The sequence below is a fragment of the Xenopus laevis genome, chromosome 9_10S (genome assembly GCF_017654675.1).
Source record: "Xenopus laevis strain J_2021 chromosome 9_10S, Xenopus_laevis_v10.1, whole genome shotgun sequence".
NCBI lineage: Eukaryota > Metazoa > Chordata > Amphibia > Anura > Pipidae > Xenopus > Xenopus laevis.
In genome coordinates, this window is record NC_054388.1 from 48,866,524 (window position 1) to 48,990,156 (window position 123,633).

The 123,633-nt window shown below is 42.7% G+C and overlaps 1 protein-coding gene across 3 annotated transcripts; it reads left to right on the top strand.

Moving 5' to 3' along the window:
- The first annotated feature begins 2,745 nt into the window (after positions 1-2,745).
- On the top strand, positions 2,746-119,595 carry sema5b.S (semaphorin 5B S homeolog). 3 transcript variants are annotated; one of them, NM_001086522.1, is given in 23 exon segments: positions 2,746-2,915; positions 39,938-39,997; positions 63,644-63,838; positions 68,382-68,481; positions 73,198-73,243; positions 79,214-79,276; positions 83,323-83,421; positions 84,671-84,884; positions 85,132-85,417; positions 86,328-86,463; positions 86,830-87,037; positions 87,590-87,797; positions 97,164-97,281; positions 97,711-97,886; positions 108,131-108,274; positions 110,448-110,595; positions 111,585-111,810; positions 112,111-112,329; positions 113,321-113,491; positions 114,520-114,669; positions 114,750-114,794; positions 116,510-116,715; positions 118,166-119,595. In NM_001086522.1, coding segments are annotated over 21 exon segments (3,267 nt in total). In that variant the 5' UTR covers positions 2,746-2,915; positions 39,938-39,997; positions 63,644-63,690; the 3' UTR covers positions 118,322-119,595.
- The last annotated feature ends 4,038 nt before the right edge of the window (positions 119,596-123,633 follow it).

The window sequence follows — 123,633 nt, forward strand, 5'->3', positions numbered from 1 at the left end:
TATTAAGGCCCCTGAGTGCCTATGTCTAGGGCGGCACGGTTTTGGGGCAGCCCTCAGGGTTCCTATTTTTTACATTTTATTTATTTTTGTAAATGGATTTTCATAGGAAATCCAGTGACGGAGCTGGGATGTGTAGGAGGGCACGTGGCATTGACACACTGACGTCACCTCTGCCATGTGACATCACGCACATGCTGCATTTTTCCTGCGTTCGGCGCCTACACGCGCCTGTGTACAGCCCCATCGGAAAAAATGTAATGCGTCTATTCCTGCCCTCCCTTGCGGCTGAACGCAGAAAATGTAACGCAGGGGAGTGCAGATTCAACCGCTCGTCGGTAAGAGCCCTTAACCACCCAGTCCCCCAATCTTGGGAGAGATAACATAACTGCCCTTATATTAAAGAACCCCTTCCTATACTGATGGCGATGTTGCCTTTCCTCCCCAACCAATTAATCACTCATTGCTCTCTCTTGGTAGGGAATCCCATAACCTGATTGCCATTAGGCTGGTGGCACAAAGGGAGATTAGTCGGGAAGTGATAAATCTTCTTTGCTGCGGGAGACTAATCTCCCCAAAATGCCTCCCCACCGGCAAGAATGTGAATCTCCTGTGGGATCAGGCCCGGACTGGTAATCTGTGGGTTCTGGCAAATGCCAGAGGGGCTGCTGTAAAATGCCATAGAAGCTGGTGGGGGCTGTATGGGCCTCTGTGTAGTAGGAATGGAAGGGCCTATTTAGAATCCCAGTCCAGTCCTGCATGGGATGGTATTCGCATCGATTTGTTTAATGAAATTGCTCGAAGTTTCATTGCGAGGCAGCTTTGGGCGACTTCGGAAAAGGAGTCGTTGCGAATACCATCCCACCAGCAATTCACATTCTTGCTGGTGGGCAGGCATTTGGGGAAGATTGCAGTGTCGGACTGGCCCACTGGGATACCAGGAAAACTCACAGTGGGCCCAGGTATCAGTGGGCCCTCATGCTGCTAAACGTTTGGCGTATTTCATGTCCATTCCCTATTTCTATGAGAGGTTAAATAGATGGGATTATAGTTTATAATATGTAAAGAAAAGGGACTAGGAGAAAAGAGGTTGAGTGAGGAGACGGAGAATAATAGTACTGAAAGTGGGCCCCTGGTTTTTGGGTGGGCCCCTGATGTCCCAGTCCGACAGCGATTATTTGCAGGGCAGGAGTAGGCAGAGTAGGAACGTGCCTAGGGTGCAAAGCTGGGGGGGGGGAGGGGCCAGGCACATACCTTACCTGCCTTCTACCCCTAGTCCAGTCCTCTTTCTCCTTGGTGATTTGCCCTTCCGTGTGCGCATTGTCTGCAAGTCTGCAAGCGTCAATTCAGGCTTATGCGCGCAAAGATGCGTGGGAGCGCTTTAGGGTGGTGGCACACGTGGCGAATGGGGGAGATTAGTAGCCCAGCGACTCTTCTTCGGGCAACCAATCTCCCCTAAGGGCAGACGCACACTGAGATTCGGGGAGTTGCCCAGCGACAAATCTCTTCTTCGGGGCAAGTAATCTCCTCAAACTGCCTTCCCGCTGGCTAGAATGTAAATCGATGGTGGGGCAGGCACATGGAGCACTTCGTTTTCTGAAGTCGCCCGTAATTGCCTCACGAGGAAACTTCGGACGACTTCAGAAAATGATTGATCCATATGTCTGCCCCCAGGCGATTTACATTTTAGCTGGCGGAAGGCAGATTAGGGAGATTAGTCGCCACGAAGAAGATGAGATTTGTCGCCTGACGACTAATCTCCCCGAATCTGCCCGTGTGATCAGACCCTAATGCCTTCCTGCAGGCTAGAATGTAAATCGCCGGCAGGGTGGCATTCGGATCGCTTCATTTTTGTGAAGTTGTTTCACGAGGAAACTTCCAACGACTATGGAAAGCCAAAGCGATAGTTATAAAACCCTTCCTATGTTGATGGTGAAATGTCATGCGGAGCAGTGTGCCCATATAGTGGCATCCTTCAGAACAATATACTATTGCATACCTCTCAACTGTCCGTTTTTAGGAGGGACAGTCCCTCTTTTGACAGCTCAACCTGCAGTCCCTCATTTGTACTGGAAAGTCCCTATTCTCTCTGCACTGAACAGCCATAAAAAGAAACAAAGTTTCTCACTTAATTGGCTTTTAGCAGAGAGCCCAGAACAGCTCACAGGTGCAAATAAGATATTTTGTAACAATTTTGAGACACAAAAAAACAGTTTAGATAAGGAGAAATATTTTCAAACTTTCACAACCTGCCAAATTTTGTAAAATGAACATGGTAATTAAGGGTGTGTGGAGAAAAAAATCGCTGCGATACGTGGGAAAAAAAATGTCCCTCTTTTTTACTTCCAAAATGTTGGGACTTGGGAGGTATGCTATTGTACTCCTTAAATAGCGGGAGTTGTGAAGTATCACTTTACACAGCGCCAGCCCGTAGCGCGCAGTGTGCCCTTTAAATAGTGGCCCTTTACACAGCACCAGTCGGAGAGCCGTGTGCCCTTTAGATGGTCCAGTCTGCAGAGCCATGATGCACCTCGCAACTCGCAAGCGCCTGATGAGCATTTGCCAGATATGATTTAGTGCCCAATACCCATGTGCCAGGGAGGGGCGCTGGAGAGGCCAGTGCAGGAGGCTGACACACGTCACTGACATCAGCTCCTCCCCCTCCTCTCCCTGCAGCTCCGCTCTGTGTTACAGCCGCTGCTCCGTGCTGAGCTCACTGTCCGCTGCCTGCTGCCGGATCAACTCTTTCCTCCCGGGACCTCGGAAATCTGTTGTGCCCCTGGAACGCTGGGATCTGTACCGCCTCACTCGGGAATCAGCTGCTGCCTAGAACTGGTCATTCTCCGCTCTTCTTTGTACTTGTGGGACCCCCGACCCTGCAGCACTCTCATACCCTGAGGACCCCCATCTCCGACCCAGTAAGTACCCGGTCTGTGACGCTGCTTGGAAATGTTTTGTGTTATTCGAAGGCTGTTTTGGGGGCCTGGGATTTACATTTGTTAAAGAGACAAATTCTCTATTTTACACTAATTTGATTTCAGTTGTGCCCCTATACTGAGGCTCTTCCTTTCCCCAGTAATTACTTTGTGATATAGCAGCCCTGACACCTCAATACCATAGTGGCACCTTCTTTTTCACAAACAAACTCAGGTACCCCCATCAGTCACCCCCTTGTCCTTGTAATGCCCCATTAGGCACCCTGCCCATCCCAGTGCCAATTTATCAAGCTGACAGCGGCACAATGGGCTCATATATCAGGGCTATTAATCCCTTTGTCAATTAGTGGAAACGTAATTCTCACGTTTGAGGGTCTCAAAAGGGGGCATAAAAGGCAGTGAGTTCAGTTACCCCAGGAAACATATGCCAATATGACAGTGGGGTGCCAGCCTTCTGTGTGTGTTCCCTTAGTGAAGCACTTGTAGGGCAGGAGGCCCCAAAGTGTTTATTTCTTGTCAGCAAAGCGGTTGCAATTGTAGCAAGAGCTCTCAGGGGATTCTGGGAGTTGTAGTAATAAATAACAGATGTAGGGTTCAAGTTATATTAATAATAACAGGGCATTATGCCCAAATATTATTCCCCAGGGGGCAATAATCCCACCCTATGATCTACCAAAGTAATAATGTTATGGTTCCTATAAAGAGAGATCTTTAACCTATTATCAGCGGGAGCATGTGTCACTCTCTTAGGGTACCAAAGGGTTGAACTGGGGTAGTTTGCAGGATGATAGGTAGTTTGATGGTGGTGGCGGGATTCTTATGGGATGAATTTAATGATTTTTTTTCAGATGGTAATTTATGTCTTTGTGGTCGGGGGTTTTGCTCATTAACCTTCCCGTCACGTCTCCATAAACATCAAAAAAGGAGAAACGGTTTAGAACTGGGAGACAAAAAAAACAAACAGACCCCCTTGCCCAATCCCCCCTGCGTGATCCCCTTGCCCACCCCCCTGTGTGAATCCCTCACTTGTATTTGACCAGAAAGGGACACTCCAAATTCAACTTCATTTTAAAATAATAAGAACTTTTATCCCCCCCTTTTTCTTGCCCAACTGGAAAATCAGTTGCTGCATTCTTATAAACTCTTGCCTAAAGAGCTTGCAACCTGTTATATTTTCTCAAGCGGTTGCTGTAGGTGTTACCTTGGAGACAGTTCCCTGTGGGTCAGACTGAGGGAGTCAATAAAATGAATTTGTTGTCAAGCCCAATAATCTGGAAAGTGGATCAGTGTCTGATGGAATCAACTCCTCTCTTTCTGCTTGTTTAGTTTGCTGTGCTTGGTAAGGGCTCTGATAAGGCTAAACTTGGTGTAAACTGGTAGACCTGGGGACTTTGTTGGGACTAAGCTTAGTGTAAACTGGCCAAGCTGGGGTCTTCAATGGGACTAAGCTTGGTGTAAACTGGCTGAGCTGGGGACTTTAATGGGATTAAGCTTGCTGTAAACTGGCCGAGCTGGGGACTTCGATGGGACTAAGCTTGGTGCACACTTGCATAGCCAGGGGCTCTGATGGGGCTAAGTTTGGTGCACACTGGCAAGGCTGAAGGGTCTCGATGGGGCTGCATTTTGTGGAGCAGGCACAGGACTGTGGGCAATAATAATGGGGCTGTGTTTTGTTAAATGGTAGTATAAGTGGGACTGGCTTGGATTGGGGTCTCTGGTGGGACTGTGTTTTAGTGAACAGTTGCAAGACTGGCGGGTGCTTTTATAGGTCTGTGTTTGCTGAATGGTTGCAGTGTTAGGGGCTCTGAGAGAGTTAAACATCCCCTTCCCTGTGTGTGTATTAGCGAAGGGGGGGGGGGGTGTATTACAAACTGGACTTTATTCAGGGACTAAAAGAAAATAAACTAGAGGTCTGTTTTAACTACTTCCCTGCTGGCATTGGAGAGGACTGTGCTTGTGAATGGTGGGAAGAGCATCCGGAAATGTTCAGTTCATTTCCTTGATGTCAGGCTGCATCTTTCCTGAATGAGGAAACCAGACTTCCCCTTGAAGAGCCTGGTGCGTATAACAGTTACATTCAAAGTGGCTGTCAAAGGGTGCAGGGAGTTGTAGTTTCAGTTTATTAGCTGGGTGTTTTAAGGGGTTGTTAACCTTTGAGTTCACTTTTGGTATACTGTAGATATATGTATTCTGAGACAATTTGCAACTGGTTTAAATTTTTTATTTTTTTGTGTTATTTAGCCTTTTATGCAAAAGCTCTCCGGATTGCTATTTAAGCAATTTGGTAGCTAGGGTTGAAATAACCCTAGCAACCATGCACACATTTGAATAAGAGACTGGGATATGAATAGTAGAGTAGCTGAATAGAAAGACGAGTAATAAAAAGTAGCAATAACAGTACAATTGTAGCTTTAGAGATCAGTTGTTCTTAGATGGGGTCAATGACCCCCTTATGAAGCTGAAAAATGACAAAATAAGGAAAAAAAACCATAAAAAATAAGGAAGATCAATTGGAAAGTTACTTAGTATTGGTCATTCTATAACATACAAAAGTTAACTTAAAAGTGAACCACCCCTTTGAAACACTTTGCTGGCAGAACTAAACGGATAAAGCATTGGGGATTTTGGTATATGGGTGTCACAGCAAATGGCTTTGTACAGTTTTGAGAACATGACAGGTACAAGAGCTTTATGTCAACTAGGAAAGGGCTTGCTCTTATGCAGAAAGTCTAAACATTTCCTCCGCTTAAACCTATCCGATTTTAAGTTAGATTGTGAGCTCATTGGGACAGGAACATCCTTCCTCCTGTATCTCCCAAACTGCCGCATTTAATCTCTGTAACTGTGCATATAAATTATGTACTGCACTGTGTGTTCTCCCTGTCTGTGCTATTAATAAACAGAATGCACAGCATTGCGTATACAAGTAACAATATATAACTGTGTATATATACGTGTGTGTGTGTCTTGTTTGCATCCGGGTCTGGACTGGGAGTAAATATAAGCTCCTCACCAGCCCACTAAATAGTGACTTTCTATGGCATCTTATGGCAGCCCTTCTGGCATTTGCCAGTCCGGGCCTGTTTGCGTTCCCCTGTTGCGCACCTGCAAGAATTTAATAGAAAATAAAAGAAACTCCCTGCTACTCTTGCAACCTGCTCTCTGCTGGGTGGTGCAGTCCTTGCTATAATTGTTCATTTTTTTTTCATGTGTTAAAATCCCACACAGGAATATTTAACCCTCATTACTATGGGGTAACTGTAAAGCACAAACAGTTAAATGGTGGCAGGACTGCAGCGCTCAGCATCTCTGGCTTCATGCATATATTTTACATTTTGACAGCTGACAGTTGTTCGATTGGGTATAAATAAGAAGATGCCTGTAGTACAACGCAGTATCAGAATTACCCCCCCCCCTCCCCGTGCCCCACTCTGGCAGTGAGGGAATTACCCCTTTGTTCTTTGCACCCGCAGAGTTAGAATTACTCCCCAGGGCCTCACACCGGCTGAAATTGAATAAACCCCTCTGTGTCCCACAGCAAAGCAGTGCAGTGCCAAGTGGAGTAGGGCAGTGGAGAAGGGCTTTTCAGGCATCAATCTTTATTTTGTAGAAATATGTTTTACTGGTGGGATTTGTCCTGGACTCCCAGAATCTTGGGAAGAGGGAAAAGCTCTAGCAGAAATAAGTACAAGAAAATTATATATAGTTGCATATTTTCAGTATTATTATTAGTATTTATTACAGATGTGAATATTGTGTAATCTTTGTAAATTATTATGGCATATGTCAGCCCTATATAAATAGGACTGCAGGGAATTGGCGAGGGTCCCAGGGATCTGCTTTGTTTGTACATACACAGCCTTGAACCCTGGCAGTGCTGCCCCAGCCTGACCCCTTTTGTCACACACAAGGGGAGGGAATGTACTAAATCCAAATATCCTGTGTTTCTCAGTGCAGCCCATCAGTCCATTCCAGGTGTGTGTGTGTGTGGGGGGGTGGTGGTAGAACTTCTAGGTGGTCTCTTCATTCATAAAATTGCTAATAGAAGGGTCCCTCCATTTAAAGGGAGTAGCTCCTTCCCTTTGGGATAAATATACCTCAACAGTTACAGCTTCATCTGCCTGTTCACATGTGGTGTGCGGCAGGATACATTGTATCAGAGATTGTTACAGTGGGAAAGTGTGTGTAGCAGCGAGTCCAGACAGTCGTGTGTGGAGTAGCGAGTCCAGACAATCGCGTGTGTAGCAGCGAGTCCAGACAATGGCAGGCACAGTGGCAAGCCCAGACAATGGTACATATATGAGCAGACTCCAGACAGTTGTGCATGCAGCAGGGGGACCAGACACACGATTGTAGAGCAGTCACTCTGTAAAATGTACTACTTCCCATTTGATCACCAGTAGCACTGTAACTGCCCAAGGAAGCAGAGGATCCCTATACCGAACAGTGAAAGGCCCCACATAGAGAAATACCTATTACTGCTCTCCTAGCCTCCCTCCTGCAGCCACACTACACAGTGAATGCAGATGGGGAAGGGGTGCAGCCCTAAGGTGCCTGAGAAATTAATTATTTGGATGGGTTGCTGAGGGACCCTTTCCTATACTGCAGGGTATAGAGGGTTTAAATATGCCGTTGATAAAGACACTGTTAGCCCAGCATGGTACCTAATCATCACCCAAAGCAGAGTCTAAGAAATGTTCTTAAAACTGTAACTGTGGGATAGTGTGTATAGTAACTGTGGGATTGTATGTATAGTAACACAAGATATTGCTGAAACTCAACTGACAATATAAGTGGAGACATTTCGCCCTATGGCATTGAAGTGGTTAACGGTCTTTTCAAATCCGCTGAGCAGCGAAGTGCAGCAATGAAATAATCCCCATTGTCTGACTCTTTCATTGTGTGCGCTGTCCTTCTCTTGATCACCAATAGGGGGCAGTCTAGATCAGAGGGACAGTGTTGTTGGCATGTGGGACAGCGACAAGCGCTGGGCTGTAAATTCTGGTCTGAGAATGAATTTGTAGATTGCATGAAATTGGGCAGATAGTTAAAGCACCGTATAAAACAGTTTAACAGCATTACTGCCGCACACACCAATATAAAGCGTGTGACAGGGATTTATTCAGGGATTTCAATCATTACAATGAAGGCAGCCAATTGTTATTAGAGGGAGGTGGGCCCTGAAGACAACATAAATCAGTTTTCAATCTAGCAGATAATATTGGGAGTTGTAGTTCAAAAATAAACTCACTCTGGGGGGGGGGGGTTCCCTGTTCCCTGCTCCATTGCTAAGTAGTCTGAGAAGTAATGAAACTGAGCCTGGGAGGGAGTTATGGGGGAAGGGCAGTGAATTTAATCAATTGATACTCTCACCTCCTTGCCTTTGGGTCATGGCCCTGGTGTTTAGACTCAGCTTGACCCACCACCCCCTTGTTTAGATGCCTATAAACAAACTGTCCATTCTTATTATATAAACTGAAAATGCCTAAAGGGTTAAATTTATCAGGGCATTCTGCAAGGATTTCACAATGATCCCCTGTTACAGGTTAGTGTTTGGGGCCCACAGGCTTTCGACTTTTTTTCTGTACATCCCTTTATGTCTCTCTCAGAGCTCCAAGCATTTTGTGGGGATGGGGACTGTTTTCAGAGAGGGCATGGAAGGGGCCCCTTTGGTTGTGGTAATGTAAATATTTAGATAAGGGCACGTTATACTGTTAGATATTTTCAGCATAAATTAAATTCCTATTAGGTTCTGATTGGGTTCATTGTTTTCCCTAATGGTCTGATCTAACCCCTGAGTGGAGCATATTAGCTCTGCAGTGACACCAGTTCTATGAGCACCATAGGGCCCGGTCCCTTCCGCTGAGTCGGCTCTTGACACTTACCCATATGGATGTGATCTCTCCTGGTGTTCAGTTAACTTTGAATCTTGTCTTATTGTCCCTGAATTGCTGATCTGAGCTCAGAGCTGTGAAATAAACAGAGATGTGGTGGCTCAAGTTAAAGTGCCCCTGTGTGTGGTGCCCCTCTCTTTTACTCTGTGCTCCTCTATTTCTCCCTTGTGATTCCCTTGTCCCAAGTTCCAGATTGGCACACTGCTGTAAAATTCCCACTTGCTTTTGGAGTTCATTCTGTTCTGTATATGGATTGCCTGGCTTCTGGCAGATAAGACACTGTCTTAGAGGGGATCGTTCATTTCTGACCAGGGCACTATCTGCTTGCTGCCTGTGTGTTTGAGTTGCTATACTCCAATAGCCCAAAACCATGCTGGCAGGTTAAATGGCTCCTGATAAACTGCTCTTTTAGGGCTAGTCCACACAAGGAGATTCGGGGAGATTTTGTCGCCTGGTGACTAATTGCCTCGTCTTTTGATCGACTATCTCCCCCAGAACTGCCTCAGTGTTTTTCCCCATAGGCTACAATGAAAAGTCGCCTGCGCTAGATTCGGGGAGGACAGATTTGCCCGCTGGTGAGAGATGGTACTACAACTGATCATCTATAAACCTGTTTCTCATTAACTTACATCCGCAATAACATTTCAGTGAAGTGCCTCCCAGAAATAGAAAAACACCTATATAATCATCTGGGGCAGCTCAACAAGGTGCCCGCTGTATAGAGCAGAACAGGATTGTATTTAATGAAGTAAATCATTTTTCAGTATCTGCCTCTTAGTATAAAAGAAAATTTAGTTAAGAAAAAAGAGAAAGTAATGAGATCTGGTTCATAGAAGAGAAAATTGTCCTTATACTTAGGCACTCATCTCACCCACTTGTCTGCAACATGTTCTGTCCGAAAGAACCATCATACTGAGCCTCTGAATATTCATCTCTTCTTGTCAGTCAGTGGGAGGCGATGCAGCCAACGAGCCTCTAAAAATGAGGGGTTTAATAAGAATTCAACTGCCGACTCGCCTGTAAGAGAATTCTCAGTAAGAATGGAATTTTCTGTGGCTCTAGGCATCAAGTAATAATTGTAGCGATGTTCTCTGTCTGCATTATCTGTGCTTAGTGGAACTTCACTCTCTGCTAACCCTTACCAGTCGCTGCCATAGACATCCCACAAATAGTGGGAGTCTTACAGTATCAGAGCACACTGCTATCTCTTGAAACAATGCTTCTTCACAGGCCAGCTGACTTCTGCTACATTGTTTCAATAGTCAGAAGCCCTAGAGAAGAGAACAGAAATGGACTGCTGATTCCCGTAGCAATACATTTGCATACAACTTCCTGGAAATGTGTAATGTTTAAAAAAAAATATATAAACCCAGGGCTTACAATCTAATTTTTGGGCTTGAAGGTAGAAAATATATGCTCATTTCATTTAATTTCATTTTTCTGACACCCCGCTTGTCTCTAATAACAGCTGTGTGCTGTGAGCCCCCACTTTGGGGGCTGACACCAGTGGCGTGCCTAGATATTACTGGGCCCCATAGCAAATTAATTTTAGGGCCCCCAACATATCCAGATGTTGTCCTATTTTACCAATATATATTGAAATTGTTAATTAATTATTGCCCACTATACATTTGGGGGTCCCTGCAGACGCAGGGTCTACTTCCTCTATAGTTATGCCTCTTGGTGACACTCTCTAATTATTTATAACTCACCTGCGAAATAATTCTCCCCATGTCAAAGTCCACTGAATGAGGCATGTTGGGAGATGAAGTTCAGCAAGAGTCTGCGTGATTGCAATCCTTAGATTTAACATACATCATCTTGGTTCGACTCATCTGTTTCACAGCTGTACAGTTGAGCAGCGCCAGCTCCTTCCAGTGAGACTGGGTCTGTGTCCAAGTCTCTCTCCAAGTTACATGTGGTTTCCCCAACTTGCCAAGACTCACATTCAAACCCCTAATAAGTCCCCAATTTACCGCAGGCCTTTAGTCCTCTCTATCTAATCCGTCTAAGCACGGAAGGGGTTAACCCACCTTGGCACCATTCTGTCCATAGGCACGTGGCAGAGTATTATATTTTATTTGCCCAAAGCCTTTTGCCAGTGCTAAATGGGCCAGTCACGAGCCATACTTATGGCAGGTGCAGCTTTTTATTGAGTTTCATTTCTAAATGACTTGCAAATAGCAATATATATATAATATACTCCTAATGAGCAACATGTGCTCTGTTTCCCCTGTCCCATCCCCTGGACTACTAGATTCTGCATTTGGCTCACTGAAGTTTCACTTCATACTACATAAGAATTAGAATGGGACAAACCATGTAAATTGCAGTTTAGGGAAGCTGGGGTTAATTGCTTTATGTTGTAGTTGTAGTAACAGTTTGGAATTTATAACCTTTATGAGGGATTATAAAATAAGATACACCCTCATAGTGTACCTTTAGGGGGAATCAATATGGCACCTTCTACCCATATGTATAAACACAAATATAAAGAGAAGGAATGTTCTAGGCACACAATGAACCAACCACATAGTGTACTGTCTAATGGAAACAATATGGCACCCCCAACCCATATGTACTTAACAGGATTGTTTTGCACCCAATAAAGATTAATTATATTTTAGTTCGGATCTAGGATAAGGTACTGTTTAATTATTATTAGTAAGAAAAAGGAAATACATTTTTAAAATGTGAATTACTCGATTAAAAGGGAGTCTATAGGAAATGGCCTTCGCATAAGTTGGAACAGGTTTCCAGATAATGGATCCCATACCTGCGTGTGTGTGTGTGTATATTTATATATATATAAATATATATAAAACTATACTAGGAGAGAACATTCTGTGCGCGCAAGAAGCGATGTTCTCGTATTTACTGTGTAAGAATAAATAGACGATAAACACTTTATATAAATAAGGGATATTTTCTCTGTAAAGGCTTTTTGGGCTGTTCTGTTCCATTTCCAGCAGCGCTAAATTGATGTGTATTTTGCCCTGAAATTGTTCCTATACAAAGACCATTTTCTGGGGGAGTTCTGATTTTAGGGACTTAATAATTCTGAGTGCTTCCCTGTCCTGCCTGGGATATTTTATTTTAATGGAGTTTGTCAGTGCTCACCGTACATTATCCTTAGCTGCCTGCAGGCTGCACCAATTGTTCTGTTGGTACTAACTGTACCTGAAGGCTTTAACACCTGTTCATGTATAAAAATCTGTTTTATGTATAGGGGGCATTAATACACCATTTAAAGGGACACGTCCCCACTCCTACTGTTTTCACATTTTAAATGAAATTTTATTTTATAATTTAATTATTTGTGCTTTAATCCATTAACCCTGAACATTTACTTTCTAACGATGCATTAGCTAATAATGTTTGATCCCCCATGTGACACTTCTTCTGCAACTAATGTATCAAATTGTATCAGCAGCTGCCCTGTAATAGACTTAAATAAAGCTTGTATCCGTTTGGAGAGTCAGGATCAGGATTACAGAGTGGCTGCTAGTCATGCTCAAGATAAATGGAAAATAGAATTATGACACATTCCATATAGAGTAGAACTAGGGGAATACACAGGACTCCCAGCAGGTTAATCCTTACTGGCATGAAGCTTTTTAGTGAGCTGAAGCATTTATCTAAGCAAATTCCTATGTCAGTTCATTCAAATATCTGAGCATTCAAATACATGCTTTCTGTTGGGTGTTAGTGTTCAGTGCAGCACAGCAGGAGTTCTAATGCCCAACTGAATGCTTAATACAAAGGTAAGGAAAAGGGATTTGGATAATTTCTTTCCACACTGGAAGGAATGAGTGAGTTGTATTATTACTGTACTTCCCAGATGATACCTTTTATTCTCAGTATAATCAAGGAAGCTGCGCAATGAGGCCCAGTGGCCACCCATGGGTTAAACTCTGTTTGGACATCCTTCACTTTCCCTCTGGGCTGGGATCGGGTCAGTAGTTCCTGAACTGAGTCACAGATCCTTAAATCTCACACTTGACATGTCCAAGTCCATGACAGGATATTTCAGACCCATCTGTGCAGATTCTCAGCCAGAAAGAGAAATGTTCAAATCTGTTTCCTTAAAATAAAGGATGTTTCCTGTCCAGCGATTCCCCGGCGACTCTTCCCTCCCAATATTTCTGTTAGCACAGGTGGAGCTTTCTGCACCAGAAACCTGACACATCTCATCTGCACCTATTGAAAAATTTTAGTAATAGAGAGAATCAAATATTGAATCTGTCATCTGCTGCCCTTGTGCCCCATATGTTCCATGCCAGGGGGTGCAAATGGGTCGTTAGGTGGGAAAAATGACTGTGTAACAATAAATGCTTGAAATTACCCTATGAATGTGATGGCACCAGCTCCTGTTGGGCACGTCTCACCTGAAAATGTATGGAGACAATGTGCCCTATGTATCTATAGGGGGGAGAGATAATGTTCAGGGGAGTAAATCAGACTTTGCAGCAATGTTGTGTTCCGAGGATTTTAACAGAAAGTTTTCTGTGAGCAATGGTTAATATTTGTAAGTTGTGGATTGGGTTAAAATATAGAAATTAATAAATCAGTGGAAAGGAGTGTCCCTCTAAAGAGATGCTGTCAGCAATAATTATACCCTGCACTTAATTCCATATTTTATATTTCTGTCATTCACATTTCCTATATTTAATCCACTTCAGTGGATTTGTTTCTTCTGCCTCAGCCAAAGCCCCACTCTGCCAGTTACAATATTTATCATACGGCTCTTCTTGTCTTTTCTACTCCTGTACTGATGGGAATGTACAGTGCCAGGTATCTAACATATCTATATACATGCACACCAGCCTTTGTTATAAAGTGTCATCCTGATATTTGCACCTGTGGCTCTGATCCTATAATGCACTGTATATCTAATACCATTGCCATCAATTAAGACTGGGCTGCTGTGTTTTATCCAGAAAGGAAGTAGAGACAGTCACATGAGTACCGGCACAAACTCTCATCCATGCAAAGTGAGCAGAGACAGTCACATGAGTACCAGGAAACAGGGGCAGAACTACTCGGGGTGCAGGGGGTGCAATCGCATCCAGACACGCACCCCCTTGGGGCCCTCTGAAGGTGGCTAAATCTGTATCTAGAGGGGCGGGGTGGGAGGATCCGGCCTGTCTGCTTGCACCTGGGCCCTGGAGATCACAGTTCCATTTCTGCAAGGAAATATAGTGTCCCGTGTAATGGAAGTAGAGACAGTCACATGAGTACCAGGAAATACACTCCCCCATGCAAAGGAAGTCAAGACAGCCACGTGAGTACAAGGAATACCCTGTCCCTTGTAAAGGAAGTAGAGACAGTCATGCGAGTACCAGGAAATACACTCCCCCATGCAAAGAAAGTCAAGACAGCCACATGAGCACCAGGAATACCTGGCCCCTTGTAAAGGAAGTAGAGACAGTCATGCGAGTACCAGGAAATACACTCCCTCATGCAAAGGAAATCAAGACAGCCACATGAGCACCAGGAAATACCCTGCCCCTTGTAAAGGAAGTAGAGACAGTCATGTGAGTACCAGGAAACATACTCCCACATGCAAAGAAAGGAGAGACAGTCACATGAACACCAGGAAATACACTGCTCCATGCAAAGGAAGTAGAGACAGTCACATGAGTACCAGGAAATACACTCCCCCGTGCAAAGTAAGTAGAGACAGTCACATTAGAACCAGGAATACACTCCCTCATGCAAAGAAAACAGACAAAGTCACATGAGTACCAGTACTAGTAATACTCCCCCTCATGCAAAGGAAGTAGAGGCAGTCACATAAGTACCAGGAAGTGCTTTTCTAAATGTAAAGGAAGTAGAGACAGTTACCTACAGACAAATTACAATGTTGTTTTAGGAGATAGACACTTTAATGCATTCAGGGTGTGAGGCTCATGTGCTGCTGAGCTTGGGGAAGAAAAGGTGATTGCATATGAGACTATCCTCTTTCTGTAGATGTGTGCATTTTATGTGATCAGGCATAGGGTAGTGGCACAGGCACCCAAAAACTACCCCACTTGCCATTAACCTGTGGGTTCTTTAGAGAATTAAACTGCAATTATATGGGGACTTGAACCAAATGAGACAGGTGCAGGCAGAAGAGAGGCAGGGTGCATGGGCCCTGGAGGTGCAGACTCTGCTGCACCCCACTGGAGAGAACAGTATGGGATTTGAGGAATATTAATGTCCCCCTTTCCTTCTCTATTTTATGCTTGTGGCCCCCAGACACCTAATAAACTGTTCTACAATCTGTTATGCTAATGTACATTCAGATGTACATTCCCATGTCCCAGCTTGTTGGTAACCATGTCCAATAAAAAAGAACCAGTGCAGAACCATCCATCTTACTTTACTTTGTCCCTGTTCCCCCCTCTCTCTCAGCTAAAACAATTTAGAAACAAGATGCAAACGGCAGGAACATTAAGCTTCGTGCTTACTCAACTGTTCATGTTTTAATTTGGGTTGAATATATTATATTTAATGTCGTAGCTCAGATTTTCATAATGAGTCAAAAAGGCAGATTCGTTTTAACAGCTCAATTATGGGATGTGCCGTGCAAGCATGCAAGGAGTTCGCACATGGTTTGGGTGGTGGCACATATGTGTACTTGGCAGAGTGGCACAGAAGTCAACTGTAATGACTATAATGATACGTGTTCATTCTGGGTTTTGCAGGGGCATGGGAGAAGAAGATGAGATTTGTTGCTGGGCTACTAATCTCCCCGAATCTGAGCGTGTGCCCTGACCCTAAAACTCAGAGACATACAGGCAGGTTAGCTGGCTTCTGCTATAACTGATCCTAGTGTGTGTGAATGTGATAGGGACCTTAGATTATAAGATTACTGGGGCAGGGACGAATGAGAATGATTTATAATTTCTGTAGAGTGCTGCAGAATATGTTGGTGCTACATAAATACAGGATAATGTACCTGGATCTGTGCAAAATAATCAAGTGGGATACATAAGAGTTAAAGCCATAACAGAGGTGCAAGTCTATAAACAGCTTATCCTGTTGCTGGGCCCATACACAGCTTGCTTTGATTACCCCAATACTGGCCCCCTGGTTTGGAAACATTAACCAGAGATATTTCTGGGAAGGGTAGGAGTTCAGTTACACACAGAACATGGGATTCCTGTACATTCCGGAAAATTCTTCAGAATTTTAGTGTCCATAACCTGTTATCTGACATTGGACCCTGGGTTGTGCAATTAATAGAATCCATGTTATTGTTAAAGGAACAGTAGCACTAAAACATGAAATTATTTTAAAGTGATTAAAATGTATTATACTGTTGCACTGGTAAAAACGATGTGTTTGCTTCAGAAAGACTACTATATAAATAAGCTGCTGTGTAGCCATGGGGGCAGCCATGCAAGCTGGAAAAAGGAGAAAAGGCACTGGTTACATAGCAGATAAGTCCTGTTTTATCTGTTATCTACTATGTAACCTATGCCTTCTTTTTTCCAGCTTTAATGTCTATGCAGCAGCTTGCATATAGCATATAGTAGTCTTTCTGAAGCACACACACCAGTTTTACCAGTGTAGAGCAACAATGCATTATATTTTAATTACTTTGATACACTTTCAGTTTTTGGTGTTACTGTACGCTAAAACATTATTCTGCCCAATGAAAGCCACTTCCCAATATCCCTTCATTAATATTGTCTGTCACTGTCTGCCTGTCCCTTTCTCTTCTCTGCACTGCTGGCTGCGACTCCTGATGCAACTTCCCAAAATCCATTCATTCCTCATTCTCACTGGGTTTATAGTTATGTGTAAATGCCATTGCTATTGACAGCCATGCCTGTCTTGTTCAAATAATGTAGCAGAGTGCTGAGAAAATGTTGCCAGCTTATTAACAGGGCTGGAGAACAGATTTTAAGAGTGGGAACCAGAGAATAGAAACGAACTGACAGACACTGACTGGTAGTGACTGATTGACTGATCTGACTTGGTGCATAAAGTGGAAAGGGTTGACTAACCCCCTCTAAGTGACTGAAAAAGTCGCAAGAAATCCCCTTTTTCCCATTAATGGGCCTGTTGCTTTATTTCTCTGAATTTAGTTTAGAAGAAAACTCCCCAGTTCTCCCCTATTAATTGTGCCGTTCCCCTTTCAGTGCCCCCCGGCCTGTGCCTCTGCATCTTGTTAACTCTATGGCCATTCAGCCTGGTTGACCCCCCGCAGACACACTGATAGAGGAGGCCAAACTCCAAGGCCCCGGCTCAGCCAATCAGAGGGGACTTTGTAGGCCCTTTCAGGACAAAGAGGGTAGAGATATTTTCCTGTTTCTCAGGCTCACAGGGCAGTGGTGGGAGAATGGGGAATCTTTTCTTGGCTGAGTTTTGGAATGTTCTTTCAAGGCAAAACCCAGAGAGACAACATTAGTTCTTTTGCTCATAACTTTCAATACACCTTACACCAGGGGTCCATTCAAGGTTCTGTATTGTTTTTACTAAAAAGGACAGTGAGTAATATGAAAGGCAAAATTCACTTCACATTTCCATTTTAATAAGTTGTATATGGCTACTGTCTAACCTGGGCCTGGACAACTCCAACTCCCAGCAACCAACAGGCAGCCTGGGAGTTGTCGAGAGCTGTGGTTCTACAACATCTGCCACAGTTTGCCCAACCCAGATGTAGATAATGTACTTTTTTATTGCTTTAGAATTAAATTTATTTAAACGAAAGAAACTAAAATTGCTCCCTGGTTGCTACAATCACTGACCTTAGAAACCAGGCACTGGGTTGAATGACTAACTGGAAGTAACTGACTTCTGGTTGTTTGAGGAGGGTCAGTGTCAGATAAGGTTCTTATTATGGATGGGGCCGTTTGCCTATGCACATCAGACTTCCTGCCTCTAATCCTACTGAAGGATGATGGGTGGCACCTCCCTGAGCTACAAACTGGCTGATATCAGAGGGTAATAACTCCCAGGGCAGTAGATAACAAAGTAACACAACTGCACTTTGGGATTAGATGCTCCTTTTCACTGGATTTTAGGTTTAGTTACCTTTTTATATCACACACCTTGTGTTATTGGGAAATACTACATTGTACCCTCGGCAGAATGGTTTCTATAAAGCTGCTGATTGGGAGGCCGGGGAATGGAACATTACCTGCACTAATTACATTGCTGCTGTCAGAGAGCGTTACACGGTGTGACTAATAGAATGTGCTCCATGAAATAAGTGCAAATTGCTCTTTTTAACACGTTCTGAGTGCTGGTGGGGGAGAGAAATCTGTTTTTAGTTCAGATGACTGATTGTAACAATCTCACACTGTTACACTCAGTTGTGTCTCTGACAATTACAAATATTAAGATCCGTGGTGAGAAATCTCTCTTCTTTCTTCCAGTCGGAAGCCCCAAGCTCTCCTTGCATATACATGTGTATTTATATTGCTATAGACACTCTGTGTAAGGGCATATGAGTGGGAGCTGCCCTTTTGTTTTGTGGCTCACAAATAAAAAAGGTAGAGAACCTCTGCCATAGACAATAACTATTTATTAAGCTTCTATATACCTGAAATACCAATCTTGGTCTTGACTTGCTGGAGAACATTCCTTTGTTGTAGATTGCTTTGTATGTAAATCTGGCTGCATGATGTATGCTCTTATTTATTGTATGGCAGTGAGGAATATGTTGGTACTTTATAAATATGTGATAATTATGTCTGTGTGGACGGGAGCTGCCAGTTTTATTTTCTTTATCTCTGTTGCCAGCAGTAGCTCCAGCCCTTGTTGGTATAATAGCAAATGCGGGGGTGCTATATATGATATATAAGCATGACAATGCGTTTCAAATCCAAGTTGAGGGTGTTGGAGGCAAAGGGGGGCACCCTGACATGATTCTGTTCAATCCATAGGAAGGAAAGTGCTAGAATAAAGTCAGATTTAAAGGACAATAACACCAAAAAATGTATGTGTTTTAAAAGAATTACAATATAATGTACCGTTGTCCTGCAGTGGTACAACTGGTGTGTTTGCTTCAGAAACTCTACTGCATTTTATATTAACAAGCTGCTGTATAGCCATGAGGCAGCCATTCAAAGATGAAAAAGGAGAAAAGGCACAGGATACACAATAGATAACAGATACATTCTGAATAATCTCATTGTATGCTACAGAGCTTATCTGTTATATGCTGTGTATCCTGTGCCTTTTCTCCTTTTTGAATGGCTGCCCCACAGCTAGACAGCAGCTTGGTTACGTAAAATGTAGTTGTGTTTCTGAATCAAATACACCAGGTTTACCAGTGCAGGGCAACAGTACATACTATTGTCATTCTTTTAAAACACTTGTATTTTGTGGTTTTACTGTTCCTTTAAGCGAAGAAGGTGAGTGGCTGAGAATATTCCAGCTCTATGAAGGAAAGTGCAATAAGTCTTGTTTATTTGGGAATGTATCCGGCAAACTCAGCTGCAAACTGAACATTTCCTGGCTCTGATCCATGTGAGTGGCATAATCCTGGTTTCAGCCCTTTGGGCAGAGAGAGAAGGTGCCAACGCTGCTGATAGAGAACAGATGTGGCTATAAATGTCTCCTTTCTATTTGCCGCTGGTTGGGAACATTCTACACCTGCTGCACTGCACCGGTGTCATGGTTCCGTCTTCCATCACACATGAAGCCTGACTGGATCCTCCAGGGCCAACATTAGATAGTATAGATGGAATGTATGAAAAACCCAATCTGCTCAACATCTCTGAGAGACTGACATTAATGTCTGAGCTTGGGGGGGCATCTCTTTTGCAAGGAGTAGAGACTGATTCCTTACTGGGAGTTACTCCTGGTGATAAGTAGAGATGTCGCGAACTGTTCGCCGGCGAACTTGTTCGCGCGAACATCGGGTGTTCGCGCTCGCCGGAAGTTCGCGAACGTCGCGCGACGTTCGCCATTTTGGGTTCGCCATTGTTGGCGCTTTTTTTTGCCCTCTCACCCCAGACCAGCAGGTACATGGCAGCCAATCAGGAAGCTCTCCCCTGGACCACTCCCCTTCCCTATAAAAACCGAAGCCCTGCAGCGTTTTTTCACTCTGCCTGTGTGTGCTGAAGAGATAGTGTAGGGAGAGAGCTGCTGCCTGTTAGTGATTTCAGGGACAGTTGAAAGTTTGCTGGCTAGTAATCGTTTTGATACTGCTCTGTTATTGGAGGGACAGAAGTCTGCAGGGGTTTGAGGGACATTTAAGCTTAGGTAGCTTTGCTGGCTAGTAATCTACCTTCTACTGCAGTGCTCTGTATGTAGCTGCAGTGGGCAGCTGTCCTGCTTCTGATCTCATCTGCTGACTGCTGCAATAACAGTAGTCCTTGTAAGGACTGCTTTTATTTATTTTTTTGTTGTTTTACTACTACTACTACTACTACTACTATAAGAGCCCAGTGCTATTAGTCTAGCAGTGTTGGGGAGTGGGACTGGTGTGCTAATCTGCTGCTCCTAGTAGTTCAGCAGCACCAACTTTAATTTTTTTTTTTAATATTCATTTTTTTTTTATTTTACTTTTTTTATTTTACTACCGCTGTAGTAGTGTATAAGTTGACCTTTTAGGCATTATTTGCCCTGTAGGCATTATTTGCACACTGTTTTCTTCAACCCGCCATCGAGCTGTGTGACCTTGTTCACATTCTGTCTAAATATCCATAATATTACCGTCTCCAGAAAAAACACCGGAGTCACTTTTTTCAAGCAGCCATAATATATTTTACGTAATCCGTATCCACCGCTGTAGTAGTGTATACGTTGGCCTTGTAGGCATTATTTGCACACTGTTTTCTTCAACCCGCCATCGAGCTGTGTGACCTTGTTCCCATTCTGTCTAAATATCCATAATATTACCGTCTCCAGAAAAAACACCGGAGTCACTTTTTTCAAGCAGCATTCATATATTTTACGTAATCCGTATCCACCGCTGTAGTAGTGTATACGTTGGCCTTGTAGGCATTATTTGCACACTGTTTTCTTCAACCCGCCATCGAGCTGTGTGACCTTGTTCCCATTCTGTCTAAATATCCATAATATTACCGTCTCCAGAAAAAACACCGGAGTCACTTTTTTCAAGCAGCATTCATATATTTTACGTAATCCGTATCCACCGCTGTAGTAGTGTATACGTTGGCCTTGTAGGCATTATTTGCACACTGTTTTCTTCAACCCGCCATCGAGCTGTGTGACCTTGTTCCCATTCTGTCTAAATATCCATAATATTACCGTCTCCAGAAAAAACACCGGAGTCACTTTTTTCAAGCAGCATTCATATATTTTACGTAATCCGTATCCACCGCTGTAGTAGTGTATACGTTGGCCTTGTAGGCATTATTTGCACACTGTTTTCTTCAACCCGCCATCGAGCTGTGTGACCTTGTTCCCATTCTGTCTAAATATCCATAATATTACCGTCTCCAGAAAAAACACCGGAGTCACTTTTTTCAAGCAGCATTCATATATTTTACGTAATCCGTATCCACCGCTGTAGTAGTGTATACGTTGGCCTTGTAGGCATTATTTGCACACTGTTTTCTTCAACCCGCCATCGAGCTGTGTGACCTTGTTCCCATTCTGTCTAAATATCCATAATATTACCGTCTCCAGAAAAAACACCGGAGTCACTTTTTTCAAGCAGCATTCATATATTTTACGTAATCCGTATCCACCGCTGTAGTAGTGTATACGTTGGCCTTGTAGGCATTATTTGCACACTGTTTTCTTCAACCCGCCATCGAGCTGTGTGACCTTGTTCCCATTCTGTCTAAATATCCATAATATTACCGTCTCCAGAAAAAACACCGGAGTCACTTTTTTCAAGCAGCATTCATATATTTTACGTAATCCGTATCCACCGCTGTAGTAGTGTATACGTTGGCCTTGTAGGCATTATTTGCACACTGTTTTCTTCAACCCGCCATCGAGCTGTGTGACCTTGTTCCCATTCTGTCTAAATATCCATAATATTACCGTCTCCAGAAAAAACACCGGAGTCACTTTTTTCAAGCAGCATTCATATATTTTACGTAATCCGTATCCACCGCTGTAGTAGTGTATACGTTGGCCTTGTAGGCATTATTTGCACAGTGTTTTCTTCAACCCGCCATCGAGCTGTGTGAGCTTGTTCACATTTTGTCTAAATATTGATAATATTATCGTCTCTAGAAAAACCACTTGAGTTACTTTTTTTCAAGCAGCATTCATATATTTTACGTAATCCGTATCCACCGCTGTAGTAGTGTATACGTTGACCTTGTAGGCATTATTTGCACACTGTTTTCTTCAACCCGCCATCGAGCTGTGTGAGCTTGTTCACATTTTGTCTAAATATTGATAATATTATCGTCTCTAGAAAAACCACTTGAGTTACTTTTTTTCAAGCAGCATTCATATATTTTACGTAATCCGTATCCACCGCTGTAGTAGTGTATACGTTGACCTTGTAGGCATTATTTGCACACTGTTTTCTTCAACCCGCCATCGAGCTGTGTGAGCTTGTTCACATTTTGTCTAAATATTGATAATATTATCGTCTCTAGAAAAACCACTTGAGTTACTTTTTTTCAAGCAGCATTCATATATTTTACGTAATCCGTATCCACCGCTGTAGTAGTGTATACGTTGACCTTGTAGGCATTATTTGCACAGTGTTTTCTTCAACCCGCCATCGAGCTGTGTGAGCTTGTTCACATTTTGTCTAAATATTGATAATATTATCGTCTCTAGAAAAACCACTTGAGTTACTTTTTTCAAGCAGCATTCATATATTTTACGTAATCCGTATCCACCGCTGTAGTAGTGTATACGTTGACCTTGTAGGCATTATTTGCACACTGTTTTCTTCAACCCGCCATCGAGCTGTGTGAGCTTGTTCACATTTTGTCTAAATATTGATAATATTATCGTCTCTAGAAAAACCACTTGAGTTACTTTTTTTCAAGCAGCATTCATATATTTTACGTAATCCGTATCCACCGCTGTAGTAGTGTATACGTTGACCTTGTAGGCATTATTTGCACACTGTTTTCTTCAACCCGCCATCGAGCTGTGTGACCTTGTTCACATTTTGTCTAAATATTGATAATATTATCGTCTCTAGAAAAACCACTTGAGTTACTTTTTTTCAAGCAGCATTCATATATTTTACGTAATCCGTATCCACCGCTGTAGTAGTGTATACGTTGACTTTGTAGGCATTATTTGCACAGTGTTTTCTTCAACCCGCCATCTAGCTGTGTGTATTATCGTTTCCAGAAAAACCAACTGAGTTTTTGTTGTTGTTGTTGTTTTTTTAAAAATAATGCCAGGCAAAGGCAGGCCGCCACGCAGAGGCCGTGCTAGGGGCCGTGCTGCTATGCAATCCTGTGGCCCTAGCAAATTTCCCAGTTTTAAAAAGCCAATGACCCTGAACTCCCAAAATGCTGAAGAGGTAGTTGACTGGCTTACACAGCACACCCCATCCTCTACCGTTTCTAACTTTACCACAACATCCTCCTCATCCTCCACTGCTATGGCCACCCCACGTAACACTTCCTCCACCACCGGTGCCCCTTCTTCACTGGGTCAGAGGAGTTATTTTCCAATGAGTTTCTTGAACTGAGTAATGCGCAACCATTATTGCCAGAAGAAGATGAAGGAGATGAGGACCTTACACCAGATTTAATTCTGGCAGAGAACACGATAGAGATGGACATAATGAGTGATGAGGAGGAGGTCCCCGCTGCTGCTTCCTTCTGTGATGTGTCAGAAGAAATTGATGCATCTGAGGAGAATGATGATGAGGAGATTGATGTTTTGTGGGTGCCTAGTAGAAGAGAGCAAGAGGAGGGTAGTTCAGATGGAGAGACGGAGAGTCAGAGAGGCAGTAGGAGAATAAGACTTAGAAGAAGCAGGGAGGACAGCCCGCAGGGATCAGCAGGGCAACAACATGTATCGGCACCTGTGTTCAGCCGGCCAACGCACCCGCCATTGCCGCCAATACCGCCAACTCCGCCAACTTCTACTGTTACCGCCAGATCGCACACTTCCAAAAAGTCAGCAGTGTGGGATTTTTTAATGTGTGTGCCTCTGACAAAAGCATTGTAATTTGCAATGAGTGCAGTCAGAAACTGAGCCTTGGTAAGCCCAACAGCCACATAGGTACAACTTCTATGCGAAGGCACATGAGCGGCAAGCACAAAGCACTTTGGGAGCAACACCTCAAAGGCAACAGGCAAACTAAAAGCCACACTCCTTCTGGTCCAGCATCTTACTGCTCTACCTCTGCTCTCCTTGACCCGTCTGAACCACCCTCCACTCCGCCTTCCACCTTGACCACCTGTTCCCATTCCCAGTCATCTGCCACCAGCCAAGTTTCTGTGAAGGCCATGTTTGAGCGTAAGAAGCCAATGTCTGACTGTCACCCCCTTGCCCGGCGTCTGACAGCTGGCTTGTCTGCACTCTTAGCCCGCCAGCTTTTACCATACCAGCTGGTGGACTCTGAGGCCTTCCGCAAATTTGTAGCAATTGGGACACCGCAGTGGAAGGTACCCAGCCGCAATTTTTTTTCTAAAAAGGGAATACCACACCTGTACCAACATGTGCAGAGCCAAGTTACCGCATCTCTGTCACTTAGTGTTGGGCCAAAGGTCCATATGACTACTGACGCATGGTCCTCCAAGCATGGTCAGGGCAGGTATGTCACCTACACTGCCCACTGGGTGAACTTGGTAATGGCTGGGAAGCAGGGAATGGGTAGCTCAACAACAACAGTGGAGTTGGTGTCACCGCCACGGATTGCACGCGGTTCTGCCACCACCTCTACTCCTCCATCGCTCTCTACCTCGTCTTCTTCTTCTTCTTACTCTGCTGCTGGGTCCTCCTTCTCCTCCTCCACACCTGTGCACCCCCAGCTCCCCCTAGGCTATTCGACGTGCCAGGTACGCCGTTGTCACGCTGTCTTGGGGATGACGTGCCTGGAAAGCAAAAACCATACCGGATCTGTACTCCTGTCATCTCTGCAGTCACAGGCCGATCGGTGGCTGACCCCACACCAACTGCAGATCGGAAAAGTGGTGTGTGACAATGGAAGCAATCTGTTGGCAGCGTTGAGACTAGGCAATTTAACACATGTGCCCTGCATGGCACATGTGTTAAATTTAATAGTCCAACGTTTTGTCTCCAAGTACCCAGGATTCCAGGACGTTCTCACCCAGTCCAGAAAGGTGTCGGCCCATTTCAGACGTTCCTACACAGCCATGGCACGCCTTGCTGACATTCAGCAGCGCTACAACATGCCAGTCAGGCGTTTGATTTCTGACAGCCAGACTCGCTGGAATTCAACGCTCCTTATGTTGGAACGTCTGCTGCAACAACAAAGGGCCGTCAACGAGTACCTTTTTGAACTGGGTGGTAGGACTGGATCTGCACAGCTGGGGATTTTTTTCCCCCGTTACTGGGTGCTTATGCGCGATGCCTGCAGGCTCATGCGACCTTTTGAAGAGGTGACAAATATGGTCAGTCGCACCGAAGGCACCATCAGCGACCTAATACCCTTCGCTTTCTTCCTGGAGCGTGCCGTGCGACGAGTGACAGATGAGGCTGTAGACCAGCGTGACGAGGAGCTGGAAGCGCACGATTTCTGGTCGGAATCACCAGAACGAACCCAGGCACCTGCTGCAACGCAGGGAGAGGTGCCAGAAGTGGAGTCAGAGGAGGAAGGTGGCTTTGTGGAGGAGGAGGAGGAGGACCAACAGGAGCAGGCTTCCCAGGGGGCTAGTGGTGACCTTTTGGGGACCCCTGGTCTTGTACGTGGCTGGGGGGAGGAGACCGTGGATGATGCAGTCCTTGATAATGAGGAAGCGGAGATGGATAGCTCTGCATCCAACCTTGTGAGAATGGGGTCTTTCATGCTGTCATGCCTGTTGAAGGACCCCCGTATCAAGAGGCTTAAGGAGAAGGACCTGTACTGGGTCGCAACGCTACTAGACCCTCGGTACAAGCATAAAGTGTCAGAAATGTTACCAACATACCACAAGTCCGAAAAGATGCGGCATTTACAAACCAGCCTGCAAAACATGTTGTACAATGCTTTTAAGGGTGATGTCACTTCAGGAACTCATCAACATTCCAGGGGCAGAGGTGCCAGTAATCCTGCCACGAGCACACCTGCAAGGACAAAGCCCTTTGGCCAGTCTGTAACGTCAGACATGCAAATGTTTTTCTGTCCAAGGCAGCGCCACAACCCTTCTGGATCCACCCTCAAAGAACGCCTCGACCGGCAGGTAGCGGACTACCTGGCATTAACTGCAGATATCGACACTCTGAGGAGCGATGAACCCCTGGACTACTGGGTGCGCAGGCTTGATCTGTGGCCAGAGCTGTCACAATTTGCCATGAACCTCTTGTCTTGCCCAGCCTCAAGTGTGCTCTCAGAAAGGACCTTCAGTGCAGCAGGAGGGATTGTAACTGAGAAGAGAACTCGCCTAGGTCACAAAAGTGTCGATTACCTGACCTTTATTAAAATGAATGAGGGGTGGATCTCGGAGGGTTACTGCACGCCGGAAGACTTGTTCTGACTTCTATGCAGCTGTCCTTCTCTTCAAGCCTCATGACTCCACACACAGCTGTCCTTTAGCGTCCTCCTCCTCCCTCCGCCACCGTTACAAACTAGGGTGCAAACCCTACTGGTTTAATTTTTTCTGGCCTCTGTGCTTCAGTGGCTGCAACCAAAAAAACTGGGCAAACAATGTCTACAAGGTCAACGTATGGCAAAAAATGACTATTTTCAGCATTTATATGGCATATTTTTTCTGGCAACTGTGCTTCAGTGGCTGCGTCCAAAAAAATGCATATTTTCTGCATTTATATGGCATAATTTTTCTGGCAACTGTGCTTCAGTGGCTGCGACCAAAAAAATGCATATTTTCTGCATTTATATGGCATAATTTTTCTGGCCTCTGTGCTTCAGTGGCTGCAACCAAAAAAATTTATATTTTCAGCATTTATATGGCATAATTTTTCTGGCCTCTGTGCTTCAGTGGCTGCAACCAAAAAAATTTATATTTTCAGCATTTATATGGCATAATTTTTCTGGCAACTGTGCTTCAGTGGCTGCGACCAAAAAAATTACTATTTTCAGCATTTATATGGCATATTTTTTCTGGCCTCTGTGCTTCAGTGGCTGCGGCCAAAAAAACTGGGCAAACAATGCCTACAAGGTCAACGACGTTGACCTTGTAGGCATTGTTTGCCCAGTTTTTTTGGCCGCAGCCACTGAAGCACAGAGGCCAGAAAAAATATGCCATATAAATGCTGAAAATAGTAATTTTTTGCCATACGTTGACTCAACGTATATGGCAAAAAATGACTATTTTCAGCATTTATATGGCATATTTTTTCTGGCAACTGTGCTTCAGTGGCTGCGACCAAAAAAATGCATATTTTCTGCATTTATATGGCATAATTTTTCTGGCCTCTGTGCTTCAGTGGCTGCAACCAAAAAAATTTATATTTTCAGCATTTATATGGCATAATTTTTCTGGCAACTGTGCTTCAGTGGCTGCGACCAAAAAAATGCATATTTTCTGCATTTATATGGCATAATGTTTCTGGCCTCTGTGCTTCAGTGGCTGCAACCAAAAAAATTTATATTTTCAGCATTTATATGGCATAATTTTTCTGGCAACTGTGCTTCAGTGGCTGCGTCCAAAAAAACTGGGCAAACAATGTCTACAAGGTCAACGTATGGCGAAAAATTACTATTTTCAGCATTTATATGGCATATTTTTTCTGGCAACTGTGCTTCAGTGGCTGCGTCCAAAAAAACTGGGCAAACAATGCCTACAAGGTCAACGTATGGCAGTTGTTTAAAGAGAACAGTAGATTACTAGCCAGCAAAGCTACCTAAGCTAAAATGTCCCTCAAATCCCTGCAGACTTCTGTCCCTCCAATACAGAGCAGTATCAAGCAGATTACTAGCCAGCAAGCTTACTATCATCTGTCCCTGAAATCACTAACAGCTCTCCCCCTACACTATCTCTTCCAAGCACACACAGGCAGATTTTTCAGATACATTTTTGCCCTTGATCCCCCTCTGGCATGCCACTGTCCAGGTCGTTGCACCCTTTAAACAACTTTAAAATCATTTTTCTGGCCAGAAATGTCTTTTCTAGATGTTAAAGTTCGCCTTCCCATTGAAGTCTATGGGGTTCGCGAACCGTTCGCGAACCGCTCGCATTTTTGCGCAAGTTCGCGAATATGTTCGCGAACTTTTTTTCCGACGTTCGCTACATCCCTAGTGATAAGTACTTACTGAGAGTTACTCATAGGCTTAAATATTCTCTTTGAGTTACTTTTGGGGATACATACTTAGAATTACTCCTGTAGATAAGAATTTATTGAAAGTTACTCCTGGGGTATATCACTAAGAGTTACTTTTGGGGATGAATGCTCTCTAAGAGTAAAGCTGGCATAGATGTTGAGATTTTTAAAAGATCCAATCCTCATCGTGAGACCACGATTTTCTCGGAACGATCATATGAATTGACCATCAACTAAAAAGACCAATTTGCCAGGAAAACAAAGGGGAGCTGCTTGGCCCTGCAAACATAGATAGATTGCACTGGGACCAACAAAGATTTTTTGACCTGGCCGATCAATTTCCTTACAGATGTCGGCCGAAAAATCGTAAGATGTACAATCGTTCGAATCCCACTAACCGACACGATAATTTCGAAGGATTGGTCGGACTTCACTAAAATCAGTCGTTCGGCAAGAAGAATCGTTGCGTCTATGGGGAGATTAAGTCTTGGGAATAAATACTGAGAATTACTCCTGCAGATAAATACTTATTGGGAGCTACTTCTGGGGAATGTCACAGAGAGTTCATTTTGTGGATCAATACTCACTGAGAATTCTTACTGGAGATAGGTACTCACTGGAAGTTACTCCTGCGGTTAAGTACTCAATGACAGTCACAGTACTTCTGGGAATTGAGAATTCATTCTGGGGATAAGTACTCACTTAAAGTTACTCCTAGGCATAATTACTCAGTGAGAGGCACCCCTGGGATTACTCCCTGAACTTTACTGCTGGGGATAAATACTTACCGAGACTTACTCTTAAGGACATACACTCACTGGGAGTTTCTCTTCATACTGCTTAATAGCTCCTCAGTTCCTCCCATTGAATGAATCCCTATGTGACTGTAAAGCTCTCCGTAATGCTGGATCAGAGGAATAGTCCCACAAGACACAGCTGGATCACTCACCCATTGTTGAAAATCTTATTTACTGTATATTTATAGCACTGCTGGCTAGAGATGCCTGTGACTATAACTAGGAAAGTGGAAGAACACTACAGTGACACTATTTTATCCTAATCAACTAGTTGCTGTTTTATTTTCTGCACTTTTTAGACCATTTGTTTGCAGACTGTTCCAGGCAGGAAAATACATTTATTTGTTTATTCTTAGCCAAGAAGAGCTCTATCAGAAGTGGCCTACCGAGTGTAGCCAATGAAAGAGCTATACAATGTGTGTAAGGTCAGAGCAGCACCATACTTTTCTCTATAGACCAGGGAAAGTTTATATAGCAATAAATTAAGTGCAATCTTTCGCTTGGAATCCGATTATTCTTTTTATACACAAGCCCCAGAATATGATGTAATACTCATATTTACTGCGAGCAATATCAGGCCCATAACTCTATTTATAAGTCCATCCAGCTACGCTGAAACTTTGGCAGAATTTTCTGTTCAGAGCTTGATGTGAAGTTTGTTACTTCCAGATGTTTCCCATGCTTCTATTGAAGTGAACCGCCTCTGCTGGGAGGCTTTGGCAGGAACCCACCACCCTCATTCATTTGTGCAGGAATCTCTCATACATTAAGCGCTGTAGTATGAGAAGGAAGGCGCATGATAATTACTAAGTATACAATGAGAAAGAGCTTACACTCTAAAGGGGTGAACATGAGAAAAGAAGTCTATATTGATGTGGGCTTATTTATAAGATCAAGTTGCGCCCTCCATTACTCTGGAATTCTAGGGGGGAGCTGTGTCATGGTTAAAAAGGTGGTGCTTTGGGTTCTGAATTGAGAAAACCAGTCGGATGACTAGTGAAATGTCTTCAAGAGAAAAAAAATGATACAGCAACTCCAGTTGGCTTGACTTACTATGATAGATATGTCATGATCTGGATATAAGAACCATCAGAAACATACACACTGCTTTAGTAAATAAGCCTTAGCCAGACCTCTAAGGCAGTTAAACCACTGACATCTCATTTACTTCTAGAATTAATTTCTGCCCTGTGTCTATATTGGCCCTATAAAGTGTTCAAATTAACCACCAGATTAGGCTTACCTGTGCAAAAAGGCCACCGCACCCTACTAACTCCCCCCCTGCAATTAAGTTTAAGAAGGAATGAAGATAAATACAATAAGATATTTGGAGCGGCATAAATATTTCACTCTCGCAGTCGCAGCGAGCAGGCAGCTTTATGTGTGAATTGCACCTCACGGGACTTGGGGGAAAAACGGAATCCTGTACTGTATCTTTGGCTTCAAATTGCAGCTAGTTGGCTAGGAGCCATTCATCAGTTGGCAGAGGTTATGTGAAGGGTGCGCTCTGTGTTCAGATGTACTCGTATATAAAGGAGGTAGAGAGCGTTGCGCACAAGTTATCGAGCGAGCGACTTGGTTTCAAAGCTGACGCTGTTGTTTGAGGCGAAACAAAGAGAGAAAGAAACATTTATCCGCAGTCATTTTTATTTATCTCCTATTATGGACCTCTTTCATAGATGTCTGTTCTTTGTGGGGAGATGGAAATCTCAGCCTGTCAAAAAATATCCAGCGGGACATTATTTCCCTTCCTGGCAGAAACCATAAAATAAGGAGAATTGCAAAAATCTCTTTGTCTGAGTGTACATTATGCTGTATATATATATTTGCATTTTGCTGCTGGGTACCACTGCATGTACAGGTATGGGATCTGTTATCCTGAAAGCTCAGAATTACTCCATTTTATCCAAAATAATTCACATTTTGATTTCCTTTTTCTCTGTAATAATAAAACAGTACCTTGTACTTGATCCAAACTAAAATATAATTAATCCTTATTGGAAGCAAAACCAGCCTATTGGGTTTATTTAATGTTTCCATGATTTTCTAGTAGACTTAAGGTATAAAGATCCAAATTACGGAAAGATCCGTTGTCCGGAAAACCCCAGGTCTCAAGCATTCTGGATAACAGGTCCCATACCTGTATAAAATATAGGAGAGACCTAATGTTGAACTCTTGTTAAAAAAAAAAAAAAAATATTATATATAATATTTTTGCTGATTCTAACAAGGATTATAAAGATATTTCCAGCCATTATGGGTTTTTTTACAAGCAAATGAGCAGCTTTATGGCAGGGATAACAGACATACACTCAGATCAGAGTTGTAGTCTCACCAGACACATCACAGAATTAATCTGCTGATCTGAAAGGAACATTGATCTTTACAGCACTGCTAGTTGGAGATGCCTGTGAGTTATTTAATACCATTGTCTTATTACATCTAATTTTAAAGTAGAAAATGTTTTATTGTGAGAAACTGACTCATAGTAACTTGGTTGCTTGGGTAATCATGCTTTAGTAACTAGAGGAGAGTTGATACTGCAAGCCTGAGAGCTGCAGAACAAATGGGTGTGTGTGTGGGGGGTACTTTCTAGTAGTTTTAACCAAATATTCAGTAATAGTGAGAAAATGTTACATTTCATGTATTAGAAACACAAATAATCTTATTGTATATATATAGTCATATAAATGGGATATAGCATTTTTTAAAACCAAAAGGTGTCCATTAATGATGAAAATATTTTGTTGCTGAGCAGTAAGGGTTAACCTGTATCACGAAAGCGCTGATTTAGAGCTATTTGGGGGAAATATAATAAAATGAGTCAACTGAAAAAATCTGCGCAATGCCAACAATTTTTCCTTTGCACAAACATTTTTTTTAATGAGTGTCTAAAGGGGTGGGTCATTTTTAAAGGGGAACTCCACCCTAAAACTGTTTTCCCCCTAATAAAAGAAAATATAATTCTAAGGAACTTCCTAATATTGATTTATTCCTCACTAGGTTTTTATGTAATGTATAAATGTCATTGCTATTGACTGTGAACCTGTAGTGCCAGTGGCATAAATGTTCCATTAGTTCCTATGTAAATAACAGCTAATGAGGTCTTGGCAAGCAGGCTATCAATCCATAGACTGATTGAGGGCAGGGCAAAAGGCAACTGGGACGGCAGGTTTGTACTTATAGCACTCACTGGGAGAGGGTGAATCAAGGAACACGGCACTCAGAGCAGCAAAGTGGCATGTGGGTAGTGGCATGCTACTGGAATTTCAGCCACTTCAAGAATGCCCTATGCCCCTGGCACTGTATCCCACTCCCAGAGCCTTTATCAAGGTGGGGGAGTGTAGAATACAATGGGGTGATTTAGACGCTCACTTACATCTAGTTAAACTGTAGGTGGTGGACCTAAATGTCCTGTCTGTGCTAGAGTGAGTCTGATTATTGTGGTAGAGCCCATTCAGCATTGTGGTTCATTTTGCCTCCTTACCCCTTTTTTTACTAGAGTAATAGGAAATCCACAAGCTATCTGTCTTTTTAGACTAAAGCGAGCAGATCATTTGAAGAATACTGGACTGTTTGCAGTGCCGGCCTAAGGTAAGCATCTGCTCCAAACTCTACACCCTCTGTGCTGGTCTTCCCCACCCCACTGTTGCACCCTACACACATGCCTCTTCTGCCACCCCTAGTTCCAGCCTGACTGGTTGTGAAATAGCCGTGCAATAGAAATCTTAAAGAATGCAGAACTACCCAGGTACAGGTAATGTATTTACTTGGGGCAATTCAAATGTTGGCGAATATCATGGTATTTTCAGTATATTTATCACCTGCAGTCTGCAATCACGCCGAATAACCGCACATGACAAGTCCTAGGGGCAGTGTCAGTTCTGATGCAGAAAACCCAAAACATTTGCAGTAAAAAAAGGAGGAAATTTTGAGATTTATTATGCCCTGAAGCTGTTCTGAGTCAATAGCAGATGTCCTCTTTTCCGTTTGAAGATGTTTTAACTTTAAATGTTTAGAGTTTTTGGTGCTTAATGCTAGTTTTTTCACAAAACGTGACAATCCGAATAAGTCGCGGACCTCGCGGTTTTTCCAGATCCAATTTTTTGGGTTTTTTTTATTGATAAATAAGGGCAAATCGTGGATTCTAGTTTGCTTATTTCTATTTAAAAAATCTGAAAACTTCGGCTTTTGATAAATAACCCCCTTAAGCTGGCCATAGATGTTGAGATTTTTAAAAGATCAGATCCTGATCGTGAGACCACGATCTTCTCAGAACGATCGTACGAATTGACCATCAACTAAAAAGACCAATTTGCCAGGAAAACAAAGGGGAGCTGCCTGCTTGGCCCTGCAAACATAGATAGATTGCACTGGGACCGACAAAGATTTTTTGACCTGGCTGATCAATTTCCCGACAGATGTCGGCCGGAAAATCGTAAGATGTACGATCGTTCGAATACCACTAACCGCACGATAATTTCGAAGGATTGGTCGGGCTTCCCTAAAATCGGTCGTTCGGCAAGAAGAATCGTCGCGTCTATGGAGAGCTTTAGTGTGCTCCATTACCCTAAGAGTATAACAGCTTGCTAAGAGCTGCTTTTCTTTGTATATGGGTTCTGTGCTGGAGGCAGATTGGGCTGGGCTTGGGGGTTAAAAACAATTTCTGTGATTGAGGAGACTTTTTGGGCATGAGGTCAGTCATTTAATACAATCAGACGCTGCTCCTCTTTCTCTTGCACAGTAATCAGCCTTTTGCATTAGGAGATGGGAATTCATTAATAGGGAACGTGCCTGGACTCTCCGATTGGATCAGTAGGTATTGGGTCACTTTGGGCTGTGTGGGAAATGTTGAAATGGCAATGATCCTGACATGATGATATTATCATATACCTCTTCTTATATACACACAGTTGTACTTTATTAAATCGATCGTATCCTTGTGCACCATGACTGCAATGAATAGGGCATGTGCTAAGCATACATTTTGCCTATTGTTTGAAATCAGGAAATATCTCTGTTTTTTTATTTCTTGAGCCAAACTGGGAAACCAAAGTTCCTCCATGTCTGGTCCTTGTGAGGTATATAATTAGATACCAATGTACAACCACCTCCCTTCACCCTTTATTGTAACAGTTTTGTTAACAGGAGCCCATTGTGCTAGAAGATTATCTGTGCTCTGATCTAACTACCTACCTCACAAGGTCCAAACATGGTGGACCTTTAATTTCCCTAAACAAGGGGCTATAGTGCCCCCTTTAATGTCAGTTTAGTATCTGCAATACTCCTTTTAATGTCTGCATTTGTTTGGCGCACTGGCAGGTTCCTATGAAGAGTTTGCATTGCCTGCACCATTGGTGCCATTTGCCAGCGAGTTATGTGTATCACATGTAATATCTTGTACTTGATTTATTTCAGCACTGTGTCTGTCAGGGCTGCGGGGAGTTGTTCAAGCACACTGCTCATTCAAAGTAGCAAGAATTTCATTGTATTCTGCAGATTTATTGCACTTGCTCTTACCCCACCCCTTAGCAAGGTACTGCTGTATTGCCCTGCGGTTAGATAAGCGTCCAGGTAAACAAACATGATGCTGCGCCGTAAATGTGGATGAGAGTAACACAAATTGCACTCATCAGTGCCTGGTTATATAACAATCTGCTCTTTAGCTAATAAGGACTAACTGACTGCCGTATTGTGTGACCAGAACATGCCTTCTCATTTTATACATATTGTAGGAGGTGCCATATTGTTTCCATTAGACAGTATAGTATGAAGGTATAATTTACAGTGTGCCCAGAGCATTCCTTCTCTGTATATTTGTATTCATATATATATATATATATATATATATATATATATATATATATATATATATATATATATATATGGGAGGGAGCAGCCATATTGTTTCCTTTAGTATGATTAAGAGAGTATAGCTTATAGTATATAGCATACTATATAGAATACTATATGTATGTATATATATATGTATATAGTAAAGAACATTTATTCTCTGCATTTTTGTATTTATACATAAGAGTGGAAATGGCCATTTAGTTTATTTTAGGCACCCAGTAAATGGTGAAAGTTTCAGTTTGGGGTTCTGGGAATTACAGTCTGAGCAGAGTTAAAAATTAGTTCAAAATTAAAGGAACAGTAACACCAAAAAATGAAAGTGTTTAAAAGTAATGAAAATATCATGCAGTGTTGCCCTGCACTGATAAAACTGATGCGTTTGCTTCAGAAACACTATACTATATTTTATATAAACATGCTGCTGTGTAGCAATGGTGGAAATTTTAAAAAGGCTATATGGCACAGGTTAAATAGTGGATAACAGATAACATCATTATGTTCTACAGAGTTTATCTGCTATCTGCTGTGTAACCTGAGCCTTTACTGCTTTAAATAGCTGCCCCTATTGTTACACAGCAGCTTATTTATATAAACAATAGTAGTGTTTCTGAAGCAAACACAGCAGTTTTACCAGTGCAGGGCAACACTGCATTATATTTTTATTACTTTAAAACACTTTCAGTTTTTTATGTTACTGTTCCTTTAAGGGACAAAATGCTCTCAGATTTCCAGACACCCTGATGAGATGATTTTATCTGACTCAGATGTTGTTTCGCTGTCAGGGTGTTTTGTCGTGTGGAATTGGTACAAGTCCCTCTCGGAAGCAGCAGCAAGCGCAATCTTTTTAGCAAATATCAAACACGGTCACGGTTTGTAGCTTTGTATAAACATATAAATCGTGCAGTTGTCACACCCGTGCCCTATAACTCACACTGGCGCTGAGAGGGGTTTGGAGAAGGAATATATATCCATGGGTGCTACAAGTGGTGGTGAATCTTGGGGCAAGCTCAGATTTTAAGGGACCCATTATATATATATATAAAATAGGGATGTTCATCATATCCATCATGTGCAGCTCCAGGTGAGGGCAATGGGAAGATTTTTTTACTGAGTCTATTTGTACCCAAATCTCTCTTATCTGAGACAATTTAAGCTCCCCATACCGATGCCGGGGCCCACAGTCAGATTCTATGCTCTCACTAAGCGAATCCCCCGCTGTCTGCGTGACAATGAGCGAGGAAAAGAAAGCGCTGATTAGTGCCTTTTAATTTATATTGTGCCGCCAGTGCCGATTCTCTCAAGAAAGGATTTGGGTTTTGATGTTGTGAGAAAAAAAGAAAAGAAAATCAAATTGACTTGAGAAAAGTGGCGCTAATTAGGGCTCGTTTGGGGGCATCTCAAGCAGGCGGAGAACATTGCCAGTTTCCATATTTAACTGTCCTGGTACCAGCGAGGCTGTAATGCAATTATAATATGGAAATGATAGGCAGAGGCTGAACCCCAGGGCTGATTCCTGGCTGAGATAGAAACTTTTTTATAAGGGAATTCTATAGATTTTACTTAATAAAATACAACTTCCCAGTATCCACTCATTCCTCACTCTCACTGGATTTATTGTAAATGTAGTTGCTATAGACAGCAGTGTCTGCTTGGCTGCTTATATTCACTGCACTGCTGCTTTTGTTTCCTAAAACATTGTAGCAGAAGCAGGATTAATAACAGACCCAGAGCAAAATCGACTTATGTACCACTGTATCTGGAGTTAGAACTAGAGAACAGCACAAATAGATATTATTTTATTCCTTAGGGAGCAATAGGGAACAGAGGGGGTTCTGCAGAGTTTGGGGGGAGCAGCAGGGGTGTGAAGATTTCTCTGGGCTAGGGGTGGATATGGTACTAATTATTGCCAGTACCAAAAATAACAAATGCAAATGAGCCATGTGTATTTCTCACTCAGTAGCTTAGCGTGCCGAGTACTAGGGGGGCTCGTAGAGTAGAGGGGCATATCAATCAGGTTGGTACAGCCGTCAAAGTATTAATCCTTGTTCCTGCATCTTGTTTAATATTTTCAGAAAACAAAGCCGTGGCCCCAATACACAGAAGTAATTTCTCTTTTCACTGGATTTTGTAATTTAAAACCGAACCTTCTGTCTCCCCTGGATGTTTCCCAAATGTTTATTTACTTATGATCTCAGATGTGCAGCCATGAATGGAGGCAACAAGGTGTAATCCTGTTAGTGCCCGGGGGCAAAGAGAACCTCTGACACTGTATTACAGTCCCATGGCTTCCCTGGCCCCTATATACTGCAACAGGGATGGAAGGGAGCAGGAACTGAGGTAGCATGCTCACTTTTATTTTCACGTTATTTACATGGTTAGGGGTTGACCCCAATTATCCTGTGACAAAAATGCTTCCCTGCCTGTTATGTTGTTTATCTCTGTAGGGACCTACAGAAGCACAACAGGACTCAATTTTTTGTATCATTCCTTGTATTATTATGTCATTGCTTATATTTTATTATCATCAATGTTTCATTCCTTGTATCTTGGTATAATCAGTGTATCATTCTTTATATCTCTGTATCATAGCTCATGCCTCTTTTAATACAGTAATATCCCAGTAGATGGGATGGGGTGGTTGTATGGGAATTAACTTAACCAGTGTTCCACACTGTTAGTTCTCAGTTAATGACCCAGGACACTGAGTCAAAAGCAACGTAATAAACTGAAGCATTAGTAGAATTACTGTCAGGTTTAATCTTTGATCGTGGTAGAATTAATTTCTGATTGTATCCTAGAGAGCAAGTAAAAGTAGAGTCTACATAACAGCCATATTCCCTACTGTAAATAAACAGCTCCAGATTCAGAGATTATATTATATAGTGGATCTGTCCTTTTTAACTATGAGATCTGTCCCTGACTTTCCCAACTTCATGTTATGTTATTATCAGGGTTATTTTCAGTCTCTTTCTCTTTTTTTGGTGATTGGTCTGTAGTAATCACATCCCTTATCCCCAAAGTTTCATGTTATTCTCATTTCCATACTCTGACCCCCTTATCTTATCCCCACGCAGGACATTCAATACTTTGCCCAAAATATTTTCACATCAATTCTGCTCCAAAATAAACACCGGGAATGATTTTTGTATGCCGATAAATCTCCAGTTTCCCTGTATCCCTCCCTTTATGTTAAATGAGCAACATAAGCCAGTCTTATTTTAGCTGTTGACTTGGCTCCTTTAGATAAAATTTTCTGGAACACATATTGAGCCACACCAATGACCTGCCTGACTTGTATCTAACCAAGGGCCAGACAGATTTTGATTGGGTGGGTTTAAAAATATTGTTGACCTCAGTGGCCCATTGATGTGCTTTTCTAGTGCACTTTATTGTACAGCTGTTGATTTGGAGCTAAATAAATTGATTATCTCAAATGGTTTGCCAAATCCAGGAACGATCTATGAGCTTGCCAAATGAGTGCCTCTTGCAAGTATAGCTAGCTAGCCTTGTACCAAAGAAATAAAATGGAATTTTATCTTTGTGTAAATAGTGAGTGAGGTTAAAAATGACTAAACCCGTCAGGCTAAGCCCTTGTAGACCTATTTCTACATTCATTCAGAGGAAGGCAAACATACCCCACCTGGCAGGGAAGCAGTTACACTGTTACATACCCTCCTTCTCTTAAAATTACTCATATTTATAGTTGATCATAACTATATGTATTTCTCATATCTCCTCTCTTGGTAGGGAAACGCATAACCTTACTACCCAGTAAATAGGGTTGCAACCTGGCCGGTATTTTACTGGCCTGGCCGGTAAAAATTATGGCTGATCCCAATATTATTAATAGGGAAAAAAGATAAATATATAGGGTGGTATTTTTTTTCCAGAAAAGGTGGCTACCCTACCACTAAAGGAAATGTTTTCCTATGCTGATGGTGATATCTATCTGATATCTTATATATTTCCTCCAGTCAATGTGGGTAACCCTGCACTTTCTTGTAAAAAGGAAGATCATTACAGAAATATATCTAAATATGTTTTAGATTTTAAGCTCTTTAGGGCAGGGCCCTCTTTACCGCTAGTATTGGTTTCACGGCTGCTTTGTATGTAACTCTGGATGTTCAATGCATAAACCCAGTGCTAGATAATATGTTGGCATTTTATAATTACATGATACTAATATTTTTAATTATTTCCACTCAACTTTTTCAAGACAAACTACCCAATTTGTCAAGTCTTCTCTGTAATTTTATTATTTAGAGATATATAGATATTTAATTACATATGTATCCATTTGATGCATTGCTGTGTATACATGTGTATATAATTAGCTATATATATATCAATTTGTTGTACTACTGTGTATCTGTGTATATATTTAGCTATATATGTATCAGTTTCTTGCACTACTGTGTATATATTTCCCTATATGTATCAATTTGTTGCACGTCTGTGTATCCATGTGTATATATTTAGCTATATGTGTATTGATTTGTTGCACTGCTGTGTGTCCATGTGTATATAATTAATATATATGTATCAGTTTGTTGCACTACTGTGTATCTGTATGTATGTTAGTTACATATCCATCTCATTGGTGCACTGCTGTGTATCCATGTGTATATTTAGCTGCATTTGTATCAGTTTATTGTTACATCACAGCGTTTCCTGTTTATCTGATCTCAATCTGACCCAGAACTTGTTGCTAATTCTGTCTCATGGTTTATTTTCTATTCCATTTTTATTTACTGCTGCTATCAAAGAGCTCAAATAAGGAAACCTCCCCCATCCGATCATTTAACCATGTAAGTGGCAACTTGTAGACTATACATCCCCATAGCAGGACCATCATGCCAGCATAGTGTACATGGTTAAACCAATACAAATTAATAATTTTAAATTTTTTACTGTTTTTATCCTTTAACTCAAAGTAGAGGCTCCAGTCTCATTAAATAATTAATTGAGTATTTCAGACTCTGCCAAACCAGGGCCCTTACAGGCTGTTCAGGCAGCGGGTGGGTTAACTGAAGTGGGCTGTTTCCAGGGAGTTGTTAGATTAAGTGTGTGGGGAGGCATCTTTATAATGCTAATAGTCCGTGTGAAAGTGCCCAGAGTCCCGCAGAGAGTGTCACACACTGAGTTCTGCTTCTGTCTCTTTCAGGTTCCCGTCGACCACGTTAGGACTTGGCAGCCAAGATGATAGTGCAGTGATGCTGAGTCGGTAAGTAAATGGGGGGTAGCAGCAAGATTTTAAGTGATGTGAATGATAAAAGTGAGTCTCCAACTAGCCATAGAGGGTCAGGGAGTAGTGTATGGTACCAGAGCATCTGTCAAGTCAGGAATTGTTCTTCTAAAAAAAAAAAAAAAATCTAGAAGAGATCATTATTGTAGTTTGTTTCTGTTACTTTTTACAGTTTAAATAGAAATATAATGTACTTGACATTGAATCAAGCAGTGTTGCATTGTTGTGTGTGGTTGGGATCTGCATTTGCAGCAGGTGAGAATTAGCATTGCAAGTGACAGTTATGGTAAACAAAATACTGAGAAGCTATGTGGCAAAGCTCTTGAACTTTAATGTGCTGTATTCATATAATTGTTGCTCTGCGGGGCCCTTATCATTAGTGGGGGCCGAGGCTGATTACTGCCTAATCCACCCATCCCCAAAAATATGCTCTCATATAAATGGAATTTGTTGTGATTGAAACTTTTGGGGCATAGCGATCAACACTTCTAGCCCAAACTCTACTGGCATTGAAGCCATGGGAGGGATGCTAGGAGTCTGACTCGTTGAACAGCAGTAGATAGAGAAATCAGATTGCTAGAATCCATCCTGATGGTTTGCAGTCTCTGAAGTCAATCTCACCCTGTCTTAAGCACCTTTAAATATACTGTAAGCTCTCAAGACCAGTCTCTCTAAAGGTAAGATAGTTTTCTAGTCAGTTTATTCCCAGTGCAGATTTCCTGGGGTCCTTGTTCAATAATTCTCTTCGCCCATCACATGGGCTGGTTATAAAAACCCTATATTCAGATTTTATTATTTATCCCATTAAGCTGTACTGAACCCCAGAATGGCCCATGAAGTGACGTATAGTTAGACAGACAGTTAGAATGCAAAAAAAAACATTTTTACAAAACAATCATGGTTGGCAGTGCCAAGCCTCTGCTGAGAAGTGGATCTCAGCACCCACCACCCTCCACATCAGTTAGTGCCCTTCCCTATCAAAACGTGACCTCTGGAGCCCGGGCTAGGTACTCACTGAGTGTGTTTGTGACAGTTTCCCACACATTTTCCCTCCAGTCGTGACGCACGCAGTTCTGCTGTCAGGGAGACAGCACTGGGATATGTGACATTGCTCTGCAGCTCTGCCAAGGAAAACGAATGGACGTGCCAATGACAGAGATGCATGCAGGGACAGGGCTCTTTGCCATCCCGCCCCTTGATAACCAATCACTTATAAAAGCCTCTTGTTGCAGGTCTGTTTAGCCACCAGTTCAGACACAGGGGTTTCAGGATAAGTAAATGGCCCTGCAGCATGGGGTTTTTACAAGGGTTTCCTTTTAAAGGGTTGAGTGGTGCTTGGGGACGGGCTGTGGTAACTTATAGCCATAGAGTTTGCGTTCGGTGGGTGCTGTTCATTTCTTTGAAGGCAAAGCATTAGTGTCTCAGCATCATGTATTGCCGTTTAACTCTGTATGACACATTGTAGCACGACTGCAACAATCTGAACTGTATCCTTTTTCTTGTATAGATGTAGAAATTAGATTTATTATTGGGCTAATGATCCTTCTAAAACATATTAGGGCTGGAATGTTATCCGGTGACCCAACAAATCTCTTTGAACAATTTCCACCAAAGGGGTTTCTGGGAAATTTAGTTCAACAACAAGATCTCAATACTTTTGTTATATGATCCAGTTCAGGTTTACTACATTTGATTGGCTGGACTCATCCCCTTTGGCAGGGGGACAGTGCCCAGCCAGAGTTACTCTTGTACAGTTGGCTGCTCACACACAGACGGCTCAGCGTCAAAAACCAAATTACATTTGGGAAAGGGCCAGAATTGCCACATAGGAATGATTTCAGCACCTGTGAAGAATTGTGATTATTTTCTGTGATGCCAGGGGGCCCCGGCTAATGCTTCCATTAAAGAACCAATCCGAAATAATAGCGAATTTCATTCTAATGCATGTTGCACAAAACCCTATCTCCTGTGTAATAAATATCAGATCAATTACTATGGAAATGGGACTGGATTATCATGGAGTAGCATTTGGGGGATTATCTGGGTAATTGAAGCAATAAATAAAGGCAAGGGGTGGTTTATGCAGAGCTGGGCTTAGCAATGGTTGTTCACTGTTTGGCTCACAGTATTATTATGTTTCTTGTCCTTTCAGTACTCCGTTCCAAGCAGTTTGGCCGGTGCCAAATATACCATCCTACTATTTGTGCTCAGATTTAGGGGTAAATTCTCCACAGGTACATGACGCAAATTTCCCCTTAACGTATGAGCTATGGTGGCCCAGCATGAAGGGTGTGATTTGGGGGGCAATTTGTCCCTGAGTATTGCTGGAACTATAGCAGAGTGACTGTTACTCCAATACCTTTATATATCTGTAACCTTGTTATGAGCTAAGGGGACCCAGCCTGAAGGTCAGTTAGATTGAGATTTGGGGTGAGTACTTATTTGTGCCCTGGGTACCCCTGGAACTATAGCAGGGTGACTGTTACCCCAATATTTCTATATATCTGGAACCTTGCTAATGGGGTTGTTCACCTTCCAAACACTGTTTTCAGTTCAGTTGTTTTCAGATTGTTCTCCATAAACCTTTTTTCAATTGCTGTACAATCTTTTATTTTTTACTGTTTTCCCAGCATTTAAGTTTAAAGTTTAATGATCATTTCTCAGGTGTTTCAATCGGACAGCTCAGTGATCCAGGAGCATCTTGAACTGTTACGATTTACTACATTTAATTGATACATTTAGTTGATACATTTCTCAGCAGTATCTGTGGGATATTAGCAACTATTGTATCAATTCTAACAACTGCCTTTAACAAAACTCAGAGATTCTGCTCAGTAGGGTTAAAGAAAACAAATGTATCAACTAAATGTATCAATTTAAAACAATTAAAGAGTCCCCCCCAGCTTTAGAAGGAGAAAAAAAAATCAATTTTAAACTTCAGTATTAGAAAAAGGGTCACAAATAGAAAATAGAAAGCAATTGGGAAAAGTCTATTTCTGGTTAACTACCTGAAACCAACTGAACTGAAAAAAAGTGTTTGAAGATGAACAACCCCACTAAGAGCTAAGGAGACCCAGCTTGAAAATAAATGCTGGACCTGTGCCCAATACTCCATCTCACTGCTACTCCATTCTATACAGTAATTGGTTATATTGGAAGATCTGGACAAGGCAGTGCAAGGACATTTCTCATTAGAAATAAGATTGATTGGATTTAAACAATAAACGTTCTATGTACTGTATATTAATCTATATGTTGTTGCTGCTCCAATCAATATCTAGCTGAGGTGGGTCAGGGCTGTATGTGTAAAACAGGTTTATTTGCCATTTAATTTTCCTTAGATTGGTTTGGAAATTAAGAAGCAGAAGCACATTCGCTATGGCTAAGTCAGAAATAATTCATATTAAAAAAAAACCACAAGATGGGCTGAATCCAGGACTTGGTTTGGAATTTGGATGAATTGTGAGTTGGCAGAAGCAATCATGGGACATTCACGCCCTGTGTATGGGATAAAGTTACATTTGTTATTAAGGGGTTGTGCCCTGATATCTCCCCTTTGTTGCGAATGGGACTGCGAGATGTGAGTGAGGAGCTGAAGGAGAGAGGAATAAATTGCCCTACAAAGAGCGCTAAATGGAATCTACAATTGTTCTGCCAATAGGCAGGTGCTGGAATCATAATATTTTGTTCCCCACTCCAGCCATCACATGCACAGCTCCCATAAAATACCATTTGCTACAAATTGACTTTACAGTATAAATTGGAGCTAGCTAGTGCTAAGATGTATTGTGCCTCTCATGGAAACCTCAATGTCTCTTTGGCTTCAGTCATTTTAACTGTTGATCTGAATACAACATGAGCAGTGTCCAGCGTGTCCATGAACTGATGCCATCTGCTCAGGGCATGATACCATCATTTCCCAGGGTAGCTGCATCTGTGCACTAGAAATAGGGATTGGTAGCACTAACAGATGCTTAATATATAGACAGAGACAAGGGGAAAATGTGCTAGAAGGGTTACTGTCTGCTCTGCTCTCATTTCCCCTACAGAAATAGGGAGTGGTAATGCTATTATTGTTATTAACATGTATTTATAGAGTGCCAAAATATTGCACAGTGCTGGATAGTACTAGATAGATACCTAATATACTGTATAGGCAGTGGTGTAACTACTGGGGGTGCGATTGGACCAGGGCCCGCACCACCGCAGGGCCCCCCCGGCAGATTGCGCCCGGCAGATCGCACCCGGCTGCGGCACGGGGGGGGGCTATGCCCTGCTGCACGACCCACACCAGGGCGTGCAGGGTTCAGGTCCTCTCCTATAAATATTTCAGTCTCTTATGCAAACCAGTGCATGGTTACTAGGGTAATTCGGACCCTAGCAGCCAGTTGCTGAAACTGCAATCTGCTGTTGAATAAAAAATAAAAACCATTAGCAATTATCACAATCTAAATCATACTAAAAGTTCATTCAAAGATGAACAACCCCTTTAAAGTGTTGGAAGGCTTACTGTCTGTTTTGCTCTCATTTCCCCTACGGAAGTAGGGATTGGTTGCACTACTAGATAGTTACCAGAGACAATTGGAAAGTGTTGAAAATGTTACTGCCTGCTCTACTTTTGTGTACAGAAGACTTTTCCTACTTGTGAATAGTAGTCTGAAAAGATAAGTAAACCTTTAAGGATAAGTAAACCTTTAAAATAAGTGAATGTAAAACTGATGAGGGGGCTATTCTAAGCACTTTTGTGCTGTACATTCATTATTTATTTTGTTTTTATTACAAGATATTAAAGCATACTATTAATATGAATTCACTTTGTTACAACAGCACCACCCGCTGGTCATTTTCCCCACCAGTCTGACCACCAAGTAGTCAAGGAAGTTGACAGGAAAAATAGAGGCTGCTCAGATGTTCTTCTGCTTAGGAAAAAATTAAAACCTTTATCAAATCTTTCCTAAGCAGAAGAACATCAGATCAGCCTGTTTATTTTTCCTGACAACTTCCTTGACTACTTGGTGGTCAGACTGGTGGGGAAATGACCAGCAGGTGGCGCTGTTGTAACAAAATGAATTCATATTAATAGTACACATATCCCTTAACATCTTGTAATAAAAACAAAATAAATAATAAAGGTAAATTACAAAAGTGCTAAGAATAGCCCCTTCATCAGGTTTGCATTTTATTTTAAAGGTTTACTTATCTTTTAAGAGCTGAATATGAGATATAACAGCAATAACTGAGAGGCTGATTCAGTGCCATGAATCAGAGGGATTTATTCCCATTTAGTTTTAAGTAAGAAATAAATCACATCCCACCCAGAGCCATAAATAACTGACTGAATGGAAGTTTTGGCTCTGGGGCATTTTCAGAGCTAAAATGTGGGGCAAATCGAAGCATGTTTAGTAAATGTGATGAGCTGTAGACTGACCCAACCCAAGTAGTGAGGATAATGACTCAGAGCCATTGCTAATTATATCATTTGGAAATTTTGTGGCTAAATGATGACTTTTGTAACTGACAGATCCTTAGCATCACTTGACCTATGAACCTCTATGGACTGAAACACAACATAGCACCTTTTATTAATCATGTGCCTAAATGCAAACTGTTAAGCTTAAAACCTGTTTGTGCAAATTTCCCCTACAGGCAAAAGTCATTTTCACTACACGGACCTCTCTCTGTTCTACAGAACAAACACACTTGTAATTTAAAGGGGAACTGTGTTTATTAGGGAAAAATGTTAACAATGAAAGCTTTGAGAGAACTGTTTGTTAGACATTTCTAATCCTTACCAGATGCATTATATACAAGGAATAACGTTTTAAAAAGGAGGTCTATCGTATATTATGTAAACATAATTATGCTACTAATTCCTATTTCTGTAGGGGAAATGAGAGCAGAGCAGACAGTAACCCTTCCAACACTTTCCCTTTGTCTCTATATATTAGACACCTATCTAGTGCTGCCAATGTCTATTTCTGTAGAGGGAAATGGGAGCAGAGTGAGAAAATTTTGTAGAGAATAAAATCCAAACACAAATGTACCATCAGCTACAACTTTGAGAAACTGGAAGGAAAATGCCCTGGAAGGCAAATGTTTTTTAAAGGGGAAGAAAGCAATGGAGAGCAGCTGGACTGGGTGCCATTACAGACTCAGTTTGGGATGAGCCCCTCTCCTCTCTGCATTCAGGGTGATATAAAGGAATAAATGGAAACATCAGCGAGAACTAACGTAACAAAAGACATAGCTCCTTTAACATCCTAATCGCTGGTGCCCCACCGACTCTGGGCATTTATATGGCAGCTTGAGAAAGTGCCTGTGTGGGTAAATACCCAGCCCCATTCATCATACATCATGGAAAAGTTGGTCCAACATCATTTTTTTTTGTTTTGTATGTTTCTGTTTGGGGACTGTGAGGGTTGGGGCCCCATGGGCCAGCTTTGTTCTCGGGGGAGGGGGGATCAAGGGGAAATAATTAAATTAAACAGAAGACAAAACTGTTTGTGTGCAGAGTGGGAACGCACTGTGAATATTCAAGGAGGGACCCTCTGTTTCCCCCTATCTCCGATGTGAGTCTTTTCAGCAGCAGCCAGCTGCACCCAAATTCCTGTGAGGTGACATCACTGGAAGAGAGCGTTGTGCCCAGAGCCATGGCATGCTGTGACAAACAGAACCAAGAAATGCCATGCTGCTTACATGGGGTCCTTGGAGCTGGCACACCCAGCCAGACAAGCTCTCATTGGGATTAGGGCTTTAAATCAAGTAGTAGAATTAATAGAGGTTAATCATGTGGTGCCAATGGCCCTATAATAACACAGGGCCCCAGTACCCAGCAATCCACATCAGTCCCCCCTGAAAACAATAAAGGACAAGAATTCCAAACCATTATTTAACTGTGTATTTGTCTTAGATATGCGTCTGTACAAGGATAAAGTAAACAGAAATTATTTGGGATTATTGGCCTTTATTTGGAGCTATGGGTCCCTTTGAAAGTCAACATTGATGCTTTAAAGCTTATTCCTTTGTCTGGAACAATGCGAGTCGTACTTGCTGCAGTCACGCTCTAGGTACAGAGGTCTGGGGGCTGAGGAAAAAGATGGAGAGGGTCGCCTCTTATCGCTCAGCTGTTTATGCCTGTGCTGGGGTCTCTGTGAATGAAAGGATGCGATATAGCTCCATGGGGTAATTACTCATCTTTAGACAGTTGTGGGCATGCAAGGAAATGTAGATACGGCCAGGGAAATATGTTTCTTTATTCAGATACAGTAGTGAGAGGGTAGCGCTTATCATGTGCCCAGAGCATCCCTCTCGTATAGCTGGGAGCTGCCGTATTGCTTGACAGTACAGTATGATACTTTATTGTATACCCAGAACTTTCTTTTTTCTCTGTGTTGTCAGGGGTAGCTGGGAGTTGTAGTAATGAGGGGCGCAGGGTATAATCAGTCATGTTGCTGACTGCTCTTTCAGGCGGGTGACAGAGACAAGTGACTCTCAGGATTCAATTACACTGTGAGCCCTGCAGAGAGAGTTACTGACCCGGGCCTGATGGATTTGTTGTGAGGGTATTTGGCAGGTGGGGAGGATTAATGCCACGTACTATAAGACATGTCGGCCTTGGGTTTACCTTCTGTCTCTGCCTATGGGAGATCCCTATCTGTCTCTGTCTCCTATGCCTCACAGTCAGCTGCACCTTTATTAGAGACAAGTGCATCATTTCCCTCTGCTGGACCCCCAACCACTGGACGGGGGGCTGCTCACAAGCATTTCACTACTCCTTGTGAAGCTGAATGTTACTATACAGGCTAATTTTTTCAGTTATTCAGTTATTAGCCCACCAGAAATCCCTGGGTGGTGGGTCCTGATTTATTGTCTCGTATACCCCATTATACCAAAACCCTCTCCACTCAACTTTTGCAACCCCAGAATTGGACGTTTGCATCTTATGGGACCCCCTTCTGCCAAGGGGACCCTGGCTAGACTAGATTTTCATCCGATATTCGGTACGTGTATGGTGGAAAAAGAGCCGACCGATATCGGCAGAAGACTTGGATATCGGTCGGCTCGTCGATCAGGCTGGACGGAAAATTTTGATCGGGTGCCTTTGAAGGGACCCAAACATCGGCCATTCTTAGCGCTGAATCGACAGATACAGGTAGAATTCTATTGTTTCTTCCCATATATCTACCTGTTTATCTGACGATTCAGCTCTACACGTGTGTATTGAAACAAACGATCTTTCTTGGAAAGATCTTTTCCAACATGGATCATAATTGTTACCTCTATGGCCATCTTAACCCTTCTACCCCCATAATGTGGCCCTGATGCTGACTATAGTAAACAATATGTAAGATACCTTAATGACCCTGAGCTGTTGTTTGTTATGTACAAATACCAAAATCAATTTTTACCCTCTTCGTTAGTAGTACCACAGGGCATAATTTTTACATTTCCGGTTTTAAAGCTTTCCTACAATTGAAATCATATTTAAAGAGTGGCCAGAAGTCCTTCTCAGCTCTGATTACAATGAAAATGCAGTTCCAAATGTGGTTGCCCAGCATAGATGCATTATTTCTGCGAAGAGGCAGATTAGAACATGAGAGGCAGATGGCGAGTTTCACGGCCATCGAAGATTCTTCTCGTACAGGGACAAGTGCTGAAGCAATCAGCCACGAGTCGGGAGCAGCCAATCACATGAGCCTGTCTGGAATCTATCATTTCCATCTGAAAACCATAACGAGCTGGAGGTTTGGGACATCAAAGGACAAGTAAAGCTTAACAATAATAATATTTCACTCACAGGCAGAACCTACAAATATATCAAACATTATTGATGCTATTTTATAGCTCCCTGGTGGGGTCTGACAACCTGCACTGTTTGATCTGGTTCTGCTGTATGTCAACAACTGGACACTTGGTGAGGAGTGCTTGAGTTTAATCCAGCGTAATGGCTAAACCATCAATACCACCAAGGGAATCAGGCTCACAATCTGGGTTCCTGATCATCCCACGTGGGTTCAGTTGGGTTGAGGTCAGGGCTCTATGCAGTCAGACTCTGAATTGCCTGGAATGCATTTGTAAAATGTAGCCTCAAGGTTTCACTGGCACCAGGGTTCTAAAGCATAGAAACAGGCCCAGCCCAATATATCTACCCAACCTTCCCATTGGCATTACATTCAGGCAAGTAGTATTCTCCTGGCACTGCCAAACACTGCCACACTTTTCCATCATACTACTAAATGGCGAGATGCCGTTTACACTTCCAGAGGTTGTTTCCCCCTGCAGTGCCCTTTAGACCACTCCAGCCAATGCTTGTCATTGCAGATGGTGATGTTGGGTTTAGTTGCCTCTGATTAGCCATAAAACCCCTGCATTCCCTACGGATAGTTCATGTGTTTCCCAAAATGGATCTTGGATTCAGTGCATCCCTGATTATTTTATTGGTGCCGATAGTTTTGTTGGTTCAATTGTCTTAGAGCTCCAGTTAAAGGCACTCAACAGCTGGAGCTCAGCAATAGCCATAGGGGTTCAGGTTGGGAATCTCTTATTGCTGGCAATGGTGGATTTGTGATCCCTGCCACCAATCCCTCCCATGACCTTGCCGTGCCCATGGTAGAAACAAGCAAGAGCTAAGTTACTTCTCGACCGTTTTGTTGGAAGCAGCGGCACGTTTCAGGGGTGACAAGTGGGGCGTCATTAGGAAGAAGGATGGGTCCCCCAGGCGTTGTGCAGAATTTCATTTGTCTTCTACAATGAGACCATTATAGGACCGGTCTGGCCCTGGGGAACAGGACAATGGGCAAATACAACATTGTGAGTAGCATTTTTATAGGCACTGAAAGAACAGCGACAGTTTCCTAATTCTCATTTCTCTGGTACCTGAACCTCCATTAGTCACTCGAGCCTGGAGCAGCCAAAGGTACATGAGAGAGTGGGGAGAGATATGGCCCCCCAGCCATTCATATCTTCTCATAGTAGCAGTAGCAAAGTCACCAGAGCAGGGGTTTTAAGCTTGTTGGCCTCTCCTTCGTAATGATGGGACCCCAGTGCAACCCACCTGCTATATTATTTCAAGAATTGGTGAGTGACAATATGGAAAGAATATGTTTTGGAAAGGTGCTTATTATTATGCAATGATTTGGCTTCCCTTTTAATAAATTCCCTATAGTGAATATAAATGACCATGTGCTTTCCACAGTAATTATGTTAAATCCCCACTTATATATATAAGAGAGAGAAATTAATTGATTATAAACTACAACTCTCACATCCCTCTGACAAACAAAGGCCCCAGCCCCCCCATCCCTTTGTGCAATCCCTCAAAACACACAGCCCCTTCTGATTGTCTCCCAGAAACCTCCTTATAAATAGGCCATTATCCTGGGCCGCTAGAGCCTCCACCAGGAATAATTCTGTATCTCCCGCTAATGAAGACTTTTGGGCACATTATTGCCCATGAATATTTTCCGCAGCAGAATTAATGGCCGGCTGCAATTGCAGCCCTGGAATTAACCCCGCCAATGTCTGCATTCCTTCTCTCTCTTTGCTTTTTTTTTATAAAAATATATATCTACCCTCCTAGGAGAGTAATTTCATTCATCCTCTTTCCACTAACGGGGATTCTAGCTGATGACAGTACTAATTAGACAAAACCCGACAGCTGATTATTTTTTAAGGAATATTCTGCACAGGTAAGTGTATCTGATACACACCTGAAGTTCTCACGGCCTGGTATTTCTCTGGGACATGACTGTCTGGTATCACAGATTATTGATCTCTACATAGAGCTGCCCTACTGATTGAACACTGTTAGCTCCACAAGGCGTTTTGTGTTTAAGGCAGAGAGGAATGTTCCCAGGTTTCCCTGGATACAATAATATCGTCTCTTGCTTATCTGTGCGCTGCTAACGATGAGACTTGATTAATATTTTCCAGACTTTCAGTTCCCTTCAGTGCAGCCTCTGAATAACAACTCCATTCTTAATTGGAACCAACCTGCAGGGAGTCGGAACAACACAATGTTTCTAACATCAGAATAAATGTATTTACCGCTGCCTGAAAACAGATGTTCTGATCTCTTTTAAGTTTTGAATAGGGGGAGTTTGTGTTTCCTGGTGCCTGTTTGACTGTCTCTTCTTTTTCAGCAATAAACAGCAGTCCTGCTTTGCTTTATGGCAGGGATTGTTTGTAAAGGCGGGGCAGTAACACAGTTGGATTAATTAGTCTTTATGGATAAATCTCATTTACATTTACAGTACTGCTCTCTGGAGATGCCTCTGGCAAGATAAGTAATATAAGTAAAAGTGATGGGATATTTGATCTGGATTTGTGACTCTCATTTCTATGCCACTGAGTAGTGTTATGAGGCAGAACTAGATTTAACAGCACAGTTATATTTGCACACTATACATCTATATATAATCTGTGTGTAGATGAAGAAGATTCAGGCCCGGGAGGATTCAAGCATTTGCCTGACATGTTATTTGTTCATGGTTCCAGTGTCGGATTCTGCACCAAACATACAAGTTAAACATTAAGTTCTGGGAGGAAAGGGGGTGTCACTGCCTGCTTTGTACTGAGCTCTACTCAGGGCTGTTTTAGTGTAGAGAAAAAGGGACATAAGCTGTGGTCTCTGGAAGCAGAGGGGCCCCTTGTGGAGAAAATATGGATAAATAAGATTGTTTTGTTACGTTAAAATACTGACTTTGACACTTTGTACCAAAAATCATTTGTGTTTGTGTTATTGTCCACAACAGCATTATCTTCAAATCCCGGCCCATTTGCAAAGGTCTTTGGGGGGGTCTCCTGAGTGATTTAGTAACTTTTTATTGTGTATTGTAACGAAAGTCGTTCCTTTGCCTTTAAAGTGCCACGCGGCTGAGCCAGGGAAACAAAGGTCCTGTTGGTGGGGGGAGATTCCCTGCAATATTTGCGACATAAAAGACGTTGCTGCATCATAAAGTTTAAGTGCTCTCCAACTAAACATTGTGCCGCCTCTGCTATTATTGCCCTTTTTCTCCTAATAAACGTCGCCTCCAATAAATCAGCGCATGCCAGCCCTGGTCGTATTGCTGAAGTACAACACCCACAAATCTGCATCTACATGGAGATGTCACTTGGGCATTTTTTTAAAGACCCCCGGGTTGAGTTTGCATATACTATGTACTTGTGCCTACTTGTGCTCAGCTTATATTCATGCTAATTTTAAATTACAACCAATGAGAGGGGGGGGGGGTGGAAATAGTAGATCTGTCACATCTGGATTGAATTGTTTCTGTCCCTGGTGCTGAGAGCAAAGGTAAAGCTGTTTGGGATGCCCATCTGCTTCGACTTCTCCTTTTCATGTAGCAGAGGATGAGCCCACTCTTCGGCAGGGGGCATTTCAACAAAGAACTTGAAAGTGGGAGTTTGTATTTGTACAAGATGAAATGTCAGGGACCAAATCCATGTGTGTAGAGTGAGATCCCTTCTTTGACTGACAAGTATTCCTTTGATACTAATTGATACTCTCTAATACTCACTGACACTTTCTGAGACTCACTGGTCCTCTCAGTCACTTTCTGAGACTGACACTCTCTCTGATATTTTCTGATATTTGGAAACCCCAAATGTTACTAAATTGATGGCTTTTATTCAGGCTTCCCCAATTTTCCAGTGGGGGGGCACAAATATCTTTATATATCTTTATTATCTTTACCCTGTCTCTACCACTCCCAACCCCAGAGGAGGAAAACAAGCCGAGACTTTATGATTCCAGCACGGCGTCCCTGAGGAAATTTAACTGGTATTTATATGTTCAGAATCAACTTTTATGTATATCGTATAAAAAGAAATAATAGGAAGATGCATTTCCCATAAACCTGACTATAAAATCCCCTGTAATAGCAATGTGAGCAGGAAAATAAAGGGTTTTTTGTCCCTATTTCACTCTTTCCTTTGAACAAATGCACAGCACCATCAGTTCCTTCTTTATACAAGTATGGGATCCGTTATCCGGAAACCTGTTATCCAGAAATCTCCGAATTACAGAATGACTGTCTCCCATAGACTCCATTTTAATGAAATAATTCAATTTTTTTAGAAACGATTTCCCTTTTCTCTGTAATAATAAAACAGTACCTTGTACTTGATCCAAACTAAGATATAATTAATCCTTATTGGAGGCAAAACCAGCCTATTGGGTTTATTTAATGTTTCCATGATTTTCTAGTAGACTTAAGGTATGAAGATCCGAATTACGGAAAGATCCATTATCCGGAAAACCCCAGGTCCTGTGGGTTAACATGTCCCATACCAGACTGTACTGAAACTCGTCTGTATTAGAATAATCTGATCTTTCTGTAATGCTGAAAAGTCACACTTTTGTACTCACTGCCACAAAGTGGCCTTCTTGCTTTCTTTCAGTCATATGTTCAAGGCCAGTCTTACCTGTGAATAAGTCATTGGTCTGAAATCCCTTTCTTCTAAAATTACAACCTGGGGGTCGGTTTGTCCAGGCAAAATGGGGAAGACAATAAAACAACCCAGAGTGCAAGTCCTGACTTGGCTTTTCGCTGCATGAGAGTTTACTAGTCAGCAGGGTTCTAGTTCAGGATTTACTGTCTCTGTTAATACATGAGTGATGTCACCCATATATTCATGCTGTCAGAGGACACTAAGAGTTGCTGTTTAAATAAAAAGTTGAAAAACTGCAGGACATGACTGTTATATCCCCTGTCTTAAAGGTAATAATATTATATGGCATTAGTGTTGGGAGAATGTTTCAAAGCTCGGAATGCATTATGCATAAGTGTAAAGTCACAGTTGTCTTATAATGTCATAAAGTGACAGTTGTAACATGTACAGCCTAGTGATGCTTTATTATTAACTTGCCAAGGCTTTTCGGGACTGTTGCTTTGTGTTGAATTGGGAGGGGGTAATGAGGTTATGATAAATTTCCCTTATTATAACAGTTCTGAGTGTAACTGTGTGACGGCGGGAGGGGCCTTGGTCCAATCTGTGAGCAGATCTGTTAACAGGGGGCTTAAAGCACCTTTATATATGGTCAGTTTTGGAGTAAAATTAAAAGGAGGAGAGTGGGGGAAGGAAGGATGAATCCAGTAAATATATTCATTAATATTTCCCTGATAAACTCCCAGATGACTGCAATATGTGCCGACTAATCAAATCCCGCAGAATGTTGTCTCTGCACAGCGAGACCCATAAATCTTTTCTTACTTATGTGCTCCTCTGCGTATTTAATCGTTATAAGGGTCACACACGTACCCATGCATCGACAGTAGAGGGAAAGTACACCCAAACTATCTACCCATGCATGGATATTAAAGGGAAAGTGCACCGTAACTAACTGCTGATCCATGAATGTTAAAGGGAAAGTACACCCAAACTATCTACCCATGCATGGATATTAAAGGGAAAGTGCACCGTAACTAACTGCTGATCCATGAATGTTAAAGGGAAAGTACACCCAAACGATCTACCCATGCATGGATATTAAAGGTAAAGTGCACTGTAACTAACTACCTATCCATGAATGTTAAAGGGAATGTACATCTAAACTATGTGCCCATGCATGTTAAAGGGAAAGTGCACCCTAACTTACCCTAACCCTAACTTACTACCCATGCAGGATGTTAAAGGGAAAGTGCACCCTAACTATATCTACCCATGCAGAATGTTAAAGGGTATGTGGTATCTCAATTTAAATCTCTTCAAGTGGTACTGTTTATTGCTTTTCTGTATAGATGTATTTATACATATACGTAGGAGGCGACATATTGTTTCATTAGACACCTAGTAAGTCCAGGAAAGAATGTTATACCCTCATGTTGCACATACAAAGAACAGATTACCTCTACTTATAAATATGTTACAAACATTATAGTGAATAGTAAGGGATTAAAGGGCACACTGACCCATCTGGTCAATTTCCTGTGAAAAGCAGAGCAGCTTCCTACCCTGGGAGACAAATCTATGCCACAAATTCCAAAACTCTGTCCCTCTGACTGATTAAACCCAGATTTGGCCGTTCTTCAGTCCTGGATGCTTTGCTGGGAAGGATTTGTTCTCAGAAGACAGAATATGATGAGATTTTCCCCGAAATGTTCATGGTGTGAAATTGCTGAACATTATGGCGCATTTGCACCACTGAGCAAATCATTGGCTTGTCTTCTGTATCTCTCACTTCTGTTTCTGTAAACCGGCACAAATTCATTATTCTGTCAGAGCCAGTAGTGCCCAGAGTGCGTTCTGTGGTCGATGGAAATGCTGTTGTCATTATCCGTCAGATAGTCGCTGTTTCCATACGGCATTGAAAAGAAATTATTTGGTTTGGGTGGAAAATCTGTTAAGTGTCCAAAATACTAAATATCCAATTTTAATTCCATTGCCTGGAACTGCGTTCAGTCCAACATTTTATTTATATATATCGGAAAGCTTTCTGTTAGATTGTAAGCTCTGCTGAGCAGGTCCATGATTAGCTCCTGTGGCAGTCTATATGTGAGTGTATCTGTACGATGAGTGGACACACCGTGCGCAATATTTTGTGAATAATAATCATATTCTGCTTCGTTGTTACATTCACTTAGCATTTACCAATGTAAATGGTAAATGCCTGGGCAATTTCGGGCGACTATGGAAAATGCATCGCCGCGTGTGCATTAGCGCAAGCAACTTTTCATTATCGCCTATGGGAAAACACGCTGAGGCAGTTCAGGGAGGTTGTCGCTCAGAAGTTGTCGCTTAGACACCCTCGTATTGGCCAGGGGTTAAAACTAGGGGTAGGCATAAGAAGCATGTGTCTAGGGGGCAAGGATGGGGGTGCGCTAGGCACATACATCTTTTGTCCCCTTTTACCTCTAGTTTGGGCTCTGAGTGAGGGAAAGTTAATTCCTATGATAAAGTATCTGCTGAGATAGGAAACACGTACGTTCTTGCCCTGGAGCCCTTGAGTAGGCTTGGTCAGAGCAATCATCATGTAAGTAATATTAAAAGTGACCAGCCTATCCAACAAAACCAATCACTGATCCGAGTGCTGCTGGAGTGATTATTTTCAAATGTAGATAAAAATGCATATATACTTTATACTGTGCACATTGATACAGACATGTACATGGTATTTACTGGCATGTATGTATGAATATCTATATGTTCCCACTCATAGTTACTGTGAATAAGGAGCTGGGCTGTGAGCTGGCAGGAGTTAATGTCTGAGAACGGCTGTTAATTGAGTTGTTGTTAATTTTATGCAAAGGACGTTTGTTTATTGGTAAAACGATACAATTAAAGTCACTTTAAAACTAAAAATACCCCCAGGGCAGAAGAGATAATTATGTTATTCATTACAACAGAGACAAAATAGGCCCGAGGCACAGATCTGCAGCATTGATCTGCTCATTCTTGTTTTAAGGCCTGTGAGGGATGAAATTCCCTTCTGTACTGCCCACTGCGTGGGGCCCCGGGGCCTTTAACTTCTTCAGTGAGTCTGGAATGGGGATTTACTAGTGTCTGCCAGGAATGCTTCATTTCACTAATGACATTTAAGGTTTCTAAATGAGCAGATCTCTATTATAATTCATAAATATATAATATATATCATATATATATATATATATATATATATATATATATATATATATATATATATATATATATATACTTTCCAATGAGTATCCGCACTCCAAGGCTGCTGCAAATGGAGGGGTGCACGGTAATTTTTGTATGTATCAATTATCTTCAGACCAGCACTCGCTTTAAAAACGTAATCATTTATTGTTGCATAGTATCAAATACCCAACGTGTCCAAATGTGGACCGAAACTTCGGGTATTCGATACTATGCAACAATAAATTATTACGTTTTAAAGGGAGTGCTGGTCTGAAGATAATTGATACATACAATTAGCATGCACCCCTCCATTTGTGCCAAATGTATGTATGTATATATATATAGATATATATATATATATATATATATATATATATATATATATATATATTGTGCCAAAAGTCTGACTGATTTAAAGGCCAAGTAACCATTAATGTTTATTTTACATTTGTTTACAGGCAAAACTTACTGTTTACTCACTATTTATACTTGTGTTTATACATATTAGTGGACAGGCCTGGATTTGTGGAAAGGCCACCATGGCCCAGGCCTAGAGTGGCAGGATTTTAGGGGGCGGCATGCTGCCCAACCACACCCACATTGGTTCAGAAACACTGGGTATGCACAGGAGATACGATAGTTTTTTAAATTTCCCGTGAGCCAGTCCCCACTACTCTGGTCCCGATGATGAAAAAAATGGAGGGGACGGGGGTGACGAATGACAGTTGGCCTAGGGGAGCCCGCTATGTAAATCCGGCCCTGTTAAAAGGACGTGATTACATTGTAATGAGTGTATTGTTGTATTGACAATAGACTTTCTTGAATCTTGATTCCTGAATAATTTAGAGTAGGGGTACATTCTCCCTTATAATAATAAGTGATACTCAGAGATCCATGTGTAAGTCAGTCTGAAGTCTTGTGGTCACAGAACCCCTCAGTGACTTCTAATATCCTTATAATTTACAGTAGGGGGTACATTATCCCTTATAATACATAAGTGATACTCAGAGTTCCCTGTATAACTAAGCCTGTAGCCTTGTGACTTTATATGGTCACAGAACCTCCTCAGTGATTTCTAATATCCTTATAATTTTGAAAATTCAGTAGGTATCTTGACTATACAGCTTACAACCTAAACCATGTATATTAGGTTGTAAGTCTTATTTATACTATGCTATACAGAAATGTATAGTTAAACAGTTCTCAGTATTATTGTTACCAGTATTTATAATATTTTCTCTCTTAATCTTTACAATTCACTCAAACAACTGACAGATAAAAGAAATGCACGGGACGCAGTGGGAGTCGTTATACATCAATATTCCCCCTGCAGACAATAAGTGTGAAAGGCTTTAGTATTGACAGTGGATCCATACTGCGGATAATAGTGCAGAGCCAAAGCCTCAGCAGATATGAACATAGACATTTGCCACTCAGTTTTATGGCCCTAAAATCCGTTGGTTTGATATCTCAGGGGGCAGAAGCGGGCAGATGCAGGCACGTGCACTGGCGTCTGTTTATCAATGGGCTGTGTCTGTAGAAGCGCACAGGGCTCTAGCGATAAGCACAGGCTGGAATATTACTCCAGGGAAGTGGGCTGTGAAGCAAATAAGAACTGAATCAGAGAGTATTTACGCATACAAAGTATATTCTCTTTATAAAAGGGACATAAACCTTCCATAACAGTGCTGCCCAACCATGGCAGGACTACAACTCCCAGAATACACCAGCATGGTATTAAGGGTTCAAAGCATTCTGGGAACTGTAGTTCAGCAACATTAGGGATGCAACACTGTTGCAAATTACCTTTTATGAGAAACCCAACTGCTCTGGCTACTGATGCCATCAGGGGGAGTCTAGTGGGGACCCAGAGAGACTCCAGCACCTAATGCACAGGTCACCAAGGTACTGGGACTTGTAGGGTTGGGTCACGCAGGCCCGGACTGGCAATCTGTGGGTTCTGGCAGAGGGGCTGCTATAAGGTGCCATAGAAAGTCAGTATTTAGTGGGCTGGTGAGGGCTGTTTGGGCCTCTGTGTGGGCTGATTTGGCCTCTGTGAACCTGAAATGCCAGGGCCTATTTTAATTCTCAGTCCGGACCTGGTTTGGTGGGTCATTGGGCATGTTCTAGGAATAATGGGGCGTTGCTGGAGTATGGCGTGGCTGAGGTTGGGAGCAGTGCTAGCTGTGGAAATAAATTGAGATCCCATTCTACCCAGTAGTCAGGGGGCCCACCATCGACTGAGTTCTAGTGGTTTTCTGATGCAGGCCCTCAACTATTTTAATCAACATCTGATGCCTGGCCAACCGAAGTAGCGGAAAGTTGCCTAGAGATGAGTGTGGTGGGGCAGACAGGGTTGTCACCTTTTCTGGAAAAAAATACCGGCCTTCCTATATATTAATCCTTTTTCCCTATTAATAACATTGGGATCAACCATCATTTTTACCGGCAATGTCGGTAAAATACCGGCCAGGTGGCAAGTCATTTCTTAACAGCCTTCCAATCTATTGTCTGGTGGTTATAAGGCCAGTGACCCTAGCAAGATAAAAAAAAACGATTTAAAATAACATCTAGACTTCCATCACATAAATGAAAGACTAGTTGCAAACAGCCTCAGAATAACATTTCCTGGGATACAGTAAATGTTTATTTTAGGGTAAATTCCTTAATCTCCTCATTGCATTAGTCTGCAATTTGCTGAAATACCCCCCCCCCAAGAATATATTATGTGGGAGAGTTGAGAGACAGATTTGGGGGCAGAACGCACTGTGATGGTGCCAAGAGAGATAATTCTGCTGCTCTAATTATAGATTAGAATAAAGACAATCATCTGACATGGGAGGGCAATTAGCAGTGGGTTACAGTAGCTCAGACAGGAATTAATAGGGGTCAGTGCAGAGAAAGGAGAAGCGAATGCCTTTTACTGATCTCTCTGTAGGTAGAGACGGTAAAATGTTATGCCTGACTGAGCAAGCGACATTGCAGTTTTAGAATCCAAACATTTGAACTATTGTGTTGGGCAGAAAATAAAATAGACTGCATCTGAATGTGCAAAGAACAAATTGTGTTATCTATACCCCCATAATCTGATCATGGGCTTCACGGGTTCCTTTACATTGGGGGGGGGTCACTTTTTATCAGAGCAGGATAAAACTTTGGGAGTTAATTAAGTACCAGATGTTTTCTGTATCTGCAACCTCTCACCCCCCCCCTTACTGCCTTATCCACGTTATTACATTATTTTTGAACAATAACCACTTCTTCTTGGGTCCTTGTTTCCCCTCCGAATTCATTATCTTTTGCTTCTCTTATGCTGACAAGCTTTAGTGCATCTCCCTGACCCACAAGGCATACAGTTTAATATAATGTCTGTAGAAGGACGGCACTTGGATGTTATTGAAGCCCAAATAATCCAGTAGTGGAATCAGAATCAAACACTTGAGACTGTCCTATTCATGGCTGGATGCAGTTATTCCAAAGGGCGGTACGGCAGGTTAGCTATAGGGCTGCTGTGGCAAAATACAGAAACATATTCATTTGGGGGATTAAAAAGGCCTGGGACCCTCTGAAGCCAATTGCTGTACCATGTATGACCTTAAGAGGCAGGAACATTACTTTTCCATTTGTTACACTCAGTAGGCCACTTCCTTATTACAGTTTGGTAAAAAGAGGTGAGTGTGTGCATACAGTAGGACACCATTTTAGTCAATATTAACCAGCTGCAAAACTAGGGTTTAATCTGTGTTTATGCCCCTTTTAGTAGATTACATTAAAATACATTAAGGCAATCAGAGAATGAGATCAGTCACAAAGTAGGACCATTTTATAGCCAATCAGAGCGTCGGGACATATACAGGCCTACCTAGGCCAAGAATCCTGGACACAGAATGGGTTAATTTTTTCTTTTGCTATAAAACTGTTCAGATCAGTCGGAACCCTAATAGACAGTTTAATCTTGGCACCGAGTAACGTTCCTTTGCCTTGCAGTATTGGAGGGATAATGAGCTCAAGAGTGGGGCCCTGTGTCCAGCCGTGAGTAAATGTATTAATGTGATATTAAGATAATTGCTTTTGTATAATATAAATGTGTTACAGGGAACAGCAATAGAAACAAATGCGGCTCCCCGAAGGGCCCACTCACTGACTTATTGGATTTGTATTTTTTTTAACTTGTTATGCAGCTGTAAATAAAGGGCCCCAGAGGGGGCAATTTATAACTTTCTGAAATATTCACTGGTCCTCTCTCACGCTCTCTGACTTATTCACAAATAAATAAGCGCTGAATCACTGCCTGTGCAACTTGCATAGTATTGCTTCGCCGTGCAGAGTCTGTCTGTCCCAGAATCCAACTGAAAAAGCCTTCATGATGCACTTGGAAAGTATCAGAATTGATCTGTTGGGCACTTTCTGTTCAAGTGAATGCCATGTATCTTGCCCCAGCTGACTAGTAGAATGGACCAATTTAATAATGGCCAATAGTGGTGCTGTTTTGTAAGAGACCATGTACAGAAGATTTCTCAATACAGTACATATCAGTCTGTGATATCCTTGGGAGGTTGATAAGTGGCCTCTGCGTGTCTCCAGGGTGATGTGCTGATATCTGTCCCATGGTTCTGTGATTTTTTACTTTAGGATTCCTCTGACTGAGCAGGTCACTAACAGCACAGCCTGTCAGCAATTGACAGGGACTGAATTATCCTCCCTCATCCCCCTCCCCACTCGAGCCCTTAACCCCCTGCTTCAGTTGCACTGAATCTGATTGAAAATTCCTTTCGATCCATGAGGCTGGGACTGATAATGTAGAATTATATATATGAAGCATTCATTCCAGGGGCTACTGCTCCATGGTCTCCTGCAGGGCCACCAATAGAATTTGTGGGGCCCCGTATAACAAAGTTTTCTGGGCCCCCTACAAGTTAAAAAAAACATTGATGGAGTGGCCCCCCTACAAATTAAAAAAAAACTATGGCCAGGGACTGGTAAAAGTAAAAAACAACCCTTGGTGGCCAGCCCCCCTCCAAGTAAAAAAAAATTTAGTGCCCAAAGGTTTAAAAAAAAAACAAATTGATGCTCAGCATGGCTCGGCTCCTACTTTGGCTCAACTCGGCTACTACTTTGGCGCAACTTTCCTCCTACGTCATCAGTTCAAGGGGAGGCTCAGCTAATCCAGGAAATGCAGCACGGCCAGGCCCCCCTTAACATATAGAAACCATCAGGGCCCGGCACAAATATCCCCCCAGTGCCCCCCTGATGGCAGCCATGGGAGTAGATTTATCAAAGAGTTAAAGTTAAAGATCTCCATAGTCCGCAGAGTGAAATATCGCCTCTCTCCATTCATTTCTATAGGATTTTTAAAGGCGTATTTATCAAATGATGAACTTTCACTATCACCCTTTGATAAATACACCTTTAAAAATCCCATAGAAATGAATGGAGAGAGGCGGTATTTCACTCTAGCGGACTGTGGTGATCTCTAACTTCACTCTTTGATAAATATACACAATAACGTTTTGATTGGTTTCTACTATTGGCTATTTTATAATTATACATAAAGCAAGAAGCCACCATGTTGCTTTCATTATTTAAGGAATACTCAGCAGTACTCATTAGAGGCCCATTAACATGGTACTTCCTACTCTGAGGGTGGTATTAATGCTGCACCTACAATAGTACTAAAACCAAAGGGCATGTTCCAGCGACCTGTAGGAAGTTTTTGACTTTCTACACACAGTCCCCTGCTGGGATTTACTTGCCATGGTTGTCCTCACTGGGACTGATTATACTGTGCTCTAAACATGGTGTCCCCATTTGATTGGGGTTTAACCCTAAGAAGGCATTGATGGTGGGCTACTGATGAATTGCAGAATTAAACTGACAATTCCACTCCGATAGCAGCAAGAAAACCCCTCCTGATCCAGTGACACAATTGGCTCGACACCATCTGGTTCCCTGGTTACTGTTCCCTTCCAGAAAAAATATCAATATTTTAATTAAGTTCTGCAACGTCGTCTCCACTGCCGGCTGTGATTGATTGTGAATTCATTGCGCAGAAAGTCACTTTTCCATCGTTTGCTTGCTGCTGCGGGGAGAGAATTTCCTGATTAAAGGACAAGTAGCCCAAAAGGTCCTCTGGAGTGTGCTATAACTGGAGGTCACCTATCACTATCTACATATCTCATTCATGGGGTCCCTGTTCCCAGACTTCACTAAGGGATCAGGTACCTTAGGGACTTCCTCTACTAGGGTTTAGGCCACAGCCTCCCAAGCTCTGTATCATAGGGGCAGGTCTGTACTGTTTCTAGCTCGGTATAAATATCATAATCCTGGCAATAGTGTGTTCCTTTAAAGGGATCAGGCAGCCCTTCTGAGGCACAAGGCCCCCAGATACTAAATAGACAGTGAAAAAAAGAACAAATGGTGGAGGCCAAAGTGGAAGGGCTGCCTGCACCAACTCACTATATTAAACTCCAAAGGAAGTGGTCACCACCCTCTTGAGCCAATAGGGAACACAAGGTACAGGTACCAGAATTACTTTATTCAAAATAGAGGTAATACGTAATGTGGGTTTTTACAAACAGTAGGGGAAGTAACCCTAGAGGTGCTTACAAATACTTATCTGTTAGTAAAGGCAGCCATACATGGTCTACATGGGTTGGGTTGAATGCGCATATTTGTTACAGGGGCCCACACATGATAACCCCAATGATCAGCTTGAAGTGAAGAAGAACTGCACCTTATATTGGCAGATATGCCCTGGAAAATAAACACTGGAAACTGTTTTGTTACCACCTTATAGGTGTGTATGTTGAGCTGTTTCATTACTTTGTGAATGAGAGTGAATTTGTGGAATGTTTCTGGTATTTTCTTGTCCTTTACCTTTATACAGGAAGTATATATGTGGAACTGTTACCTTCTGAAATGAATATCTATGTGGAACTGATTTGGTACTTACTGATTCATTACCTTTACACCGAAAGTGTATGTTCCGTTTTCTTCTCACCATATTTTCCTCTGTCCCTCCAGGTGCTGCTTCAGAGCTTCCTTTGGAAGATAGGACCTGTTGCTTCACCATGTGGATAACCAGGCAGAAGGCCCTGACATGGTCACTACCAACACTTTCAATACTCATGTTCCACCTTTCTGCGTCCCAAGTCCCCGTAGAGAATTCAGAGAAAGATTACTGCTCGCGGAGAGAGCACCCCATCCTTCCCTTTCAAGGTGAGCCTGGGGGAATATCTGTAGTGTTTAAAGGGCAACTAGGTGAAATGGTTAATACTTTCTGGGATTTTTTTCCCTCAAATACAGATATTTTGTGATAGTTTTAAAAGGTACGTTTAAGCTGAAAAGTATAATCTTAGAATGACCTTTTCAAATGCTTTTCCCATGATGCACAGCAAAATGTTGAATGATTTCCAAGACCTTTGCCTGTGATTTATCGTTAAACCTGACCTTTCTGTGGGAACATGCTGTAATTACATCGCAACATTCTGCACTATAGTACTTATCACTTTGGCTGCCTGTTGTTTTCCCCTAACTCTTTACCGCACGGGACCTCTAAGGAAAACAGTGCTGGAATTACAGGAAACCGGGGCATTGGTTTAATACAGACAGTAAGCTCTGCCTAATCAACCTTCTTTATTCCCTAATATGCAGTCCTTGTTAGGCTTTGAGATAAGGAGCAGCTTTTTATACAGGGTCATCCATTAGCAGGCACACTCCTGAATAGACATCCTTCAAACAGCACATTAACTGCCAGGCTTCCTGGATTGCCCCTTCGATATGCCTAGAAGTAGTTCATAATTAGGCCTGATTTCAAGATTTGGTGCCCCATGGCCACTTGGCTGCCTGCACCCCCATCCACCCCCAATCCATACTTACCCTTGGTTGCTCACACCAGCCCCAAACCACTGCAGCACATCACCCATTCGCATGTCACCCACTTTAATCCCCTCGGATTTTTTCACTTCCTCCTTTCTGATTTATCCAATTTAAACGGGGAAGGAAAAAAGGCACATCCATGTATTCAGGTACATCTGAAGATGGAAAACACAGGACCGGTTTCACTAAACAATTCCAAGCTGTATTATTTAGAGTGTTCAGCTGATTACACAGAGAGAAAACCCCATTATTCCTGCATTTCACTCACCCTCCTTGTATTTGGTGGAAAACAATTTAGTGGCTGTTTTCTGTCTTGAGATTAGCGCTCTATTTGCTCAAACAGAATCAGAAGTACTTATGAGAAGTTTTTCGGTCATGCACAGAATGGTAACGTGTTGGATGGAACCTCTTAATTCTGTGTAAAAGAGCTGGCACTCATTGTCTTGCTGTTTTTATTGGAGTTGGCAGGTGGCGCTATTACAATTTGCAGAGTATTCTAAATCTCTGCTTTTTCATTGGTCTAGAATGGTCTACAGCAGGGCTGTCCATCTAGCGGCCCACATGCGGCCCGCGACCCCCCTTGTGTGGCCCCCGACCTACCTGCTGTGTTTTCTTACCATGTGTAAAATTTAAATAGTATCACTACAGAGATTAACTGGCCCATGCATTGTTTAAATCTCAAATTCAGACTAACCCCCTGTATTGTTCACTCATGTGATCTGCCTGCATTGTTCACATTTCTGACACCTCTATTGTTCACACCCCTAAAGCCCCGTACTGTTCACACCTGAGACCCAGACTGAAACTACCCATATTGTTCACACTTTATACAAAATGCTAATAGGGCTCCAGCACTGTGTCACTATATGTAGTACATCTTAGAGTTGTCCAGATAGGTTTCCCTGCCTCCTGCTCTGGTTTACCTACCCTGTGCCATACTCTGCATGTGTGGGGCCTTCTCTGCCTGTGTGTGACATACTCTGCCTGTGTGTGCCCTTCTCTGCCTGTGTGTGACATACTCTGCCTGTGTGTGCCCTTCTCTGCCTGTGTGTGCCCTACTCTGCCTGTGTGTGCCCTTCTCTGCCTGTGTGTGCCCTTCTCTGCCTGTGTGTGCCCTTCTCTGCCTGTGTGTGCCCTTCTCTGCCTGTGTGTGCCCTACTCTGCCTGTGTGTGCCCTTCTCTGCCTGTGTGTGCCCTTCTCTGCCTGTGTGTGCCATACTCTGTCCCTGTGTGCACTACTCTGCATGGGGAACATAAGCCTGGTATTTGTTCTGGGGGTTTGTTAGCATTTGAAAATAAATTATTGTTTGCGGCCCCTAAGGTGTTTTATCATGTGCTGGGGGTGCTGTGTTATCCAAGGGGAAGAGGAGGCATATGGATTTAAGGGTATGTCTTAATATAACAACTTTTTTCACATATGAGTGACGAGTAACATCCCTGCAGTGAGCACCAAACATTTGTTTTTTTGGTGTGCTACCACAATTAATGTGGATATGCCCTTGTGGTAACATGGGTGTGATTTAAAGTGGGTGTGGGCCAGAAAAAATTTGGCCCTCGATAACACAGAAGTTGGACAGCACTGGTCTACACCAGAAAACCTGACCTCAGAGACCCACTCTGACAATAACTCAGTAGTGCTCCCATTCCACCCTCATTGTGCCCACACCTGCTTAGCTCTACCCACATTGTGCTCCCATCTGACTGCACTGGAGATGTATGATCCCCATAGACCAAAGATTTTTCTTTGGTGAATGACTGATTTTAGTGCAATCCAACCAATCCGTCAAATTATCGTGAAGTTAGTGGAAATTGATCGTACATCTTACAATTTTTCATCCGACATGTGTCAGAAAATTGATCGGCCAGGTTAAAAAAATTTCATCAGTCACAGTGAAATCTATCTATGTTTGCAGGGCCAAGCAGGCAGCTACTCTCAGTTTTCCTGTCTTCAACTAGACAATATCGCTTGAAATGGTCTTTTTAGTTGACGGACAAATCGTATATTTAAATGATCGTTTCAAGATAATCTCACATAGTCTCACAATAACGAAAAGATCTTTTAAAAATATTTACATCTATGGCCAGCAAGCCTTGTGGTATTTCATATGGTGGAAATAAGAAAGGTTTGATGGAAACTGTAATTTCCTGGGGCTGGGGTCCACTGGAAAATCCATTGGAATGTCAATGGACAGTGTATACCCAGTAGAAGGTCAAGTTTACACAGGAACTCCCAACCCTATGAGTTTTTTAAAATTTGTGTGAAAAGGCGAGATTTGTTTTGTACCCCCTAATTAAATTACAACGTCACTTTACCGAAAGAGAGAGGTATAATTACCTGATCAATTCAAGCAATCGCTCAAAAGCAATAGTTAGAGCGTTTAAAGTACTTTTTAAACGCTCTAACTATTGCTTTTGAGCGATTGCTTGAATTTTTTTAATAGTTTCTTACACTTGGAATTATTCCAGGTTTTTTAAAGACCGCATTGGTTACGCTTTTTCTCAACCCTTACTGCAAACAAATGGCACTGTGGGATTTGTAGTTTTTTAGGGAAGATTAGAAAAATTAAAGAGATAGCAAGGTAAATCGAGACTACAGTCCCCAGTGACCTACTTTCTCCCTCTTGTGGGGTCCCAGAATTTAGAAAAATCACAGGCAGTTAGTTCTTGGGACTTCTCCACCTCTAATAATTTTCATTTTCTACCTTATCTTCAATGCTGGTTTTTATGTGGACATTTTGATACGATTTTTCTTTTTAATTAACGTTTTCACTTTAAAAACCTATCAGCCTAGGCTGAGGTGTGCTAACCAATTACAATTTACCATTTCAGTGGGGGTGGGCCCTGTTTTTTCATTAATTTCTGTTCAGTGAATGTGTGTAATAAATTCAGTCACAATTTTTCTTGATTAATTTGTGGTAATTTTGAATTAGTTTATTACCCGGATTTGTGCAGGCACAATTATTTAATTTATTCATTAATTTAACTATGAATTTAGAATAATATTGCACTAGCACTTTAATCAATTAAGTCATTTGAGTAATTTATTTTCACTTAATTTAGTATACTACAAGTAACTTTTAACCATTACTTAAAGGCACCAAGCACCTAATGGGGCAATCACTTCCTGGATTCAAACACTAATCACGTAATAACGAATCACAAGGGTTTTTTTTAAATATTTTTTGAAATTATTCTTAATTATCAGAAACTTAGGAACTGAACAATATAGATATTGGCATTTAACGTGGTATTAATAATTGGTCGGCAACTAGACAGAGAGGGGTTTTACTCTTTTTTAACTTCAGTAAAGAGTTTTTTAAAATCTGAAGATGACTACTGGTTGATTAGGGCTGCCATTAGTAATCAGGGCTGCTCTTGCCATGGCTGAGACCCTTGCCTCAGGTGGCAGTGAGCGGCTAGTTACCAGGGGCGGTAAAAAGCTGCCTCTGTAACTTTAAGAGATGCATTTCCTCAAGCGGCAGCCCCAGAAACATTGCTACATGTAATCATCATACATATTGTAATCATATAATTGGGCAACAAACGGGAGGGGGGGGTTTGCGCCTACTAGGTTTCCTTCCCCTTTAAAGAAAAAATTAAGCCCTTTGCATGCATTGCCATGCCGATAATCTGCTTGACCACATCCTAATTATGTTAAATCCCCACCCACAAACCCTCCAAACGTTACCAACCCCCTTAAGCTCCACTCTTTACATGACCCAAAAATGGTGCCCTTCTCTTCCACAGGGTCCCTAACTGCCCTGTGTACACCCCTAATGGCAAGTGGTTGGCAGGTTTGTAGTAGATTCTGGCAGATTTTAGCCACTGACAATGTTGAGTCCCCAAACAATCAGATTTACCCCTTTACTTCTCTCTTTTGCAGAACTCAAGCCCTGGTTGTCTAACTTCACATATAGCGACGTACAGGATTTTTCTCAACTGGCATTGGATCTAAACCGGAATCAGCTCATCGTAGGTGCCAGGTAAAGCCCTGATCTGTGTGTATAGGTTACCTCTGTCCTAATGCCAGAGTTTAATTTCAATGTCTACTTAAAGAGCAGTTTTTTAAAGCCTTGATTAAGGTTTGACCATATTGTTGCCAAATCCAATTCTGAATCCTGGATTTGGTGCATTGGTTTTCAAAGCAATTCCTGCATCAAGTGCCAGTTTTGATTGTGAGCTCCGCAGGGCAGATATATGCTGTGACAAGTGCTGGGCATTGAGCTGCTTGCTGGTGCTATCATATCATAAAATCTTAATTACTTTTGTGCCTTAAAGGGACATTTATCAAAAAGAGTTGATGTGATATGAATGTGCATTTTGTAACAGTTAATGATGTACTGGCCTCAGGGAATGGGCCCCATCTGAGTTGTGGGAGTGGGGGGGGGCATAATAAATGTAAAGTGTATAGACAGACATGATATAATATACAATACGATATGTGCTTTGTACATTTAGTCTTTTCTCATAGAATTCCCTAGAGTTGGGTGTTCCAAGCGACTCTTTGCAAAGACAAATGTCCTTATGTGAAATCAGCCGATACCATGACCTGAGGTCTCACAAGGAATTTCTCATGATCCAGGTCTAATCTCTTAATCTCCAGATTTCTGGACCCTGTGATAGCCTGAGTTGGTAACAGCCTCACGCACTCCTGGGCCCCTTTAAATCTGGAACCTGAGTTCCCTGACACCACCAGGGAACGATCTGACAGGGAGAAGCTGCTTTGTGCCTGTCGCTCTCTGATAAATATTGATACAAAGGAATTTTTCTCTAGAAGTCGCTTTGAAGTGGCCACTGAAGGCAAGTAGGGAAGGGTTGCACTGATCCTGAAGTTCTAACAATACAATGAAAAATATAGTTACATAGTTAAATTGGGTTGAAAAAAGACAAAGTCCATCAAGTTCAACCCCTCCAAATGAAAACCCAGCATCCATACATACACCCATCCCTACTTTTAATTAAATTCTATATACCCATACCTATACTAACTATAGAGCTTAGTATCACAATAGCCTTTGATATTATGTCTGTCCAAAAAATCATCCAAGGCCATTCTTCTGTCCTGACTGTGAAGAACCCCTTACGTAAGTTCTTCTCTTTTAGTCTAAAGGGGAGGCCTCTGGTACGGTGATCCACTTTATGGGTAAAAAGGTCCCCTGCCATTTGTCTATAATTTCCTCTAATGTACTTGTAAAGTGTAATCATGTCCCCTCGCAATCGCCTTTTTTCCAGAGAAAACAACCCCAACCTTGACAGTCTCCCCTCATAATTTAAGTCTTCTGTCCCTCTAACCAGTTTAGTTGCACGTCTCTGCACTCTCCCCAGCTCATTTATATCCTTCTTAGGGACTGGAGTCCAAAACTGCACTGCATACTCCAGATGAGGCCTCACCAGGGACCTATAAAGAGGCATAATTATGTTTTCATCCCTTGAGTTAATGCCCTTTTTTATGCAAGACAGAACTTTATTTGCTTTAGTAGCCACAGAATGACACTGCTCAGAATTAGACAACGCGTTATCTACAAAGACCCCTAGATCCTTCTCATTTAAGGAAACTCCCAACACACTGCCATTTAGTGTATAACTTGCATTTATATTATTTTTTAAAAGCAGTGTTGAACCCTAAGTTTTCCCTTTATAACCACCATGAAGCTCCCAGCATCCCCCAACAAGCTAATTTATTTTATGGCACTGCGGATCCACAATTATTCTTTCAGAGGACAAATAATTCCTCATCGATTTTTCTAAACTGTTCTGTAAAAACAGACTTTGTGCCCTTAAATTTTTTGCTTTTCCAAGTCACTGAGAGACTCTTCCATCACTGTCCACCTGGCAGGGCTTTTGCTACATTCAACTATGAAGGAGTTGTTACGCTGCAAGTAGACTTTCTTTTAGTTAAAGGGATAGTTGTTTGTTGGAAATTGCTGTGGTTGATATTAAATATGTTGTAGATCGAAGTTATATAAGCAACTTTGCAACTGGTCTTCTTTCATGTATTTATTGTGATTGTTGTGTTTTGCTTTTGCTTATCCTAAAAATGACTAGGTGGTTGCTAGGGTTTGTGTTGCTGATAATCATGACACAGTGTGACTAAGGCTAGATGTTTATTCTTCCTTCTTTATTGCAAATCTTTCTATTTAGAACTTCTCATTTTTGTATTTGAATTGTAGGAAACCTTTGCAGTATATTTATTTAGATTGTGTAGCTGATGCGGCGCTAGTGCTCTGGGATTAGAACCTAAAGAATACAATGTAGCACATTTGCTGACTATGTGGGAATTGGACCCCAAAGGATACAATGCAGCAGATTTAGTGTTTGTGCTGAGGGAATGGAATCTATGTGATACAATGTAGCAGCTTTCCAGTTAGTAGGTCATGTCGGTGCTGGTCAGGTATAGATTGAAGCAAGTAAAAATGTGCACAGCATGTCCAAATACAGTCAGGCAGGTTTTGTTCTGAGTTGTAAAATGTGCTGCTGCCTCACAGGAGATCATTCAGATGCACAATTATACAATGGTGGGTGCAAATACAGAAAGACCAGGAATGAGATCCATCTCTATGAATATATAGGGCCTCACTATCATCCCTTACTTATGTGCTGGAGTACACAGGAAGAACAAGAGCAAATTTTTAAACATGATTTGAAATAATGTTCTTATGTTCTGCTACAGTCTAACAGAAAAGCATTGCCATTATGCAGATCCCGAATTTATAGAAATTGTTGCCCCTGAGGTACTGTATACCTGCCCTTATAGTAACATGCAGGCATCCATATTGTTATCCATGAGACCCTTGCTGATGGTACCAGCATTCCAGCAAAATCGGTCATTGTCTCTTTGTTACAGTGAAAAACATTATATTTTAATTAAAGGTTTTTGTGCCTAAAATCTTCAGCGCCAGGGAGCGTGGGTGCATGTATCTGTGTGGGGGCGAGTGGGGGGATAGAGATAAGTATCTTCTGAAATTTCTGCAGCAAAAATATGTTACAGTTATACTGAATTCTCTGAAGGCATGGCTATGGAAAGTAGGGGCCCTATATCATTTGCAGGACCCTAACTCCCACCCTTGTTTTAGTGAACAAAATCCTTTTTCCTTTTATAATAGTTTGTCAGCTTTAAGAAGGTCTTCTCTTTCTCAACCTCTGGTAAGAGTCCTGCGCGGGTCCATTTTTTGAGACCTGTACTCAACTCATACCCGCAACCCTCAATTTGACCTGCATGTTCGTTCTCGCTACCCGACCCGCAATAGGTCAACTAACCTTCCAATCCATGGGACATGGGAAACCGGAATTGATGTCACATTTGACTGGAAGTGACTTCACTCCAATGTCGAATCTTCGCAAAAACAGAAACCCTGACAGAACCACAAGGGGGATGGGAGGGATAAAGGCTGCACCTTTGTTGGGTACCTAGCCAGGTTACCCGTGGACTGCCCACACGGCCAAGTAATAGGGGACTTTTTGCCCGATGACTTTTACCCACAGGTACCAGACTCAATGCAGGACCCTAATCTCTGTACCCTCTCAGATTCCTGCCAACCTCTGTGTCCTCTCTACCTACTGCCAGCTACTTCTCTGTGGCCTTTCTTCCTTTAGCCTTCTCCCCATTTTCCTTTTCCAACTCCTTCTCGTACCTGATCAGTGTGCTCTTTGATGCCGCATTTCAGTGCTGTCCAACTTCTGTGGTACCGAGGGCCAGAATTTTCCTGGCCTACATGGTGGAGGGCCAATAATGGAAGCCAGTGTTGACCACTCCCCTTTTAACCCACACACGTTTAAACCACACCCATTTTATCTTATGAATATTTAAGACTATGTTCACATTAATGGTAGTAAAACACCAAAAAAACAAAAACAAATGGTTGGTGCTCACTGCATGGATATCAGGCAGAGTATGGCACACACAGGAAAGCATAGAGCAGGCAGAGTATGGCACACACAGGGAGCATAGGGAAGGCAGAATAGAGAAGGAGACAGGGAAATCTATCAGAACTCTTAAGAGGGACAGTTCATACTGTGCTACATACAGACACAATGCTGGTGCCCCTCAAGCAGTTTGTTTGAAGTGTGAACAGGTGAACAATGTGGGCACTTTCAGTCTGAAGTGTGAACAGTACAGGGTTTTATAACAGGTGTGAACAGTGCAGGTGTTTTCTGTCTGAATTTGAGATGTACACAATGCAGGGGACAGTAACTCTCAGTACTGATACCTTTTAAATTACAGCATGCAGACTTTCATGTGGGGTCCTCACAATCCAGCCCACGGGCCACCAATTGGACAGCCCTGTCCCATTCCATAAAGAGCCATCTAGTTTATATACATTATAAACTAGTGTTTCAAATTGAAGTCAAGCATGTCTGTCATGATACAGGGACACTGTAAAGTATTATTCTAATATATATATATATATTATATGTCATGTATTCTACAATTTCTGCTGTTCTTTTGAGACCAGAAATTGCCAGCCATTGCTGATTTACAGTTCGCAGCATTCTCACAGCCACAGATCCCTGGTGGACATCAGAAGTTGTGTTACTGTAATGTAGAGATTCTGTACTAGTGATCAAAGTCCAATCTCTGTACTGAGGATACAACCTGGAATAATTATAATTATAGAGCCCAGGGACCCTCAGGCATGATGTTATCTTACAGTAATATCATTATTAAAATAAATGGTGATTCTCTGTTTTCTCTATTTCAGAAACTACCTCTTCAGACTGAGCCTGCACAATGTCTCTCTCATCCAGGTACGTGAAGTATTTATTGCTTTGGTTTCCATCAACAGAAATGATTGGGGCCCTTAGTAAATTTGGGGCCCTTAGTAAAGTCAAGTTAACGTTCTTTTTTTAATCAAGCCTTGTGTCACCTCTGTATCTCTCAAACAATCAGAATACCATTTAGAATCACGTTCTGGCACATGAAGGGTTAAGCAGGTGCTTGTGAGTAAACTCCTTGCATGTGCTTGTTGCCTGTTGTTCTCTCTTCCATCTTGGGAATTGTGCAACTGCAAAAGATCAATAGGCGTTTAAATAGCATTATAATTCTGCTGGCTCCTCTCCGTTCGCACAACTGTGCCTGCTGGATTTTATTCTCTTGTTTTTATTCATTTTCCGGCTCCTTTGCTGTGTATATATGAGCGTTACACTGGGATAATCCCCTCTCCTTGCTCTGTAACACGGGGGCCACCAAGGAAGCTTTATACAATAGACTCAGTGCTAATTGGGCCAGCCAAGATGAAGGCATGGCGCGCAGCATCCTAATAAATGGACGGCAAGTCTGCAGTGTTCCAAGGGTTTCAAGTACTAGCTATAAATTTTCTCTCGTGCCTCAGTTACTGTTCCTTTGAAATGATTCTTCCACTAAACTAACATGTGTCAGGTTAAACTAAATGTTTGTAGTAAGTAAAGCGGGGTGGGGTTTGCCTGACATGCAGGCATTTTCTGTCATTTATGCCTTGTGGGTCTGCAAGACATTTCAAAGCTTCCAGCCACCTGCACTCGTTCTAACTGCTGTCTGAATATTTACATAGAGAATAGTCGCTTTTATCTGAATTGTGTAACACTGTTTAACAGCCAGTCCCGGGGTCATAGAATATCCTCATGTGCAATATCAGCAATGTTACAGAATGTATGCTATGTATACTGTATGTTATAAGGATCTTAGAGTCACTAAGGGGTTGTGTGACTATATAAAGGCACAAGGCTGCAGGCTGAGTTATATAGGAAACTGAGTATTACTCGTGTATTATAGGGGATAATGTATCCCCTGTTAAATTATAAGGATGTTAGAAGTCTTTGTGGAGTTCTGTGACCACAAGGCTGCAGGCTGAGTTATACAGGGAAGTCTCAGTATCACTCATGCATTATAAGGAATAATGTGCTACTGTAAATTATAGGGATATTAAAAGTCACTGGCCATATAACCCGCAGTGATCCCCAACCAGTAGCTCGTGACCATCATGTTGCTCCCCAACCCCTTGGATGTTGCCTCAAAGCAGGTGCTTATTTTTTTTGTTGCATAATAACCAGATTTACTGCCAAACAGAGACTCCTGTAGGCTGCCAATCCACATAGGGGCTACCAATAGCCCTTATTTGGCAGTGCAACAGGAACGTATGCTTGTGTTGCTCCCCAACTCTTTTTATATCTGAATGTTGCTCACGGGTGAAAAAGGTTGGGGACCCCTGATAAAAAGGAACAAGGCTGCAGGGAACTCTGAGTATTACTTGTGTTATTAGAGATAACTTACCTCCTACTATTAATTATAAGGTGTGACCCATACGACTGCTGTATTATCCTGTAGGTGAGATTAATATGCCTGCAGACATATCAAAATATGAAGAGCAGTGAGTCTTTTGAAATCTAGGGTTGTCACTTTAGGGTAAGGCCAGACGAGGAGATTCGGGGAGATTTTGTCGCCTGGCGACTTATCGCCACGTCTTTTGCGCGACTATCTCCCCGAACTGCCTCAGCGTTTTTTCCCCATAGGCTAGAATGAAAAGTCGCTGCGCTAATGCACACGCGGCGATGCGTTTTCAATAGTCGCCCAAAGTTGCCTCACTGAATGAAAAGTCGCCTGCGCTAATGCACACGCGGCGATGCGTTTTCAATAGTCGCCCAAAGTTGCCTCAGTGAGGCAACTTTTCATTCTAGCCTATGGGGAAAAAACACTGAGGCAGTTCGGGGAGATAGTCCCGCAAAAGACATGGCGATAAGTCGTCAGGCGACAAAATCTCCCCGAATCTCCTTGTCTGGCCTTACCCTTAAGGTGACATAAAATTGCCCATGCTGTATACCTTTTGTTCTGTATATATATTTGAAAACGGTGTGGTTGCACAGAAGTCAGTGTAGAATGTAGGATATTGCATGTGTTGAGTTGCATGGGGTGGCCCAAAGTGAGCTATGCAGACACCAAATAATCCTGGTGTTTATCTGAAGCTCTCAGCAAAGCGTAGCTGTTTATTTCAGACACCTATCAATGTTTCCAAGGCAAATATTTGCAGGCAGTCAAGCAAATTGAGGCAGGAGGATCTTGCTGTAACTGACAGTTTGTATATAACATTCCCCCATCAGGTGTGACTTTGTCTGAACCATAGTTTGCTGTAGAAAACATGGGAAATATATGGTTTTTAATACTGGTGTTTTATATCGTAGTGTTGAACTGCAACTCCCGTCATCCCAACTTAGGATCTAGTGTTGGTCACTAGACCAGTAGTTGTATCAAAAAGAGTGTGAGAGATTGGGGCAACTTTGACACAGTAGGTCATGAGTCAAAAACATTTTATGGCCCATAGACTTCAATGCATTTCTGTTAATTTACACCATTTCTGCATAGCAAACGCGTCAGATTTGCCCATCACTATTTACAAAAGAGCAAGATGGAGAAAGTAGGACAAGATGGAGACAGCAGGATAAGATGAAGACAGTAGGACACCACGTGGGCATCCTAGAAACACTAGGGGCTACAAGGTTCAGGACAGGCCACCTTGTTATAGCAGGTATTAAGTGCAAGGCTGCCATCTGCCTTACAGCACTGCACACTGCACCTTATACTGGTATACTTATGTACATTCATTGAAAACTTTGCAGCCCTTAGGGCTTCATTTTTGCACCCATGAGATTAGTAATGAGGTACTGAACTTGTGGAAACCTGTAGCAGTAGATCATGTACCAGTGGAGTATGGGACCCTGCCTCTTAATGGGATGATGGGAGCCTGTACTAGTAGAGTATGAGACCCTGCCTGTTACTGGGATTATCGGAGGCTGTACCAGTTAAGCATGGGACCTTGCCTGTTACTGGGATTATCGGAGCCTGTATCAGCGAAGTATGGGACCTTGCGTGTTACTGGGATTATTGCAGCCTGTAGCAGTGCTGGGCTCCGTCAAGGAGCGCATAAGAAGGGAGATTAGCTCTGTGCATTAACCCCCGGGCTGAGTGACCCTGAGCTCATCTGGACAGGCTGGGACACGTGTTACCTGCAATCTTGAATGCTTGAATGCTGAGTCCCCTCTTAGCAATGGTATTTGACTTTCATGGAAACAGCTGGTGAGTTCTGGGACTGAGCAAGCCTGATCTTGTGGTACTTCCAACTGCAGTGTCTAGGAGGACCAAGCAGGAATATTTTGGGAAATTCCACCCATTCATATTTGAAGCAAAGTGGCTACCAGATTATACCTGGGTGCACTTGAACACAAATCCACTATTTTCCTCATCCCCCATAATGACTACATAGGCTGAGTGGGAACAGGCTTCTCTTGTTTCCACTCTCTGTCTGGATAATGTCTAGTCCTTCAGTAAAATTGCAGAAGAAATCCAGCAACAGCTACCTCTCTGTCAGTTTCTATTTTATATATATATATCGGTGGCCACATTGTTCTGGTACCTAAACCCATAACTAGGCAGTGTCATGCCCCCTCTACGGGCGGGGGGGGGGGTCTGCTCCCTGTTCCCCATATATACCTTGGTGCTGTGGGTATCTTCCCCAAACTCCTCTGTACTTATATGAATTTTTGGTTTTATTAATATCAGTGGGAACTGCCACATTGGCTCTGATGAGGAAATCATATGCATAAATATGTGGAGCCAGAAACAGAATACTTGTTAGCTTGGCATTAAAGGCGAATAACTATAGAATATGCAGTATCACTCACATGTTTTATAGCATTATATATTCCAGTCCTGGTCAACATACAGTATAAAGTCACATGGACACCTTCCCATTCTTATTGGTGTGCCTATAGATAAATACATTCAGCAGAGCAACTCTGGTGTCCCCTCTTTTTAGGTGAGTAAAGATTCCCCACTCACCAACCCTTCTCACTAGCTTTTCCCATCCCAAATTCTCTCCTCCTCTCTCTTCCACATGAATGAGCCAAAGCAAAAGGCAGATCCATCTGCCCCTGCCCCCACCCGCGCCCGTTGTGCTTGGCTTCTGAAGATGCTACAATGGAAAGGAATGCCATGCGCAGCCCCTAAGCCATTTGCCTTTTAGCGGAGAGTACAATGGCCATTGGCAGCATAGTAAATTGATTGTGTGCTGAATATGGGTCTGTTCATCGGGCCCCTTTGTGCCTTACAATGGCCGGATGTATTGTGTGTGCTCAGTTCTTTGGGAGCCCTAGTCACATCCATCAGTAGGGACTAATCCAGTGAGCAAAGGTTAGGGGGGTCCTATTTATCTATAGGTGAGGTTATGCAGAAAGGCATCCCAAACTTGTACAAAGACTGCGCAGGAATGGACGGTGACGCCATACTGATAAACAAGGTCAAATTAATCCTCCACAAAGACAGAGATGGGTTCTCAGATTCTTGTTAAAGCCCCTGCTTCCCCCTCCCCCACAGAGTACTGGATTGAATATGAATAACCGCTCAATGCATATTTGGTTCTTTAGAAAGCGGGCAACAGTTTTAATCCATTAATCCCCCTCCCCCAATATGAGCTCCAAGTTCATTACAGGGGATAAAATTTATAGGGAAAATCTGCTTCATGTTGCGCCTTCAACAAAAACAATTTCATCTCCCACTTCCCATCTTTAATTATCTTGTATCATTTTCTATTTTGCAAAATATACATTTGTAAACAAAAATATGTTTCATAAAGCCTGATTTCTTTCCATAAAGTCTGATTTCTTTTAAGGAACATTGTACTGTGCACTCTACTTTATTATAGCGAGGCCTCTCCATGCCAAGGGAACTAAAATTATTCCTGGTCCATTATATAATGGCTAAAGTCCTTTGAAATATAAAATTCTTTGTATATACAGGAAAAAGGTTAAACTTTTCTCAACTTTTCATGAGAAGTGTATTTGATTCATTGCTATTATTAGAAGCCCCAATAGCAGGACTGTCTGGGTATCAGTAAAAGAAACTAAAGATACTAAAATGGGAAATAACTAAAGATACTAAAGGTAAAAGGGCACACCTGGCGATTCGGGGAGATTTAGTCGCCTGCCAACTAATGGCCTCTTCTTTGGGGCGACTAATCTCCCCGAACGGCTTCCCCCTGTCTTCCACTGTCTATAATGAAAAATCGCCTGCGGCATGACACACGTGGCTCTTCGTTTTCCGAAGTCTCACAAAGTTGCCTCACGAGTCACCGCAAAGAAGAGGTTATTAGTCGCCATGCGTCTAAATCTCCCCAAATCGCCAGGTGTGCCCTTTTACCTTTAGTATCTTTAGTTATTTCCCAACTCCCTGCTCTCCCGTGATGACTCTCCCTGATCTGTAACATGGGCCTGCCAAATGCTCCATCTGTTGTGGGTTTGGGCCAGAGCTTTAGTATATTATGAGATCTTATTTATTACATTGGTTTTGCCCCTGAATCTAATATTCCCTCCACATCACAAAGATCCAGTCCCCGTGGATATGGTACCTATACTCGGTTTAGCTTCCTAAACAATGGAAACCAGGAGCAAATTAAAGGCATATTATAGATGGTGCTCTGGTTGGCTATTTATGTTGACTAAAATAAATGGCCTAAAAGATATTTCTGTCTGTCAGTGTTATATTGCAAGTTTCACTGGTTCTTGGACCAATGAACATGGCAATTCTTGCATATTATATATGTGCTACATAATGTTCAACAACAGCAGAGTGCAAAATATTTATCAGTCTTTTTGCCCTGAATCCAGCCACCCCTGCTTGTGTCCTACCCTTAAAAAAGCTTTGAATTAATGTAACTTTGAGATTTTTGTCCAACACTTACTGTTATGTTTCAGGCAACAGAATGGAGTTCGGATGAAGACATCCAGAGATCGTGTCAGAGCAAAGGCAAAACGGAGGTAAAGTGCAAATGCTCCCAAACCCTAAACTCTGACAGTGTACTGTGGTTTCCATTAAGTGACATGACACTTAATTGCCCTACTATAACCAACTTGCCCTACTGTAATTTATGTGCTCTACTGTCACTATTTTAACCTACTGTCTTCATCTTGCCTTCCTGTTTCCATCTTGTCTTATTGTCGTCAACATGTCCTACTGTCTCCATCTGCTACTTCTGTTGCCATCTTGACCTACTGTCTATATTTTGCTCTTGAGTCTCCATCTTCCCCTATTGTGTCTATCTTGATCTTTTGTCATCAATGTACCCCACTGTCTCCATCTTGCACTTGTCCTGCTGTCTTCAACGTACCATATTATCCCTATTTTGACTTAGGCTATGGGCACACAGGTTGTTGGCTCTGGCTGTTGTCAGACTGCGTATTTTTACAGGCTGAGAGAAGCAGATCTGCTCAGTGCCCCATCTCTATTGAATTGAATCTGATCAGCCTATGCAGTCACACAGACTGAAGTCAGCTCCTATACTGACCTCAGCTTCAGCTCGCTGTGTGTGATTGGACACAGGCTGATCGAATTCAAATCAATGGAGCAGGGGTACTGAGCAGATCTGCTTCTCTCAGCCTGCAAAAATATGCAGGCTGACAACAGTCTGTGTACCCATAGCCTTACTGTCTTTATCTATTACTACAGTTGCTATCTCGGCACACTGTCTCCAAGTTCCCCTTTGATCTCTTGCTCTACTGACTCCATCTGCCCTACTGTCATCAATGTGACCCACTAACTCTATGTCACCTTACTGTCATCAATGTGTCCTTTTGTTATCTTGCCCTACTGTCTCCATCTTTTCCTACTGTCTCCATAGTGTCCTACAGTCCCTATTTGGTCCTACTCTCTCTATTGTGCACTTCCGTCTCCATCTTGTCCTACTGTCACATCAGCATGCCCTACGGTCTCCATCGCTCACTGCTATCCCACCACTCTTTCTATCTATAACTTCAGAGGCCTGGAAAGCTGCCCCTTCCATCTGCCCCCATTGCAGCTGTAATCCTAATATGTTGAGGTTGCAAATCATGAATCTACCATATTTGGGGCACTTTCCAAGCTTTGTTCAGTAGATTTAGCTTGTCTGTGGTTCTGGTTGAGTTGGGAAAATGTGACTTTATCCAAGGTTACACAGAGGTGCCCTTAGCAATATACTTGACCGTCTTCGTATCTTTGTAAAATCAGGTTCATCTGCTGATTATTTCCTTGAATAATTGCTCTGCTGCTGCAGAACCTGAGAATGAGATTTGCTGCAAATTAATTTCTTCCTGAAGCCCATGGTGCAGGAGGGGTTAACCTTCCAATAAAGATCTGATTAAATGTCTGTATATAAGGGTTAGTACTAGAGACAAGTACATTACTGCTGGGAGATAAGGAATCTGAGATGGGTACAATAATAGGACATTGAAGCTGCAATGAGATTCTGGAGCTGAGCCACGTTCTGTGTCTTCCAAAACGTAATTGCAAAGCATTCCATTATCTAAAGCTGTGGGGAAGGATTTCTTTCTGGGAATGCTGGGAAAAATATCACATGCCGATTGTCAGTAGTGATGTGGGGATGCTGGGAGTTTTAGTATAGTAACAGCTGGAGTTAAAGGCGTATGTGGGCCCCTGAGAGCCAAGTGAACCTGTAATGGTTTCACTATGAATGATGTGTCATTAAGCTGTGCTTCCTATGATGTAATGTCCATAAACAGGCTCTTGGAAACTAAAGGGAAGTCAGGGATAGATAATAATTGTAATTTTTTTGCAATAAAAGGTTGTTTCACGTGCCACTAAGACTTCGCCAATATCCCTGCCCCACAACCCACTCCTCTCCCTGCCAGCACTTGGCATTTCTGCAGGGCACATTTGCTGTAGTTTGAGTGTAAGAGAGCTGGCACCTTCCCGTGTAGTTAATAAGAGGGTTCTGTTCAGCCTGAGATGCCACAGCTTCTGTGATTTAGAGCCCAAGGTCCCAGTGAGAGCAACTCGCTATTTTGTCTGCACTTGTTAGAGAGTCATTTGTACAGAGCTGGTGTGCAGCACAGAGCCTCACATTTTCCATGGTGTTGTCTTGCAAATGACCCCAGGAGGCACCATGCAGTTGTGCAGTATATGCCAGATTACTTAATCTTTAACAATATAGTTATCTCAATAAAAGGGGGATCGGTCCTCTCCATGTGTCTTGTAAGACTGTTGCTAGATCCACCCTCCTATGCTATGGGCTCAACCACAAATCTTCTACCTTCTGAAAAAGCATCATTGGGGTGCGGTTCCCCTGCATCTTATTCTAAAACCAGCTAAATCCAGGACCACAGGCAGGTACTGGGTTATTTTCAACGCAGCGGCACAATTTATTTATCTATGTCAGATTTGAAGGATTCAATGTGTCAGTCATCCAGTGATATATGCACTGGGCCTGAATAGGATCTGATTAACCCACAGTTTTATTGGGTTAAGTTGAATTCAAGGAAGAGTTAAATAAACATTCAAAATTAGACTAGAATCTCAGCCATAAAGCAGGGCAGGACGAATGTTCCCTCTAAGCTATGCTCGCGCACTCAAATTTTGGGGCTAATGCACGCAAACAAAACTGAATTATATATTTATTTTGATCTGAGCACACAGGAGGTTTGTAACTTGGTGGGCCCACAATGTGCAGTCCGACCCTGGCCACTGTGGCAGGATGAATCAAAGGACAGTAGTATTTTAATTTCTAGGACTGTGTGTCCCTAAGTTTGGCCCCAGTAAAAAGAAATTATTTTTGGCTGTTTTGTGTTGATGTCGTTGCTGGTGAGTCAGAAATCTAATAATTTCCCAATTCATTGTGAATTGTACAAACGTGAGGCTGAGGGGAGGGCGGGCGGGAGTGGGATGTAATAACACTGCTCAGTCTGACAATAAAATTACTAAGAAGGGAGCAAAACAGCACAGGAAATTTTTATCAGCGGAGTGAAACGCGTTCGCTGCAGGTCACAGCTGATTTGTAAATCAAGACGATCCAGAGAACACGCCTTTAGGATAATGTTTCTTTTAATGAGTTTTGTTCCTCCAATTGCATGAGGTCTGCATATTCTAATATTCTGATGGAGGATAATTTTTCCCCCCTCCCATCCCACACACCCCCTCAATATGATGTCAAAGAATCAAGCAAATCATTTCAGCTCAATTTTGCTACCAATGAGCATTTACTCAAGAAAAAGCCTATGACGTTCGTGGCTGTGCATTTAGGGCCCCTCATTATATTACTATTTTGGGCTAAAGCCACTTGGGTACATGTTACGGTAATGTGTCAAGTAGTCTGTTTGTCATTTTTACTAGGAGGGAAGGGTGTCTCTACCAATAGACACTCTCATATTCCAGGGCTCTCAATGGCTTGGAACTAGAGTTGCCACCTTTTCTGAAAAAAAAATACCGGCCTTCCTATATATTTATCTTTGTTCCCTATTAATAACATTGGAATCAACCATCATTTTTTACCAACCAGGCCAGTAAAATACCGGTCAGGTGGAGGAGCTGCTTCAGATATGCAGGTGCCAAGCACTAGTACAGAATCCAAACAGGCAAATACCAAGGGTTTGATTTGCCATCTTGTAGATACAGTGTTGGACTGGCCCACTGGGATACTAGGAAAACTCCCTATTTCCATGAGAACAAAGAGGCTAAATAGATTGACTAATAGATTATAGTATGTAAAGAAAAGAGACTAGGAGAATAGAGGTTGAGTGAGGAGAGGAAGAATAATAGTACTGAGAGTGGGCCCCTGGTCTAAGGTTTTTTGGTGGGCCCCTGGTGTCCCAGTCCGACACTGTGTAGATATATCTCTGATCATTTATCAGCAAGCAACTGGCAGCATAAATACAGTGCCACCTTCATGTATAGTTCTCCCCATGCACATGGCATGGATAAATACAGTGTCAGTTCGAACCCAGAACAATTCTCCCACTAACATGGAATGTGCAGCAGTATTTCCCTTCCCCTGCGTGAATCTTTTGATAGGCTCCAATCTCTGTTTCTGTTCCAGGACGAGTGTCAAAACTATGTGCGTGTCCTGATAGTGAGTGGCAAGCGAGTGTTCACCTGTGGAACCAACGCCTTCTCTCCGGTGTGCACCAGCCGCCAGGTACTGTTATTTCATAGTGGCAGAGTATAGTGATACTGGGAGCACTTGTCCTACTATTCTGTAAGCACTGACAGTACTTGGATATAGTTTAACTTACATATATACATTTATTTCACATAATTGTTTCAAAGTCATTTATAAATATAATTGCTACTGAAAACAATGTCTTTCTGTCTGTCCATTTCTGTTCACTGGTTCTGACTTTTGAAACTATGTAGCAGGAGTCAGTTCTTCTCCAGGTCAGCAGCACACATACAAACATACACACAAGTAGAAATGCAAAAAGCAGTACAGCTGCTGGATTCTCTCTCTCTTTCTGTTGAGCTAAAAATTACATGATAGTGGAATTTTGGCTTCATCATTATCCAACGATCAAGGAAGAACCTAAAATAAATTCCCGAGGTGAGAAGGTCTGTGATAGCAGAGAGAGAAAGGAGCGTTTAAACTTCCTGTTAGACTACCCCCCCCCCCCACCCTCAAATATCCCTTGTGGAAGGCAGAGAATATTTTGGGAAAGTGCTGCAAGTCAGAGTCTGTGGGGAATGACAGAAAATTGGGGGCTCATTACATTTAGTTGACAGAGCAACTTTAAGGGTAAGAGCACACACTAAAATCCGGTGAGATTTAGTTGCCTGACGACAAATCACCACTTGTTCGGGCGACTTATCTCCCCGAAACCTGACGAGCGATAAGTTTTCCAAAGTCGTCTGAAGTTTCCTTGTGAGGCAAGATTAGGGGAGATTAAGGGAGATTAGTTGCCCGAAGAAGAGTCGATTTATCGCCGGGGCGATTAAATCTCCCCGAATCTTAACGTGTGCCCTTACCCTTAATGCTGAGTGCTCTCCAAAGTCTGGGAAAAATACTTTATCATCAAAGAAAGGTTGAAATTATAGGAATGCAACAAATCCATCATTTCTGGATGCAACCAAAAGATGTTGTTGGTTGCAGTACCGCTCGCTACGAGTATCATCTAGGGTTTTCCATAGGGCAGCAATAGAACGGCACCACCATCTGGTTTGTGCTGCAGATAAGGGATTGAGTGTGAAATGGAAGTGATTAAGGCTTGTAGCTGAAGGGCAAGTGATTTGCCAAAGTGATACTGAGTGCTGCCACACTGCTAGCCCATGGGCTTTCTTCCAGTATGAGATGAGGTGAAGCCCCCCCTTTTGAAGACATTCCAAAAAAAGCAGATGAGTGGTCTGTATGTCATTCCTGTTCCCTTTGTTAACCCTCTCCCTTCTGGATTCAGGTGGGGAACTTGAGCAAGGTGATTGAAAGGATAAATGGAGTGGCGCGGTGCCCATACGACCCCCGGCACAACTCGACAGCAGTGATGACAACACGGGGAGAGCTCTATGCAGCCACGGTTATTGATTTCTCAGGTCGGGACCCTGTAATCTACCGTAGCTTGGGAAGTGTCCCCCCTCTGCGCACTGCACAGTATAACTCCAAATGGCTGAATGGTAAGTAAATGGGGGACTCACATACCAGGGGTGAGCACAATAGTATATGCATATTGGTGATTGATGTTTAATGGGTGGGCACTACCATGCTGTTTGCTGCTACCAGTAAATATGAAACAGGACAAGGTACTACTGGCTATATAGCCCAATTTCAACCAGTTCCTTTTCATTTGGGTTCATTATGTAGGGACCTGCTAATAATGTCTCATTACCCTAATTCCACTGTAACCCCTTTTTTTCTCCCCAGAGCCTAACTTTATGGCTGCCTATGATATTGGGATCTTCACCTATTTTTTTTTCCGGGAGAATGCAGTGGAGCATGACTGTGGAAAGACTGTATACTCCAGAGTAGCGAGGGTTTGTAAAAATGACTACGGAGGGCGGTTTTTGTTGGAGGACACCTGGACAACATTCATGAAGGCGCGTCTGAACTGCTCCCGTCCCGGGGAGATTCCTTTTTACTACAATGAACTGCAGAGCACCTTCCTTCTACCCGAGCAGGATCTCATCTACGGCGTGTTCACCACAAATGTGTGAGTCTGCTTTGTACTACTGACTCCCCAGCTCTAACTAGAGGCATTCTGAACCCTCACTGTAACCAGGACCGTTCTGACCCCTCCATTAAAAGTGTATTTGAATGACCTTGTGTACTTTCAGTCATCACTCTAAAAGTGTATTGTAAGGTGAATTTCCCCTTGGATTTGAGGAGAGTAGAAAATCTGTTAGTATATAAGATTTTGGTTCATCTTTTACGACCCTTAACATTTGCTACTCAAGCAGCTCTGCAAATTACCCTCCCCGGGAGTAAAAAATGGCTTCTAGTTTTTTAGCACAGCATGCCAGTGGCAGTTGCCATGGTTATTTGAGGGGCCGGTGAAAAAACCAACTGAGAACTCACAAAAAGAATCATTTGTGGGAGAGAAAACAAAAAGCCAAGCCGTGTGCGTCCAATGCCTGCGCTGCTAGGCTTTCATTATAGCAATCAATTTAATAGAACAGGTAATTAGAAGGTGTCCTGTAAATTCCAGGCACTGTCAGGGCACCCAGCAATTTATTGCGGCAGCACCCAGGCTGTAGGGAAAGATAAAAATCTGTGCTACAATGAAGGTAGGGACGAGAATGGGGGGGGGGGTTAATTACGCTAATGAGAAATTTTTCATTGCTCAGGCTGTTTTGTAGAAACTTGTAAACAGATCCCTTCTCAGCTGTACAGTTCTATATGCAGTGCAGCTTAGATTGCAATCTCTTGGTGTTTATTACACTGAGGATCTTGACCACAGAGCTTACAGTCTGAAAAGTGGTAGAGTTGATAAGAGGAGCCTGCTGGTTAAATAACTGGGGTGTTTATTGCAGGAAGCATTGAAATAAGTGTATCCCTACACACTCCCTCTCCTTGTGTTCTCATGTACACCTGACGTGTCTCCCTTGTGCTTTGTTCTATAGCAATAGCATAGCAGCCTCCGCAATCTGTGCCTTCAACCTCAGTGCCATTACTCAGGCTTTCAATGGGCCATTCCGGTACCAGGAAAACCCCAGATCAGCTTGGTTGCCAACCATTAACCCAATACCGAACTTTCAGGTGAGTATCAAGAATTGACTTTCCTTCAGCTGGTCAATTTATACCTACAAACTTGTCTTTGCTGTAGCTCAGTGCACCCGCCTGGGACCTTGGTCCCAATTAGGGTTGCCACCCGGCCGGTATTTTACCGGCCCGGCCGGTAAAAATTAAGCTTGATCCCAATGTTATTGAAAGGGGAAATGCATAAAAATATAGGAAGGCCGGTATTTTTTTGAAGAAAAGGTGACAACCCTAGTCCCAATACATGTCCTCTAAATAAACAAGATCACTTATGTCATTATACAGCCATATACAACCTCCTGTAGCTGGCAGTGCTGCCCTTATTAAATAGGTCTCACCTTTTCATTCCCTCCATCCCTGGCACAGTGTGGCATTCTAAATGATGACAGCCCCAACGAGAACCTAACGGAGAGGAGCCTGCAGGATGCCCAGCGTCTATTCCTTATGAATGATGTGGTGCAGCCGGTGTCTGTGGATCCACTGGTGACGCAGGATAGTGTGAGATTTTCCAAGTTGGTGGTGGATATTGTCCAGGGCAAAGACACCCTCTATCATGTCATGTATATTGGCACAGGTAAGAAAAATGTACACCAACTTCAACTTGTATTAAGAAATTTGGAATAACAAAATGGAAAAAAATGCCTCATTCACAAAACAGATTAGCCCACTGCTATGGTGTAAGTTATTTGCAGTTCAATGGTAGGAGCAACATGAGTACTTTCCATGTAATTCTCTTCCAGGATCACAAGTTTATTATTAACATTTCAAGGCAAACTGCCCCTTTTTAGGTTAGGAGAGCATTGTTGCTGCTCTGTCGTTTTCAGCTAGCATACTGGCTGCTGCACTTAATAGGCCAGCTGTTTTTGGACTTTAAACTTAATGTTTAAAGACTTAGATTGAGGGTCTTTATGTGTAAACTATATACCCAAGGGGACCCAGGTTCGAGTCCCTTGATGTAAGAACAAGATATTTAAACCAGGGGTGGCCAGCCTACTACCCAGCACCTACTAATGATTTAGAACTCTCTGTCTTTAGCTTTTGTGTTTGCTGGGTGTTGTTGAGTTGTGTCGCTTCAGTGCCTCTATACTATTGGAATTAAAGCAGTTGTCGTGACATTGTGTTGCAGAGCATGGCACCATTCTCAAGGCTCTCTCCACCGCCAACCGGAGCCTGCGCAGCTGTTATCTGGAGGAGATGCACATTCTGCCTGCTGGGCAACAAGAGCCTATAAGAAGCCTTCAGATCCTGCACAGCAACAGGTCCCTGTTTGTGGGACTGAACAATGGAGTCCTGAAGGTGCCACTGGAAAGGTGCTCCGTCTACAAGACTGAAGGGTGAGTATGGGTATGACATATAAAGATGTAAAACTTTTCCTTGCATTGGTTGAGGGTTATAAGGGTTCAGGATTCTGTGAATGATCTGTCAGAAAGAAAAGGAGACAACAGGGCAAGATGGAGACCGGACTGCTTTTGGTTAGTACTTAAAAATTGTTTGTTGAACTGGGCTAATCACCAAAGTGACCTGGAGTGGGATATGATTCACAAAAGTAGAGTGAACTGAAATCAGAGTAAGAAATATCATTGTAACATAGTAACATTGTAGGTTAGTTTGGAAAAAGACACACGTCCATTAAGTTCAACCTTTAAAGTCTATATATAACCTCCCTAACAGCTAGTTGATCCAGAGGAAGGGCAAAAAAAACTCTTTTGAAGCCTCTCAAATTTGCATCAGAGGGGAAAAAATTACTTCCTAACTCCAAGATGGCAAACAGGTCCCTGGATCAACTTGTACTATGAGCTAACTTCCATAAATCTTGCTAGAAGGCCATCCATCCCCTTCTTAAAGTTATCTAATGTATCAGTCTGTACAACTGATTCAGGGAGAGAATTCCACATCTTCACAGCTCTCACTGTAAAATATCCCTTCCGAATTTTAGCCGGAACCTCTTTTCTTCTAATTGGAATCGGTGTCCTACTGGTAAATAAAGCATTACAGAAATTATTATATGATCCCCTTATATATTTATACATAATTATTATATCACCCCTTAAGCGCCTCTTCTCCAGCGTTAACAACCCCAACTTGGTCAGTCTTTCTTTATAATAATTTCCATACCTTTTACCAGCTTAGTTGCCCTTCTCTGTACCCTCTCTAATTCAATAATGTCCTGTTTGAGCACTGGAGTCCAAAACTGTACGGCATATTCTAGATGGGGCCTTACCAGTGCTCTATACAGTGGAAGAATGACCCCCTCCTCCAGTGAATCAATGCCTCAAGTCCTTATTTGCCCTTGATGCTGCTGACTGGCATTGCTTGCTACAGCCAAGTTTATCATCTACAAGGACTCCAAATTCATTTTCCATAATGGATTTGCCTAGTGCAGTCCCATTAAGGGTATAAGTGGCTTGGATATTTTTACATCCCAGGTGCTTTACATTTATCAAGATTGAATCTCATTTGCCACTTAGCTGCCCAGATTGCCAGTTTGTCAAGATCGTGTTGCAAGGATGCCACATCCTGGATGGAATTTATTGGGCTGGATAGTTTTGTGTCATCTGCAAACACTGATACATTACTTACAATACTTCAGAGACTGAAGAGGGCTAATCTGTTTTGTGAATGAGGCATTTTTTTTACATTTTGTTATTCCAAATTTCTTAATACAAGTTGAAGTTGGTGTACATTTTTTGTTTTAAAAGTTGGATTTAGAGTTAAACTGGCAAAATTGCTTTACTCCAAATTTTTTATAAAAAAAATAATTTTAGCATTCAGACAATTTGAATTTGTTCTTGAAAGGTTTTGTGGTATAAATGAACATTTTATGTCAATTTAACACCACTTTTATAAATACCACCCATACTTTCTGTTGCTCAGTACCAGAGCTTTCAGACACATGCTGCCTGGTCCCCCAACTAATATTGTCCCTTTCCCTGACTTAATCCCATTATTTCAGCATCTCAATGCTTATCTCTGTAATGTGTGCGTTCACACGGAGCCCCAACCACTTGGGGGCCTCTATTTGCTCTGGATATATAGAAGGTGGAGAGCTTGTGCCTTAATCCCTGTGCCTGATATAAAGCTCCTTTTCTCAAGGCTGAATCCTGCTGGTAATTGGCACAGAGATATATCCGCTATGCTATGTTTTGTTATCGGTGGCAGGACCTCGCAATGTGCTTTTAATTCAATGTCTCGTGTTTCAGGAAGAGGAAAAACACGTGTCGTTTGGAAGGAAAATGCCCCTTTGTTTTGTGTTGCTGTAGAAAATGTATGAGTTGGCCCCAGCTTGTAGATCTCTATAGGGCCCCTGAGTTGTTCTACAGTAGTATATTATGAGTTTGTTTTGTGCTTGGGGCTACACGTAGTGAGATGATCACAAATTGTGACGTCACTAATTTTAAGATTATTGCAGGCTTACTTACATGTTATAATCTCTATGGAACACTCAGGATTAGGGTTGGATTGATTGGATGGGGAAGGAATCAGTCTTAATTTCTGGTTTTAATAAACCTTTCTTTAGGGAGGAAGAGATACTGAGCCTGTTTAGGGGGCAACTAATCCCTATTTCATTGTTATTACCATTCCTGGTTCATTGTCTGGCACCTTCCCCAGCGATGTTATCTCCTGGTGCACCTGCAGCTGTATCTGAAACAAAAACGTTTGTTATTAAAGATCTAATAAGGCAAAAAGAGAGTAGAATATTCACTTATCCCATGTCACATGATGCTAAAAGGCCAGCTGTAGTACTTAATATTAGCTATAGAATATCCTGCAGAGCTTACAGTCTATTGGTGGGTGATGAGCATAGGGACTAAGTATTTGCAAGGAGTTATGGGCAGGAAGATATCCCTGTGGTGTCTGACTTTACTCAGTACACAGGTTGCACAGCATAGTGATAAGCAGAAGGCAGTGTAGAGGATTAGATTGGGCAGCAATGGAGAAACAAGGTGTCCTGACAGCTTTGCCTTGGAAATATGTAAAGGGGGAATGAGCTGCAAGTCAGGCCTGTCACTGAGCTGCCAGTGAGAAATTGGCATCAGGATGGAAACAGTAGGGCAAGATGGAGACAGTAAACTATGACACACAAACATAGTAACTGATCAGGATCAGCCTTTTCACTTATGAGTAGAAATACCAGTACCCTTGGTCCATTTGTACAAGGAACATGTATTTGCCAATGTATTCACCAATACTCCAGCCATGATAATGAGGCAAGATGTTATTGTTGTCTGTTAGTGCATGCTGGAACCTGATGAGTGCTGAATTATGGCCTGTTGATAGATAATACTTGCCCGTGCATATAAAGCATTAACCCCCTCCAAAGGGTTAACAGCAGCACGCTCCTCTTCTGCAGCTGCACTGGAATCATTTTCTGCCCCCGAGGTGAGATTTCCAATTAAGATTAGTGTATATTTTGGGCAGATCTCCAGCATTCCCACCTGGTCCTATAGGTTGCGTGTGCTGAGACGGGGATTGGCCAATGAGGGGGTTCCAAAACGGAACTGAGCCCTTGGAGTTGGCAGTGCCGCAAAATGTTAACCAGATTCCTCATACGCAGGCCACCGAGGGGTTAATTCTTTCTTGCCAAGATCAATTCCCAAGAACAGAGCTGGATTTTATCCTCCCCGCATACATTCCTTCTTCATTAACTCTTTACTTGACAGCATAGTGGCTCAGTGGGTAGCACTGCAGTGCTTGGGTCCTGAGTTCAATTCCAGTTCAGTCTGCACGGAGTTTGTATGTTCTTTCCAAGAATCCCAGGTTATAATGTGCATTGCTGCAAACTGATGTCAATCTTTACGGTAGAGTTGCAAAGATTCTTACTGGATTGTGAACTGTGCACATTTTGCCTTCCCCCACACTCTATTCTCTTGGCACAGTCATAAGTGCATATAGACATCTTGGGCAGGGGGCACCAGTTATTAATCCCCCCTTCAGAAACGGTGCAGGTATCAGGTTTTGGCAGATTGGGTGGGGCTAGTCATACATCAGATTGGTGAGGTCAACTTGCTGGTGTGGCATAAACAATAATGAATTTTGAATTCATTTTAGTGGTCCCCGGGGCCCCTCCTCAGGAGCCAGGAAGAAGTGCCTGGGATTGTCGGTCTGACAGATGGTTGCAGTTTAGCTGCAGTCTCAATGTTATTTCTCTTGTCATGAGAGTGATGGAGCTTCCCCTGGGCCCCCAGAGCCACCAAGTGCAAAGCTCATCTGTCTATGCCTCTGGAAATGCTCTGTACAAGCTTATGGCCAATACAAGGAACACCTCGTGTGTCCCACGACTAATGAACTTATCTGCCAGGCGTTCTGTAATTCAGTATTTTATCAGTTGTTTTCTGCCACATATATAATCATTATATTCTGATTATCTGTCATTATCTCACCATTAATATCTCATAGCAAATAGGAACCATGGGCACAGTCCCTTTACTTTATACCTTTGTCCATTGTCCTGTTGAATTGTGTAGTACAGAATGGTTTCTTTCACTACAGGTCATAAAAAAGTGCTGTTCCTGCTGAATTGTGCTGTATAGAATAGTAACCCTCTGTACTGTACTTTCTGTTTTATTATTTAATATTGGGTAGTCCCCTAAGACTGACTTCCTATAGGCCATTGAGTTTAGCTGGGAGTATATGAATATGATTTTGCTTATTATGGAACCTGCATGTTTGTGTGCCCATGGAGCTGCCATACTGAGTCTTCTTTGAGCACTGAAGATTCTTCTGTTACCATTTAAAGCTCTGTTTTTTGTTCAGATCCAACTCATCGTTGTCATTGTTCTGTGGGTAATTATTGGTGTCAGCTGTTTGAGATGTGACTGGACTAGGGAGATGCTACTCAGGCCCTGATGTTTTATCCTTTGATAGACCCCACAGGGCCACTGGGAACCAGCATGTAAGGGAATACTGAATAAAAACCACAGCTGTAGGGAAATCTCCATAAATGTCCCTGAATGTAAAGAACACACCCACTCTTTTCATATCTTGCCCCCCAAATTTCTGTTGAATTAGTTGGACCCTGCTCTCGTAGGCTGAGGCTTCACCCTGATTATTTTATCTCATCATTGGGGAGGTTAATTCTTGTGCTGTTTAATTAAACTGTCTCTTGTCTCTTGTTGTACAATAACCCAATTTATCATCCTTTGTTGATGGGTGACACAGTTCTTCAGAGAAGTTTGATATTCTGCCCCTTGAGGGGAAAGGCATCTGAAGTCAAAACAGTTACAGCTATTTATAATACTGCAGCCAAGATGCTCATCACAAACACAGGGAAAACCAAAATGGTATCTGGCAGCGGGGGGCTGGGATCAAATGGCAGATGGATAAATACACACACATGGCCATTGGTTTGTTTAATATGTGCCTTTTTATTCAGCAGTGGTTCAGTCCTGGAATCTTGTCTGGCTGCTGGATGGGCAAAAATAATTGGGCACTAAATACCTCTGTATTCTTTAAATGTCAAGGCATGTTTTGAAACCCAGTTTGGAGCTGCCAGGTACTGATGGACACTAATGTAAAGAGGCCACAATGTGGACTGTTTTCCTGAATCTTAATTGCAGGATTATTGGCTTGGGCTCTGGCATAAAATTCACTGTCTTTATCAGGAATGCCCCTGTAGATGCTCCAAGAAACAGACGGTGTCTTGAAGTTGTAGTATTGCTTGAAGTCTGATATACCGGCTGTGGAGGTTATTTTCCTCTAATCCAACAAGGTTTCTTGCTTTGTAGAACCTGCTTATTCCCTGCGTGATAGGATCTGAAATCCATTGGCACCATAACGGGACCCGGTTGTGCGTTTGAATTCCTGATCCCCTGGCTTCCTGGTCTTGCGCATAATCCTCTTAGCGCTGTGCTTGTAGGAACAGAGGTGATTTATCAAAGCCGTTCAGGCCTCAATGTGAGCTCCTGGGCAGATAAAAATGGGTGCAGAATAGATAACAAGATAGTGATTATCTGTAATGCAAACTGGCTGCAGGACCATGCCCAGGGTGCCATGCCACATTAGGGTTATGTCTCTTTTTAGCCAATAATCACGTGAAAATTCTAATGGCTATAATTCTTCCTGCAAATGTTATGGACGTCACGTAACTATTTCCCTGCATGAGGGAAGTTCTCTGCAATCTCAACCAGCTTTTTCCTGTTTGCAGCTATGAATGAAGGTGGAAGGAACCCTTAACTAAAGCACAGTAAACAAAACTACTTTTTTAACTGCTTCCTACGCCCTGTAGGATTTGGTACATTACTGAAGGGTAAAGCTGGCCATAGATGCAATTCAAGTCATACAAATCAAAGGTTCGTACGATTTTCAGACCATGTGGGATCGTCCCAACATTTTTCATACAATGGCAATTGGTTGATTTACACGTCAGCTATTTATTTACATAACTTTAGTACGATTGCTGTCACGGGCATAACATTGTCTGATTTGTTCTTTTACTACTTCATTTAATCTGAATGGTTAGTGGCAGGTCGGAAGATTGTGACATGCGATGGTTTGTCGGATACAAGGCTAAAATCTGCACTTCTATGGTCCATGGACTTTCTTATGAGTGGGCTGCTCTCTTTTCACTGATCAGGCTGATGGGGTATTTCTAAGTGCACTGAATGTTACATGACCGCACATGGAGCCTTTTGATGGTACAAGAGTTCCCTCTAGTGAACAAAACTATTCATCATACTGTTACTTATTGCCATGGCCCATCAAGAGCTGCTCTCTTCCCAAACGCCAGGGACAACGTTTTGAACACTGGGAAGAGAACAATCCATGAGCAATAAATATAGGGAATTGATGCTCTTTATCTGGGCTCCACCCCTCTGCTAAACCATGAGAAAGAGAACAGTCAAAGATAACGACATGCAGAGGCCATACATGCTCAGATTTTGTGGGTTGAATGTTGTGTATCAGGTAGAATTGGAATAATGGGCACTGCAGGTGGGATGAGGTTAAACAAGTAACCTTGGGGATGGCATCATAATCTCACATTATATATGGCAGTGCCATGTCATTTCTCCGTCTATCCTGAGGCAGCGGAGAAGTAAGAAATGATGATGAGCGGTTAAGTGAGCGCCTTCTGCTCAGATTGCATTATCTGTCACCCTGGGTAATGGCAGGGCCATAGCGGCTGATTGAGTTGTGTGTTTATGAGCGCAGAAGGCTGCCCGGCTGTTTGTTTTACTGTCCCTGTCTCTCTGGCAGCAGTGGTCACGCTTTGGAAGGGCCCGGGGGTGGAAGGACAGTTCTTTCTTGTAGAGATTGATGGAAATTATGGCCTTTGATTCTAAGCAGAGTGGATTTGTCTGTTCCCTTTTGTATCAGCAACCGAAACAGCAAATTCCCTTTCCCTTGGTAGTACAGCATTCTGTCTTCTGTCTGTTTGTCTCTCTCACTGTTTATCTGTGTATCTGTCTCTCTCTGTCACTGTCTGTCTGATACATAGTAACCCGTCTGCCTGTCTCTGTCTGTCTAGTTATCTATCTCTGACTATCTATCTGCATTTCACTGTCTGGATATCTGTCCCTTACTGTCTGTACATCTGTCTCTCATTTTCTGTGTATCTGTCTTTAAAGCTGGCAATAAACGTGCAGATTTTATTTTTTGTGTGACAAATGCTCATGCGTTTCAGTCTGCTAATCTACTATTAACAGATCAAAAAAAGTAGGAAATTAACAAATCAGACAAAAGTCCTGCCCGACAAATAGTAGTCACCCATTGATATTGTCAGACATACATGCCAATACATACAGAGATCATATCGATAGCAGATATAAATCTTTTAACCTGTCTGATCGAGTAAACAACCAATTGCCATGGTACAAAAAACATCAGGAATCTTCGTTTTGTACAACTTTGTATCTATGGCCAGCTTTACTGTCTATCTCTGTCACTGTCTGATACATAGTATCTCCTGTCTTTCTGTCTGCCTAGCTGTCTCTCACTGTCTATCTGTCTCTCGCTGTCTGTATGTCTATCTCTCCAGGTCATGGTAAAGCTAGAATAATAAGTTAAATGAACTGGACTTGCTGTATTTCTTTTACTTATTACTATAGATATCTATCCTCTCATTTTATATGTGTCTGTCTCACGCTGTCTGTGTATCCGTCTCTCGTTGTCTATCACTATCACTGTCTTATACATAGTAACCCCTGTCTGTCTGTCTAGCTATCTATCTCTCACTGTTTGTCTGTATTGTCTCTCTTTTGTGGTCTGTGTATTTGTCTCTTACTGCCTGTGTAATACTGGCCTTCAGTCATTTGTGGGGCGCTGGCTATCAGCAAGAGCTGCTTGACTGTAGGCTGGGTATCCCTAATATGTATTTATTTATTATATCTATCACAATCAGTGTAAGTTTCTGGGGCCACAAGACAAAAGTATGAGACACTTAGCTCAGCGTGTGAGTATGTTGGGTTGCACATTGCCATGTTAATGGCATGTTATTAACATATTAATGCAATCTGCTTCCTACTCTCTTGCTGAAAGCACACATGAAGATTTGGGCATTTTGGTATTGGGTGGGACTCCTCCTACTCCTAGTAGACCCAACACTCTGTATGAGAAGGGTTGCCACCTGGCTGGTATTTTACCGGCCTGTCCAGTAAAAATTATGGCTGTTCCCAATTTTATTAGAAGGGAAAAAAGATAAATATATAGGAAGGCTGGTATTTTTTTCCAGAAAAGGTGGCAAGCCTATGTATGAGCAGTTTGTATGAACAGTCGGTGTATCATGATATAACTTAATTAGTGCAGGAGAAACCCTCCTACATATTAGTTATCCATCACCAAAGGTACTGAAACAAGTGATACAGTAACATTGTAGAGAGTTGATGGAGCTTGCAGGGAAGGGGTTAAGCCCAAACAAGTGCAGTTGCAGTGAAAGGGTTAAGACGGCTAAGATTCCGGGGGTTTGGAGGTTTATTTGGACAACTTCCCCCCCTGGAAGGCATAGATCAGATCCCGTTGCAGCTTCCCTAGTGTTTGGAGCTGAAAGGGCCTTTTGTCCTCTGTTTTCTCACTATCCCCAGTGAGCCGGGGCCCTCGCAGCTCCTGACTGGGTAGACTGTGCAGACAGACGGAGAGACAGGGGCCACAGAGAAAGCTTTGTGTAACATTTGGCCTGATAAGTCTCCAGCACAGGGCCCCGGGTATCACTGGCAAAACACAGAGGGAAATCGCTCAGTAATCCCATTTATAGGGGCGAGTGCTTGTGTTTATACGCCACTTGCCCTTTAACTTTCTCTTAGGGGCCACAAAGCCTGGGATGAAGTGGCCCTGTGTGCTGGTTTGTGTAGCGCCCTTGTGTTCCCACCAGCTTTTCATCTGCCGCTGCCTTTGAAAAGTCCAATTCTGCAGCCCATAGTGGGACAGAGTATCATTGTCTTACAGGCATCTCCAGCTTTCTCCTTGCTCTCCTTGGTCACAAAGAAAAAAACTTAACCAATGGGGGGGGAGTCATACTTTGTGTTCCAGCTTAGGGAACTACATCTCCCAGCATGCTCAGCTGATTGTAATAGCTGAAACTCCAGTCATTGCAATGCAGAAACGGCACAAATTGTGGGGAAGGTGGCAATACAAATAAATATTTGAATTTTTATTGTTGATATCAAATTGAATTGCTAGGGAGACTGCAGAATATTCTGCCAGGGGAATTTTACCCTTGTATTTGCGTGATTGTAACAAGCAACCTGTCTCTTTCTCTCTGTTTGCAGGACCTGTCTTGGGGCCCGGGACCCATACTGCGGCTGGGACAGTAGGAAAAAGCGTTGCACCACCTTGGAGGACAGTTCTAACATGAGCCTTTGGGCCCAGAACATCACAGAGTGTCCGGTGAATAGCCACTACCTGTGTTGAGGGGTGGAGGGTGGTGGTGGGGGGTGGCTGTAAGGCGCATGTTAAGTGTAGGTTTAGTTTTATAGAGCTGGTCACACATTGGCTGAATCCTAGGGCTGAATTAGGGTTCTGATTTGGTTTTGTATTTGCCAACTCTTTTGGAGTATTTTGTTGAATAGGGCCGCCATCAGGGGTACTGCAGTTAGGGCCCCAAGGCAGAGGATGGCCCCAAGAAGGAAAGTCACAACAAGCATGTAAAAAAGGGGTGGGGCTTGCATCTGAGTAGGTGGGACTTGGTGGGTCATGAGTGTGTCTTGGCATAAGTCTGACTTGTTGGCAGGGCCCACCATCCAAAGGGCCCAGGTCAATAACTCCCAACTAAGTAGTGATAATATTATGCCTAACCATGTTGCTTTGCTTTTGTAGATCAGGAACCTGACTGTTCATGGCGGGCTGGGCGCATGGTCATCCTGGCTACCGTGCCAACACTCTGATGGGGATTCTTCATGCTTGTGCCGTTCCAGAGTCTGCGACAACCCTCTGCCTCGCTGTGGGGGTAGGGAATGCGAAGGGACACGAATAGAGATCGCCAACTGTTCACGGTAAGTTTAACAGTTACTACTTACCTTAATGAACCTTAAAAGGGGCAGCAATGTTACCAAATTGGGGGTTATGGATTCCTGGCATTCCGGAGCCATTATTTAAATTGCATTTTGAGGTCCTTTCCAGCGGGTTCTCTCTCCTTTTTACATACATATATCATGTGTAAGTGAGTATCCTGCCCAACATCACATGGCCTGCACAAGCTTGCAATACACAAATATTAATACTGTAGCCAAGTTATATACAGTAAATCTGATCTGAGTGCCTTGGTTACCCTTTAATTAAATATACAGTACATGCCAAGGACATCTTCCACAAATGAAAAGAACAGTAAGACCAAAAAATTAAAGGAATGACAATATAATGCACTGTTGCCCTGCACTGGTAAAACTGGTGTGTTTTCTTTAGAAGAACTACTATAGTTTATATAAATAAGCTGCTGTGTAGCTATGGGGGCCAGGGGCACTTCGCCAATGATGCGAGTTGAGGCCAGTTGAGGCAGTGCCCCACTAGGTACCAGGGGCGGCAAAAATGCCACCCCTGGTACTTTAAGAGCCGAATTTCCAGTTTTCAAACCGGAAATTCGGCTCTTCTAACGCAGAGTGGGCAGTTAGGCTCTCTGCGCTAGCGTCCTGGCCCTCTCTGCCATCTTGTGGACCCTCCTGGACCCCCTCAGGCGTAAAAAGGTAAGCGTACGGGGAAGGGCGGCAGCAACTGCTGCTGGCTCAGGTGGCGGAGGGGCCAGGATCGCCCCTGATGGGGGCAGCCATTCAAAACTGAAAAAGGAGAAAACTTGTTACTGCACTATACTCCCACCATCTATCCACCATGAAACCCCCATTTAACTCTGCATGCATAACCTGGAGTAAAGATATCCCAGACCTGGAGAAAGATGACTGGGAAGAGGCAACAGACAGGGCCTATGATTATTTAGTCTCCACCAAAGACAGGTTAATCCAATTTAAGGTTGTGGTGTTTATATAAAGGACCAAAAATAATAAAGGTACTACACAGACTCCACCTTTCGCCCCAGCCACCCACACTCAATGGCTGGCTAAACCTGATAAGTACAAAACTCCCACTAATATAAATTACTTACGCTGCCAGGGGATGCCCCCAAAAATATGGCTTGATATGTTGAGACTGGCTGGAAGCTACTGAGGACCTTATACCCATATAGTAGAAACCCATAAGTACCACTTTAATTTAACAAGGATAATAAATAAAAAACTACATCTAGGCTCAGATAACCGAAGGCAACCGGAAAATTACCGGGCAATACCTGACTTCGAATATGCTTATGTACGGAATTCAACTGTATATAAACTGTGCTGAGATTACTATACATCTATAAGGAACCATGATTGTATCATTGTTTGTTTTGTTATTGTTATAAAATGGAAAAATAAAAACTTCTTCCCATCTGAACTTCTTCTCCTATAGTCAATGCTGAGGAAAGCAAGAAATGCATGACCCGCATGGTAAAAAGGGAGCAATTATTAGCAAATTTGATTGACAGCTAATTTACCCGTAGAGCTGAGCGCAGAGGAACCAGCATGGTTGGGGGAGCAATGTTTTGGTTTCATAATTACAAGTCACGAAAAACAAGTGTTGGCTGTTTCGGAATTTGTTGTATTTTTTATTAAAGGGGAAGCAATCTGTAGTACAACTGTACATTGCTTACTTTACTGCATAAGGGCTCTTACGTTATCTCCACTGTGAGTTTTTCATGCATTGCTGCTCAATCTGCTTCAGCTACTAACTTGTTAGATCAAAATTTGTTTTTATTTATATGACTTTACTTATTCAGTTTGTATTATGTTTCAGTATTTACTGCTGCAAAACTCTTACTTCTTCTACCCAACCCTAGACTAGGGAATCAGCAGCAGCACCGAGGAAGTTACCAAGGACAGCAAAAAAGTTGCTTTGGGTACATTTGAGCCAAATTTCAATTACTTATACCGGAAATTTGGCTTTTGTAGTGCAAGAGAGTGCAATTGTTCTCTCTGCACTAGCGATATGGCCCCCCTGGACCCCTCCGGCACAGGAAAAGGTAAATACTGGGGGTGGCGTTGCTGGAGCCATCTCAGTCTGCTTCTGCCTTAGAATAGGCGATGACTCCCCCATGGAAAGGAAGCAGAGATAGTCACATGAGTACCAGGAAATACATTCCCCCATGCAAAGGAAATAGAGACAGACACATAAGTACTAGGGATGCACCAAATCCAGGGTTTGATTCGGCCAGGATTCAGCCGAATCCTTCTGCCCGGCCAAACCAAATCCGAATTTGCATATGCAAATTAGGGGTGGGGAGTGAAATCACGTGACTTTTTTCACAAAACAAGGAAGTAAAAATGTTTCCCTTTCCCACCCCTAATTTGCATATGCAATTAGGATTCACATATGCAAATTCGGTTCGGTATTGACTATTCAAAATAGTGGATTCGGTGCATCCCTGAGTACCATTAAATACACTACCCCTTGCAAGGAAAGTAGAGACAGTTGCATGAGTACCAAGGAACAATATAGCCTCTGCAAACACTAAAGGTACACAATAGTTCTAAAGTAATAGAATGCATTGTATTTTTCTGAGTGACACTGTTATGTTTTGGGTAGCTGAGGATGAGTAGAGTATAACAGTGCTTTATTAGCAGGCTCTCATGCAGCCATTACACAACAGTAACTTTCACTTTCACTTTTAAGCTGAACGACCTATTTTAGCGAAGTCTGACCAATCCTTCGAAATTATCGCGCGGTTAGTGGGATTCGAACGATCGACCATCTTATGAGGACCATCTGTCAGGAAATTGATCGGCAATGGGATCGGTCCCAGTGCAATCTATCTATGTTTGCAGGGCCAAGCAGGCAGCTCCCCTTTGTTTTCCTGGCAAATTGGTCTTTTTAGTTGATGGTCACTTTGTAAGATCGTACGATCGTTCCGAGAAAATCGTGGTCTCACGATGAGGTTCAGATCTTTTAAAAATCTCAACATCTATGGCCAGCTTAATAGTCTTTCAAGGTTATAGCAAATCTACAGTCTATAGGAGCATCTGTAAAAGGACCAACAATATCAATAGCAAGTTTTTCCCATGCTGAATCAGGGAATGGTACTGGTTTTACATCTGGTCTCAACTTAACTTTGTGTACAAAGTTGCTTTGTGTTGCTTTGTGGTGAAATTTTAGACACTGGCTGTGTGGCAGGCACTGGTGCTGTAGTAATGAGACCATCAACTAATTGTAGGTTTAATGCAGCAAAGAGATCCCTTCCAAGTATAGCAGTACCCTTATTCACAATGTAAAAGTCACATTTTGCAGTATTTGATTCAAATTGTACAGTCACTGGCACGCAATCAGGCACAGGGATTGGATCCTTTAAGTAACTGACCAGTTTCAGGGCAGGTGCAACAAGCGGATCTTTTGCAAAATATTTCAAGAAAATATCCTTTGGTAGTATAGAAACAGCTGAACCTGTATCAAGCATCAGGTTAATGGAGTGTCCCTTGTCAGCAGAAGCAGTACTGACACTGACAGTGCATATACACTTGGCTGGAATAAATGTACCAGCTTTATCCACACTTAATACTGTAACATTTGTAGTAGTGACTTCATGAACATCTTTAGCAGAACTACGGTAGATCTTTGCAAAATGTCCTACTTTTTTGCATTTGCGGCACCGTTTAGCTTTTGCAGGACATGTAACATGATTTGCAGTGGGTTGTGTTGAACCACAGCGAAAGCAGTATTTTCTATTTGTATTTGCTGTATGGTTTTGAAGTGAATCCCTTTCATTAGCACTGTATTTTGCCTGTGACTGTGCATTATTAGGCCACAGTGCTGAATTCACAGTCTGTACATTCCCAGCAGTTCCCTGACTGAGAGTTTTAGCCTCTGCCACTGCTGTTTCAATTTGACTAGCAACTGTAATAGCCTTTGCAAGGGTTAAATCCTGCTCTAGGAGCAGTCTCTCTCTAATGCGAGGTGAGTTTGTTTTTTCTCCACTATTTGGTCTCTTAGCATTTCATCTGTTAGATTCCCAAACTCACAGGTAACAACCAGCTCTTTCAAAGCTTCTACAAATTGTTCTATGGATTCGCCATTACGTTGTCCATGTTGGCGGAATTTATATCTTTCAGCAACCACATTTACTCTTGGCACGAAAAAGTTCTCTAATGTATAGAATATACGCTGTCCGTCTGCTCCCAGGCAGTGAATAAGTAAAGCACGCTTTCTAGCAGCAGAAATCTCCCCTAGGTCAGCAGCAATAATGTAATTTTCAAACATACGGATCCAAGCAGTAAAAGGTATGGTAGGTTCACCAGGGTTTGGAAGAAAAGGTGCAGGCTGCTGCAGAGGTAGAAGAGCCATCTCGTTGTCAATCTGTTATGTTTTGTGTAGCCTAGGATGAGTAGAGTATAACAGTGCTTTATTAGCAGGTTCTCAAGCAGCCATTACACAACAGTAACTTTCACTTTTAAGCTGTCAGGAAGTATGCACAGTATAAGTCTGAGCACAGTGACATTTACAGGCTATTTGTATAAACACCACAGACACAGTATGACACATTGTATGAGGGGACACATTCCCCCCTCTGTTCCGTCCTTTGATGGGAAATAAAAGAAAACACAGTTTTTGTGTAAAACCAATTTCCCCATCATTTCCTTAGTGTTTGTTGTCATCAAAGAACAATGAGACCCTGTGGGAATTCCAGAAATCTGTGACTCATTGAAACTCATTAGAATATTCTTTAATAAGCGATAACCCCCCTCTCCCCCCCCAGTCCCACAGTGACCCATTTAGTAGGAAAATAAACCAAACAGTTACAACAAACCAAAAGAAAACTGAAGGATATTTATTAACATTCATTCACTCTGTTTAGTAACTCGGGGACTACTTGTCTGTGGGTTGTACAGCCGGGACTGACGCTTCTTTATAAGAGAATCCACTCTGTGATGTGACACCGGGACAATGGCACGAAATTCGTTTGCCCTGACTGTCTGGGAATCCAGCTTTTCTGTCGCATTTACTGTCAGAGAAATCAGAGATTAAAGTGAAATGTCGTTATTGGCTCTTGAATTGTCCGTAAAAGCATCACTAGTGTGGAATCCTTGGCTTTTATAACTAAGTATGTGGGGGAGCAATAGCAATGACAGTTAGACATAGCTATAAACCCAGTGAGAATGAGGAATGAATGTATATTGAGAAACTGGTCCAAATGAGCAAATCAGGCGGCATAGGTTTGAGTAGGTTTATTGCAACATTAGGGTAACAACTTTGCCTTACGCGTTTCGGGTAACATTCCCTTAATCATAGGCATATTGAGAAACTGCTTAGAATAATTTCTTTCATTAGGCAAAAACAGTTTTTAGGTGAAGTCCCCTTTGATAACAAAGTAAAATGATTTGCCTTTCATAATAACATAATGCATTCAGAACATTCACACTGCAGCACTCTATGTGTTGAAAAGTGTTTATTTGTGCCATAATACCATAATGCATGTTTCAGTTTACACATCACAGTCTCAATTCATTCCTGGCATTATCACTGCAGTCCTGCTTTGCTTTTTGGTAGGGATGTCAAAGAAAGAGCTCAACAAAATGCTTGCCAGTAAGTGTGATCCTCTAGCCCAGTGATCCACAAGCAGTGGGTAATGAGCAACATGTTGCTCACCAACCCCTTGGATGTTGCTCCCGGTGGCCTCAAAGCACATGCTTATTTTTGAATTACTGGTTTGGAGACAAGTTTTGGTGGCATATAAAACAGGTTTACTGCCAATTTGAGCCTCCTGTAGGCTGCCAGTCCTTATATGGGCTTCCAAATGGCCCTTATTTTGCACCACCCAGGAACATTTTGCATGCTTGCATTGCTCCCCAAATCTTTTTACATCTTAATGTTGCTCAGGCGTAAAAGAAAGTTTGGGGACCCCCTCTCCAACCTGAAAGGCTCAGTGTTGGCTTTGTTTGCCTTTGACCCCTGCAGCCAGTAGAGGTTTAAATGACAGTATAAGAAAGGTGAGCTCAAGCAGAGCCGAGAAAACTAACTAACTTTAAAAAATGTATGAACAAAGGAGCTGGAACAATGACAAGAGTGAAGCTCCATAGAAGGTTGTGTGGGATAGATAGAGGAGACAATTATGAAAGGTAATTAAGTACTGGCTTCAGTTCATCTCTGGCAGGAAGTTGTGCCTGCAGGACCGGTGATACTTTATATAAATAGGGCAATAAAAATAATATATTTTTGGCAGGAATTAAGTGTTTTCCTCTGTATACAATAAAACAGTTGATTTTGTGGAACCCAACATGCTAAACTGCCACAACACAACCCACAGTACCCACTGTAACTTTGCACAGGGCATATGGAAGTATTTCTCAGCTATAGGTTTTGGGCAGCACCTAATAGTTGTTACAGGCAACTATTATCCACCACCTCAGAGATACCTGAGAAGCCTGGCTAAATGCTGCATAGTTATAGGCCCAGAGTTTACAAGTGCCCAGCCAATTATAATTCAAGAACAGAAATGTAACTCTGACACAGGGGGTTAGAGCCCCCCCCCCAGTCAAGCCATAAGCAAATTCAACTTGGGATGTTTATTGGCAGGACATTGCTCTCAGAAGGGAGATCCACATATCTAGGGGTATGTTTGCCTTCAATGATTTGGTTATACCATGTGATGCACAAACAGAATGATGAGACAGTGGGTGGGAAATTTTTGATCACATAACCAGATTTAGTTTAGTTTAATACAAACCATAAGAAGCCATTGAAATTAGTAAAAGAAACCCAATTGATGCAAGTAGGAAAAATGTTTGGTTTCCTTTAAATTCACACTTTTTCTACTGAAAATCTATTGGTACATTGTGTTTTCAAGAGCTTACAATCTAGAATATGTTGCAGCGTCAGTTTATTGGAGGGACCTTTTTATTACTTGTGGTTGTTAGTCCTTTCTGAGAGGCTTCTGGGCTCTGTTATGTGCAGAGGTCCCTTCCAACCCTCCCAATTCTTCCAGCTCAGCAATGGCGTGGCCCTTGGAGGAATGCAAACACGGGCAGCCTGCCAGCTAGATCTCAGGTCCATATGGGTTCTGTTAAAGTCGGATCAGCACTTTCTTATTATTTCCTGATTTCTGGCCTAGCACTTCCAAGCACCGTCTGCCTGAGGCTTCACCAGCGAAAATTCTGCATAGCACAGTTATAAAAATGAACATAATCCTTTCCTTCCATTTAACCCCTCTTAAATATATGGGGGGGGGGTTGTTGCCTGTACCCCAATTTTAAGCATTGTCCCCTTACTCTATGGGGAGGGCTCTAGATTGGCAACTACATGCAGAGGAGCTATACTACATATGATTTAATACTTCTTCATGGCTTGGGACAGAAACCCCTACAAAATAAATAAAATACAAAATACCTGCCATTGATCCTTGGGTGTCCCTGTGGCATATATACAGAGAATTTTATGGGGGGTACATTACCCCTTTACAGATAGGCCCCTCAGTAGTCATAACATTTTAATTCCCAGAAATCGCCCCCCTCCAACACATGGCCCAGGCTCTGCTCCCCTTTAAAGTGCATCACTGCAGCACAATTAGCCAGATTAATGCAATGGCTTATTAACAATGAGCAGCTGCAGGTGCATGCGGGGTTGGGCACCCAGAAGGGCGACGTTCACTGCATCATGATTAAAAAAGATTCATTTAGCAGAACTTTCTTTTTTAAATTATGCAGAATATTCTAATTTCCAACAGTCTGCAGAAAGGGCTGATTGCGGTTTCTCCGTGATTGTGTCAAACAGGCACCAAATAAAATAACGTGCGACTAATCCCAGAGGCGCGTATGGCGTCTCCTTTCCCTGTGCATGAATAGAATGTAGAAGTGTTTAAAGGGCCAGTAACAAAATTAAAAATGTTTGCATCCTTTCTAATGCTTAATGAAATACTGCCGAGGCTGAAAATACTGTATTTATTTAGTAGTTTTTTTCTTTCCAATTAACAGATACACATAGTTGTGGAACTGCCATCACCCACTGCCCAGTAGGGATGCCAATTAGCCCTTTGGTGGCAGAAATCAGCACCACACACACCCTGGACCACAAAATAATGAATTCCACCAGGAAGGCTCTATTATAGTGTGTGTGGTGCTAGGGCCCCTGGGCAGACCTTTGTGCAATGACTGCAATGATTACAGGAAATGTAACAAGCAATTAAAATGTTTCAATTAAAAGTTAAGAAAAGAAATAAAATAATTGCTCCGGGGGATCATTCCTGTGTGTGTGTAATTGACACCCCTCGGCTCACTGGCAACTAGTTAGAAAGCTGAAATGGTTGGAGACGGGCCATGCACCCTTGAGATGTTGTTAAGGGGGATGTTGGGAGTTGCAGCTCCTGATCCCGGTGACCTGTTTTTTTACATGCTAAAAATCAGCACTTCCACTGCTTTTGAAAGTTACTCCCGTATTACGGTACTTCCCTACTATTTCTCTATCAGTCCCTTAATCTGCAGTACCAGTTAAATGGCAGTGGTGCTGTTCTGTTCCAACTCTATGGCCAGTGGCTGCTAGTTCTGAGACCTGGTGAGTACTGCAGCTGAGTTTGGAGAATATACAGTCTTAATTCGATATCGATCAGGGAAGCCCGTCGGAGGGCCCCACACATGGGCCAATAAACTTCTGACTCGCTCTGTCTGCAGCTTTTATCAGCCTTTGTATGGGGGCATTAAGATCTGGTTTGTGGGACTGTTGTTCTCTTTGTGCAGTACTGATAGTGAACCATTTGCAGTTTTGATCCATGGGAGGCACTAATTACCTATTTTGCATCATTTATTTAAAAAATGACATTTTAAGGTCTAATTCCACTTTAAATGCTTTTTGCTAAACTCTTTCAGTTCATTGGCAGTCGGTTCCCAAAGATCCATGTTGCATTCCCCCAGGAGACGGCATTACTCAGAACATAAGCCTTTCCCTTGTTACGAGCCTTTAGACGTATGGATCTTTCCTTTTCTCTTGCCTTTGATGGGCTGTTTGATCCTGCGCTGCCCGTTGCTCTGATCATTCTCTGCACCGGCTCTTAATTCTTTTGTACCGAGTCATTTGCAGGATTAAGCAGTAATTGTGTCTGCCCCCCGGGAATGAATTATTTCAGATTTCAGAATGTTTCACAACATTGCCTTTTGCTCACTGTACCCATGTTCCCAGAGGGCAGTTGTATTATTCTGTGTAAGGCTGTTGCTCCTCGGTATGTCAAAGTCCCCATGTGTAAAAGTGCAACAGTCAGTAGATTTTTTTTTTTTTTTTTTTAAAAGTTAGTCAGTAGATATTTTTACTCTATACACCAGGGACACCCAACTTGCAGCTCTCCAGCTCTTCTCAAACTGCAACTATTAGCAGCCCTGGAGCCATTTTATTATTAGTAAAGTCAAAGTAAGACTGCCCAGTTTGATAGGTAGATCTACTGCTCTGATATAGCAAAGGTAAGGGTTGTAGCTGCTGCAGTTCTGTGTGGTTAATTACAGAATAGAATAAAAACCCACAGGTACATTGGTGCTGTAAGGAGTGGAGAAATAACAGGCTTTTGCATCCCTTAAATTTTCCATTTATCAGAGTCCCTCCAGAGTTCCAGACAATGCAGTGACAAGGAGTTCTAATCTAACTGTTATTTGTTTCCCCATACAGCCGCAGGCATCTAGATAAAAGAAAAAGTTCTAGCGGTGCCAAATAATTTATATCAACATAAAAATTTTAGTGGGACTGTACTGTATTCGGCTTTTTCTGAGCAGCTCAGCGCTGATCGATCAGTAACAGGCAGTCATTTTATGGTTGGTTGTGAGGAGTGTTGGGCTGTTCCACATCAGCTTATGGCCCCTTACTTCAAGGCTTGGAATGTTAAGCCATCTTTCTGTGCAGACTATATGCAAACTTAAGGGACTGTTCCTGCCGACTTGTTCTTAGTACATTGGAATATCTGTACTGTGTACTGTGTACAGTTTTATGGTATTTCTCTCTACAAATGAGCAAACTTAGGGGGCTGTTCCTGCTGAATTATGCTTAGTACGGGTACTTTTGGCTTAGTACAGTACCTTTGCTGCCAAAGTTTTATGGTATCTCTCTCTGCAAAGGTTATGAGCAACTTATAGGCCTGAATTTCTGATGGATTGTGCTTAGTATATTTTCCCAAAATGGCTTCTTAGTTGGGTTATTTTGGAATGCATGGAAAGTCATCAAAGTAGTAACAAGATCTCTCTTTGGATCCCAGGAATGGTGGGTGGACACCATGGTCATCGTGGGCACAGTGCAGCACTTCATGTGGCATTGGATTTCAAGTTCGGCAAAGAACATGCAGCAACCCAGCCCCTCGCTTTGGAGGAAGAGTCTGTGTCGGGCAGAGTCGGGAGGAACGGTAAGAATGGTGCATGCTTGGATTGGCTAGTTGTTTGAATGATTGACTCCTTGTCCCTCCACTTGTAAGCCACCATCAAAGTACCCTAGATTTTTTTAATTGAAAGACAAGAAACTAAACAAACATGCAGACATAATAAAATTAAAATGAAAAGCAGATATGCAAACTACAATCCATAAATTTAAAACAAAATTGGACCATTGACATAGTTGTGAAAAATAAAACTATTTCCTAAATTTAGCAGATAAAAAAATACGCCGATTCTCTGGTGCTTACAGATACTGATGACATTAATGGTCGCAAAGTGAATTGGAGAGGGGGGCCAGCCATGTACAGAGTGAATACAGAGTGAATTCTGGAGACATTTGCCTGCCTCTTTCTCCTTCTGTCATTATCTAAACTTTTCCATTTACCAGAGAGCCCAAAACAAATCTTCACTGATTCTTCAGCAGGAATATGCTCAGAATCAGAGGATGAGGAACTATTGGCATCATAGATATCCACATCCAATACCCTAGCCAACCATACCTCCTCCTACAACTCCACCCAATCAACCAAACATAGGGGACCAAACCTAGTTTCTACAAGTGGCACAGTTACTGTATTTTCTGCAAAGGTTGCACCTGACATTTTTAGGGCAACTTTTCCCAGCATCCACAAGTAGTAGTAGTGTAACAATAGAGGAGGCAGATTCCGTTGTCCCAGGGGACCCATGAGTCAGGACAACCTTGAATTTACTAGTCATCTGTGATTTTGTGCAGTGGTGTTCAAAATAATTTTGTGGCAAGGGTGTCTGGTCTCTTGAAGTTATGTTAGTACCCATAGGGCACCCCTGCACAGACCAGCCCTCCTATCTAAGACCATTAAACAGAATGAGGAACAGCTATTGGCCAAGGCCACCCCTTGCCGGAGAGGCAAGTGAATGGTTAAGCACAAGTGGCTGTCATATAGAAATGGAAAATAATTGGCTGTCGCAGCTCAACCTCTCCATCATTCTGTTTGTCACCCTGAAATGTTCCCTCATATCTGAAAAGGTCTAACCCCCCCCCCCCCACCACAGTCAATTCCATTAATAATCATTCAGCATGCTCAGGCAGCACAGAAAGATCTGTGGGCTTGGGAGTTCATACCACTATATGGGGGTTTGGTTCCCCATACAGAAGTGGTGCTACAGGGAAAGGTTTCCCCCCATCCATATTTTATTCATGCACTTACTGATTCTGTTTTTGGTTTCAGAGGGAAAAGTCAGTTATTTATCTGAATGCAAATTTGCTGCTACTGCCCGGCTGGCTCTGCGCTGAATGCGAATCACAGAAATCTGCCCTTTTCCTGTGATGTGTGTAGTTAGCCTCATATATGGGGTTCATTGGCATAACTATAGAGGCAGCAAACCCCACAGTCATGCAGGGGGATCTGGGGGGAGAGACCATTGCTTTTCCTTTCCTTTTTTCCAATTTTGGTTTCAGTGTGCAAACCAGGTCCCCAGAAGAATTTTTGCAGGTGGAGGGGGGACGGGAAACAAAGTATGCCACTGATGGTGTTGCAGCCCCTTCCCCAAAAGAAATATAAATTCCCCATCCTCTGCTTCCAACCCCCCCCCCTCCATACCCAGCTCTGTCTGGTTAAATAACTGACACTTATGTTGGGTTCAACCCAGAGCCATGGTCTCTCGTAGAGTAACTTAGCACCCAGATAATGTGCTTACATTGCTGCACTCCTGCCTCTGCTTAAAGGACACAATTAACTCTCCCCTGATTCCGCGTGTTGGTTCCTAATGAGAAATTTCCAGGGCACTTAACCCAGCGTTGTGTGCAGCAGCCTGACCTTTAGCTCACGTTCTGATAGGAAGGAAAAGGCCATTTAGTTCTATCAATATTATGCTAATTGGACTAATTCCCAGCATTTTCTTCTTCTCCCTCAGCACCTGTTCCCTGCTTAGATCCTCGTGTAGCCGAGCTGTGGCAGCAAGGGAACGTGCCTGATATTATCTGCCCTGATTAATGTGGGGGGAGTCTGATTATGTACATATGGATGTTTTATCATGTGCATATTTTTGGACCTTTGTAACTGACCCACTGGAGCACCAGCCTTAGCTTATTAAAGGGATAGTAATGAGTTGTTGATCAGAATTAAAGTCATTGTTGATGCGTTCTTTATTCTGTAACCTCTGCAGGTTCTGTAATGAGAACATTCCATGCCCGGTACCAATCTTCTGGACTTCCTGGGGCTCTTGGACTAAATGCAGCTCAGACTGTGGAGGAGGGACCCACTCAAGACAGCGATCCTGCGAGAATGGAAACACTTGCCCTGGTTGTACCATGGTATGTGCACCTCCTTCTCATTGCATCTCCTTTATCTCCTGCAGGCTTGCCGGCGCTTATAGGTTTAAGTCAATTGTTCTGCTGAAGGCAGACTGCAGTAAGTCAGAGCCGCCCCTTACAGGCAGGGGTGTAACTAAAGAGGAAGCAGACCCTGTGGCTGCAGGGGGGCCCATGAGGTATAGGGTGCCACAAGAGGCCCTACTTAATGAGCAATTTCAATATATATAAATTGATAATTTTGGGGCCATAAAATAAATTTGGTGTGGGGCCCATTAATATTTTCTTACACCACTGCTTACAGGTACTTGAGCCAAACAATGAGCCACGATAAAGCCCCTTTAAAGGAGAACTAAACCTAAATATGAATATGGCTACAAATGCCATATTTTATCTACTAAACTTATTGCACCAGCCTAAAATTTCAGCTTCTCAATAGCAGCAATGATCCAGGACTTTAAACTTGTCACAGGGGGTCACCATCTTGGAAAGTGTCTACGACACTCATATGCTCAGTGGGCTCTGAGCAGCTGTTGAGAAGCTAAGCTTAGAGGTCGTCACAAATTTACAAGCAGAAAAAGAAGATGGCTTGTAATATAAGCTGATGCTACAGGGCTGCTTCTTAAAATCTGATGCTAATTGCACTGGTTTCTTTTCTCCCATGTAGTAATTATCTGTATTAATTACTAATCAGCCTTATATTGTGACATTTATATTCTATGTGTACTGTATATTTTGAGTCAGTCCCTAAGATCAGTAAGTGACAGCAGCACAGAGCATGTGCAGTGAATCAGAAGAAAAGAAGACAGGGAGCTACTGGAGCATCTTTGGAGGCACAAACCTGCTAAAGGGCTGTGGTTGATTTGGACTGGTACAGAAGCCCAAAACATAATGTACAACATTTCTAGCTACTTCGTTAGTTAAACTTTAGTTCTCCTTTAAAGGCAGCCTTGCCCTTTAATTCTTGGCATCTTTGATTCCATCTCACTCAGGAATTCAGGACATGTAACTCTGAACCCTGTCCTGAAGTGCGAAGAAATACCCCATGGACGCCATGGATGCCAGTCAATATCACTCAGGGCGGAGCCCGTCAGGAACAGCGTTTCCGGTACACCTGTCGCGCGCAGCTTGCTGACCCCCATAACCTACAGTTTGGAAGGAAAAAGACAGAGACGCGGTTCTGCCCTAATGATGGTTCTGCAGCCTGTGAGATGGACAGTGAGTTTTTGTTCTAGTTAAGGATCAGCAACACTAGCTCCTGGGAGTGGGCTTTAGAATACAGACTGGGAAAATGAAGGAATGGGTTCTAGCGTCACAATTGCCTGTTGTTGTCAGAGTCACTGAATGTATCAACCACCTGGTTAGTTGAAAGAGGCAATGGTCCACTCATTTGGCATGCATTTGTGGCTAGCTTAACCCATCGATATTCCACACCAGCTGAGCATGCTGGGAGATGTAGTTGACAGAGCAGGGCTACAATACCAATAGTAACTAATTGTTGACTTTCTGTCTTGCCAGCTCTGGTGGATGATTTGATGCGGAACAGTAAGACTTCTGGGCATATAATCAACGGGGGGTGGAGTCTATGGAGTGGCTGGTCTTCCTGCTCCCGGGATTGTGAACAAGGATTTCGCTCCAGGAAAAGAACCTGCAGCAACCCAGAACCTCGTAAAGGAGGCCTTCCCTGTACTGGGTCAGCCATGGAATACCAGGACTGCAACCCACAGCCCTGCCCAGGTTAGAAACCTTCCCTGCTGTGCTCAAGTTCTGTTCCTTCCCGTACATCTCCTTTTTTCATTAACCATACAAAAAAAATCATACATGTAACTGTAGTATTGAACAGTAATGCTACCCCCAATGTCTTATTGCCCAGGAGTCTCTCTGTGTTACATGAGAGCAAGATGGTTCTATGTTGGTGGTAGGGATGATTCCCATTGGACCATTCTTTTGCATGTGGTCATCCAATGGGAATGTTTATGAATATTTACATCTCCCTGGTATTGACACTGAGCCCCATTCATTCCTATGAATTTTCCTCGAACTCTGCTGCCACTTAGAGGCCAAAGTTTTGATATTCTGTAAGGCTGGCCATAGATGCAAAGATCCGATTGTACGAATCATCGTACGATCGGACTTTCCCATCTCCCGACCCGCCACTAACCATTCAGATCAAAGTCTTACCAGTCAGATTAGTTAAAGAACAGATCAGCAATGTTCTGCCCCTGACAGCAATCGTACGATATCTATGTCTGACAAAAGCTAGTGACAGTCTCTCACTGAAAATCGTACGATCGGCAATACACGCAGAGATATTATCGGCAGCCGACAGAAATTTTCTAACCTGTCCGATCGACCAAACGACCGATCTCCGCCGGACGAAAAATGTCGGGACTCTCCACACACGGTTCGAAAATTGTACGAATCCTCGATTCGTACGATCAGATCTTTGCGTCTATGGCCAGCTTTACAATCACTGGATAAATAATAATAAAAGGTGATACCTTTATTATCTAAATAAGATAATAATAGTAAGCTTTCAGAACATTTTAGTTCCTTTTTCAAGCTGGGTTCTGATCCCTCTGTGACCAGCTGTGAAATCACATGAACACGTACTGGAAAAAACACAGTAATAATGTAGCACTCAAAATTGTGCTTCTGCTTTATGGGGTCACTGCATATTCTGCCCAGTTATATGTTCTACACAAGATCATCTTTTTTTATGTTTCAGTGAAGGGCTCGTGGTCCTGCTGGTCACCATGGACTCAGTGTTCAGCCACGTGCGGTGGGGGCCATTACCAACGGACTCGTACATGCACCAACCCCCCACCATCCAACGGAGGAGACATCTGTATAGGCCTACACACTGAGGAGGCGCTCTGCAATACATACCCATGTGAAGGTACTTTTACCCACCAATAGGGCATTAATGCTGGGCCATCATAGCTAGATATTGGGGATTTCTAACTTACTTCCTGGCTCCTCATTCAATGTATTATGCTGGGGCCACTCTATCACTAAGTTATGGTTAGTTCTCTTGGTGAGACACAGGGAGTTGGTGCAGTGGGCTGGGAGTTGGTTTTAACGCTTTCTCTCAAAGATGTACCTGTGTGTGAGCAAAACTGCTTTTCCAATTAATTATTCATTAACTTTGTGGCTGCTAAGTGAATAGACCCCCTCAAACCTTTCAATGGCATGCATTTGTGGCGGCTGCAAAATTTTTTTGTTGCCACAAATTGCTGCCACTTGAGGTCCCTTCTAACTGCACTAAATTGAGCCGCAATTCATGCACGGGAGAGAAATTCAATTACACTCAGCATTTATAGCGTGAAACAGGGAAGGAGAAAAGCCCCACTGCTGGATAAAGGATTTAGCCAGAAAAATTAACAGAATAAGCAACATAACATTGTGTCAGCCCTCTTATCCAATTCCAGTCTGCATATACCACCCTTGCTGCATGGATTGGCCAGTGGGATAATATTTTTCTTTAATTGCCGCCCCTTCGATTTTATTATCCAGGTTTATTATTACACAATCTAATATAGATCTGTGATGAGTATCTCACATCTCATAGCATTGTTTGCAGAAATGTTATCATATAAAATTAATTGGTTTTGTTCCCTTTTTTAGAGCCAAGCTCTCTTATCTCTCCCAGTCTCCTAGTTAAATGAGGGCCTGGCATCCAAAGCAGCAGTACTAACTGATATTTACTGTATAAACGTCTTATATAAAATGTAATCACTCCTGTTTGTGTGAGAGCTCTTATCCTAAATGAATATTTAAAATCCCTGCCATAAATTGAGACTGGACTGCTGTATGTGCAGCAGACAGTCCAATTGCCCCTATAATAATCAGGCCCCATTATAAAAAAGGGTCTGAGAGATTGTTATGCAAACTCCTGAAATTGCGGGTTCTGCTTCTCATCCACAGGTGGTTGGGCCGAGTGGTCAGAATGGAGCATGTGTCACGAGGACGGGTCCCAGTATCGGAATCGATATTGTGAGATACACAACCCAGGGCCCTCCCAGTGTTTAGGGAACAACACCCAGTTCCGTGACTGTATTTACAATGAAATCCCAGGTTTGTTGCAGTGACCTGAGAATGAGACCATTAACATTTATCCCCTGCCCTATTTAACCCTTTATCTTGCTTTTTCTTAGTCATCCTGCCGGCTTCCAGCATTGATGAGAATACCGAGTGTGGAGGTAACCCACCTTTATTTCACCTATAACTCTCCTCTTACCTCTCTGACCCACTGAGACGCCACACTTACCTCATTGACCCTGTGATTTACCTCTTTTCACCCTCTTTGACTCCCCTCTTACTTCTGCACTCTTACCTCTCTGAAACCTTGTGACTCCCCTTTTACTCCACTGACCCCCTGTGACTCCTATCTTACCTCACCGACCCCCTGTGACTCTACTCTCACCTTATTGACCCTCTGTGACTCCCCTTTCACCTCACTGACCCCCCTGAGACACACCTACAGTATCTGACCCTCTGTGACCCCCTCTCACCTCATTGGCCCTCTGTGACACCTCTCTTACCTCACTGACCCCTTGTGATTCCCCTTTTACTCCACAGACCCCCTGTGACTCCTATCTTACCTAACTGATCCCTTGTGACTCCACTCTCACCTTATTGACCCCTTGTGACTCCCCTTTTACCTCACTGACACCCTGTGACTCCCCTTTCACCTTACTGACCCTCTGTGACCCCCTCCTGTATAACTGACCCAAGTTGTTTATAACACATATATCTGTGCCTCATACTCTGTGTGGTTCTAATAGCAAGGCGCACATCATGCTGTCTATGGGAATAAGAGTGTGGGGTGGGGGCAATGCCAAAATACTCATAGTCTCTCGCCTCTGGAAGACAGGAGATAAATTACTAGTTTGGCTGTAACATTTCTGCAGGCTGGCAGGGAGTGGGGGGGGGGGGCAGGGGGTTGGGATGGTGGGGATTGGGAATGCAGGTGTTTGCACAAAGAATAGTGATTTGAAGTCTTTGCCTGTATAATAATATGTCTCTGGACTTTCCTGCTGCTTCTCTAGAAATCATCACAGCCTGCAGCAGGTTATATGGCACTTGTGGGTACAGAACACACACTACGTGCATTACAACTTGAGATTAATGTGAGGAAATACACAGAGAGGGTATCAGCCTACATTGGAACTAAATGGGTTGTCTTCCTATACCGACACTACATTGAGGGGCAGCCACTAAAGTTATGATTAGTACAAATTATTTAAATTCTGCTTATAAGGTAGTGATGCTTTTATCCTCAAGACAATTTCTTTTTACTCCTTTATAAACTTCTACTTAATTCCCTTAATTACTGTGCCCTATGGATAAAATCTGTACACTCTTCCTATGCTACCCTAAGGCTAGGGCCACACGGGAAGATTCAGGGAGATTGGTTGCCTGGCGACTAATCGCCGCGTCTTTGAGGCGACTAATCTCCCCGAATGGCTTGCTGGTATCTCCCACCAGCTAGCGCTAAAGTCGCCTGCGCCTATTCACACGCGGTGATACGTTTTTCAAAGTTGCCCGAAATTACCTCATGAGGCAATTTCGAGCGACTTTGAAAAAGTATCGCCGCGTGTGAATAGGCGCAGGCGACTTTAGCGCTAGCTGGTGCGAGATACCAGCAAGCCATTCAGGGAGATTAGACGCAGCGATTAGTCACCAGGCGACTAATCTCCCTGAAATCTTCCCGTGTGGCCCTAGCCCTTAATAAGACCCCTTTCATCTCTGGGTAGGTTTAAGTCACAGTAGGAGACTTGATGTGCCAGGCAATGATCAGTGTAATTATCACTTTCCTTCTCCACTTATCTTTTGTGTTAGAATTAGCCATCTGTCACTCTGTCCTAGCACATTAGTACTAGCCTCCAATCATTTGCCTTTTATCCCCCCACAGGTTTCAGCTTGATTCACCTGATTGCTACCGGAGTCTCCTGTTTCTTTGGCTCCAGCCTCCTGACCTTTGTAATCTACATCTATTGTCAACGGTGTCAGCGCCAGTCACAGGAATCCACCGTCATTCACCCAGCGACCCCCAACCACCTGCATTACAAGGGGAGCTCCACACCCAAAAATGAGAAGTACACACCTATGGAGTTCAAGGTGGGAAGAGACAGGAGCTTGGAATGGGTACAAGATAGGGGACAGGGTATCAGGTAGAACATTTAGCAGAGGGTTGTGCCAGTCTGAGGAGAGACTGTAAGAGCTGAACCTAATGGTGCTGACACCTTCCCAGTTTTCATAACTATCTCTTCCAGCTGGTACATAGTTACCCTCAATGTGTTTCTTCATTGATAGTTTTTATCAATATCTCTCCCCTTGGACAGGTCTCTCCCCACTGACAATTGTTATGATTCTCATCATTCTCTTTCGTTGTCTCTTCATTGTCTCTCCCAACTGGTAGTTCCATCATTGACCCTCCCAACTGCTAGTTCCATCATTGACTGTCCCAAATGGTAGTTACATCACAGAGTCTCCCAACTTGTAGCTCCATCCTTGTCTCTGCCAGCTGGTAGTTCCATCATTGTCTCTTCTAACTGGTAGTTCCATGGCTCTCCCAACTGGTAGTTTTGTTGGCTCTACCTATTGACTATTCTCCTTATTGTTACTAATGCTGAGATTTGCATCCTTGCCTCTCACTATGATAACTCTCAGTAGAGCAGAAGCTCTTTTCACTCTCTAGGGTGCTTCCCCCTCTGGGTTAAACTCTTAATTCCTGTGTGCCGTGGTTCCCCCAGACCAGAAATAACCAGAAGAATCATTCAGAACCTTTGCGAATGTTGAGTGGATTTCCTAGTTCCTAATGTCCAGTGTGTAAGCTGCCTCAAACTAGTTTTCAAGGTTCTCCTCCTGCAGTAAATATAAATCAGAGCAGAGTGGTTGTGTTAGTGCTATTGATCCACTCTTCTGATTTATTGTGTTCAGAGTCTTGTTAATAAGCTGTCTAGGAAATATTGGGGGGTTTTGTAAGGAATGTCAGTGACATACGGTTTCTGCAGACCTATCAGCCACTAGTTCTCTTTGTATTCTGTGCCACTTGCTGTCTCATCATCAGGTTCCACGCCAGGCTGGCAGGATCTAACCGAGTAGTCATGTACACTTCTTCATGCCTGATACATTATTTCTGGGGAACGTACAACTTACTGTATCTACTGTAATCTAACATTGATATTCTGAATCTGTTAACATTATTAAGGTGTTACTAAGGATTCCTAGTCTTGGCTTTGACTATTTGGCTAACAGTAGTGATGGACGATTCTGACCCGTTTTCCTTAGTCGAAAATTCGAGAAATGGTTAAAAATTCGCCAAATGCATTGAAATTTCTGAGCAGCAATTTTTTTTTTATGCACAACAATTTTTTTCACTAATTGGACTTTGAAGGCGCACCCTGGTCAAATGTTGGACCTTTTAGGGGGACCCTAGCTTAAGGTTGAACTGTATCTCATGGATTTTAAAAATTGCCTAACTAATTTGGCTAAGATAGGGATATTATGAGTTAGTGGGGTGAGATACTAGGTTCGGTGGAGTAAATGATTTGCTCTTCTCTTGCAGACACTCAATAAGAACAATTTGCTTCCAGATGACCGGACCAACTTCTACCCATTACAACAGACCAACGTATACACCACAACGTACTATCCCAGCACTTTGAGCAAATATGATTTCAGACCAGACTCCTCTCCAGGCAGAACTTACACTAACAGCTGAAATCTGGCAAAGTGCGGAACTGATATATGTACCTGAAGGATTCCTTGAAACACTTCCCCTCTCACGACCCATAAAACTGTGGCCCAGCTTAGCCCCTAATGCTGGACGAGATGGGTAGGATCTCAGATCAGACCTGCTGATTACTGTTTGTGAATTCTTGTACATGTTGGACCAGGGGAGACCTGTGGGATGATGTTATGGTGGCATCTCCAAGGTCTGGACTGAGTTGGAGGAATGATTGTCCAAGTCCTCTGATTACTTGAACACAATAAGTTGCCTGTGCAGAGTAACCAAGACACTGACTATTTGTTTTTGGGTGTTTTCTCCGAAGTTTTTTTTTCTTTTTTTGGGGTGGGTGGGAATGGGTTGGTTGCAGGGGAGGGAACACTGGAAATGTTTTCGTAGGATTGGAGATGACCCATTACACTGAATGGCTTTGTTGCTTGCATGAGCATCTTAGGCTCACTCAACTTCATGGCACTTTGCCTTTTCACCAGTATTCTGGAATATTCCTAGAACCCACCGTCGCCTTCCATATGTCTGTAGAACTGTTGGGTTATATTGCTGGAGGACCTGGACTCTGGTTCGGCACCATTTTTAATGAACTTGTCCAAGATATACAGTCCCATGGCCAGTTGAATTCAATGAATATGGATACCAACAACTCCAATGCTTAGTTGGGCTTTACATAACCAACCTTGTGTGCTACTGAAGGGAGATATGTTTGTGGCATTGACTATGGGGGGTGATGCCGAAGCCAATCCATGTGTGCAACACCCTACTATAATGTGGATATGGTTCTGCCTACTCCTTTGCTGGCAAAGGGGACTAGCAATCAATTGCTTATCTCCGGGCCTTTCACCTCATAAGGGACAAAACCAGACCCTGGAATCAACTGAGTGGGACATAGCATTGCACATCTCTCCCACCACTTTCGTGAGCAGAAATTTAACAGCCTGATATGTGACAACAGAAGTTGTGTCCTTGATTCTATCCAATGTAAGGGCTTCATTTTTATCTGACTTGAACAATGTAGCCCTATCACAGAGGGCCAGCTCCATGCAAGCTTGTACCTAATGGAACCTTAGGGTTGGTTCTTCTCTGATCCAGTAACTGATGGAGGTGCACAGTGATACAATGGCTCTTGGGTCCCTGCGGAACATTATTATGATCGCTCAATGCATTTTTTCATTATCACGTTTCCTAGATTTATGAATGTTGGCTTTTTTTTTAGTATTTTAGTATTTTTTTATATAAAAAAAAAATCAAAATCACAGGACAAAGAACACGGAATTGCATTTTGTCTTCCAAACCGTATCTTTTGAATAAGAAATCTGAACTTGGTGAGAATCACAATTACTAAATGACAGGTGGGCAGAGTTTTTTTGAGAATAACTCCAAGGGGTTAAAACATATTTGGGTCAAAAGTATGTTCATGGGCCTGTGGCTCTCTCTATAGCTCACAGAATCAGTCAGTTGGTACCAAGAGTGACAGTCTCAACCAGCAGTGCATGACCAGTGAATGATGCATTGCATCCCCTCTCATTGCTCTACTGCACCTGTTGTCTCCCTCAGTCTCGTGTATAGCTTGCAGTTAATCATGCGCAGTCTCATTTTCATTGTCTCCCTGATCTCTAGTGATTGAGACACTGGAGTTGTCAATAGGCGTGAGTACTCCTGAGCATAGAAGGACAGCAAGGGGGCATCAGCAATCACAGAACTTCTAGTTCAAACTGGAGTGTCAAGTGAGCCCCCCAACTTGCCGAAGTGCTTATTTTCCTGGTGTAGAGAATCACTAATATAATAATGAAGTGCTCAGTGCATGGGAGTTTTGTGCCCGCTGGGCCAGAGATGCTGCCTTGGCCACTCCATATTGAGTCAGCAGCTTATGTGGGCAACAAGCACGGTGCTCTTAGAGTCCACAAAATCCTTCCTAAAACTTGAAACAATACATTTATCTTTATATTAAATCTGCTCCACTGGTGCCCCCTCTACCTCCTGGTCTCCCCAGCAGTCACAGAGTTTGTCCAGTAGTTACGCCTCTGGTATAACCATGTTTAATATAAAAGTGACTTATACCTGGGATAAGAAGTTCACATTCAGTTATTTTTCCATAGTTGGATAAAGTAATAAAAGTTGCAAAGCTTCTTTCACGTTACAACCTATTCACTGGTTGCTATCGGATACTAGACCTAGTGCTATGACGATGCAATTACATCACTTTAGTAGTAGACTTCATTAGAATAAGTAGACTTCATTAGAATAAGGCCAGCCCATCAGTGGTGTAAACAATAGAAACCTATAGATACTACTTCTAGGTCCCAGAGTCCTATACAAATGAACAGGGGGCAGAGTTACCTTCTGGTGAATAGTCATTTCATGATGTGATTGTTGTGCCCCAAAATGCTATGGAATTCCCTGTGTGCACACAGATGCTCCACACCCAGACACGTAGGAGACACCCAGAGTACAAATGCCTCTGAGGCCTGAAATTCAATTTTCCGGGATGCCGGCAGCTTTGTGAGGAAAGGCAACATCACTGATACGAGGCTTATTCTGGCTAGAGAAGGCGCTAAATTGTTGGAAAGGAGACAGGAGCATTAAATGTGAAAGCCAAATATTAGCGGAACCTGTGGAGCAGGAGGGATAATTCCATTTCAACGGATACAGAGGGAAATGCTAACACTTTGTATCATCAGACCCTTAAGGTAGCCATAGACGTAACAATCTTTCCTGGACAAGATTTTTCCAAGAAAGATCCTTTGTTTCAATACAGACGTGTAGAGCTAAGTCATCAGATATACAGATACAAACAGTAGAATTCTACCTGTAGCTGATGATTCAGCACTAACAATGGCCGATGATCCGGTGTCTACAAAGGTGCCCGACCAAAATTTTCCGCCTGGAACGATAGACAAGACGAACAATATCCAAGTCTTCTGCCGATATTAATCGGCTCGTTACTCACCGAATATCATACGAAAATTAGTTTTGGTCGAAATATTGATGCGTCTATGGCCACCTTTATTCCCTTGGCTGTCAGTCTGTCCTTTCCTGTTCTCTGATGCTGTCTTCTGAAACAAAATTTGTAAAATGAGGGATACTCTGGGTTTATAATAAGCTATGGCCTCCTACCAGTTATTACTTGTGATATTAGTCCAGCTCCACCCTAAGATTATAATAAGCTTTAAGGCCAGACCCAGACTGACAGATGCCAGAGGGAAGGTTTAAGACCCATGTTATTTATCAGGGAAGATTTTTGGCTTCACCTTACCTCCATAGGGGTCCTATTATGTATATAAATAAACCTATGGCTCTCCTGCAACTACTGAAGGGCTACAAGTTTGCCAATTCTGTTGCACCGCTGTCTCCATCTTGGCCTGCTTTTTCCACTTTTTTTTGCCGTCTTCTTCTTGCCCAATTGTCTCCATCACACGCTAATGTCTCTATCTCGCATTACTATTGTCATCGTAATTGACTGTCACTATCCAACTAAGATGCTTTCAGCCCCTGTACTGAATCCATTCATTTGTGTAGATTCCAGGCTATTTTAGTTCCTCATGTTCAGGCTTCAGACATAAGATGTAGAATGTAAGCTCTTTGCACCGCTCACAGCTCTGACAATTATAGAGAGGCATTAAGTGCGGGGGCTGAAAGTGGAAGTGAGATACAGTATATTTTCTGTCAGACCTTCCCCTGCCGAATGCTTCACCCCTCATTATACAAAGCTTGTCGTTAATTAGTGGGCTCTCTGGAGAAAGCTCGTTAGCCTCCTATGCAATTCCACGTGCCAGGGTTCTGTAGGAGAATGTGACAGACTGTAATCACTGCCTCAACTCACTGTGAATTTCCTTCTCTCCCTTTGTTACTCTGTATTTTTATATCTGTACAAAGCAAAGAGTCGGCAAATACAATTTAATGAGAAAATAAAAAAAAAGAAGGAAAAGGGTGGAATTGGGTGATTTTTTTCCACTGGAAATTGGAACTTGGGGCCCATAGCTGGGAGACTCCCAAGAGCAAATAGTCTCCACAAAAACCAACCAAGAATAAGACATTTATTTCCGTTGCTACTTGATAGAATCAACGAGCTGGAAGAAGAGAGATTCGTTTCTGGGAATTCTGGGAGTTTTTTTGTAGGTCTGGGGATATGTAATAGTGGAAATTGATCACTAGAAACACTACATTTATTCTTTATTTGCCCCAGTTGCAACTCAGTCTGTGCTCTATCTGCCCCTGTGCGGATCCCTTGGAACTTCCCACTGATTGGAGACGACAGAACGTCGATGGGGGGAGTATATGCATCTGGGTTTCTCTCTCCCACTGCCAAATGTTCTCCAGACTCGTCTCCCTGCATCGCTAATTACTAGTACAATCAGGCGTTGGTACTAATTAAAAACTACAGCATAATGAAGCTGGCGACATTGTGAGTGCAACCCCCAGGGCAGCCCTAGTAGCCACGATTAATGTAATAATACTGTGATGCCTGGGAATATATTGCAGTACCCAGCAACCCAGTGCTCATAGAGAAAACAGACAGGTAGGCAAATAGCATAATAAAATCTAGCAATTGGCTGCTTGTAAGTAATGGACCAGAAAACACAGTCAGTGTTCCTGTACTGGATAGCTGCCTGCAATACTCTTAATACTCCTCACAGCTATTTTGTGCCAGTGGGCTGCACTCTTACCCACTGTCAGCAGACAAAGAATTAACTTCTCAGTTAGTATAAAACCCCATCCTCTGCCTGTCCTTAGGGAGGAGAGCAGCCACAGAAGTACAGCATATCAGAGCTCTGTTCCTGGAAAGATTGAAGTTTCTTACCCACAAGTAGGGCTCCTATGACTACTGATAGAGAACTCCAGGAACAGTAAGTATTTCTGCACTGTAGGGGGAGGTTTCTGTCGGACCATGGGAAGAGAGCAGCCCAGGAGCAGGAAGTACAGAGAATCAGAGAATTCTGTACTTGTGTAAGTGCTGAGAGAGATTGGATTCACTTATCCAGGGGGAGGAGCCAGCCTTATTTGTACAGCCAGATTATAGATGGCCTCACTAATTAGTGAAAGTGACTGCCTCACGGAGAGCGCTTCTGGCTGGGTTCATGTGTGGAACAGGGAGTGGGGGATATAGCAAGTCATTGCCTGGCAGAGCAGAGTGAAGGCTTTGGATGTGCTGGGCTCAGTAATGGGCACAAGATCATTAGATCACAGGGTCCTCAGAATTCCGGCAGCATTAGAAATATTTTAAGTTTCCCTGACTTCCCAGAATGGCTAAGTGAATCCAATCCCCATCAGTAATTACCCAGGTACAGAATAGT

Coding starts and splice junctions, on each gene's coding strand:
- sema5b.S (XM_041577632.1), top strand. CDS start 63,691: ATGTGGATAACCAGGCAGAAGGCCCTGACATGGTCACTACCAACACTT. Junction 79,277..83,322: donor AGAGCAAAGGCAAAACGGAG/GTAAAGTGCAAA, acceptor TTTCTGTTCCAG/GACGAGTGTCAAAACTATGT. Junction 87,038..87,589: donor TGTCATGTATATTGGCACAG/GTAAGAAAAATG, acceptor ATTGTGTTGCAG/AGCATGGCACCATTCTCAAG.